We start from the raw sequence: 144,179 nt of genomic DNA on the forward strand, positions 1-144,179 counted from the left end.
AACCAATTTATTTCACTTACTTTTTCCTATTATATGCATAAGGAATAAGATGATTAAAATCTGTCTAAATGTATCTAGAGCTCTTAGTAAGATAAAATTTTAAGGGATAAGAAAGCATTGTCGGGCCTCCCTGGTGGCGCAGTGGTTGAGAGTCCGCCTGCCGATGCAGGGGATACGGGTTCGTGCCCCGGTCTGGGAGGATCCCATATGCCGTGGAGCGGCTGGGCCCGTGAGCCATGGCCTCTGGGCCTGCGCGTCCGGAGCCTGTGCTCCGCAACGGGAGAGGCCACAGCAGTGAGAGGCCCGCGTACCGCAAAAAGAAAAAAAAAAAAAAAAAAAAAAAAAAAAAAAAAAAGAAAGCATTGTCATTGGCAACCTTTTAAAATTCTTACTGGAAGGAATATCAGGAGACAATAAACTGTCTCTAATGCGACTGGTAATTGGAATTGAGGTCACCTGGGGAGGGTACAGGACGCCAGAGACAATCCCTCACAGCAAAAATATTTAAGGCATGACAATAGTGGAAGCCAAAGAAAAAGCGCTTTCAAAAATGAGGGAGCATTCGATATTGTTAAATATTCTCCAGAAGTCAAGTATAATGAGAACGTAGAAGTGTGCTTTAGACTTAATAACCAAAAAGTTGGTGGTGGCTTTGGAACAAGTGGCTTCATGAGAACAGTGATGAGGAAGTAGAGATGATAACTGTAAATAAATACAGTCATTGGGAAGGACCACTGTGGAGTTGGTTTATTTATATATTTTACAATGGGAAAGTCTTGAGTATGTCTAACTGCTGGAGGTGAGGAACTTATGAAGCAAGCTGGATATAAAGAAGAGGGAGAGGTTAAGTGCCTGAATAGAGTCCCGGAGGACTGGAAGCGTTGCCTTAGATGGGAGGAGGGACACATCTTTGATTGGGATGCGTTATCAGTATGTTTAAGAAATGTGTGGCATTGATATGGGCAGACCTGGGCTGGAATCAAGGCTCCACCACTTTCTAAATGGGTAACCTTGGCTAAGTTCCTCACTCTTACTAATGATTACAGCCATTTCTCTTTCTGTGGCGTAGGCACTAACCAATGAAGCAGTTATTTTAACAGAATGCTGAGGCTGTATAGCCTAGTGGAGAAAACATTGTATTAAATCAGACCAGGGCTCAAATCTAGTCAGGAAATTGAGAAAATCCTTATACAATAATTTGCGTTTTTTGTGTGTGTGAAGCAGGAGGTATAGTGTGCTTGAAGCTAAAGGGAAAGGTAGGAGAAGCTCACTGGATAAACCATCTAAGGAAAGGAAGTTCAGAATAACTATGTCCTCTTTTGATAATCCTTCTAGAGATGCGTTAGGGTTGACGGATTTTACTTTGCATTAAGCAGGACTCTTGCAGACTCAAGTACAGAAAACCTAGTTCAAACTTCCTTAAATAAAAGACCATTTTTTTCTCAAGTCACTGAAAAATTCTTTGAGTGGTACATCCAAAGCATCAGAGTGTGTCCTGCCCTCCTCTTCCTCTTTCTTCCTCCCATATTTCAGCTCTGCTATTCTTGGTGTTGGGGTTTCTTGTGAAGCTTCACAAGCTTCACAAGGCTGACTCCCTGCATTATTTTAGAGATGGACAGAGTAGCAGCAGGCTTTAGTCCCTGATGGGCAAAAGCTCAGTAGTGAGCACCCCTCATTGCTCTAGAAAAACACTAGGACTGACTCTGGCCAGGCTGGGGCCATGTTTCCAGCCCTGGAAACTGGAAGTAGGTGTGGAGAGGTGGTACACACACACCTATACCTATCCAACATCAGGGACTGAATTAGAAGAAAGGGAAACAGCAGATTCTTTCATCTGAAGGGATGCTGGGCAGGTAAAGAAACAACACATTATTTCCATGTTCTGCAGACTGGTAATGTGTTTTCTTATTAAACACTGGGATTTAATGGAGACATTCAATCCATGAAATGTGACATTCTCTCACAGGATAATGATTTTTTTCTCTATTTTTATTCCCTTCATTTCCAGATTATTTACGTCAGATAATGTGCATACACATTTCTACCCTCTTTTAGAGGAGATTTAGAAAAAAGAAACAAGATTCACCTTGATGTGACGTATATCTTGGAGAATCAGGTTGATCTTAAAAGCAATAAAAGTATTCTGAATCCAGCATTAGCTAGAAGAAGGCAGTTACATCCCCTCTATGTATTTTCTTTTAATTTCCTAGATCTTTTACCATTTTCTTTGGGTGAGTGACCATATCAGTCGGAATTCAGGGCATAAAAATAGAAATCATTCTAGATATTGCTGGCATGAAGGGAATTAATTCAGGAAATTACACGTCTACCAAATAGACTAAAGTAGGCTCTAGCCTGGGCCTCTGAGGATAATTTCTAGAACAATGACCCATCTGGGAATTTCTGGAAATTGAGGAGAAGACAAATACTTGTAGCTGCAATCCACGGTCGAAAACAGGAGAAAAGAGACCACCACCAGTCAATCCTTTCTGATACTTAAAGCTAGAAGACACTCAACACTGAACCTCCACAACCATGTTTGCTTGTGGAAACACCGAGTCCACCTTGCAGATCTCAAATGAAGGAATGTAATTCATAGACTCTAATTCACGTGCAAAATCCCTAGCTATAAGGGAGTCTGGAAAAGTATTTTTAGCTTTCCAGCCCTTCTAACTAGAAGAAGGGTGGAATAGAGGTTGGGCAAGCCAATCTATCACAATGGTCTTAGGCATCTTATTCATTTGTTTTCTGGCAGGGTTGTTTGTGGTGGCAACAGGCAAAGGGAAACTGAAGAATTGTTGCTGCTTGAGAAAGGAAAAGTCAAATTCAAAAACTTAACTCTTAGAGTTAGCCTGACCCTTACTTCAGTCTTTTTCTTGTTACTGATTTAGAGAAGTCACTATAACCAGACCAACATATCACTGCTTCTGTGGGTCAGCCACCAGAACTGGAAGATTGTTCCCCATTCAGTTGTAATGGGATTCACTGTAATGGGATTTTGCTTCTAGCAGGGCAGGTGTCTTGAAGGCATGACCCATAAAAGTAGCCTAAAATGAATGTTATCTATCCTGTCAAGACAGTGAAAGCTATAGACTCACATATAACAAATACTAAAATGTGCCCTGATTGCACTTTATCCACAAGTCTGAGGATGTTAGGGGGTTGGAAATTGTATAAAGTGAGTAGATTGGTGTCTATTTCCTAGAGGCCTAGGTTATAATCCTGCTTACTCCATATACCGTTTTATAGATGAGGAAATTAAACCATTAGGGGTAAGTAAACTTGCCCAAGGTCACACACATAGGAAGTGGCAGAGAAGTAACCTGAACCTTGAATGAAGATCGACTCCACAGACCCTTGCTGCCCAACGTGTCATCCGTGGACCAGCAGCATTGCAGCACCTGGAGCTCATTAGAAATGTTGACTCTCAGGCTCTTTTCCAGGCTGCCTGAAGCAGCACCTGCATCTTAAGATCCCTAGGTGATTCTCGGGCATGTTAAAGTGTGATGAGGACGGCTCTTAACCACTTTGTTGATTTAAGACTTCCTAACCAGGGTGGCTTTCTCAGTTTGGTAAGCACCCTAGAAGTTGTTCCATTAGCAATTTGATGACACCATGGAATCAAACAGACCCCCAGCTTTCCTAGGGAAAAGTGCCTTTTTTGTTTTTTGTTTTTTTTTGTTTTTTTGGACTTTATCAGGTCTTTCAGTCAATGCATTGTGACATGTGCGAGGGAGAAATGGGAGTTGTTCCAACTGTCTTTCCAATGACAGACTTGGTCTACGTAAGTGATGTAACTCAAGCACGAGATGGGCTCTGTGAGCACAGCCTCTTCTGCGTAGCAGTAAAGGTATAAGCAACAAAGCTACAACATGCCTTCCCATTACAGGGAACCAAAGAATCAACAGTGTGGGTGAAGAACTGAGGAAGGGTTCAAAAAAAATAATCCTTTCTTTTTACACTGTTCCATTTCAGGAAAAAAAAAAAAATCAAGAAGAATCAGTACATAGCAATTTCAAGATGCCTACAGACTGACTTTGTGCGCAGGCTCCCACCCCAACCCACATTTTGGTCATTGTATTAAGGGCTTGAAACAATTGAACACAGAAGTAAGGTTACTCTTGTTGTACAAAATGACCTATGTTGATAAGCAGTTTAAGAGTTAGGCTCCCAGTATTTTTTAGTTAGTTACGGGTACTTGGACTTGCAGATTGTAGCTATAACAGGTAAATCACAGAGTATGATAGACCTTGAGAGTGAGGAAACGAAAGGCCAGCAACAGTTAAACTATGATTCCCCATCTGTAAAATGAGGAAGTAGAACTAGATTTCCATGCTTCCTTCCTATTTTAACATTTTATGAATCTGTGTAACAAGTGTGATTATAAAAATAGCTAACATTTGGGCTTCCCCGGTGGCGCAGTGGTTGAGAGTCCGCCTGCCGATGCAGGGGACACAGGTTCATGCCCCGGTCCAGGAAGATCCCACATGCCGCGGAGCGGCTGGGCCCATAAGCCATGGCCGCTGAGCCTGCGCGTCCGGAGCCTGTGCTCCGCAACGGGAACACAGTGAGAGGCCCGCGTACAGCAAAAAAAAAAAAAAAAAAAAAAAAAGCTAACATTTAGTGAGCACTTTCTGATCATCTATTTCTTATAAAAATCCACGAGATAGGTACTAGTATCAATCTTACTTTACAAATGGAGACACTGGGGCACAGACATGTCAGTCACTAACCGGGGTTGTATTTCTAAGAGGGGGAGCTAATTCACACCCTGGCAGTCGTGACTGCAACCGCATTCTTGTTCAGTCACCTCCTACTTTATGGCAAATATGCCTCTAGCTTCCAAGCTCTCATTACTTGGAAGCACCACACACAGAGATGAGGCATTTCCACATAGAGGGCGGACCCCTTGCCATAAATATTCAGGCCGTCCAACGACCTCTATAGCAGCTCTCAACCTGAGCTACACTTTGAGTCACCTGGGGAGCCTTAAATAGCACTAATGCCTAGGGTCCCACCCTCAGAGATTCTGATAAAGTCAGTCTAACATGAGGTCTGGGCACTGGGACTTTTAAAAAATGTTTCTTAGGAATTCAAATAAGCAGCCCAGATTGAGAATGACTACTTCCAGTTTTCCAGGAATGGGGTTTGTTCTGAAGGCAAGTTTTACCCACACAGAACCAGGTACTGACCTTATGTGTCAACCGTTGATACCTTGTTGCAAGATTTTTAATCTGCTACTTATGTAAATTTACCTGTGTTCATCAGTACCATCTGTTATCTTAGATAAGCTTCCAATAAAAGGTCAGAGCCCATGTCTTATTTGTATGTGTATCCCCAGAGCCTAGTAACATCCTAGAAATTTTATTTCTAATTGGGAAAAAAATGATGAAACCACACTAACCATCTCCATATTACAATCACAGGATCTGTTACAGTGACAATAACAGAATCTTAAATCTATCTACTGGTTATTGTTGAACTGAATTCTTATCTGCTAGGCTTCGAGATAGTAAAAGCAGCACACTCTGTCCCTGTAGTTTGAGATTTCTTGGGGATGTTCTCAAAGAATGAAGAGTGTGTGAGAAATTTTATCTAACCTCTGCTAATACGATATGTCTCTGCTTATTTCCATGACCCCAGCACAGGCAGCCTGACACAGAGATGCTCCAGGGTCAAGGCAAAGAGACTGAGGCACTTAAGCTTTGCTGACTGCTACAAAAATCACACTTGCTTTCCTTCATTCCAGTATAGCCATGGACCATTACCCGGTTAGCTTTTCCTTTTGTGGTGCCTGGTCTACCTTGCACTGTGCTAGACAAGTTTTCTCACTCTGACTTGTGTTTTACAGTTCACTTACCCATAGAGGATTTAACCAGGAATCGCTTTATAACACTTCCCTCCTAGATGGGTCTGTTGGTAACACCTCTGCAGACCTGGCCTCAGCCACTAGCACACAGCACTCTCACAATCTAACAGCTGGGTCAGAGTCAGCAAAACCTGTGTTTTAAGGTACAAGGGAAAGAAAACTGTTACTCGCCATTTGACTATAATCAGGAACTAGTGGAGGAACAGATGCCCACTAGCTTCTTTGCAATAGCCAGTCTTCTGAAATCATTCTTCAGTTTGTTTTCTCCATCTCTTTGAAGCTCAGTGCACGTGGCTGGACCACGGAAGTCCAACCAGAGGATGGACCATCCATCCTTTGGTCTCAAGGAACTGCCTTTAATCATTTACTTCATGCTACCCAAGCTGATCAAACAATCCTTCCACATTCCTGTTTTCTCAGCTCTGGGGATGTATTTATGTGGAAGCCAGCCACCTACAGCATTTCACTCTTTCCTCTTTTAAAACAAAACAGTCCGTCAGTCCCAGCCTGTCTTCCCACATTGTCCTTCTGTGGGTTAGGGTACTAGAGATGAGCTTCTTATTGTTTTCATTTAGGGTAGAAGGCTAGAACTTATCCTTACTTCCCTGGTCTGGACAACTTAAAGCATTCCCCACTGACATCAACCCCACATTCTAGAATATTCTGAACCACAAGGGCATAACATAAGCCATGATGCACCGTGAGGTTGTGGCAATGACACGTCAGTGTTTGCAGATGGGTCCAAGGATCCCCTGTAATAATACCACTATCACTCCTAGGTGTCCCTATATTTTATGAGGGGGGAGAAGTGAATAGAATCACAGGAGTCATATAAAGCACTGCCACGACCTCCAGCCAAGAGCATTTATGCCATAGCCTAGCCAAACCACAGTTACTGACACTTTTATAACAGTTATGTTGATTACACATTATTGCAGTGATTTAAACTGGGTATACCCATAGGACTGTGGCTAATAAAGGGTCACAGCCACTGGCCTATCACTAAAAAGTGCCAATCACTCATTTCTTTGGGTGATAACATCTGTCTGATCTTCCAAGAAAGCTAAGACTTAACACGTTACACCAAGTACAATGGAAAACTATTACCTAAGAGCCTGGGCATATAATACATTTTAGATTGGAAATTTATTCAGGCCAGGGCATGCTATATTGTCTGGGTGCTATATACATACCTTATATTTATTAAATTGTGATAATCCAGCTAGAGAAGTTTCATAAAATTGCTTCAATTTAAACGAAATCCATCGGTGAGGAAAATATTTTCTGACCTGTCAATTCTGCCAAATCAGTCCTTGGCGACCAGTATAATGAGTCATGTCACAGCTGGCCTGCTCTGACATCCAAAGTGTGTGCTAAGCAGAAAGCAACTTAGCCATAAGAACTTTTCACTTCATGCCATGGTATCATTGCTAAATGACGCGCTATCCTTCACAGGCGTCATAAGCCTTTGAAGCAAATGAATCAACACATACAGACATCTCCCAATTTGTAGGTATCTTGAACAAACCACCTTTAAGATCATTTTCTTTTGAAAATATTCTCAACTGAACAGTAGAGCCAAAAGGGGGGGGAAAAACCCCATCAATCACATTTACATTGCATTTTGGGGGCACTAATATCTTTGGCTGATGTGACATTATTCTTAGTGTCCCATATAAATAAAAACATGAAAAACTTTACAGTTTAGCTTGATGAAATAAAAAGGCAATTCACATTATTTATAATTTCACATATACAATGCTGTGTTACTAAGCAATGAACACTTTCATAAAAAAATTTATTTCACACTTTTATACAAATATCCACAGGTATTTTTCTAATCATGAAATAATTTTACAATGCTAGTTAGTATAAAAATGTATCAAATGCAAACAGACCAGTGACGTGACTTGAGATGACATTTTTAATAACTATAAATTTAAACACCACTACATTCTTGCTTCTTTTGTTGTTGAACCACCCTTGTACCCCCCCCCCCCTTAGGACATTCACTTTTATAACAAAGGTCTATAAACACTTTCAAAATATCAGCTTCTGAGCAACCTATACGCCAGTGCACTAGGTTGCAAGTTACCTAAGCAAGAAACTGAGATTTTAAACACTGTTATGACCTGTTTTAGAGAAATCTTTGTAAACAAAATATCACTTATAAAACTATTTTTGTTTGGAAAATTCCAAAGTACAACTAGTATCTTAAGGGCACAACATTTCTGAAAAGAAAAAAAAATTAAAACTCCAAAGCAACAATGGCACACGTAGCTGTATTTTGTTCTTTTAAAAGATCCTGAGAGGGCTTCCCTGGTGGTGCAGTGGCTGAGAGTCCGCCTGCCGATGCAGGGGACACGGGTTCGTGCCCCGGTCCGGGAAGATCCCACATGCCGCAGAGCGGCTGGGCCTGTGAGCCATGGCCGCTGAGCCTGCGTGTCCGGAGCCTGTGCTCCGCAACGGGAGAGGCCACAACAGTGAGAGGCCCGCATACCGCAAAAAAAAAAAGAAAAAAAAAAAAAAAAAAGATTCTGAGATGCTGCTTACACTATAGCCAAACAAATTAGCACCTGTTTGCTGTTGCGCCCCATATAACTTAACATTTTGAAGTACAGTGATTTTTTAAAATTTAGTTTTCATATCTATTCAATCTCTATTGAAGGTATTATATAATAATATCTTCCTCCTCCCTCCCCTTCATCTTTAAAACTAAACAATTTAAAGTTCTTTTTTAGAGTAGTCAAAGTCTTTTGGGGGATGCAGACAGGAGAGGAAACAAAGCAAAAAACAGAACATCAACTCACTGATTAAATGCTTTCAGTAACATTTAAAAATGTCAAAGCCACGATGTTCTGACTTTTGGTTATCAGGTATTCAGTAGTCTTACGCTGGATCGGTTTGGGTCCACCCTAGGTACTCACCGTTTCTTTCAAGTCCTGAATATACAGTATTTTCAGCAGTGACTAAACTGCACTAAAGTCCAACAAACAATCCCATCATTTCCAAGAGTTCCTGAAAGTTATAGCATGAAATTCAGAAATATCACACAGGGTTCTAAACTAAAAAATATCTGCTGTCTTTAAGAATTAAACATCTTACAGTTAAATCCTATTTCTTAAATGTTTTGGGTCTGGAGGGAGGGGGTGAGGGCTGCCACGAAGGGAGATGTTTTAATAACTTAAACTTATCTGTAAAGTATAACAACTCTGATACATTTATAAAGAATTACTGTTTTCTTTAGGCAGTCAATAATTTAGGTCCAACCAACGACCTCTTGTGTTCTAATTCTGATTGCTTAATCCAACCTGAAGGGTAAACTGGAGAATCTTTGGCCTGTTAGTCAATAAAAAAATGGTTTGTAAAAAAGAAAAATAAATACCATATACAAATAAGTATAACTAGCATTCAAATCTGTTATGCCTGTGTGTTTTAGTGAAAGGGGAATTAAACCTGTGTATTTGGTGTGAGCAGGTATTCACACATCTAGGAAATGGAAAAAGATGGCAGGATGGCGGCATCACCTTCTATTGCACACTTAATTTACGGGAACACGTTAAACTGAACCCAGCTACCCTGGCGGCATAGTCCTGTAACACAGGACAGTTGACTTGTAGGTTCTCTGGTCCCGCGAGAAGAACATTTGCAGAGGTGGTGCCGAGGTCAGGATGGTCACTCTGTTGGCGCAGTGGTTGTGGTGGCTTCTTCCAGCTATACCATCAAGAGGATGTGGCAGGTCCTTCCCCAGCACAGGTAAGTCAGTCACACCAAAAACAAAGGCAACCCGGAACATTAAATTAAGGCAGTTAAAGAAAAATCCATTCCAACAGCCTTCAAATTGGCCGTGCAAAACAGGAGCCTCAGGCTACAGAACAATGTCCACAGTTAAAACTGTAGGCTTGTACTGTGTGTAGTCTGTCTGAAATCTACATTCAGGTATTGAACAGGCTTTTCAATCCATTTGAATTTCTGGGTTGCAGAAAAAAAAAAAAAGGCAGTTTGGGTACTGTGAAGCTTTTTTGGCCCCCCTAGGAGTAGCTTTCATTTTCATTCCACCTTGTGATCCACTGTTTTTTTTCAAGGTTATCATTATATTTTTCATCTTGGATCTCTCGCTCCTCTTTCCGGATCCTTACAGCATGGTATCGGGGAACACTATCGTCGTACCTAGAGCGTTTAAAGAATCCACACTGGAGGCGGGGGAGAAAGACACAGAAACAAATTAAATAATTCCAACAAGAGCAAATCCACTAGATGGCAATGTCTAAGCTTTCTGTTCAGCTATGCCTAACTTTGGACTTGGACAAAGAATAACACATGGTTTTCTTTTAAGAAGGAACCAATAGGTCAAAAAGAAATGATAACAGCCGGTGGGGATAAACGGAAGAGAACAGCTGTAAAACTGGAAGAAAAGTCCCTTTTTCCATCTTGTCTTTCCATCTTATAACAATGTTAGTTGCCTCTAACAGTTGAAGAGCTTATGAAACAGTGCTTCCATTTTTTATAATCACAATACTGTATGTAAAAGATCTAATTTTCAGATTATTAGAACATCATGTTAGTTTCAATAACACATTTTTTTCAAGGCCATACACCAAAGATTATTTGATGCCCTCTTCCACTAACAAAATGGAAATCAGGTCACAAATATTTTATAAATTACTACTTGAAGTGGGTCAATTTAAGAAATCTCTCCTCCAAGGCTCCAGTACTTATCTCTCAATAGCTAGAAGGTAATTTATACTGCCTGGATTTCCAAACAAAGCTTCCAAACTAAGCTGTTTCATTAATAAATCATGTAGTAACTGTGTCCTGCAATAAAATCATTTATGTACTGCAAGGAATTTGAGGAAACTATCACTTGACTGAATTTCAGAGCATCCCATAATTTCTTTTTTTTTTGGCGAAAAGACAACATTTACATTTAAATTATTAATGAATATATATTTTATTGATCTTTAAAAAAATATTCAATCTGATCCAAAGTAGATTTTTATTGAGAACATATCTGGAAATTTAAAAATCAGATTGAATTTTTTAAGTGAATAAAATATATATGTATTTTTTTAAAAGATGTGTTTTTAATTTAAAAATGCAGATTAAAAGGTGGATGAGGAAGATACTTAGAATGGTTGGTTAATGTGTTTACTATGTGACATCAACAGGAACAGAACATTTGTTTTGAATGATGTTAAGTTATAAAAATGGCGTGGGGCAAAATAATGTACGAAGTTATCACTGAGTCAATGGGAAAAATGGACCAAGAAGTTTTGTTCTAAGGCCTTTTCTATTTTCTGCAAAAAAGCCAAAACACCTATCTGTTACAATATGTGGCTCTTGCCCCATTTAAACAAAGAAGAAATCAAGGGTGATACATAAAACTGAAATGGAATTGGGATTCATCGTGACAGTGCCACGGAAAGGGATTATAGGGGTAATTCTACCCTCTCATGCCCACAGAAATGGAAAAAGGAATCTCTGCCATTCCCATTTCTGTGGATTTACAAATAAGAGAAGCCAAATACAAACTTAAAATCAACTGAGACCCAAGATTTTAAAAAATCTCTAGGAACAAGGAACAAGGTCAAACTCCATTACAACGTTCTGAAATAAACTGTCCAGGGCATTTTTATATTAGAATTTTGTATACTGAAGGCCATGTTTGGCAAAGAATCATCTGAAGTTGACCATGATGTCCATCACGCCAATAGTTAGAGTTTGTTGCAATGGTCTTTGACCCATGGTAGATATGCAGGGAAAGGAAGTTGCATGCTTAGCTAGCATAAAACAATTTCTGAGCAACAATAAAAGCATTCCAAGCCTTCCCCATCACTTCATAGCAAGGAGATCAAAAAGATGACAGTGAGAAAGGCTTCTCTTCAAGAGAAACACAATGTTTCCAACATGCAATAGGTTAATGAGGCAGTCAACACAAGCTTCTATCTGTGGGAAATTCCAAAATGGACAAGAAATCTGGGATGATTTCTTATGCATCTTTGAAATTCCAAGTGAGATGCTACATACTGGATTAACAACACATGGCAAACTGGGCTACTGTGGAGGTCTAAAGCCTCCTTTTGTGTGTACATAGATTGTTGTTTTCTTCATTGCTGTGGGTAATGTTTAATAACAACAACAACAACACAAAATTACTCACCTGCAATGAAAGATTCTTTGTGCATTTTTTAAAAAACTGTAAGCTTTCAAGTGAAATAAATGAAATAAATCCAAGCAAGGCAAGCCAGTGTGGACATTTGGAAACATCTGTTAATGGGACACACACAGCAAGCTGTTGCTTTTAAAGTTAGCCACCACAACCATAGCGGGTCCCACAGCTAGCAATTAAAAAACATTGATCAATTACCAATTACAGAAGGAGATCAATACTATGCATCAGAAGTAAGCCTCTCTTTATCAGACGGCTGAGCATGGATCTCAGCCTTGTGATATGTGGCATCATAATGATCTTTCTTATTTCTCTTGAAGAAACCACACTACAAGGAAGCAAGGTATTTAGTCAGTGTTAACAGTTTTGTGTATAAAAGCTAAACAAAAGAAAATCTCAGATTTTAACCTGTTTTCTACTTACAGCTTGTTTACAAAGAGACCACTATGGATCAACCAAAAGGGACCAGCCCCTGAGCTATACTACATGGTGACAGCAATTAACCCAACTCTATTACCATGGGTCTCTGGTCAAATATTTATATGGATGACACTAGCTGATTGATTTTTCTATTTGTAACAAATCCTAAGGACCAAAATCATCCTAAAAGGGAAAATATATACACATCTGATTACAGCTTTGGGTGGTTTCTTCTTGCAGGGAATACAGAGTCTAAAAATAGGCAAAAGATTGACATCTACAGTTTACTGATTCAAAGTTTAAAGAATAAATTCTCTAAGGCTTAGCACAAATCCAAATAAAATAGATTCTGTGAACATTTTTCTGCCCTTCGCAGTGAATTTTATGGAATAAATGCCATTTGCTTGGGGCCTTGGTGGGAGTAAATCACAATATAAATTCAAATACACTGTCATGAAACAACGACAGCTGTCATTTTCCCAAATTCTGAACCACCATGTAACACTTAAGTGGTAGGAACCTGTACTCCTCAGGTTAGGTCACTCTAAATGAGTATAAAGGTATAATTCCACTTTCTACTATAATTTCCTCATTCAACTGTGGAGAACTTTTTCTACTTACTTTTATCTAGTTCATAAGGCCATGGAACTGCCCTTTGATATATAACTTGATTGAACAATTTCTGCCCTCCTGGAAAATTCTGCAGCCTAGCCTGGCAACTCATGAAGTACAAATCTTGATCTGCTTTGTACGATGTGGTAGCTACTAACCACGTGAGGCTATTCAAATTTAAATTAAATTTAAAAGTCAATACCTCCATTGCACTAGCCATATTCCAAGTGCTCAACAGCCACATGTGACTAGTGATTACCATAATGGACAGTGCAGCTTCAGAACATCTCCATTATTACAGAAAGTTTTACTGTTCAGCGTTGATCCAGGCTGTTGATCTAGGCTATTTACCTGGATATTTATTTCTGACATTTAATTTATTATACAGTGAGCACACCCAGCCAACTTTCAGTAACACGTGCTAGTAAATATTGTGGGAAAAGGAATGAACCACAAACCAAGAGTCCTTGTTATGCCTCTAACTTGGCAACATTCTTAATATCCATGGGCGTGAGCATCTTTGTTTACTAAATGAAGGTGACTGGACCAGGCTGGAGGACTTTTCTCTTATATCCTCAAACAAAACGCTATGCAGAATCCCTATGTTCAAAGCAGATAAAGTCACAACAGCTCTGGTTGAAGTGGGGATACTGCCCCTAGCCCCACCTGCGTAGCTTCGTCTTAGCACCTACGTGGATGTGCAAAACTCAATTTAAAGGCCACTGAACCAGAGTCCTCTCTGGTCCTCAAAGTCTATTATTTTAGCACATAAAAGCAAACAGTTCAGCTTCAGAAAGAAAAGTATAAAGTAATAAAAATGATTTTCATGGGGGGGTTGTAGAAGTTGTCTGATTACTTTAGAGTTCACTTGTGAGTCTGGATACTTTAGAACATAAAAAAAAGAAGACACAGATCATCTAGTCCAACCCACTTACTAAGCAGCTAAGGCAAACCAGTGCCCCAGGGAGGTGAAATGATTTGTCCAAGATTATATAGCTTGGGTTTCTTAACTCTCAACCTACCCTCATTAGAGACTGCCAATAAGATCTGCTCTGAAAAAGATTGTTCTTGTGACCTCTTCTGGAGAGCAGAAGGCCATCCTCAAATATCAAAACTTGCATTCAGATTCTGATATCAAAATAATCTCCAGAGCATCTCCTATATTGGCTGGCTGTGCTCATCAGACAAACCTACTACCTGAAGTAAACATCAGAGGTAGGACTGGCTAACATCCCATGGGAGGATGGGTCTTGGCATGAGCAGATACCAAGCTTCAATCACACAACTGGAGGACACAGGAAAAATTATCTCAGAAAATTATCTTGGCAAGAGGAAGTTACTTGGAAAAATAAAGCTAAAAAGAGATGCCCAATATTTGAAAGTGAGAATATCCTGAGCCCTTGTCCATTATACTCTTGGATCCAAGGAAAAGATAAGGATAGTTTGATCCTAGATATTGTCGGTCGAGTTTCATAATCTGTTAACCTCTAGACCAGATGTGTTTGGAAACCCAGAATTTTTGGCATTTTAGAAAAGTAATACACTGCATACATAATGTCACAGTAATCAAAACATTAGTATTTCTGCAGTGAGACTAATGAGTAAAGGATAAAGACCATAAAGAGCCTCTCTTCACATCATGTCAGGTTGTGCTGCCAAATAAGTCATTACAAACTGAGTTTTTTTTTTTTTTACAAGTTGTGATTGTTGACAAAGGTTGATAAAGGTCTGTGAACCTCCATTACTCACTGAGAATAATCCAAAATCTATAGGTCATAATCTCTGGCAACAAAAGTATGCAACATCTCATACATTTTTTGTAATGTAGACTATTTACTGGTAGAAAGCAGGAGGAAGATACTACATTATATTTGCAGGACCAAATTCTAATGAAGAACATTATATTAAACACAGATCTTCCTTATGTTTGATATAGGCTATGATAACTACTCTGGGATTCATTAATTTCATGCTTCCCTATTCCTAATTTAGCTGTAACTATAACAAGTCCCAACTGCTGCCATGAACATTTCTTTATGAAAGCTGAAATTAACCGGGATACAGATTCTGATTAATGTGATACCCAACAATTTGGCTTAGATTCAGAAATTGATCTTAGATGAAGAAAAGGTCATAGTGGTAAAATTTTTTAAATTGTTATTTGCCAAACGTGCTAAATTACATGTGAAAAACACCAAAATTTACACACTTAAGAAGCTCCTTATAATGTACAAATACTATATATCTTTAAATCCAAAATGTTAGACAGATATTCAGATGTTCATTGTATAATTCTCAAGTTTGCTGTATGTTGGAAAAGTTTCATAGTAAAATGTTGGGAAAAGGAAGCAATAAAAAAAATGTATATACTATCAGTGTTAATTTACTTTTTAAAAAACCTGAAATAAAGTTTGTATCACAAAACTCAAGTGCTAGATATGACTTACCTTCCATAGTAAAAATACTAATAGAGCAAGCATCAAAATCCCAGCAAGAATAGCCACTAGGATGATCCACCAAGGTACTCCTGAATATTGAGCTACAGTCTTTGAGGGAAACACAGTCACACGAACCTATGGGGCATAAAAGAAAGCAATATCATTATAAACTGAGGTGAGAATTAAACCATGAGTTTATATTACTAATTCTGCTTCCAGACACATTTTGGTCAATGTAGCCTATGGACAGGTGAGATGTCTTTTTGATGTGAGATCCTTTCCTTTAGTAACGGAATACTGCTTTAAGAGACATTTCTTGGAGATCTTTTCCCAGAACCTGGAAAATGCTGGATTGTGGGTTTTTTAAAAAAATTTATTTATTTATTTATTTTTATTTTTGGCTGTGTTGGGTCTTCGTTGCTGCGTGTGGACTTTCTCTAGTTGCAACGAGCGGGGGCTCCTCTTCGTTTCGGTGCACGGGCTTCTCATTGTGGTGGCTTCTTCTGTTGTGGCACACAGGCTCTAGGCATGTGGGCTTCAGTAGTTGTGGCTCACGGGCTCAGTAGTTGTGGCTCGTGGCTCTAGGGCGCAGGCTCAGTAGTTGTGGTGCAGGGGCTTAGCTGCTCCGTGGCATGTGGGATCTTCCCAGACCAGGGCTCGAACCCGTGTCCCCTGAATTTGCAGATGGATTCTTAACCACTGCGCCACCAGGGAAGTCCTGGATTGTGTTTTGACAAAGTAATTATTTCTTTGCTAACTTATGTTTTTAAAATTTTTGTAATCAACAAAAGTAGAGAAAATTGTATAATGAACCATCATTTATTCATCACCAAGTTTCAACAATTATCAATAGGGACACAACCTCAATCTTGTTACATCTATATAACCTGGTATCTTTTTGAGAATGGTCACCTCTCTTAATATAGCATCCAACAATGGCAACAAAAGGGTCTGTTTATGCACAGTAAGCCTACATTCCTCCCTCAGAGTTTAAAGACATTATGAAATACAAAAATAGGGATGGAGCTATTAGATGGTATTAGAGGCATTAGATGGATACCATTCTAATTCTTCCTTAGGGTTGAAACCGAGCAGGACCCTACAGGGCGCCCCCAGCTGACAATTACTTGGAACCACAGGACTGAGATGGTCATCTCTGAACGTAGAAGATTACCTCCTCTCCAGCACGTAGCCCCTCTTTTCCCTACATAATCTCTGAGCAAAACCTGGTGAGTTGGTTCTTTGGGATACAAGTCCACCTTCTCCCCAGGATTGCCAGCTTCCTCAACAAAGCTATCTTTTCTTTTACCTAACACTTCTCTCTCACAACTGGATTCTTGAGTGACAAGAAGCCAAACCCGAGTTCAGTAACAGGATAGCAAACTAAGGATCCTCATAAAGAATAAAATTTCCTGAAATGGCTTGGTGTCATCTTCTACAACAATGTGTATAGACAAACTAGACTCTGGATTCATTCAGAGGCAGCTTAGAGCTCTAAGAGGCAGGTGATGAGAAGCTTAAGTTTTAAACATTTGATAGCTGGCAAATACCAATTAGATAGAAATAGTGTTTATTTAGAAATCTAAAAAGTTGCTTATGGCAATTTGCTACAACTTGGTTACATGGGTTTAGAATTCAAGTGGATTTTTGTAACACCAGCAGACTTTTTTTCCCCAGGAGATGATTTTTCAAAGCACATAAAAGACCTGGTGAAAGCTACAAATATGATTTTGTAAACTATACTGATTAGAGATCTACCAGTTTGAAGTTTCTGATATTTTTGAATTTAGAGAATATAAAGTGAAGGGTAGAGAAAATTTAGAGGGAACAATTTAATTTCTGAGAAATGTTTCTATTCACGTATTCTAAATTAATATTGAATTCTGGATGCTGCCTAAAAATGCTTCTATGTCTACACTGTGATTCAATATTACTATACTAGAACTCTTTCTTTAAAAATCTCTTAAAGTACTTCCCTTCCTACTTATCCTAGAAAACAGCTTCTCAACCTCCTTTGGCTTATGGAATATACTTAAAAGCAAGAACTGCTTTCCTTTAAACATTTAATAGGAAAGAATTCACTTTTAGAGTTTTTAGCATAAACACCTTTCTCAGCTACTATGTTTCCTGTTATGCTCTCAATGAGGTTTCACTCAAGCTCCCAGCCCCAGGGAGGGCCTCATGGCTCACTTCTGTTGCCTCCCTTCCCCCAACAGGTGTCCTAGCTTTAAGCTAAAACAACCCTTTCTTGAGATTACTGGTTCAAGCAGAGGGGTACCCACGAAGTAGGGAAGAAAGAATGGTGAGAGACTGGTGAAGAAGTAATATAGTTGGTGTGACTGCTAAGCCAGACTATTCTAAAATAAAAAGATTTCAATTAGCCTATGCTTTATCTCATTTAACTTTGCTTCCCTAGTATGTAGCATAGGGAAGCCACACAGTGTGTCCCTGGGGCAAGGTGATGACTTGGAAGGGCCATCCTCATGTTTAAGAATAAGCTCTGATGAAACCTTGAAGTGGAGAGTGGAAACTGGTCCATGGCAAGGGCAAGTAGCCTTATAGTCACACCGCATACCAGAGCCTTTTAAATGGCTGATCATAGGGGGAAACCATGCCCATAAAAGGCTGCAATCCAACAGCATAAGGGCTGAACAAGGTAGTTTATTTTGTGGGTTGGGGCTGGGGTGGTGTGTAGTTTTAAAAACTAAAACAACTCACTGTGCATCAAAGACTGAGGACTGATGCTAGGGGCTGGGCCACACATTTAAAGGCCAGATGTGCTCTGCAAACCCAGTGTGTGCAAGGCCAAAGTGCAGTCCAGGAAGGCAAGAGAGGCCAGTCAGCAAGATTTTATTGTTTGTTTCCTTAAATTGTCAACTCTGTGTGTGTGTGTGTGTGTGTGTGTGTGTGTGACAATCATTCTCCAGCTGGGACTGAGAATGGGGGTTGTGTGGAGCTGGCCTTAGAATCGGGTGAGGGGAGACCAACTGTGAGCTGCGACTCCCAGAGCGCGAGAAGCCTTGTCTCATCTTGTCACAGCAACTGTTACTGATGGACAATGACAGGTTCAGGCCAGTAGAAATTACTCCAACTCCAAAAACAAAAAAAATTTTTTTGGTTTCATTAAAATCTAGGCATTTCCATAGGGATGACCTGTGCATGTGAACCTCATCCATCATGTACCCGTAAGGGGAAAAAGGGCTTAACTCTGCTGATGCATTAAATTCCATCACCAGTGAGCAGTGCTGAGACCACATTAGCTTGCCCCCAGCCAAACTGTTTCCCTAAATCACTCTGTCATGTAATATCCTACGCTCTTATTGAAGATCAGTATAAGAAACCACCCGATGAAGGGATTTTCCTATCTTTCACAAAACTCTCTATTAAAGACACCATCCCCTTAGTGAGTGTTCTTCATATCCGAAATCCATCTTATAAAAGGATCCATATCTCAAGTTCTTCTCTGAATTTAGAACCAAAAAAAGAAAAGCTCCTCCCCCTGAAAAATGAGGCACCTACTTTCACCTATCACATTCTTTCTCATCTTTGCCAGTCAGGAAGCTTAGACACTCTCTTCCTACTTCCTTAGGAATGAAATGCCGGTATATAAGTACAACCCATAAGTAATCTCCTTCTTCCTTGGCTTACTTCAACAATTCTCTTCCAGTTCGCGATCTCCTAGACCGTGAAATTCTTCACAATTGACACTATCTTGTTCAACTTTGCTTCTCTAGCATTTTTGCAGGGAAGGCACGCGGTGTGTCCATGGCTAACTGGATTGTTAATTGGATCAATTTAATTGACACTAAAATTTTAATAACCATCTTAGCTGTTTCAGTTAGGTGACCGGCTCTCTCTTTGTTGTAATAATATCTTGAAAGTGTTTTATTAAGAAATGAACACAAAACTCTTGAAATTAGTTGGGTTATAAGGAAACAAAGGATTTTTTTTCATCTTTTTAAAGCCAGGATTAGAGTAAAAGCAATGGGAAGATCTTTCAATATTAACACCAAAAGGGCTTCCCTGGTGGCGCAGTGGTTGAGAGTCCGCCTGCTGATGCAGGAGACATGGGTTCGTGCCCCGTCCGGGAATATCCCACATGCCATGGAGTGGCTGGGCCCGTGAGCCATGGCCGCTGAGCCTGCGCGTCCAGAGCCTGTGCTCCGCAACGGGAGAGGCCCCAACAGTGAGAGGCCGGCGTACTGCAAAAAAAATAATAACACCAAAAGACAAGACTGAATTACTCAACCTCCTGTGCTTCTATCTCCAAAGAAAAATGATCTAGACACTGGAAAAGAGAGAGGAACCAAGATATAAATGAAACTGAAACCCTCAGTAAGTGAGGGAATAAAAAATGAAGGCATCCTGACACTTGAATTAAGCTTGAATCTTTAGGCCTCCCAAAACTGCACCTTAAAATCTAAAGAAACGTGTAGATGTGATATCTGAGCTACTATTGTATCTCAGAAATCAGTTAATAGAAGAGGTAACAGAAGACTAGAGACTAAAAAAACAGTCTCGGTTTTCAAAAGAAATGGGTTCTAGACATGAGACTAATAACCCGTTTTCAAATCTACCAATTATTAAACCAATCAAGTAGGATTACAGCAAAGATTCCAATTCCCATTGGTAGGCATGGGCTCTCAAAGCCCGAAGAACATGAAATGCCCAAGAGAACCTCATCTGCATTTGTGACCCAGCCATTAGGCTGGATACGAGGGGACTTAGTTCCATTATCTTCGAGAAAACAAGAGCACCTGATGAGAAGCTTTGAGCCCGAGGTCTGATCTTAACTCCACATGCTGGTCCTGTGACCCTGAGGGAGAGACAACCTTCCTTTCTGGACTCAAGTTTTCTCATCTAAACTTGAGATTTGGGGACTTAATGGGGAGCAAGTGTCACAGAGCCAAAGAACAGGAGCCCTGAAGTCAGACAGGTACAGATTTCAATCCAGGACCCCAAATGACATCCCCTCTCTGTGCCTGCTTCCTTTTTTGTAAAGTGGGTACAATGTCTACCTTGGCATTCTTCTGCAGTCTAAATGACAGCATATCGGTAAAGCATCTAGTAGATAGCAGACATTTAATTAACGTTTTATTGTTAGTCCCTTCCCCCTAAAGTGTTCTTTCTCTTTGCAGCTCTAAAAACTCAGTGATTCTCAGGGTTTCTGATTAAAAGTCACAGAAAGTTATAGCAACTGCCTTCAGTCAGAGAGGGAGTTAAAGGATTCTCAGGGAGGGTGTAGCTTAGTTGACAGTCCTTATGATGCCTTATTAATAAGAGGTAGAAAGGTGGGCTGGAGTAACCTGCAAAGATAATGTAAGGCCAGGGTGAGGGTACGTCCTGGTGAGCCTGGGACAGTCCTGGCTTGCACCAGATGCCCCAGCATCCTGCCCAGATAAATGTGTCCTGGTTTGGATGATAAATTTTAACAGCTAAGGGCCACTATATCTCAGAAACCAAGGTGATCAGGGAGACTCACTGGATTTTCAGCTGGTGAAAGGACTGAAGCCAGGACACTGTCATAAGTACATCAGTAGATCAGCTTCAGGACAGTAATTCACAATCTTTCCTTCTCCATTCATTCTCTTTTGCAAAACATTCCCAACTGTAACCTGTAGGCATTTACTTTGAGAGCTTGATACAAGCCCCTGTGGGTGCCAGACCCCCACAAGGAACCTCTGACTAGTGGTACACAAGCTCCTACTCTTGTTCAATAGTTTTCTTAATTACCTGGAGGAAGACACAGTAGGCATGCTTCTTGGTTTTAAAAAAGATAAAGCTTGCAGGGATAGAAAGTTAACAGAGAGCAAATGACCGAGACTCAGAATTCTGTTGTAAACCCAAACAACGGACCAAAAGTAAATCACATAAAATGCAAGGATACACTTAAAGGCATGCCTTTAGATTTTTTAAATTTGCTCAAGGGTGGCATAGGGGAAATACAGCTTGACAGCACATTCTGATGAAAACACCTGGAAGTTTCAGCAGAACACAGACGTAAAAACGGCAGTTGCGAGAAATGCAAACAATCCTCAGCAACCATTTAAAAACCAAATTTTAGGCTGAACTAACAGAAGCTTGGGTCTGAGACACTGGGAGGCAGGTTCGGGTAAGCTGAAGGAGGCAGACCACACATCCGCTCAGCCCTGCCTGGGGCCGGCCCAGGAAAGGCAGAGACCTGGAACCAGTTCAGCTGCGCCAGGGCAGGACGGAAAACTGAAGAGCTGGGTGCTTAGCTCTGAAGAGACCTGTCCAAGGAGGCATTACAGTTTCCTTCAATTATTTCAAAGGCTGCTACGTGGCTGAGAGAGAGGACTTATTTTGGACTTGTTCCAAGGGGCCATAACCAGAGACTGATTTTATAAGATTCAACTCTGGATTCCTATATAGAGATCATTTCTAGTAACTGCTGCTGGCCACACATGCCACGAGCTACCCCATAATGCAGTGAGGCTACCGTCACTGGGGGCACGCCGACAACGGTGACAAGCATCAGGGGCGGTACAAGACGTGGGGTCTTTATAGACTTGGGAGGTGCACCCATTCTCTCCTTGAGCCAAGAGCTCTCAAATCTACCCCATGCACCACAGATCGAGATGACCCAGGAATCACTTCTTTCTGCAATGATTCTGTTGAAACGCTGCTTGGGGTGGGCCGCACCTTAAGACACCATCTGCTCTCTCCTTAAAGGGGGTAACAGTGCCGTGAGGGAAATGAGATCCAGAGCAGCCCGTCCTCAGGCCACGGGCATGGGGTGGAGGAGAGAGATCTGCTCTGAGCTGAATGAAGCCCGGGGACCCCTCACCTGAGTGCCTGCATTGGGCAGCTTAATATTCTCGGTGGCAGCCGTTACATCAATGGAAGCCCGCACGAGAATGTCCAGGTAGTTCATCTTGGAGTACTCCTGTCGGAGACAAAGTTAGTGAAAGCATTAGTGAAGAGGGAAACGTGCTGGGAGGTGGCAGACAACTTGAGGGGCACAGCCCGGCAGCGGAGCCCACCTCCAGAAACGTGCTGTTCCAGAGCCTCGAGCGCAGAACCACGGAGGCCTTGCTATCCAGCCCTTGGAGCGGGCACGCGATGTTCACACAGTTCACGTTGACGCTGCAGTTCTGGGGAGAAAAGGAAGAGCAGGGGTTACGGCGCAGTGGTCTGGGGAAGGCCTTCCCACCACCTCCTGTCAAACACTCACAGCTCTTGAAAAATACTTACGAGGGTCTGGTATTTTCTTTCGGCAAATAAAGAAAATTTTCTACCATCGTCTGTCTGTCTTTCAGCAATTTCTCGTTTCTTTCTTGAGTTGTGAGCCTCCTGAAAAGAATTACATCCAAAATAGTTCCACCTACGCAGTGGATGAGAGTCCGCCTGCCGATGCAGGGGACACGGGTTCGTGCCCCGGTCCGGGAAGATCCCACATGCCGCGGAGCGGCTGGGCCCATGAGCCACGGCCGCTGAGCCTGCGCGTCCGGAGCCTGTGCTCCGCAACAGGAGAGGCCACAGCAGTGAGAGGCCCGTGTACCGCAAAAACAAACAAACAAACAAACAAAATAGTTCCACCTAATTTTTTGGCACTACTGTACAAACCTCTTGAGCTCTCCCTCCCAAATACTGCCAAATTCACATGATTGACAATTAATCTTCACCCTTCTCCCATCACCAAAGGCGCAGAAATAATTTAAGTGTAAAATCCACCAACCTACCTTTAGTTTCAGGAAGTTTATTTCATTTTGTGGCTGACAAGCTATCTTTTCCAATCCTTTGGATTCTACTTTCACCAAATAAAGCAACCATTTGCCATTGCTAACTTCTTTTGGCCACTGGATATTCAAGGTTGCTGTGCCGAGGTTTTTAAGAGGTTTGCCCAAGTTAATCACCTGTTAGAAAATAATACGTTATTATCTCAGTGTAATTCCCTCAACATAAAATTAAGTAAGCAGTTCCTATTGCCAAGAGAAAAAAGCCAAAATATCTGGCATAATACTACAATAAAAGCACAGTTTCCAAAAATGGAGTATGGATAGGGCATTCAAAAATAGAGATTCGTGCTTAAAGATTCCTGTCAATAAAAATAGAAAGAAAAAAGAGATCAAAGAGAAATAATTGTTCGTTCAATCCAGGAACAACTTTTGTTGTAACAGAATCTGCGGTGTAGATATGCCAGGCTCTCAACAGACCCAGGAAAAAGTCACATGTGTGTTTGTGTATCACTCTGTAACCACACTGCCTGGCAGATGACAAAGCCTGCGTGGTGGCAGTGCACCCACAACCTGCTTCTGGGAAGCCCCACCTGCTGCAAAAATGAAGCTGTCCCCGTCCTTACTATGCAGGGGAGGCTTGGGATAACAACTGAGAGACCCGGAGTAGGACCCTTCTGGCAGCCAGGAACCCATGCAAGCTGGGGGCGGGCAGGGAGCAACTCCCTGCAGCAGAAATCGAAAGAGTTTGTATGGAGGGCTGCTCCGGAAACCACAAACCTCTCTTCAGCCACATCTGCCTAGGTGCCATGACCACCACCCACTACCTGTCCCATCCATGTCTGCAGAGCTAACAGAGGCTTTCAGAGGAGAATTCTGCCTCTTCACCCTGTTGCAGTCACCGGGGGGCCCATTCTTGCTACTTCAGACTTTCACACCTCAACAACGGTCACTGTGTTTTCAGGAACATGACTGGAGCCACACAGACCTAAACCTGCCTATGACTTAGGAGCCACCTCTGTACCACGAGAATATGTTCATCCAACGGGACCAAGAGCCACTGGGATTGCCTACTTTGAAATGGGTCAGAGCAACCACTAGTCTTCCTTACTGGCATATGCGAAACCTACATTCACCATCACAACACTGGGCTCGGGAAAGGTCGTGAACATTAACCACAAGCAATAGGAGAGATGACCTTATAATAGAGAAAGAAATAAATCATAACACATTCTAAAGCCAGATAGAAATTACTTTGAGATTTTTGTTTTATAGACAGACTCTGGAGGGGGAAAAGTCGATTCTTCCTTTCTCTCTACACCACATGTACATTAAAACTCTCTAGGACCAAACTGAACTGGATTCTGAACAGAATCTTATGTTGAATGACAGTTGTGGTTCTCCATTCTGGAAAACGTGACTTTTACACTAAGCCAGTATGGTGTTTAAAAGCTGGCAAACTCACTTTATCATGTTTATTTATTATTATTTATTAAAATTACATATTCAAGACCCTATACAGCACATGTTAGCTTTCAGTACATAGAACAGAAGGGCCAACTGCAGCCACTTACCCTGAACTCATACTCAATTAAACTTCCCACTTCCTCTTCAGATTTCATAGCTTGCTCACCAATGACTGTACCTCCAAAATACACCTGGGAAGGTTTAGCAACTCTGTTAAATTAAAAAACACCAGTTTTAGCGAGGATTGTAAATGGTTCTTTCAAACACTGATTTGTTGTGCTAAACACAAACACTTACCCGGAGACCGATAAAAGCAGTTCAATAACCACTCTTGCTGTAGCTGTAATTGAGGCCAAATTATCTTGATTGCTTGTTCTGAAAATGAAAAGGAAACAATAGGGTTTTATTTTAACAGTCAGTTTTCTCATTAAATTACACTTCTTTTATGATTTGGATAAAGACCAATTCATTGACTTGCTGTGTTTTCATGAAACAATTCTGAATGGAAGGTTGAAAGAACTCTTACGTTTCCAACTTCAGATTAATATCCAGATCTGTGGTGTCAAAGGTGATCTCAGTTGTACTTAAAATTAAATAAAAAGTAACCTAAAAAACAGAAATAGCTGTTAAACACAGACTGAGCATATCGACCCTGTAATGTTATTTGAAACATTAAAATACAGTATGTAAAGGCATCACCTACACTGGAATTTCTTTTAAAAGGATTCCCAAGCTCGCAGTCTGCTTGTGAGCCATTCTGGTTTGCAACACAACTCAACTGTTTCTCCTGGAACAGAAGAACATACCAGATCACAGCACATGCACCTGCCACACAATGTTTTTTTCCGTCCAACACGGTCTCCAGAAATACTTACAGGGAAAGCCCTCAGTTCTCTATATGCAGAATAAGTCAAAGTGTCCGGAAAAGTGGCGATGAGTTTAGCTTCATGAGCGTCATCCCCATCTTTGGTGGGATTCTTTGGGTTGGAAGGGCTGTTTGTCACTGTTATTTCTAAAGCAATGTCCTTCTGATCTTTTAGAACTAGTTCTGGTACACCTTTTTGACTATTCGAAAAAAAAAAAAAAGGAAAATGACAAAGTTCTCAATACATTTTCAATAACCCTTCACAAAAAGTCACTGCAAAGCCAGAGTCATTTTTGCTAGTGCTAGGGAGCAATTCTTACATTGGTAAGTAAGAAAATTTGTCTTGATTTCCTTCTCGGGTACAAAATTTATATTCTAGCTTAAGGTTGCTGTTACATACGTTGTCGTCTCCACATCCCTCTTTTAAGAAGTGCACCTGTAGGAAAACAAAATCGTTGTAATTTACATCACTTAGGACTCTAAAAAGGTGACTCTTTCCATACAGTTCATTTCCCTGTGTGACAATTGCCACAGCAGAATCCAAGCTACAAACATACTTTGCATCAAACGCCCACTCTGTCCTTTAATGAAACTGTGTTTTCAGAACACTCTGGCCAGGGCACTGAGGTGCTGTAGGATAGTAAAGAGTAAACCTGGCTCTGCTGCTCACTTAGTTGTATGGCTTTGGGCGAGTCACTTAACCTTTCAGAGTCTAAGTTTCATCACAGGTGACACGGGATACCACCTCCCTACTATACAGGGTTACTGTAAGAATTACCAATAATAATGACAGTGCTACCTAACTAACACATGATTACATATTTTAACTCATGTAATCCTCACAAGGGATCTATGAGGCATATACTATGCAGAGCCCCATTGCACAGATGGGGAAACAGAGTTCAAGGTCAGGAAAGCAAAGGGCAGAGTATCTTGCACTGTGCTAAGGGGTGCTCAATAATCACACTGATAAATAATTAGGAAAACAGTCTCCTTGCTTGTCACGTTTAACGTGACCATGGAGCTGGGAATATACACAAGAAATATTAATGTGACTATGACATTGAGAGTATATTGAAAAGTATACAAGGAACTATGCTTGATGACAATAAACACTACAATGTGTAGATTTAGGCATCAGCCCCCAAGCCTAACTCACTCGTGAAAACCTTCGTCAGTGAGCCATTAGAACCAGGTGCCTCAGAGTGGACGCTCCAGTATGAACTAGAGTTTAACAACAAGTACAAAACGCCGAATCAAGATGTCACCACTCCCAGCCTAATCTGGCATCTCAGCCATCCTAAACCCTAGCAAACAGACCGCACTTCATAAGTGGTATACAGCAAGCCATCCAATATAAATTTTTCTTCCTAAGATTACAGACGCTACATTAGGCACTAAATGACTATTTCACTGTTAATACATTTTTGCCTTGCTGAATTTTGATACTCCTTGATTTTAACATTCAGACTAACAACAGTTTGTTTTCTACATTTTAATGTTCTCAGTGGTAAATAAAATACAATGCCTTTTTCTTCCTACATACAGCTACAGGAGAAACTTGATGTGAGAATAATAAGTTCTGTCAATTATAGTCTCAATAAGTTGCAGTGGCCAAAAATTATTAAGAACAATACTCTCTGGCTCCAAATTGCACCCTGTATGTTCACTGCTGATTTGGGAAACATTTTCTGCAACAAACCTTGCATATATTAAAAAGCTTATTTACTGAAAAGGAATGGCCTTTAGAGCAAATCAATCACTAGTTCTATTGCCTTCAGAGATGTCTGATTTGGCAAACAATTGGCAAAATGAAAGTCAGAAAGACTTACATCTGTATGAACAGACTTGGGTTCGTTTGAATTCAGAATTGGAAGAACTTCTGGAAGTGAATTCACTCGCCTCCGAGTGCTTGGCTGTTGGATCTCTACTGAAGCTGTTATGGGGATGGGACGCAGTTTATCTCTGATATTTTCCTGGAAAGTATGCAGAGATACAGTTAAGTATGATATACATGCTACTGGGGAACTCCGAAACAATGCTTTCCTTTGTACTGGAAAATGGGTTGCTAGCATAAATGTCAGAAATCTCCACGTCACCACGGACCCCCTTTAAAGAACCGATCTGTCTGCAGCCCTCACCTGGAGCCAGAGGGTTTCCTCCATGCACGTCTTCTGCTTCTGCCTGCTCAGAGTGAGCTCTTGCGTATACTTGGGCTCAGAACCGTGGTTTCGAAACTGAACTCTTGATGACAGCCCAGATTTTCTTCTTTCCTTTTCAGCCTCCAGTGTGCCCGCAATGGCTAGGTGACATCAACAAAATCATGGCAACTTAGAAGTGCATTCATACACAAGGCAGCTATAAAGTATGGTGAGTTCCTTTCTGATATATTTTAATACCTCCTAGAACACTTTTTCCCACTACCATTGTTTTCCTTCGTATTTCCTGGTAATGTACATTCTGACTGAATTATGATGTTTCAAATCAAGCTGTTCTTTCCCATCCATTGCTGTGAACAATGTTTTAAAGCTACATTTCCATTGGGCCACCTGGGGGAGCTCGAGAGTAAGTCAAAACCTCAGCGCAGCATCTAAGAATCAGTTTCTGACTGTGTTTCTAGAACTCAGAGTACCTCAGACAACAGGAGGGCAGCCAACACTCCCTAAGCGCCTAAACTGACTCCCCCTTCAACAGTCCTATGCTTAAATTCAAGAAAGTTCTCTAGATCAGCAGCAGGGGCTTCTCCTGAGTTGTGTCAGGAATGCAGAACCTTGGGCCCCAGCCAGACCTACTTAACCCGAATCTGCATTTTAACAAGATCATCAGGTGGTTCTTATACACATTAAAGTTTAAGAAGCTTTGATACGGGATAGTTGTCTAAAAGAGGAACAATATATATATTAGAGATGGAGATGTCTTTTGACAATAGGATGAGACTTTTCACTTAAAAAAGAAAAAGAATTAAAAGGTAAAATATACTTCCTTTCAGGGGCTAGAGGGCCCGTTTGTCAGCTAATAAAACTCCGACAACCAAAGTTTCCACTTCCAAAGCCCCAGAAGGCACATCTTGCTTGTGATTACCTACACTAACAGAGCTTGGAGACAAGCTAGGGTTTGGATGATCAAAATCTCATTTCTTGACTTCAGAATGCATTCTTTGCCAGTTCGCTATATGTAACTGCTAACTCTAACTATGTTTCTTTATGGGCCAATACTTAAATGACTTACATTTATTAAATCACTCACTAACCATCAGAAGAGGAAGTGACCCAGTGTGTACAGGGCCAGAGCAGGTAGCTTCAAGGAAAAAAATCTGCTCCAGAAAATACAGAAAATGAATAACCCATGTTCTAATATTCACATTAGAGTTTGGAAGAGACCTTTTTAAGAGACTCTATTTTAATTCCCTCTTCTTACACATGAAGAACTGGAGGCCCACAGAGCTAGGTGGCTGGCCCAGGGTCCTACAGTGAGGGATGGAGGCAACTCCTAAAGTCTCTGTCACAAACACAAAAGATGACTGCCTTACAAAGCCTCTTAGACATGCAGGTTCCCACTTCCCCTAGGCCTCTGCACAAGTCACTCTCCCCCTTCTGCAGGCTGCACCACCCCCTACTTTTTGACTCCCCGTCACTGGCTGACTCACCCTACTCCTCCTTCAGATCTCAGCGTGGACATCGCTTCCTCTAGGAAGCCTCTCCTCGCCCCTCCTGGGGGTCCGACAGTATTCCTCTCATAACCACACTTAGCCTGCTGAGCTGTGACTGCCTGACCATCTTCCCAGGCAAAGCCGTGCCAGGGATCACCTCGGTCGGTTTGCCACTGTACTGCCTGGCAACAGCACAACACCTGACATAAATATAATCGGTAGAATAGATGAACAGAAGCATACACGCCAACATACAGCCAATGCACATTTGCACACACACAATGTGACGTTATCCTTATGCTGAAACAATAGCTGTTCCAATATGGAAGGCCAAAATTTAGAAATGACAGTTTCAATAGTAATTTCTGTGTCCATCTAAAGAATTCTTAAATGTCACGGCTGCCAAATGGAATGTGCCTCCATTTTAGGCCCTCTGTGAACCTTGACATCATCCATTTATCAGTGACCTGCTAACTTCACAATGAACCAGACGAAGGCTCACATGCTGAGTGCCCCTCACAGCAAAAGCAGGGGAGGGTGTGGGTGCATTAAAACCGTTTATCTACCAAACCCACTCTAACCTTTTCTGACCCTCCAGACAGTTCACATCATCTTAAAATCCCTGCCGGCCACCTTTGCTGACCTTTTGAGGGGCAAGCCAAGTAGAATAGTCATTAAGGTTCAATTATAAATATCTGTACGTATGGAACACCAACCACATCTGAGGACTGCTGAGTTAAAACAGGCTAGTCAAACAATAAGCTCACACTCTCTGACACTGGGAACACAGATTTTAGAGGTATTAACTTCTGCAGCTTTGTGCAAGTTCTGCTTTATTTGATTCAGAATTTCCCAATACCGTGGAAGCAAAGGCAATGAAAACAGGTTTTCTCTCAATGGCTTCAGAAAAAAAAAAGTTCTGTCTATAGTAGGCCATCCATAAACACTTGGTTAATGGAGTAGTTATATAATATAAAATTAATTTACATGGCATCAAGTGCAGCATTAAAGCTAGAAGAAAGTTTGTAATTTATTTTGTATAAATGATTGATCTGGGGGAAGACACGGAGTGTTCTGGTGAGATTTCACATCTATAGGCAAACAGAGTGGTTTGAGGACATGACCAATAGAATAAAAACGTGTCTCCGTTTCCTCTCCTTGCCCAGTCAAAGAATCACTGTTTCTCCTGGTCTCTCTAGGCTACTTCCAAACATAATGGTAAAAGGCCCGTCACCCAAGCCAGCAAGGGTAAGGCACTGTATTTGGGTAAAAACAACACAAACTACACTGAGAGGATGACAGATTGTGAGAAATCATAAAATATGTCGTCACTGAAAGCCACACAAAAAACTATTTTCTGTACTCAATAAAATACGGGCTACATCAAAAGTAAAGTGAAAGGCCACAGCTCCTCTGGTGTAGAAAGTCCTAATACACGCATACCGTGCACACTCCATGCAAGGTCCACAGATCCTGTGGGGAGACCGTACAGCAGGAGGTGGCCCAGAAGAAGGGGCCTAAAAAGGTCAAAGAGATGAAGAAACCACCTGAGGACAGTTTAAAATCTGGTAAGCTGAAGGCCAAGTAAGCCTATGACAGCATGGATTGGGTGAAAGCAGACTTAGTTGTCCAATTCTGGGGTGTTATAAAGGGACATTTTTTAATAAAGAAAAGAAAGTAATATTTTAGGTAACACGAACAAACCCTAAGAGAACTCACTCCATCTCAAGGTAGAGTAAAAACTGAAAGCCATGAGAACAGACTACCCTGTCCTTCCAGAAAGCTTCTCCTGGGGAAATTGCTGCACTAGAATACCAAGCTGCTGGGACCACGGCCGACCCAGGAAGGAAATCACCCTCACTCTGTACTTCCTCTTTGGGGAAAAGATTTTCTTTAAATTCCTAGGCCCCCAACTTCACTCTGGCTTACTCCTAAAGAGGTACAGCTGCTACTAAAGCATACCAGACAAGGTCTTGGTGATCATCACTACTGTGAGAGTATTGTTAAAAATTTGTCAAACTCTGTGGCAAAACTCCTATTCGGGTTATAAAGAAAGGAACCGGACTAGACCTTATAAATGACAACCTGCTTTCCCCACCTTATCTCATTTGCTCTCCACCACAATCCTATGTAGTAATTCCTATCAGAAGAATTTTTTTTCTTTTTTTTGCGGTACGCGGGCCTCTCACTGTTGGGGCCTCTCCCGTTGCGGAGCACAGGCTCCGGACGCGCAGGCTCAGCGGCCATGGCTCACGGGCCCAGCCGCTCTGTGGCATGTGGGATCTTCCCGGACCGGGGCGCAAACCTGTGTCCCCTGCGTCGGCAGGCAGACTCTCAACCACTGCGCCACCAGGGAAGCCCAGCATTTTTTTTTTAACTGATAGGAAAATAAAAATTCAAACGTTAAGGGACTTGCTCTGTGTTGCAGGGTCAGTCAGCGTCGGTGCTGGAACCAGAAGCAGAGCCCAAGTCTCTGAGTTCTCAAGGCCAGCCTTCAGGTCCCCCCAGGGCCCACCCTCGGGGACACAGCTTGGGTGTTCTGGGTCACGGAGGCCTCTGGGAGGGGACCGGGCAGCAAAGAGACTATAAACTGGCAATTATTAGAGCAGGACGCGGGCTCCTGCGGTCACTCTTCTACAGCTACCACCCCCGCCACCTCACAAGTACAAAACCAATTTTCCACACTGCTTTTCAAAGACAGAAATGGAGGAAACGGTTGTGCAAGCAAATGAGTACTTTTCCAAGGCATTCATTCTGTCCTACACCATCTGCTCTGGAAACTTCAAATGGGGACCAAATGCAGTTTTCCCCTTGGGCTTCACCCTCCTGATTAAAGAGGAGACAACAGATAGACTTATTTCTTTAAACCAGAATTTATGGATCCATTCTGGCCAGTACAGTTTTTTATTCTTCTATTATTTATGCAACTTTCAACCTGGCAGACAGAAAAGATATAATTTTAAAAGTACCGGGTACTTACTTATTGAAGGATTGTAACCAGTGGGTTTGGCAGTATATTCAAAACAGGCCTTAACCTTCAGGCTGTATAAAATCAAACACATATTTCTTAAGAGATGCGTTATTGCCCTAGAAAAAAATCCCAACACATTCCCCAACCCTGAAATCCCCCCAGTGACGACTGATGAGTAAAATGTTATATAGTCACTTGACAGATTCCTCTTCCCTTTGCCCATTTCTCTTAATGTTCCCTGTGGCTCCTCAGGGTCACAGGGCCATCATGAAGCAGAGACGTGACACTGGGGGAAGAGTGGACACAGCGCAGACGCTCACCATATCCCGCTAGGCGCCCCGCAGGGCATTTTCTGATGGAGATCAATTCTGTTAGGTGTAACTGTGACGGTTTGCTGAATATTAATCACAGGTCGGGATCTGAAGACAAAGGAGTGAAAAAACAAGCTCAGCCTTTTGCTACTTGGAGGTAAGATGAACTCACATACTAGATAGGCACCCTCAGATGTGGCATCTTAAAAACCACAGGAAAAAAAATGTTCCCCAATGTGATTTCTGCTCCCACACTGCTAAAGAAAACAACTTTTAACAGAGATCATTTAAAACCTGTTTACACGATATTTATAAAAATGTTTAAATATGATTTATTTAAAGTTATAGACTGTTTTAACAGTTTTAATATTAGAGTTTTTTAAACTGAAAGAATAATATGGGCAACATGTAAAAGTTCCAGAGTTTTCAGGCAAATATGTCTCGTCCCCACCTAAACCCCTAAGGAGACTTGCATGTCCTTCCAGACATATCAGTCTGTTTCAGTTAAAAATATTATCTAAAATTAAATATAAGAACATGCATCTATTTTTTAAGTGGGAGCTTTTCATGCTTATCGCTCTGCATGCTACTTCTTCTCATGCACTAACATTTCAGAGGTCTTCTCATATCTATACACACAAACCAGCTGGTGGTGTTGCATGTGTCAACATAACATCATTTATTTAACCAGTCCTTAATCAGTAGACATTGATAATTTTTTTAAGGCTTTCTGCTCTGACAAACATCCTTGCATATACATCCATGCACATGTATGTGTCCTAAATACATACATTGTTAAATACATTGTTAAAAAAAAAACCAAGAACCCTGTATCTGTGAAGCACAATAAAGCAAAGTACGATAAAACGAAGTACGCCTGTAGATATGTTCTTAAAGTTTTGAGAGCATATTTAAAAGGCAAAAATTCACAAATATTTTAAAACCAGTTGCTACAGATGCTAGAGTGTTTTACGTACAATAGTATTAAGGCTTTAGTGCGGCATAAATTTCAAAAGGAAATATTTTAACACATACTTCTGCCTAAATCCTATTTTTATTTCTGTTTTTAAACACACAACATACACACACAATTTTGAGTGCACATTATATATGAATCATAAAAAATGTTTTAACACATAAGGCAAATCTTATGGCTCAGCTGTCTCATGTTTAATTAGCATTTATTTATTAAGTACCCTGAAGTACTAGTATAATTTAGTGGGGAGAAATGCCCAGGGACTGAAGTTGGGAAGATTTAGGTACCACGCCCTGTTCTCACAGGATCCAGCCTTAAAAGTTCAAGCAAGTCCTGGGCCTTCATTTTCCTTGTTTGTAAAATAAGGGAGTTATCTTATTTCTTATTATCTTATTATCAAAGGCTTTTGAAATTTACTTTCATACTATCTACGAGGAATGAAGGAACACATTTACAGGGTTCATAGTCAACCTACTTATGAGGACAGGAAAGTAAGGATATTAAAATATCAATTACGTACAGAGGCAAATATTTAATTGGCTAAAGTCAGGTTATCTGCTGGGAAAGATGTCGTAACCAAATTTTGTTACAGGAATTCAAGTCTTCTTGACACCTGCGGTCTATACCTCAAACTAGAACTAGAAGTTCAAATTGCTTTTTGATGGAAACTTGCTAAAATACTTGAATGTTATGCTATACTCTTCCACCTTTTAAAAATGTTGACTATTTTAAGGTTAATACCTAACACTTATATGTATAGAGAGAAACAGGCATATAAAGGTAGTAACACACATTCATTCAGTTAACTAAATTTTTTTTTTTTTTTACTTTTTCCTTTGGCCTAATATTCCAGATACATTTTTCTCCACTTATTTTCACATCTCCTACTTTTGTCATCTGTAACATCTCTTGTGGTTCTTAGTTTTCATATAAAATGGCTTTCATAGATCTTGCCATTTAACTAGAAAACTATTTTTCTACAGTATTCTATACTACAGTATATAAACATACAGCATATTCTAGTTTTTTAAAATAGTGTTCTCTTCAGAAGTGTCCTGGTGTCGTTTTCTTACCCCCAGGGGTCTTGCTTAGGATTCTATTTAGACACAGAGGCCACATCTACACTTGCATCCTTCTGGAAGAACAAAGGGCAATATGGCACCAAGTGTACATATGGCACAGATTTTTTTCTTTTAGGGTTTCATTGTACATCACTGCCCATTTTTTTAAAGACATTCTTTAGATAAAAATGACTATAAAGCCAAATAGTTAAGAAAAAAACAAACCCAAATGGTTCACTCTCACCAATGAGCAAAGAAATGCAAATTCAATCAAAAGATGAGATCACATATCACACTGGCAAAAATTAAATAGATTCACCCTGTTCAATGTTGGTATGGGTGTGAGAAAATGGGCCCTCTAGTAGGTTGTTATTGTGAGCATAAATTGCTACAACTTTTCTGTGGGTATATGTATTAATACAAAAAGTGCTAACCTTATCCCAGCAATTTTATTTCTAGGAATTTTTCTTTAAAAAAATCCATTACACAGAGATACATACAATATACTATATAGCACACTGTTTATAATAGCTAAAAGTCAAAGACTGTCTAAAACTTCCATCAACTGAGGATTCATTAAATGCATATTATGGAATAATATTAAGTTGTTAGAAAGAGTAAGATTGATGTATCTGCATTAACTGAAGAGATTAATTTTTAAAAACCAGAAGAGAAAACAGCAGTTATAGTATGGCCTTTTGATGATACCCTAGAACTGGAGAGAGACTCAAAACTATTAAAAGCTGTTTCGTGGAAGAAGAGAATATTGGGGAACTTGCACTTAACTGAAATTCTGTATTAACCTTTTTTTTTTTTTTTAAAGAATGTGCTACTTTTTAAATAATAAAAAAAAATTTTTTTAACAGTTTTTCCGGGCTTCCCTGGTGGCGCAGTGGTTGAGAGTCCACCTGCCGATGCAGGGGACGCGGGTTCGTGCCCCAGTCCGGGAGGATCCCATATGCCGCGGAGCAGCTGGGCTCTTGAGCCATGGCCACTGAGCTTGCGCGTCTGGAGCCTGTGCTTCGCAACGGGAGAGGCCACAACAGTGAGAGGCCCGCGTACCACAAAAAAAAAAAAAAAAAAACAAAACAATTTTTCCTGGTGATTTCCAGCAGTGATGGAATTGCTGGGATAAGGGGACTCAGACACAGCTGATGGGCACACTGTTGCAGCCTTTCTGAAGGTCATTTCACTTGTGAACCTGAATCACATGTCCTAAAACACACATGGCCCTTCAACTTAGCAACTCACTTTTAGGAATTTATCGTAAGGAAATAATCCAGGACACAAAGAAAATTAAGGACGCTTACCACAGCTTTGTGTATCATAATAGAAGCAAACAACCAAACCTGGAAAGCAACATAAATGTGTCCAATGACAGTATGGCAGTAGTTAAGTAAACTATGATCCGGCCATGGGATATCTCAGACAACCATTAACTTCATTTCAGAAAAGTATTCAATGACAGGGAGATAGCCCACTATGCATTATAAACTCACTCATGGAAAAAGGCCACTGTACGTTACAAACCAACAAAAGCAGGTTACAATATGTACATTATGATCTCAATTTTGTTAAACATATGTGTATATTCACAGAAAATTAAAAACTAGAAGGATATAAACCAAAATTTTGGAGTTTCATAATGGATGGTGAAATATAAGACATTTATTTCCTTCTTTATATTCTTTATACTATCAAATTTTGTTTCAGTTTTTATGGAAATAAAGGTTTTTGAAATATATTCAAAAGTAAACATTTTCCACCAATTCTGACCTTTTTAAAAAAATTAGTTCAAAATTACAGCAAGACTTTACAAAATAGGTTTTTATTACATCATTACACTACTCTGAAGAGAAAAAGAATATTCAAAATTCATACAAGCCTTTGCCTTTGAAGTACAGTTGTTAACAAATTTCAATTCAAAGGTAAAAAAATTCTAGTGTAAGCAGATTACCAAACATGCTTTAAGTCAGAGATTACACACCTGAAAATAGTTACTGAATCTGAGAGGGAACCAACAGCAACATCGGGGTAGGAATTTCTATCAAGGTCCATGTTTCCGGCAATTGAATATCCAAAAAAAGGTGATTTACCCTCGAGAATCTGAAAGGAACAGGGCATCAGAATGGACACTGGGCCACCAAAATGAGCCTCTTATCCATGCTTTGAAAAAGGCACATAAGTCTCTTTTGAACTGAAGATTAAAAGTTTACTTATAAATTACATTAAGTCAAAACTAAATCATAAATAAGTATACATATGATCCAACACTTCATACATTTTATTTCATAAAAGTTATCTGATTTATGTTGTACCTCAAAAGACAAAAGAGACGATTTTTGATGAGCTTGTGTACTATATTAAGTGGATCAGTGTATTTCAAACCAAATCTCTCTACCTGCTCTCCAAATGTCTTGTTTTTCTCGAAAGCAATTTTTAGTTTTTGGTATCTGAATTCTATTCAATTACAATCATCTCTTATGTTTGTCCAGTTTCATCTCTATTTAGTATGCTACTAAAAGGAATATATCACATTTCCATCTATTTATGCTGTCAGGGTAGAATAGTCTTTTCCTTTGGCTTACTTTGATTCCTAATTCACCAAAGAAATTTTACAATTTAAAACAACCAGGTCATTGCATATATATCTATTTACAAGCTATCTTCTAATAATACATTTTTTATAAAAACAAAATTCATACTATTGTAGACTTGTAAATAAAACATGATTAGTGTGAAAATTCACATAAACCTAAACATTCTATTAGAAAGCAAACTGTTGAGACCTTTATTGTAGAAATCCAGGTTATCTGGTTACCTGTGTTGGTTTGGTATTTATTCCGTTTGCAGATCCGTGATAGATAAAAACCTTCCCCTTACCATCGTAGGGTGCTCCAACTGCAATATCTGTTGACAATGCCACAGTTTAACAAACATTAAATTTTAAAAGCATTCCAATACAATGTTTTAAAATAAGATGCCATGAGCACTCACTATTTTAGACAATCAAATAATCTATAAATCATGACCAATTCACAATCCATTGTCTACCTGGGTAGCCATCTTGATTAATATCACCAATATTTTTGACCGCAATGCCAAACATAGAATCTTTGGTTCCATTAAGACGAATTGGCTTGACATTATTCCATCTGCCTCGCTGGTTAATGTAGACATACGCTGCACCTCCAACTTCTCCACTTCTGTCAAAATACTGTGGGGCTCCAATAACTATATCTTGCCACCTGAAAACATAAGGAGGGGAAGAACTGTGAACCATTGGCTAAAATACCAGCGAGCTTAGGGAGAATCCCACATGCCCAGGTATTAAGGACACTAAGAGATATGATAAAAGGACCTCAAATCTGGAATTTATATATCATCAATTAAAGTATTTTTAAAAAACCAAGGTAGCCTCTAATAAACACCCAAAGAAAAATATCAAGGGTAAGAACTTGAAGCCAGTTCCCAAGTTACATCTATAGTGCGCAGACTCCCAGTAAAGATTCCACTCCCCTCCACCTTCAACTCTCTACGAGACCCAAACTGGCACCACCAGCCACAGGGGCCTTTGTATTGACTTTGTCACCAATCCCTACTTTCAACAGGACATTCTGGATGCTCCAACAGCCCCTCAAGAAACCACAGAACAGAACCTCATAGGTGTCTTTTTTTTTTTTTTTTTTTTTGAGTTAAAGTTTAATTCTCATGGACCCATGATCCCAGCACATAGTAAAACTGAAAACTGAAAATGTAATCCTACCCACTGGGGAGGGTAATGGACGCCTACTGCCAAAATATAAGTGATGAAGAGTGATGGAATGGTAAACATCTGGCAGCAGAAATATTTTTTCCATCAACTAACCTGAAAGGATATTTCTTCTCAAGATCTACAGAAGCCAGAGCGGCAATGAATTCTTTGCAAATATAAAATAACCTAAGAGGCTCTTACCCGTCTTTGTTAAGGTCCACCACTGCCACGTCATAGCCAAATGAAGAAGCCAGCCCTTCCCCATCAAATATGTGCTCAGGGAGAAGGTGCGTAGTATTCTCCTTTATTTTAAGCAAAACCACAGCTCCACTGTGATTGGCTCTAGGAGCACCAGATACAAAAGTGATCTCATCTTTGGAAACAATACCCTTCCCTGAGTCCAAAGAAAACCCTAGAAAAACAAAACAGTACATATCAACTCTGTTTTTCAGGAGGTATATAACACTGGTTACTCCCACCACTCTCCTTCTGACCCTCCCCCCCACCAGCTATTACATCTACGATAAGAGTCACAGAGCCAAGAGATTTGACACAAGTACAAAGTAGTAGGCTACTGCATTGCTTTCTATGGGAATGTATTAAGACTTTTAAAGAAAAGCACCTATGCTATTTGGCATCTGTGTAACTTGAATCATGAAGCAGTCATGCATCTTAAGAATCAGTTCGAACCCCATTTTAATACTGAAACTGCTGTAAAAGGAGATCAAGCTAGATACTAAATTATCATGGGAAAGTTACATACTATATACTGAGATACAACCTGACATAGTGTAATTGAGTGCATGTTATAGGGTTTTGCTATAATGTAGTAGTTAGTAACTTCTGTATTCAATCTCCTTGGTCGTCAGGCAAGAATAAGAATGCCAACAACATTAATATACCACAGACAGCGTTTCACTATTTGGGGTCAACTCAGTTCTCAGACACGAACATGCAAACAAAACCATGACTGATGAGCTGGAGTGTTTGAGAACCTAGTATAAACAATAGAGGTGAGCAAGTTGTCATCTGTATCAATTACATACTTGTTCACAGGGCAGAAAAATGGTAGAACACCCCACCATAAAGCATCAGGTAGGATGTCAGATTACCAATATTGAGGTTAAATGGCAAGCAAACACAAACGCCCATATCAAAATCATTCAAATTAAGCCAATCTTCCTATGTAAAGGCGAGGCGGATGCAGAATACTATAAGCTCACCCTTTTTATTGGGTTTTATTTACAAAAAGCTTCACCACTACTGCTGCAGTTCTCAAATTGTGAAGTGAGTCAAAAAATAGGATGAGCTACAAGTTTAGAAGAGGGCGATACAATTGAATCCAGCTCTGGAAGCCATCTGTCTGCAGCGCCTCAACCACGGCATGCTTTTTATGTGTGCTTCACTTGAAATGAAATAGAAAATAAAAAGATTTATGCTCTGTATGGATCAAAAAAAAATTCTTAAATGACCATGACCAAGACAATTTATTTGTCATCTCAGAGGTCACAAACCTAGGTAGCTATTCATCATCACATCAGGGGATGTGTCGGGCTGCTCCCGGGGAGGCTGTGTTTTATAAACAAACTGATCGGGATCTGTATAGGAAATGCTGGTCAAAAACAGCAGGCCTGTACACATGCACGGGATGGAAGAGATTGAAGAAAAAGCAATTATACTCGGTAAGAGGCACGCCAGCTACTGCCGTGCTCGCTGGATGATGAGGCCACCACTGCATCTGGCAAGCCACCCTCTTTGCCAGCTTCCAAACCTCATGCAGATCATTTTATTCCTAAAACCTACTGATTTTTTTTGAAATGACAGATGCACAGACAGCATGGACAACCAAAATGTAACAGTACAAACTTGACACTTTTTCCCCCCAGGCAACCATTTTTGAGGAAATCCATTCCAAAAGTGGCAAATGCGTTCAATAAAAAATGTTTAATATTTTCAAATGTTCCAATAGAAACTAAATTTATAAAATCCATGGGCATCTATCTTACAGACCAAAGTGTTGGTTTCTTGACCAAAGCCTTTAAATTGAAATATCATAAACTAATTCCTAAATAACCCATTTGAAGAGAGGTTGTCTGTTAAAATTTATTCAAATAAAATATTGGTTTGTTGATAATATTTACCTTGGAAAGGATTTTACCCTGAAAAAGCCTATTTAATAATTGAGACTGCAAACCACTCGGCCTTGTGTTCCCTTCCTGTCCTGCAAAGCCACTAACAACATTCACACACCCAGCTGCTTCCCACCCTGCCCCAGTGATTTTCATAAGAATTTCTTCCCTTGGCTAGGGGATTATTAATTGTGTAACCTTAGACTAGGAAATTAATGTCCCTAAGGCACAAGTTTTTTTTTCCCCATCAGCAACAGAGAGACAATAATACTTATTTTATATTGTTGGGAAGATCAAATAAGACCTATAAAGTAGTAAGTATAGTGTGTGATTTATAGCACATGGTAGGTGCTTAACAAGTGATAAGTATAACTTTTCTCCCTTCTATGCCTTCACACCAAGTTTTTAATTTGGGGGTGGGGAAGTTTCTGAAGGGTTTTTTTTTTAATTAACAGTATTGTTCATACATATCTATGTAATTACAAAAATTTTTGAAGAATAGATTTACTAATACCTTGTTTAGAATTATTTTTAGATCTACACCTATTTTTTTCTTTTTTTTTTAACCTTCCATTGTTCTAGTAATATCTCTAGCATATGGGTACGTCTCTATTTTTGAAAAAGAATAGGTTACTATTTAGGTTTAGGAGATTTTTTACATTTTTTCCAAGAATTGCACAGTAATTATTCTTTATGTCAACTCATACCAAGAATTAAAGCTTTTAAAAGCCTTTGTGTAATTACCATAATGCACATGAATAATTTAGGACACCCATTAGTAATGCAAACAAGCCTTAGGAGTTAAGGAATTGGCACTTAGACACAATCCGGGTGTCCTCAACAGCTGCCTTAGCAGTCCTGCTTAGGCTCAGCTGTAAAGCCCCCGTGCCACCCGCCAGGGGGTTTGTGACAAGAGGGCCCCAATCCAGGAGCAAGGCCAACCCGTGGAGAACAGCAATCACAGAGGACGGACCTGGAGGTCTTGACCTGCCACTTAAGAGTAACTTCATAAATGCAGCTCTTAAAGAGTCTCTCTCCAAAAAGAGGCACTGAAGGGAGAGGGAAGGCATTTCAGCCTCGTGCTAACATCCATGCATGAACAGCCTGCTTCAGGTTACAGAGGCCGACACTAGCTCAGGAAACAGACCTCCACATGGGAGGACAGAAGATTTTAGGAGATAGTGGTAGGTTTCCTCCTGCTTTGAGCAAGCTCAGGTCAGACGGGAAGGATCCCAAGCATCAGTCAGGTTACCTTGGGATCACCAAGGCTTAAATTCCAGTAAATGCAGTCACAATCCCCTGGCTCCAACCTGGCCTCTTCTCAGCCTAGCAGTCCAGGGTCCTGTGACAGCGGTGTCACAAAGAGGCATCTGGAGAGGCAGGCATGCCGTCTACTCTCGTTCCTACCTAAGTAACTGTTAGCAGGAACAGGAACTAGACTTTCATCACGGTTACTCTCTCCACCAACTTCATAAGGCCCATCTTCAAAGATGCTCATGTCAAAAAAAGTGTTATTCTTTTGCTCTACGCGAACAATCCCTAAAAGAATGAAATGGTTAAAAAAAAATGAAGATGAAACAAAATAAAATAGATGGTTCCTAGTAAACATTCCTCGTGTTATCATTAAGCACAGAAAGAAACGTCTGGAGGAAGAAAAGGAGAAGAAAGATGACTTTTGAGGTTATTAAAGTTAAAAATCATGTTCGTGTAGATTTTTACATCAAACAAATTTGTTCTAGTAATAAAAAAAGATGCCCATGCATTTTCATGAATTATCTTTATAATGCCATGACACTGGATGGAAAAGTGGAATGTTTACTTAGTTAACTAAACCTACAAAAAACTTTTAACTTATATGAACCTGATATATTTTACATTTTCTATAATCCTAAATCAATTTATCTTTTTACTATACTGTGAAAGTAAGATTAGTAGTTTGATCTTTTCTTCCAATCACTTTAACCAAAGATTTAAAAGCTTTAAAAAAGTTTCACAGCTAATAATTGAAAAGAGAAGATCTCACATAGTCCACTATAATTGGTAACATTTTAAGTCAGAATTTATAAAGCAGATAAAACATGTTTCCCATAAATTAAACCATACATAATTGATGGGTGTTTTTATTGTTTTGTTTTACTATGTATGGCCTCTATTCTTGCTAAAATAAAACAATTTCTAAATTCATGTGTTATTTCGATTAGGTCAAGATAACCTGACAAATGCTGTTACGTGAAAGTTTCGGTTGGGGCCGGGGAGGCCAAAGGAAATTCCTCCCAAAGGTTGCTATCGAGCAAGGTGCTCTCAAGGATCATTTCTAATAGGAAATTTCTGAATGGAAAACGGGAAAATTTTCCTAAGTTTTTCCTGACTAGTGAAAATGTTATAACACAGGATTTATTTTAATAAATTTCTCAAAAAAAAAAGTCTTATTCCCAGATCAGATGCATTTCTCTTCACTACGGATTACAGTAAGGTTAATTGTCCTTTATAACACAGTGGTTTTTCTACACCTGCTTAATTTCTTCAGAGAAGTTGAACTTTTACTACAGGATCACTGACCATGTTCATCCAGGCAAAAAATGCAGGCCATTCTTCTCCCTCCCTCCCTCCCTCCCGGTGTCTCCTTTTACCTATATCACGAAATTATTTAAACAATACCATTAAACAATCTTTCCAGAAGTTATCCAAAATCATCTCAAAATTCCCTAATTTGACATCTACGCTTCTAACTATACTGCTTTATTAGCAAAACACACCCTTACATAATGAAAAAAATGTCTGTAATGTTATTGGTACATGACACCACTCAATTTTTTCAGTTTTCAGATCCCTGCCTTAAAATTAAAACTTTCAGCTTCATGAAACAGGCAAACACAAAACAGCAAAAACTAATGTTAATTATATTCTTACAGAAGAAAGTTAATTATATTAATGTAAACTGCTGGCAGAGAGAAAAAAATCTCTTAAAACATACATTTTGAACATTATTTGTTTTTAAAAATCAGAATTTAGATACTTTGCTATCCTACCCTACTTCTACAACATAAAAGCGCCTTATAACACATTTTGTTTTCATTTAAAATGTACTAAATCATGGTGCATATAATAGCAATTATGTAATAATTCTAATCTCTATTTCTATAAATACACACGTCATACCTTTCCAGTTGTAAGTGCCTGGGGCTCCAAACGCAATGTAACGAAAGTCTTTAGTAAAAGTAGCTGCTACACCTTGCTGGCAAGAACCAAATTTTTCATGACCTCTTAATCGGCCATCACAAAAACTCCAGTCTCCTCCATCCATATCATCTTCAATCCTGAGATTCTGACTCAGGACGTAACACCTTCCAAAAATGTCTCGGGATTCCTGATTTGTATTAACATGCTGCCTTTTTTCATATCGATGAGCACATGTCTGCAAACAGATGGAATAAAGTAGCCCATACACGTCAGCAAACCTTACGTTTTTCATTACAACTTGATGAAATTGTCAATAATCAAGAGGTTAATTCTAAGTGGGATGTTAAATGTGGCCTCCTCCTGAGATTGGATCTGAAAACCAGCAAATCTTCCTCCCCAAAGTTGCAAGAAGGAGACCATTATCTAGCACAGGGCTTCTGTCTTGCCCTCAGCCTGAGAATAAGGCTCCAAACCAAATACTGAATGCCAATCTGTAATCCACAGGCAAATTTATTTATAAATTTACTTGTCACATAAACAGTGGGAAACACCCGATTTCATCTTCTCAGTTTAATTGGTTTTTAGTGGCTATAGAAACCTTCACATCAGTATGTTTGTGAAAAATAAGTACTCATGCTCCAGAGGAGAGAAATCACGGACATATTTTCACAGGGATCAGGCTAACACTGCTAAAACAAAGACATTTTCCTTTTACCTATACTATTTCCTTATAATCAATACTAACTAACTTATCCTCTAAACTCTGAGATTAAATTTATTTTAAAAGGCAGAGACAATTACACTGCTGGGAGAGATGAAATAATCTCTAATTTTACAGGGTATTCATGGCCACCCTCCATATAACAGGCTGAAAACACTTTACAGTGTCCAAGTCAATTTCCCATAATGCATCCCCTTAGATATAAAAATTCAGTGTTTGGTAAAATTCTCACTTTTCTCAAAATTCTACATAAATTTGTTACAGCAACCAGATTTTGAAAGAGACAGAAAGATCATCATAATCCAGCCTGGCACCTCCAAGGCCACCTTCGCACAATCCATCTAACAAACCCTTTTTTCTTCGTTACCACTTCTATTTGAAGAAGCTCAGAATATATAATAAAAGAGTTTAAAATTATCTGATCCTTACTTTCCATGACCATTCCCATATTTTTTTTATAACTCATCTATAATAGCTACATAGTTCCTGAGACAAAAAGCATGCCTAGTTTTTTTTGTTTGTTTGTTTTTAACATCTTTATTGGAGTATAATTGCTTTGCAATGTTGTGTTAGTTTCTGCTGTATAACAAAGTGAAGCATCTCTAGTTTTGCTTTGCTTCTTGTTTTAAGACCATCTAGAGTTTTAGGGACATTGGTAAAGGTTTTTAAATAAGTTTTTTGAATCTGAAAGTTCTAAAGAAAAGCAGATTGTAGAGCTGTTTCAAAATAGATCAGAAATCACAGGAAAAATAATGCTTTCATTTCTTCTTGACATCAATTCCTGATTTAAAGCAGTCACTTTTCTAGAATGTATACTCTATGCAAGCAGAAGCTCTCCCTGTTTTGTTCAATTCTGTAAGCCCAGCAGTGGCACACAACAGGCACTCAGACATTGTAGAATGGACACACTTCTCCACACTTACCACAACTTTGCCCCCTGGACCTTGGCTCTGGACGGTGACCCCCATCCACTGATCTTCCTTGCTTTCCGATGAAGGGTCAGCTGTGGAGAAAGCAGCACAGGTTACACACACACAGTTAGGACTTCAAAGCCATTGCAACAGGAAATGAACCAATAAATGAACAAAAATATAAGAAACAGCTTCTAAATTGCCTTGACTCCAAGTCTAAACACTTAGTAAATTTAGTTACTCAATCCAGAAAAATTACTTCTCATCTTAAGAAAACGGGTGAGTGATTATTGGTATGAATGATTCATAAAATTCTTTATATAAAATACATACCTTTACCTGGTAGCCCTTCACTTTCTCTGACATCCAGGGTCCCGAGTACAGAAACTACCATCCAAACTAACAAAAAGTGGGTACTTCTCTACATACTCCCAAATTTGTTACATAATAGCATGAACTCTTCTTTACTGCAGATGGGAAGACAAGGCCTCAGACTCACTTTATATCTTCCTATCAATGCAGAAAAGGAAAGTGATATATTTATTTTTATCTCCTTCCTCCAAAAAGGAGAGAGGGAAACCATAAATCTCACCATGTGCTCATTTCAGTATCAATCTGAGCCTACTGTTTGATCCTACATCCAAATTTTTGCCTTCCCCAATGAGAAGGCAGGCATGATTTCCAATCTTGAATCATTACAAAACTATGAAACCTAACAACTTTAGGTAGACAGAAGGAAAAAAATGCCAAAATGTTAAGTAAAGAGCAATTATGCCTACATTATCAGTGGGTCTGGGTTTTTTCCTTACAGTTCAAAGTCATTTACAAGTTTCCCACAATTAACATGTATTATTTTCTAATCAGTAAAAAAAAAAAAAAAAAAAAAAAAAAACAAGTACTGTTGCTAAAAAGATGAAAAAGCAAGAGAAGCACATAAACATGAATCTGCAAATCTGCTTAGACCAAGAATGTCAAACTAGGTTTGGTTGCAGCTTCTCGGGACACTAATTGCTCTGCCTACCACACAGAGTCTGTGCAAAACAGGCCTCTAACTGAGATAGTAGGGCAAAATGTATCCATGTTGGCCACAGCTTTCATTTTAGAGAGATACGATGTGTAAACAGTCTTTCTCCCAAATATTTTAACAGCAAATGAGAACTTTTGGCCGCTGAGTACAAAATACACACTCAATTTTCTTCGCGGCTGTGAATACAGTTTCTCTCCCTCCCGTAGAACCTCAACACATCACTAGGTGGCGACATCGATACACCATATCAGTTTAGAAAGCAGAGTTGGCGGGGGCGGGCAGGAACTACGCTGCAGCCCAGTGACTTAAAACGTCAATGTGCTCAGGGCAAGCAAGAAACAGACGAGGCTGATGCAATTAACAGAGGCTCTCTCTCCAAGAATAAATGCTTGTCCCCCCCCTTTCCTTCCGCCTGGAAAGGGCAAGTGGGATACAAGGCAAGTTGGTCAAGGGAACCCTGAGCGAGTGCAGAAGAACTCACCGTCGTTATCAAATTCAATCCGTGGGCACGGCCCCCGGGAGGTGATGTCGCAGCTGTACAAGCCTCCTGTTCTGCTGGCCTTCTGCAGCGGAAGGGCCACTGCCCGTGGGGCCCCCACGAGCAACCTGTTGATGAAGCAGAGAATTTGCAGATTTGAGTTGAATACGCATTTAACGTTTCTATCAGTCAGAACCAGGAGATATTGGGGTTATTCTTTATCAAGGAGTCCCCTAATTCTCTGCCAGTTTAGGTGGTGAGGGAGAACAAAAGCAGAGCCCTGTGACACAGACACACACACACACACACACAAAACGATGCAAGTCAAGCACAAGAAGAAGGGTTGTTGAAACAAGGTGAAGGATACGCGCGTCTCTCATCGTATCAGCAGCTCTCCTGCGGAGCGCGATTCTGGTGTTTCAGAAGCCACGCTTTGCACAGAGCTTGCCCCCTGCACCTAAGCCAAGGACGTTATAAGGAACCTAGACACAACAAACACTCCCACACTGGAGAAGAAAAATGGTCACATAACTCAACAAGCGATGATACGTCCATTTCCAACATTGTGCCTTCCTAGGGGTGGTTTTCAAAGGTAATTTTGAATGTCCCCCAGATTTCCAGTTTTTACAGTTATTAATTAAACCGGGAGGCCATTAGACTGAGGTGGCTCTAACGCTGCAGCAGCCTACGGAAGCGAACCAAAATCTCAGCCTGTAAACGCCTCAAGGTTGCAAAACCAAACCCTAAGGGCAACCAATCACAAACTGTGTCCATCCCATCAAATCATTTCCTTGCTTTGCTTCCTTACTTTCTCTGTGTCTTTCCCTGCTCCTGTTGGTGGAGCACCGCTAACCACTTCCGCTTGACGCTGCCAGGTTCGCACTGATTTCTGCTCAAACTCGTCGAGTTTTTAATATGCCTCAGTTTACCTTTTAACAACACAGATTTGGAACCAAACCTTTGCCCAAGACACAACTCAACTGAATTACTCTTTTGCAGCCTCTTTCTGCATCAGTTCTTACTTCCTGGCATTTTGGTCATCTCGACAAGCTCCTCCTTTATCGTCCAATTAATCCCCACCAAGGATTCAGGGATACCACTTATGTACTAGGCATCCTAATATTCCCTCTCCCCTCCCACCTCAGGGTTCTTGCTATCTCCAGTAAGAGGGGCTCCTAAGCCAAACCCACAAGCCTTAAAATCTGTTTCCCAGCCAGAGGGATCTTTAGAGACCCACTACCTTTCTGCTGTGTTCTTTTTACTTAATGCCCTTTACTCACCATCACTTTTACAATCTTTGGGGTCTGGCTGACTGACACGAGGAGAAGAAACAAAGAGAAAGAACATACACCTGACTGGACAGCAAAACAGAGCTGAAAGAGAAACCAGGCTGGAGTTGGGGAAAAGGGCTGGGAACACGAATGTGAACCAACAACCAACTCCCAAAGCAGAAAAGCCACTCCTGGCCTTCAAGAAACTCACAAATCTCAGATGCCAAAAACAAAAAAACAAAAGAACAAATAAACAACCCCACACACACAACAGTCCTTACCACTTTTGTCTTTGCTGTGATCCCAATAAAGGATTTAACTTTTTTCTTTTCTTTTTTTTTAAACCAATGCAATGCAGTGGGTACAACGGAAGGAAAATGCACTCAGAAAATAGAGACGGGAGCCAGACTCTGCCCAGGGAGAGCCAGTGAGGCGGGTTTTACAGAACGATGGCTGGCTTGGGTGGGAACATGCATCCCTAGCACCAGCCCTTCCTCCCAGACCCTTGGGTGGGAGCACCATCAGCCTCCACCTCCAATCCATCCAACATTTAAGGGATGAAACAAAACACACCGGAAGTACAGAACTGCAGGACCAAGGTGGGGTCCTTTGTGCCTGGAACTTCTGGGCAGAGGCAAGGCCAAGGGCTGTCCCACACCTATTCCGTTAATGTCATTTTTGATCCCAGGAGCTCTGACAAAGAGCTGAGAGGTGAACTAGGCTACACTGTGAGTGAACAAGCTCAATTATCCAGCAAGTGTGGAGATGGAACCCTGTCTAAGTACTTCGAGGGATAAGCAAAAGTGCTGGGGTCAGAAGCACAAAATCACAGGATGTGGGCATTGGAAGCACCGGAAAATGCATCCAGCCCTCTAACCTCACAGAAGAGGAAACAGAGGCTTTGGGGAGGAGGGTAAGTACCCTGTCCCTAAGACCTCACAGCTAGTTGGGAGCCAGGGAAAAAAAACTACCTTGGAGCAATGTTTTCTCCATTCCTCTAAACTGCTTCCTAGGAAAATAAAACCCAGGATTTTAAGGTGTTTACAATTTAAATGAAAGGGCAAAACCTACACAAATGAAACATTGAAACAAGAACTGTTCCACTTACTGACTAAGACTAATTCAGAAAGGGTGAGGGAAGGCAGAGGCGAAGCATTATTGCAGCTGGGTAGGGTGAAGGTCGCAAGGAGATTTCCTGTAAAGGTAATGACTCCAACCGGGAAGGCTATAAAGAGCAGAGCGGGCCAGGAGTTCCAAGGTTATTACAGTGCACCTTCTCTGACCACTTCCCCTCCTCATCCCCGCCCAAGGAGCCTGGCAAGCTACCATAGGCAGGTACTGGGGCTTGTTATTTCCCGTTGACCTTCCTCGCTCATTTGTTCACTTATTCATTCCACAAACATTCAAGAGCCTCCTAGGGTGAGTAAGAATTGCCCCCTCCCTGCCAAACCCTGGCCCTGTGGGAGCCAGATCCATAATCGGGTCTTTAAACCACAGGGAGGTAGAAGCAATGGGAGGGCAGGGCAGAGTGCCGCGCTAAACCCGCCCTGGAGCGAGTGTCACCTAGAGATGACAGGAGCTGGAGGTGGCCCAGTGAGGGGCACAGCATGTGCACAGGCTGAGAGGGAAGGGGCCGGAGGAAATGGAGGAGGAGGAGTCGGCGATGCAACAAGACGGGATTGGGGATGGGCAGCCTGATCTGCGGAGCTCCACGTTCCGGTGCAAAAGGCCCCAGATGCGCACCTGCGCAGCGCCTCAGAGCCCCTGGCTTCCGCTGACCATTTGTCCCCAGCAGGGGACAGGTGCTTCCGGGTTTCCTGTTGTTGAAAAAGCTGCGGAGATTGTTCCATTTACATGGACAGTCCTTCAGAGCCAGCCGCTCCCTCCAGCCCCTTTCCCCCTGGCTGAGTGGGAGGGCTTCTCCCTCTCCCGTACCTGCAGATTCCACTGCTTCCCAGGCCCTCAAAAGGCGGGCCTCTACCATGCAGGAACCCTTTGACATCAGTTGGCTGGCTAGTTATAGGGCTGTAACGACAAAATTTCCCGGATGCTACGAATGCCAAGCTCTTGCAGAAGTTCCCCCGCATTCTTTGCGGCGGCTACTGCCTCTGAAAGCTGACCACAGACAAGGATGGAAGCAGCTGGAAGATTTGGGGGTGGGGGAACAACACATAGGAAAAGGGAACTTGACAAAATAAGAGAAATGTACCTCTGGAGAATAATGTTAGCTGTCACACTGCCTTGTGTTCCCAGCACTATTTTTCCTCCCAGGTCCCTGGACAGTTAGCACAATAAGTCCCGCTTCAGAATCTGTCCCAGTTCAGAGGGAGGAGGCGGGGTGCTCTGGGGCCTCAGGCCACAGGCAGCCAGAGGGGGAAGAGCAGACACCCATCAGTGGGGGGTGCCCCTGCTCTAGCTGCACCCCGTTCCCTGGGACCACACTTACAGGAAGACAATGATGGGGAGGGCAGGTAGAGCTAAGTCAGACACAATCAGTCATAGAAAAGGTAAGGAAGCACCTTGATGGAAGAACACGGTACCCCCAACCAAAGTCCACAAATGGCAGGTGTCTCAATCCTCAAGATAAAGTCACCGTCTCCTGTTCAGGAAATAAGCAAACTCTGATTTCTGCTTAGAACCAGCCTTAATCACAGGACGCCACAGCCCATTAGCTGAGGCTATGTCTGGCGAGGATAAAGAATTGAAAATAGAGCTGTATCCAGTCAATGACACCATCCCCGGTGCAACCCACCTACTTCCTCATTAAGTCCTTAGGGCCTGGGCACTGGCCTAAGCCATTCAGAACCCAGCCAGCTCCTGGGATAGCACAGCGAGTGCAGCTCTAGGAGGGACAGACTGCATCTGGGGGGAAGACTCAGGCCACACCAAAATCCAGTTTCTGCTCAAATCCCACTTTTTTCCCTTTGAGGCTGGGTTTAATGTGAGCACCAGAAACTCTGGGCACTGCAGGGATGGATGCCCACAGCAACTGCTAGGGCCCGGGGAAGCAGCTGCCAGGCTGTTCATTTCCTTTTAAGAAGCAGCAGCAGCAGCTGCTTTTTACTGACCCGCCCGGTACCACTGGAGGAATTTCAGAACTACAGTCACACCTCACATTCAGAGTGACAGGGACCAGGGAACATGAAGTTACGGCTTTTGAAGGGAAGTGGTGGAAATTAACAGAACAGGGTCTTAGAAACCTATTCCCATATATCAGGTCAAAAGAAAAACTGTAATCAAGGAAGGGCAAGAATCTGGATTTGAACTAAGATTGTTAGTTCAAAGGAGCAGGAAAAATTACTTCCCAAATTGCTTTCCACAGGGCCATTGGACAATCACCTCCACTGTTTCAAGCTGTACTGACATAAAAACTGCCTTGGGATTCCAACATATTGGAAACTTACCTTTAAAATACAAAACTCAAAATGTGTAAAACCACATCATCTTTAAAGATGAGAAATGAAATTTGAAATAGTAAAATACAATGTAAAAGGCAAATTGCAGAAGTGTGGCAGTGACTGAGGACATGATATAAATTCAGGTCTTTGGAGTCTAGATCAAAATTCTTGGCACAAAGATGCAGGACCCTTATCATGCTATTAACCACAAGGTTATTTCAAACTTCAAGCAAGCCATACTCCTACTTCCTATAGTCTAGTTCTCCCCCAAGCAGACCCAGTATACTTTTGCATAACTACATCGACCAAAAGTTCTAAACGCTGGGGTACTTTTAAAACTCTAAGGACAATAGCAGCTTTGCGTCATTGTTTTTGGCGATAATTCATTTCCTCAAGGATTAAAGATTCTGCCTCTAGCTATGCAACTCTGTCCCAGGAAATGTGAAATACTGCTTCATTAGAACAAGGACACTATTATTGCTTAATTTAAAACACAGCCTTCTTAGTTTGTCCAAATTAAACCTTAATTAGAAGATGGCATTAATAATTCAACTGTGTCACCTCTACATTTAATCCATCTTTGAGCTCAGTCTTTAACAGTAATAAATACGGATGGCAAGAAATCAAAAACAACTTACAGTGGAAAGCAACAGATTCTACACTCATCCCAAGTCCCACTCTCTGGGCAGAACTCCTTTTAAATTCTGGATTTACTTCTCTAGAATGCTAGATATTGATATTATGCTAATACATTTATTTCTTGACTTAACAGCTTTAGGCAATTAACTGTTGACACCACAATATGAAAAGGGGAGAGCTTAAACTACTTGCTACTTTCCCTCCTAGGTTTAATAACTATATTACTTTAGTTCTTCTGTTTGCTACGCTTTAAGTTTTAAGTAATATATTTTAATTTCTATTTTCCCTTCATCAATTTCTGACAAAATCTCTCCACTCCCCAGCTGGGGAGATGATGCTATCAGTACTCTGTCTCCCCAACTTTCCTCTTGGTGCCTCCAAGTCCTACCATCCATTGGCTATACTTTTACACTATTACCAGCGCTATTACCATTTACAATTTGTCTTGTAAACACATTTTGGTCACCTGTTCTTTTATACAACCAGGTAAACATTATTCAGTGCTGAACCAAACAGCATTGAAATTACCCTCTATCTGGGACCAGTATCAGAAGCCCTTGCCCTCCAAGGACACTGTTCCTAGCATCAAGGTCAGACAGACTTGCTTTCCTTCCATTCTATCAGTTGTTTGGTGGGCTTCACATTTGGACCATGACTTCTGCTTTTCTTGGCGCTTCTCATTACCAGTTTTTCTCCCTTACGTTGTTTGCTTTTATTCCAGCCTCAATTGTTTCTAAGCTCCCAATTGTACCTGAAATCAGGATCTCTTCTTTACTCAGGTGTCCTCCTCAGAGCCCTCGGGCCTCCTAGAACCACACAGACTGACTTGTTCTTCTGGGTCTGCTGTACGAGGTCATCCTAGCACTTCCCTTTACTGCCCCCTCCTGGATTGGTCTCCTCTGACCTAGGATCTCATGTTTTCCTCTTATTTGGTTTTCTTAAATGTCATCCTGAAGAACAGTACATGATAGGTAAACTGAGTCCCTGCATACACAAGAATGTCATTCTGCTCTCACTCTTGACTGATAGTTTGGGTGTAGGATCTAGGTTGGAAAACACTTTCTTCAGAACTGCTCTAATTTATTCTAGTATCCAGTGCTGCCAATGAAAATTCTGATGTTAAGTCATATTTTCGTTCCTTTAAAGGCGACTTTTTTTTTTTTTTGCGGTACGTGGGCCTCTCACTGTTGTGGCCTCTCTCGTTGCGGAGCACAGGGTCCGGATACACAGGCTCAGCGGCCATGGCTCACGGGCCCAGCCGCTCCGCGGCATGTGGGATCTTCCCGGACCGGGGCACGAATCCGTGTCCCCTGCATCAGCAGGCGGACTCTCAACCACGGCACCACCAGGGAAGCCCTAAAGGCGACTTCTAGGCTCTGCATGTTAACCCAGTCGTTCTGAACAGCACGACAGTACCTGTGCGTGAGCCTTTTCTCGCTCACTGTGCACTGCATGGCCTCTTTCAATCTAGAGACTTAGGACATCAACTTCCAGGAAACTCTTATGGTGCATCGGTCATTTTACTCATTCCATTTTCTGTTCTTTCTGGAATCTCGGTTAGCTAGTCAAGTGTGGGACCTCCTGGATTAATCATCTCACTTTTTCCTTCCCTCTCTCTGGTTCTGAGACTTGACTTAATTTTCTAGTATTTCGAATGAAATTTAAGTTTCAGCAATTATATTTGTAATCTCCAAAAGCTCTTTGTTTGGACTGTACCTTTCACATAATAATGCACCCTATTCTTATTTTGTGGATTACCATATTCTCAAATTCTCATATTCTAAGCATTTTCCCTAGAAGTTTTTTTGGTTTTGTTTGTCCTTTGTTCTCCTTCTGTCCCTGGATTTTCTGTTTCTTCCAATCTTTCTTCTGGCTTACTTCAGCCATTCCCTTTCATGCTGCTAGCTGTCATCATACGCCGGATAATCCTTGGTTCTCTTGTTTTGCTGTTGCCTAAAAAGTTCCATTTTTGGCTGGGTCTCACCCCGATCAGGAATTCTGAAAGGAAGTCCTGGGTGGGGCCTGCTGACGGAGGAATCACTTTAGGCTGAGTGAGTAGGGAGCTGCTGTCAAGACTGAAAACCAGTCTTGAAATGCTGGAGGAGGAAGGCTTAATTCTTGGGCTGCCAGTGTTCACACTAGAAGCCCCAGCTTTCCCTAGCTGTTTTTTAAATACTATAACTGCCTTGCTTACCTCTACAAGAATCCATTCTTGAGTTGTAATCATTCAAGCTTTGTAAAACATGCACCTGTCAACATCCCCATCCCTTTCCCCCCAAAAAGAAAGCACTATGTTTTTTTTGTTTGTTTTTGCCAGAGTGTTAAATTCCAGCGTCCTATACTCTGTACAGAGAGATGGGGAATGAAGGTGTCATCTGGCATCTGTGGTCCAGCATATAGACCTTTACTTCCAGATCCACGCCTGATTCCCAGAGCCTGCCTCACCTGATGATTCTCAGGGTGGGCACAAGGCAGACCACCTGCCCCCTTTTTCCCAGTCCCTGCATGATATACTCCTGAGTGTGGCTCCCTCCTTTGTTAAGGCCATAAGCCAGATCCCATCTGCTTTCTGCCTTTTAGTAATAATCTCTCAGCCATCACAGAGCCCTGAGGAGCCTGCAGGGAAACCTGTATATCTAGTCAGCCATCTGGAACCATGAGTCAAAATCCAATCATTTCTTGAAGGAATCAGATTTTCATCCCAGCCTGGATTCCTTGCAGTTTGAAGGTGAATGTCTTTTTCCCAGCTGTTACCACAACATCTCTATCATTACAATCACCCCTCACATACCAGGGATTCCTCATAAAACTCCGTGCATGGGGGAAAAAAAAATCCAAAAAAGGGTTTTTTGGCCAATTTGTATATGTAAGCCTTTATGAACGTAGATGAAAGAGTCCACTGACATTTGATTATTTATGCAAACATTTTGAATAACATCTTATTAAAAATTCATCTAATAGTTTTACGCTTCTTTCTCAAAGCAATTGTATTCAAACTCCATATGCTGCTTTGACATTACTTTCTGAAAAGCAATGTCTAACCCAGTTTTCCAGGGCATTTCTAGGACATTTTAAAGTTTATAACCACACCTAAGACTTGCAATTATCGTGTCAAATCCTGAGGAATTATTACTAAGTGTGAGCTAAATTTCTTTGCTTCCTTTTTGAAATCATTTTATTTAAAATATTTTAAAACAAATTTAACCTCTATCAGCACCCACACTTATAATTGATTGAGGTCCCTTTAGGCTAATGTGTTTATAGCGAACAAAACTTTGTTGCTCAAGTAAAGTAATCATGAGGGGGCAGCTCTCCGAGGAAAATGACTTTATAAGGGCTCAAATATAAGGTGGGATAATTTGGGGATAAAAATAGATCTTGCCTTATGTTTAAAGGTGTATGGAAAATAGCTCTAAAGCCTCTAAGTTGGAAAGCTCTCTGTGCTGTGAACAGGAATCTTAAGAAAGGCCCCTGGGTCACGCCTTCTCCTCCTCTGGAAGGTCTAGGCCCTTCCACACAAAGGCCACGTTGTACTGAGTCATTTTTGGTCAGACTGTCCACAAAGTGGTTAAAGCTTCCAACACTTCGCTGGGCTGACCATAGGTCCAGGTTTCCCCAGGACACTCCTGATTCACACCTACTGTCCCGGGCCCCCTTTCATTCTCAAAAATGTCCCAGTTTGGTAGATAAACTATATAGTCATCCCAGCCTCAGGTATAAAGCTAGCAATGTAACCTGACTGAGGCAACAACTTGAATTTAACAACGCTATCCTTGACAGTCCAACTGTGTGCTTGGATATGGCACAGTTTCCCAGGTACCGGGGAGTTACTTCGGCCCGGGAGGCCCTGCAGTCAATTTCCACATGACCAGGCTCGCCGAGGGCAGCTTGTCTGGTCATCGAAGCTCCAATGGCCCTCTGACAGCCCCTCTCCACCGCAGCCAGGCTGACTCTCCAGGTGTCCACCGGCAGAAGCACTGTCCCTCCTCTGGCTGGAGGGGGAGGTGCCTGCTTTCCAAGGACGAGCGGTCAACAGGGAATGTCCACACCCCACCTACCACCCCCAGCCACCATGAGCAAACCTGATAACCTGCCAGGTTTTTGCTAAGGATTGCTAAGGAGTTTTGTCCTTTCCTCCCCTTCCTTCTTTACGTGGTGAAAAGAAGAACAGGCATTACAGCTCGCCTGTGCTTTAACCTAAACCCCGCATCTCTGCCTCTCAGTCATACGGCTTCAGAGGAAGGGCCTGCTTCTCTCTCCTTTGGAACCAGAAAATCGGTCAATCATCAGACTAACTCCCATGTTAGACTTTCCAAAGTACATACATTATTAAAGTTATAAAACTTAAAAAGACTATTCTTATTTTGATGACTGGTTATTTGAAGATCTAAAAATATACAAGGGAACTCTGCACTCAAGAACTGATATCCAGGGGCTTCCCTGGTGGCGCAGTGGGTAAGAATCCACCTGCCAGTGCAGGGGACACGGGTTTGAGCCCTGGTCCGGGAAGATCCCACATGCCGCGGAGCAACTAAGCCCATGTGCCACAACTACTGAGCCTGCGCTCTAGAGCCCGTGCGCCACAACTACTGAAACCCGTGCACCTAGAGCCCGTGCTCCGCAACAAAAGAAGCCACCGCGATGAGAAGCCTGCGCACCGCAATGAAGAGTAGCCCCCGCTCGCTGCAACTAGAGAAAGCCTGTGCGCAGCAACGAAGACCCAATGCAGCCAAAAAATAAATACATTTATTTAAAAAACCCTGATATCCAGCAGCAGTGAGCTGTGCATTAGCAAATATTATTGTATTTAATGTGTGCTGTTAGTCCTGAGGAATCATTTCCAAACAACCCAAAAACTAAGTATAGATATGTTGGATAAAACTCTAGTTTTCCTATAAGTAGTCAAGATAGGAAACAGACTTGTCTTGTTCAGGGAAAGTCACTGCTATTCACAACCACGTAGCAGTGCCCGGGTGCCTGGCTGAGTGTCTGGACATGAACTCTCTGCCCTCGCCGGCCCTCTGCATAGGTCAGGGCTATGAGGCATCTAGAATGTAGCTCCATGAAGGCACACATCTTGCTGTTTTTAACCCACGAACCTATCCCAAGCTCCTACAGCTGGTGCCAGCACATGGCGATGCCCAAGTATTCACTGAAGAATGACCACAGCCCAAGCACCTCGAGGTAGGATGTGTAAGAGCCATTCTCTACTGCCCTGAACAGCAAAGCAAGTAGCAGAGGTCGTTACTACCAAGTGACTTGGTGGCAACAGCCATCTACGCAACGAGACCTTGAGTTGGGCAGGTGTGTTAGTTTTCTGTGGCTGCTATAACAAGTTACCACCAACTTAGTGGCTTGAAGCACAGATTTCTTATCTTACAGTTCCTGTGGTTCAGGTATCTAGAATGGGTCTCACTAGACTGAAAAACCAAGGTGTCGGCAGCTCCTTTCTGAAGGTTTAGAGGAGAGTGTTTCCTTGCCCCTGCCAGGTTCTAAAGCTGCCTGCATTCCTTGACTCACAGCTCCTTCTTCCATCTGAAACAGCAGCAAAGTATGTTCAGATCTCTCTTCTGCCTCCCTCTTCCACATTTATAAGGATCCCTGTGACCATACTGGGCCCACCCGGATAATCTAGGACAATCTCGCTAATCTTAAAGTCAGCTGATTAGCAACCTTAATCCATCTGCAACTTTAATTCCCCTTTGCCGCTTAACCTAATACATTCACAGGTTTGGGGGGGGTTAGGACATAGACTCTTTGTAAGCATTATTCTGCCTATTACAGCAGGAAATCTAAACAGTCTCTTTCTTATTGAATTGTACACAGACACCAAGAACTTGAATTTGCAATGATAACCTAAAATACTTTTGCTGAAGCTAAGTATATGTCAGGAGCACATTCGGGGTTTACCTTCTCCCTCACTTTCGACCCTTTAGACTGGGCTGCTTTCAAACCCCTCAACTACCATGCTCTCTCCCGGCTCAGTACCTCTGCACACACTCTTCTCTCCCCCTGGAATCCTCCTACTCTCCCTCTTCAGGCCTCTGCTTAAAACCCTTCATGTACCTTCCAAGCTAGGCCGGGCCCCACCTCTTATAAGTCCTCATCTACCTTCCCTTCCTAGCACGACCACGGTCAGGAATGACATGTCAGAGGAACTGCATACTGGCCACCTCCCTCACCAGAAGGTCAGCTCCATGGGGGCAGGGCCATGCCTGTTCTGTTCACTGCTGTGTCCCCCAGTGTCCAGCTCGGGGCGAGCACTTAACAGGTATTTTTAATTAACCAAATTCATCATAGTAATTTACACAGCTAAAAGGTGAAGTTCACTTTTAATGATTTCAACACAGCAGATTTAAACTAAACTGAGACACCTTCCACTATTTCTACAAGTGGCCCTGTAGAGGAAAACGGGGGACAGCACTGCCTGCTGCCAGCCCCCATCCCTTGGCCTATTTCCAACAAGTCAGACTTTCCTTTGAGGACTCCAGTTGGTCTTCAAAATATGTCAGTATTCTGTTTTGTACAGTGATTTTTAAACTGTATGTAAAAGCTAGATTATAATGCATAATGTAGCATTGTTTCAGAACAGTTATGCCAACAAATCTGAGTAAATGATGGTGAAATGCTGGCAGCCAGTCTGAGAGCACAACCTTTCAATCATCCCCCTGTTCACTCCTTCATTCCTTCAGCAAATATCTCCCAAGCTCCCTGCTGCAGGAAGCACTCTGCCCACGCTGTGACCGGGCTGCCTCCCCACCTCAGCTGGACCTGTTGGAGCAGTCAGTGGTTCCGATTTCCAGGATTCCTACCAATTAATGCCTTCCCAAGAGACACAAAGGAAACTGGTCTTAGCAACACCTTACACAGACAGCAGTTTGCCTCCGTGGCCCACACTGCATCTGGGAACCACAGGAGGGGCTGGGAGGTTTCAAAGGTAGCTTTAACATCAGTGCTCTTACCCATGACCCAGCTGCAACGACACACACACAAAATGAGCCCATAGGATGGGTTTTGGGAGAAAGCTTTAAAACATCAACTTGTCAAATGAATCTTGAACTTTGTTTCTGGTTTTAAACATGCAGAACCCATAAACCCTAATGTTTTTGAATGTCTTTACTCAACCCACTTGGATTTTCCACAGGGCTACTTACAGACGAGAAAATACAGGAGAACTGCCCTGTTCCTGTATGTGGGGTCACCATGTGGCTCTGGTCCTATGACACTGCTACCTTGTTACCACCATCACTTCCCCTCCCCGTCCCACCGAGACTCCAACCGGACCGACCACCTGAATTCATCCTTTCCGCCAGGCTCTCCGTTCATGCTTCCACACTGCGCAGACGCTGTCCATTCCCCACAGAACGTCTGCCCCATGCCCAACTCTTCCCTAGACCTCCACTCCACTCCAGCATCACCTCCATGAGTGAAGCCCAGCCCTCTCTGCCTCCTCGGGTGTTGGTTGCCATGTGGACCGTAGCTGAGCCCTGGTATCCCTCTGGGCAGACCCAATGCCCATCGACCCCCACCAGGCCCTGGTTTCCTGGAGGAGCTCATGGAGCCCAGCTTGATCTCATCTGAGGCCCTGATTTTAGGGAGACAAGAATAAAGGTTCAAAGAGGACCTGCCCAGGTCCTGTGGTCAATTACGCAGCCTGCATTTAAGACCTTAATAGTCAAAACAATTAACCCGTGATCCAGCTAGAAGATGGAGGGAAACTGGACAAGGAAACTGACTACATTCCACCTCTTTCTGAATCAAATTCTAAAGCCGTATTTCATTCACTGTTTGAGAGGAATCCCCAGAATATCAAATTCCTCCACAATCTCAGCAGTAAGATTAAGCACCAGGGGCTCCTCTTCACTGTTAGAACTTGACAGGATAATTCTAGGAGGGCACCATGCAGAGAGCTTTGAACTGTGGGCTCACGTCCCTTATTTAAGAGGAGAGGGACCCAAGAGTCTCTGCGACTTCCCAAGTCTAGTTTTGTGTTGATCTTCTAGTCCCGTCCAATTAGGAAGTAGACAGGGCAGCTGGAGGAAAAGGCAGCATACGAGCCCATCAATACTTGCCAGATTTATCCTCCCCCTCGCTGGTGGTTCCCCTTCCAATAGATCTTGGAGGCTTTCCTTGTCTCTGGCTACACTCTTGTCCTGGGGCTGGAAACACCTTCATTTAACAGGTGACTCTCAGAACATCTTTTCAGCCCAGACTTCTCCGCTAAGCTCCGCACTCCGACACCCAGCTGTCTACTAGACGTCGGCACTTAGCATCTCACATTTAATGTGTTCAACACAGAACTCAGCATTCCCCCAGTCACGCTCCCCACAAGCCTTCCCTCTCCCGGTAAATGTACACTATCCACCCACGTGTCTGCTCAGGCTAGAAACCTAGGAGCCATCCTTGATTCCTCGCTTTCCCTCACCTTCCACATTCGAGGCATCAGTACATTCTCTTGGTTCTGCCCCACATTTCACTCTGACCCACTTCTCAGTGGCTCCTTTGCTGTAAGGATGGTCCAAGCCTCCATCTGGTCACATCTGGACAACTGTAATACCCTTCTGACCGGTCCCACCTGCTTCCACTCTTGTCCCACCCCAGCCCATCTCCACAGAGCAACCACTGCTCTTTCTACGTCTTAAGTCACATCACATCACCCATCTGCTTACAGCCCTCACTGGGTCCCCACGGCCACTGGCATGAAATGCAACCTCCCGCCATGCTGCACAAGGCCCTACATGAACTGCCCTTTACCTGCCACTCTAGCCTCACTCACCTCGTGTGTGCACTCCTGCCACACTGGCCTGGCTTCTAGCATTTGAACACACCAACCTGTTTTCCATTTCAGGGTCTCTGCAGTCACTCCCTTCGGCTGAGACCATTCCTGCCTCAGATCTTTGTGGGATGCACCCTTCACATCCTTCAGGGCTCAACTCAAAAGTCACCTCCTCAGAGAGGCCCTCCTTACTCATCCTACCTAGAGCTCTCCCTAAGTCACTGTCTACAGATTCTCCTTATGTAATGATCTTCACAGCCCTCATCAGTACCTGAAATGCCGAGGTTTGGCACTTTGGGTCAACTGCCCATCTTCCCTGCGCTAGAATGCTACTGGCTCCAAGGGTGCGGGGGCTCTTCTTTTTTTTTTTTTTGCGGTACGCGGGCCTCTTACTGCTGTGGCCTCTCCCGTTGTGGAGCACAGGCTCCGGACGTGCAGGCTCAGCGGCCATGGCTCACGGGCCCAGCCGCTCCGCGGCACGTGGGATCTTCCCGGACCGGGGCACGAACCCTTGTCCCCTGCATCGGCAGGCGGACTCCCAACCACTGCGCCACCAGGGAAGCCCGCGGGGGCTCTTCTTTTGCGCCCTGAACACACACCTAGAGCAGTACCTGGCAGGTGGATACTGCTCATGCATCCCAGGCTCTGCCTTGGCAAAAGAGATTGCTCCCTACTCAGGTGTGCTAACTACTCACATTTGTACGGCACTCTCTAATTACAAAGTCCTTAACATACACTTTTATTCAGCTATGTCTCAGCAATTGGGAGGTAGGTATCTGCATCTCAGAGATGAAGAAACGGAGGCTCAGACACCACCTGGCATGGGTAGGGCTTCCCACGTGCCGTACTCTTCCCACTGCAATGGCAGCCACGCCCTGCTGTCTGTCCCCACACTAGCCATCCATCCTAGCTGCCCCTCTGCCCCTCACCTGCCAAGCACACAAAGGTCTTGGTGCCTCGGTTCACGCCATCCTGCCCCCGTTCCACCAAATCCTCCTCAACAACAACTTCCAAACTCCAGCTCTAGGCTTTATATATCAAGACCCTGTCTCAAGTTTCACCTCTCCAAAGTAAACTTCCCTGGACCAGGATTTCTCCCAAAGTCACTTAATTAGACTACAAACGCCTTGAGGGCAGGAATCTGGTCCCTTTTTTTTTTTTTTTTTAAATAACCTCAAGGGGTGTTTGGCCAAGAAAAACCAAAACCCTGTTTAACTATACTAACTGGTTGATCCAGTAGGGCAAGCCTGAGCAAAAATTCACAGTGGAACAAATCTGTTCACTTCCCAGCCTTGGGTTTTCACATTTACACAGAAAGGTAAATTTTCTCTATGAACTACAATCTCACTTTCAAAAGACTAGATTTCTAATAAGCTTCCAAGAAATCACATGAGAAATACATACCCTAACCTGCAAATCAGGGCAAATAAGCAATTATTATTAATACACTGGAGCTATCATCTCCCATGCTCTTACAATGTGTTAGGCACTCTGCTATGAGCTCTTTAAGAAGTAGACGCTGTTACTACCACCCATTTTACAAATATGGATGCAGGTTCAGAGAGGACAAGTAACTTGTCCAATGTCACACAGCTGGTAATTGATGAAATAGGGGTTCTGCCCAACACTCCCTAATCTTGCTCTATATCACTACACCCAAATTCTTCTTTCTGCTTCATCTTAAAAAGTATTTATTTTTCAAGAGTTATAATTAAGGTCTATAAAGCACTTTAAGATCCATGCCACAGGGGCCCAAAGGATACTTGTGGCCTTTATGTGGATCACAAAACCAGTCATCTTGTCCTGGCCTTCCCAACATTTCTTGAGACTTTTTTCCTGTCTCCTTGGAGAAACATGCTGGAACTAAATTCAATCTCCAGTGACTATGAAACTCCTGTGACATCTGAGCCTGAGGGTTCTAGTTCTTACTTGACTCAGTACATTTTACTACAGGTGTGTCTCTGACTAAGAACAAGGGAGCTCATACAATAAAAGAACACCCAAAGCAGAACATGTTTTTATTATCCACAACACGCAACTCCTCTTCCGGCTCAGAACCTCAACCATCAACTGGGGGAAAAAATGTGAAATCACAGCATCAATTTCAACTATTTAACTGGAATGCCAACAAGGGCGGTCAGATCAGCAACATGGAGAAGCGGGTGGGGAAGGAATTCTGGTTCCAGCCCGGCATCAATTTTTGGAATGACCTTGGTTCAACACTTGCTTCTAACCTCCCAACAATAGAGATTTAAATAATCTGAAGGAAAAAGAATATAGTTAGCACCCAACAAGATAAAATCACGATACTGGCCTATATTCAGAACGGCCAAGAATTCCACTTCAATTCAACAAAAAATGATAAAGTATAAATATATAACCAGGGACTTCCCTGGCAGTCCAGTGATTAAGACTCTGTGCTTCCAGTGCAGGGGAGGCAGCCAAAAAAAATAATTAATTAATTAATTAAATATATAACTAGCTCATTTTAAAAAATAAAATCATGAGCTGAAAAGGGCTTTTCAGCTGACCAAGCAACTGATTACCAGTAAGACATCACTCAAGGAGTTATAATAAAAATGCTTTTATCCCATAACTCAAGAAGACACATGCACCCCAATGGTCATTGCAGCACTATTTACAATAGCCAGGTCATGGAAGCAACCTAAATGCCCATCGACAGACGAATGGATAAAGAAGGTGTAGTACATATATACAATGGAATATTACTCAGCCATAAAAAAAAACGAAATTGGGTCATTTGTAGAGACACGGATGGATCTAGAGACTGTCATACAGAGTGAAGTAAGCCAGAAAGAGAAAAACAAATATCGTATATTAACGCATATATGTGGAACCTAGAAAAATGGTACTGATGAACTGGTTTGCAGGGCAGAAACAGAAACACAGATGTAGAGAACAAATGTATGGACACCAGGGGGGAAAGTGGGGCGGGGGTGGGGGTGGGGGTGTGATGAATTGGGAGACTGGGATTGACATGTATACACTAATATGTATAAAATGGATAACTAATAAGAACCTGCTGTATAAAAAATAAATAAGGGCCTCCCTGGTGGCGCAGTGGTTGGGAGTCCGCCTGCCGATGCAGGGGATACGGGTTCGTGCCCCGGTCCGGGAGGATCTCATATGCCGCGGAGCGGCTGGGCCCGTGAGCCATGGCCGCTGAGCCTGCGCGTCCGGAGCCTGTGCTCCGCAACGGGAGAGGCCACAACAGTGAGAAGCCCGCATACCGCAAAAAAAAAAATAAAAATAAAAATAAATAAATAAATAAATAAATAAATAAATAAAATTCAAAAGCCAAAATGCTTTTATCTACTGCAGTAAGAAAAGGAAGAATGAAAATCTCCAAGCAATCCTGTTCTTTCAGTTTCACAGTAGCAGCTGCTTGTCCAATGTGGCACTGGATCACTTCCTGTGCTTCTGAATTATTAGATACCTGACTTTCCAGTTGCCAAATCAAATCACATTTGTCCTTCCAGTGAGCTGTCCTTTTAAGAAACCTGTCTGAACTGGACTGTGAGCCCACCCTCCCATCCTTGACCTTCACACAGTGCTTGGTACACAGGCATTTAGCAAATTTCTGGTAAATGAAATTTTATAATTATCATTGCATTTCATAATTTTAAATTCAAGTATGTTGTTACCATATGGTTTTTCTATGCCAAGTGGACTGAGCATATCGTCAGTGCTAACTCAAAAAAAAAAAAAGACTATTTCTTAAAGGCTGTTATCAAATAGCTCATTTGCAAAGGAAAAGTGACTTTTCAATTTCCATCATGCTTCAGTCAAATACTTTTAATAAAAGCCGAGAGAAAAGGTATATTTAAAAAGCACATACCTGGTAGGTCACTATATCCATTTGACTATTCCAACAGCTTAGGAAATCCAGATTTTTCAATGTTTTGAAAAGGAAATTAATATGATCACATAGTTTATTTTCTAAATGAGATAACTGAAGCAACGGGCTTAGTTGCTGGGCCAGAGACTGCTGGCTGGCACCCAGTGCCGGTTTCCCCCTTTTTCCATAGTAAAAGAACTTTTAGCTGGGCATAGGGCCATAGAAAGCCTGCGCACAGCAACGAAGACCCAGTGCAGCCAAATTAATTAATTAATTTTAAAAAAATATTGAGCAATCAATATGACTTGGAAACCAATTACTCAGCACAGATGGTGGTGTAGTATTGGAGCTACATCCCAGAGCGCCCTGTTGTATTAGGACATTTCCCCATTAGTTGCTGGATTGTGGCAAAATATGGGGGGGGGGGGTGTCCTATGGAAAGAGCGGCCAGGGCAGTGTCGAAGGACGCTCGGGAGATGGGGGAAAGCTCTTACCAACCAGAAGTATTTTGAAAGTTTAACAACTAGCACTACTTTATTGGTATGCACTGGCTAAACATCCGTCCTACTTGGGCCTGTCATTATTGGGATAATATGGTACATGCTTATCACAGCTACCACCTCCAGCTAGCCCACGCCTTCTTACCTGCCTGGTAACAGACTGGTAAGTCAAAACCGTAATCAGAAATGTGAGGGAGTTCCACAAAGACCTGGTGGGTTCAAGTCCTGGCTGTCCCACCTATTAGCTGGGTGTCATCTGTATGATTATCTGTGAAATACTCCTATCTAAGTTTTCTCATAGGGTGTTGGAAGGATCAAATGAAACGTCAAATAACCCTGTTAACTCCAACGCAGGGATGAAGCACTACATGTGCTCTTATCAGTATCTGGTGAACACACATTCCAACAAGCCATTCTAATTTTAACAAGTACATTTTAACAAGCATAGGTCCAGGTGGGGCACAAATGCTGAAGGCATGAGGAATCCCAACAGCTTGGGCTTAAGACTGTCAACTCTAGCTGTTAAAAAGATTCCAGCAACTCTGCCAGCTGAGTAGCCTATAATAATATCAGATGGTAGCATATAGTTTGTGACAGAAACTCATGAAGAGCAGCCAGACACACCTCCGGAATCAGCCATGATCATTAAAACAATGCTGAACAAGCCACTGCACCAGGAAGTGATCCTTTACCTAAGGTGAAAGGAGGAAGGTATAAAATTCTTCACTGCAGCACTGCTTTTAACAGCAAAAGATTAGAAAATACCTGAATATCCAGACTGGTTCAGTGAGTCATGGTTCATGCTTAAAAACGAACACTATGCAGACATTAAAAATACTAAAGAAGCTCTTTATTTACATCAAACAAGCTCTAAAATATGCCGAGAAAAAAAAAAAAAAAAAGCAAGGTTCAGAAGAATACACGTGGCATTGCTATCATGTGTAAAAAAAAAAAAAAAAAGTAAATTCTTTCACAGGTGTCTGCAAATTTATAAGCAAATATAAACATACACAACCAACTAGTAAAACAACTGTTGTCTCCAGGAAGAATAGGACGACTAGAGACCAGAAGTGCAAGGGTAATCTTTTTTTAGTTTTTATATTTGTACCATGTGAGTATATTACCTATTCAAAGGTAAATTTAAAATGTAATTTAAAAAATGATATTGGATGATGGACACTGGCTTATTAAAAGCCTTGCAAAGAAAATGACAGAGATAGATGGTCATGGAGGTTAAAAATCAGTGCCCAAATCCCACTCCTTGGCATATACCCTGAGAAAACCATAATTCAAAAAGTCATGTACCACAACGTTCATTGCAGCTCTATTTACAATAGCCAGGAAATGGAAGCAACCTAAGTGTCCACTGACAGATGAATAGGTAAAGAAGATGTGGCACATATATACAATGGAATATTACTAAGCCATAAAAAGGAACGAAACTGAGTTATTTATAGTGAGGTGGATGGACCTAGAGTCTGTCATACAGAGTGAAGTAAGTCAGAAAGAGAAAACCAAATACCGTATGCTAACACATATATATGGAATCTAAAAAAAATGGTTCTGATGAATCTAGGGGCAGGACAGGAATAAAGACGGAGATGTAAAGAATGGACTTGAGGACACGGGGAGGGGGAAGGGTAAGCTGTGACAAAGTGAGAGAGTGGCATGGACATATATACACTACCAAACATAAAATAGATAGCTAGTGGGAAGCAGCTGCAGAGCACAGGGAGATCAGCTCAGTGCTTTGTGACCACCTAGAGGGGTGGGATAGGGAGGGTGGGAGGGAGACACAAGAGGGAGGAGATATGGGGATATATGTATATGTATAACTGATTCACTTTGTTATAAAGCAGAAACTAACACACCACTGTAAAGCAATTATACTCCAATAAAGATGTTAAAAAAAAAAAATCAGTGCCCAGAAATCATGAAAAGGCAAACCTCATAACTGCATAGGACAAGCTCACACGTGCTTTCTGTAGGCAGCTGCAGGCAGGCAAGAGTTAGAGACTGAGTTTCACAGCCCATTCCAGAGGTGTGACGACACACCAATAAAGAGGCACATAAACCCGTACCTACTGTGTACCAGGAACTGTGCTGGCCGGCCATCTGGGCGTTACAATCAAGTGCAAATGTATTGTAATGGACAGAGGCTGAAATATACTGAGGAAGGACACATAGTTTTTCAAGGCTGGAGCCCGCTGTGTCCCCCTTTGCCTGGCAAACTAATAAAGCTACTCCTTTTTACTCTTCCAAAAAAATTTTTTTATACACACACACACACACACATAGTGAAGAGAGGAAATCCAACCAGCTGAGAGGGTGGACAAACTTTCCACCACAGTCAAGTGAGATGCAGAATAAAATGCAATGACATCAGAAAGAGGAACTGTCACTTGGCTATAAAAGTCCACGAAACTGACAGCATTCAGGGGAACATCTCAGCTACGGAGAAACAACACAAAATGCTCACCCCTCACATCTTCCTTTAGAAGGGAATGAATGTGCTCAGTTCAGGAGCATTGCAGGGTTTAAGTGCAGTAAGTACCTTTGACAAATAGCTGCAGGGTTCAATAAATGCCTTTGTCTTAGATGCTGTGGACACAGTCCAACCCAGCCCGCAGCAGCCACCTGCCACAGGGAAGAGCGGGAGTGAGTCACTGCCTGAGGTAGTACCTCACCTTACATCTAATCTAAAGCATGAATGAGAGGTGTGGAGGGAGCCTGGGTGGCTTGTTCAGAAACAGAGGCGGGGGGGGGGGGGCTTTCCTGGTGGCGCAGTGGTTGAGAGTCCGCCTGCCGATGCAGGGGACACGGGTTCGTGCCCCGGTCCGGGAAGATCCCACGTGCCGCGGAGCGGCTGGGCCCGTGAGCCATGGCCGCTGAGCCCGCACTCCGCAACGGGAGAGGCCACAGCAGTGAGAGGCCCGCGTACCGCAAAAAAAAAAAAAAAAGAAAAGAAACAGAGGGGGTAGGGAGTCCCCATGGGGAACACACAACCGCTTCTGCGTGCTCAACCGCAATCCCAGGCCCGGTTCCTCATGGAGAAACGGTTATCTCAGAAACTCAGGATGGCAACTTTTTTTTTTTTTTTAATTTATTTATTTTTTGGCTGCATTGGGTCTTCATTGCTGCGCACGGGCTTTCTCTAGTTGCGGTGAGCGGCGACTACTCTTCGCTTAGGTGCGCAGGCTTCTCATTGCGGTGGCTTCTCTTGTAGAGGACAGGCTTCTAGGCGTGCGGGCTTCAGTAGCTGTGGTTCGCGGGCTCTAGAGCGCAGGCTCAGTAGTTGTGATGCATGGGCTTAGCTGCTCCGCGGCATGTGGGATCTCCCCGGGCCAGGGCTCGAACCCGTGTCCCCTGCATTGGCAGGCGGATTCTTAACCGCTGCTCCACCAGGGAAGCCCAGCAACTCTTTTTGATGAGTACAGATTTTCAAAGAAACTTGGTGGAACTTGAACAGATCTGCTTAAGCTTCCGGTGACATTTTATAAAAACAGACACATTGGCTAGATTGATCCCTGCAAGGGTGGGCAGTGGAGGTCGAAGACAGGGAGGGGCTCAAGTGTGGAGAGAGCTCTGGACACTAGGGGAAAGAGGGGTGGAGGGGCAGCTCTGCCAGTAGCTGGCTGCATGACTGACAACAAATCCTAGGCCTCCAGTTCTTTATCTATAACATGAGAGAGACGGACTACCTTTCTAGATCATTCCCTGTGTTCCTTCCTAACTTCTGCAGAGGGTAAGTAGTTTTGGTAGTAAAGCAAGCCACAAAAGCATTATTGGGTAATATGACTACTCTTTGTGCATGTGTGGGGGTCAGATTTCTTTTAGAGCACGTTTCTGTTTTATCTGTGAAGAATGACGCACGTCAGGCTCCACGTTAAAGCAAACACAGATAAATCAGTCCCAACCTCTTGCCTTCAGAGGGCCCACAATTCAGAACCACCAGTAAGCTTTATTTTGACAGCTCCCAAATAGCTTACTAGAAATTTCATAATGAAAACATCAATAAGAACAAAGAAAGCCTACTAAACTCAACAGATTCTGGGCAATACAGAAATTAGTCATTAGAGATCCAAAGAGACAATGAACAGGGGAAAACGATCATCGAATACCTGGGAGCAACTTTAACAGGGCTCTAAAGAAAGCAGGGGGCGGGTGGGTAGGGAGGGTGGTATGAACAAAGTATGAGCAGGACAAGCTAAAGCCGGCCTTACCAACAGGGACAGCTGTCAGTCTAATCTGATGTCCCCGAACACACACGTCCTCCTGAACATCAACCCATGAAGGTGCCACTGTCACGTAAACAGCTGCACCTGCACGCAGTGTGCCACTGAGATCGGTTTCACTTCAAAGCTACTAAGAGGTAGGTAGGAAGAGTAGCAAGATAAAAGAAAGAAACAGCCAGGTTTTTTTTTTTTAATCTGTTGCCATTTCCTCATAACTTAGCAAAAAACTGAAAACAAATTACTTTGGTTTCTCAAAGAATAGGCATGGGGAGCCCTAGGGTTCCACACATGGAGTCAAGGGCACAGCTGCTGAAATCAACCAGGAGCCGTCCTTTACCAGATTGGAAAGACATACTAAGCTAGGAGACTGGAATTTTTTTTTTCACATCTTTATTGGAGTCGAATTGCTTTACAATGGTGTGTTGGTTTCTGCTGTATAACAAAGGGGATCCATTATATGTAAACATATAACCCCATATCCCCTCCCTCTTGCATCTCCCTCCCACCCTCCCTATCCCACCCCTCTAGGGGGACACAAAGCACGGAGCTGATCGAGGAGATGGAATTTTTAACATCATAAATTTGTTAACATTTTAATTCCATTGCCACTAATCTATGTTAGAATATCATATCAGATGATATGATTTAGCACAATTCTATGTTTAGGTATTTAAGTTTGGTTTATCAATATTTTATGGTCTCATAATAGGGTCATCCTGAAGGGTAAGTTGTGACAAAGTGAGAGAGTGGCATGGACATATATACACTACCAAACGTAAAATAGATAGCTAGTGGGAAGCAGCCGCATAGCACAGGGAGATCAGCTCGGTGCTTTGTGACCACCTAGAGGGGTGGGATAGGGAGGGTGGGAGGGAGGGAGATGCAAGAGGAAGAGATATGGGAACATATGTATATGTATAACTGATTCACTTTGTTATAAAGCAGCAACTAACACCATTGTAAAACAATTATACTCCAGTAAAGATGTAAAAAAAAAAAATAGGGCCATCCTAATTTCAGGGCACTCCAGAAGAAGTTTAAGGAGTACAGGGGTGTTCACAACCATGTGGGTGTTTAACACTACTGAACTGTATACTTTAAAATGGTTAAGATGATAGATCTTATGTGTATTTCACCACAGTTTTTTAAAAAAATAAGTAGTAGTACTAATATCAGGGCGTAAAGGATCATTCTAAAGAAATGGTCATCCCACTTCCTATTTTCTACAAGACTTCAGTGTATTTGGGAAATTAACTCAAAGGGCTTAACAAGTGCCTTTTGGGTACCCATTTCTGTCTATCAGATTGGAACCAAAAATGGACAAGCCATCAGCCTTGCTCTTAAGAAGCTCACAATCCAGCAGGAATAATGTCCATCAGGGAGACATTTAGAGAGTGCCTTCCATATGCAGGGGATTTGGCCAGGCCAAGAGGGCAAACAGATGCTGTCTTACATGCAAGCACCTATACATACATCAGCAGAGGCTAACTAACGCTGACCTGGAGAATTCTGAGACTCAGCTGGAAGACGTGCTACGGTCATTTGGAGTGCCCCCAGTTGGCAAGGGGGAAAGGGCAACAGTGGCTGTGTATTTGCTATCGCTATACCGGGCCATTATGGGGGAAAGACATTTAAAAATGTAAGATACTGTTCTATTAAGAGCAAGACCACAGGGTACAGGTTCAATTACAGGAATCGCCTACCAAGCTGTAGATGTGTATGGCATAGCACCTGGTGAACTGGGCATTGGGCAGCTGGGTTCCAGGGCTCATGCCGCTACTACCTAGCTGTCGCTCGACGTTCCTGGGTGTCAGTCACCCCTCTGCAGAGAAAGGGTTGCGCCAGTCAGTGGTTCAACCATTTTCTCAGAAGCCCTGACTGACAGGGGAGATGAACAAGTATGGGGGCATAGCCCAAGATGACCGCCAAAAGCTTGAACTGTCTTTAAAGCCTTGTGTTTTATATTAAAAACTTACTCATATTTCATTCTGCACTATACTGAGATAACTTTTTTTTTTTTAATAACTCACCACCATGCCACCTCCAAAAGATGTTCCCTAATGAATCTGTGGTACACCCCAGGGTGAGGGTGGCAAGGTCCTGATGAGCCACACTTGCGTAACTGCAGAGATATTCTATATCCTTTTGGATTCAGATTTACCTCAAGCTACCTCTTTAGCCAATAACACTTTTCTTGAAAGAAGAGACTGAAAACTGCCAGTATTTTAGAAGCCACAGTGCCACTTAGTCTCGCTTTCTACCTCCCTGACAACTCAACAAGGCCATACATCATTTTTGTTCAATGCTCGCAGTGAAATGCTGCATACGTTGACCTTGATCACCAAGACAATCAATCGGGCCAGGGAACAGGAAGCCGGGCCTCGGCACCCCTGTGTGTTGCCCGCTCACTCTCACCCAGCACGGTACCCACCCACCTGCCAATGCCCCACCCCCACCATGTCCACCCAGCCTGCAGGACGCACGGATGCTGTGCTGTCTGAGACAAAACCAGATTCCGGAGCTGCAGACACTCCTACATGGGAAACGTCCACCCAACACATAAAGTGAGCCTTATAAGAATTTAACAAAATAAGAAGCTGTGCTTCTCTGTAGCTCAAATATAGCATAAGAAACTGGAAATCCTTAAAGGGTTTTGCCTTGTTTCCATCTTCTCTTCCCTCCTCCAAGTCCCGTATTTCCCCTTCCTCTCTTCAAGGCAATGTGATAGTTCCCATCTATCTGTGAACCTCCCCCCGGACTCTGGGGGCAACTTCACCTCTGATCTGACCCCCAAAGGGTAACCTCTGCTGTCTGCCAGACAGTAAAGATAAGATAGCTACAAAACTCCCCCACGTGAGGGGATTATAGTACGATTTTACTCTAAGGCAGCCACAACAGGAAAGGCTAGTGTTACTGGACGTGATGGGCATGACGCTAAGGGCTTCACACTCACTACATTCCATCTTCACAACTCTACGGGGTACTTATCATTAGTGTGTCCATTTTACTGATGAGCACAAGCAACTCGCCCAAGGTCAAGTCAACAGAATGTGAAGCAGCTGGGATTCAAACTCCACACTGCTTTGCCTCTAGAATGGAGTTCTTACCCCTACAAGGCAAACTTCTATGCAGGTACTGAGTAAATTAGGGTTAATGATCTATTACTATTCACTGAGAAATTAAAAGCAACCAGAAAAACCTCACAGCCTCCCACCAAGATCACTACCCACCGACCTGCATCCGGGCCCCTTTATTCTGTGGTGTGATGAGCTACCTGTGCTCCAGTAACCAGGCTAACTTCTCCACTGGTGTATCCCCCTCTCACCTACTCACAGACATTACACCGGCCATTCTCCCCACTGCTGCCTTCACTTTTCCCTTTCTACTGAATTATCCTCATCAGCAGACCAGCTCAGTGTCACTTCCTCCCCTCTTAAAAAAAAATAAGATTCCCTCTTGACCCCAGTTTCCTCTCCAGCTCTTGCTCCGCTCCCCTCTTCAGCAAAACTCAGAGTCCCTATTCTTTTTAAATTTATTTATTTAATTTATTTATTTTCGGCTGCGTTGGGTCTTCATTGCTGCACGCGGGCTTTCTCTAGTTGTGGTGAGCAGGGGCTGCTCTGTTGTGGTGCACGGGCTTCTCATTGCGGTGGCTTCTCTTGTTGTGGAGCATGGGCTCTAGGCGCATGGGCTTCAGTAGTTGTGGCATGTGGGCTCAGTCGTTGTGGCTGGCGGGCTCTAGAGCGCAGCCTCAGTAGTTGTGGCGCACAGGCTTAGTTGCTCCGCGGCATGTGGGATCTTCCCAGACCAGGGCTCGAACTCGTGTCCCCTGCATTGGCAGGTGGATTCGTAACCACTGTGCCACCAGGGAAGCCCAGAGTCCCTATTCTTTGCCTCCAATTCCTCTTCTAGTCTCTCACCAACCCACTCCCACCAGGCATTGCTCCCACTCCACTCCACAAGGCTTCTGATAAGGTCACCAATAGCCTCCATACTGCTAGGCCAGGGATCAATTCTCAGCGTCATCTGACACAACTGATTGATCACTCCCTCTCTGAAACACCTGCATCATGTGGCTTCCAGGATAGCACATCACCTAGCTCCCCATCTTACTGGCCATCCCTCTCCGTGCCTAGTGCTGGTCCCCCCATCTCCCTAACCTCTACGTGGAGAGTGCCTTGCAACTGTGTCCTTAGTCTCTATCTTCACTTCCTTGGTGAACGCATTCATTCAGCCCACCATTCTAAATACAACCTAGAAGCCCGGGGCTCTACTATTTGTATCTCCAATCCAAACCTTTCCACCTAAACTTCAGACTCATATTCTTCGACTGCCTTTTCGACAACTCCACTTCATGTCTAGACATCTCAAGCCTAGGATCTCCAAAATTAAACTCCTGCTCTTCACCCTAAATCCATTTCTTCTATAGTCCACCCTAAACCATTGAATGACAATGGTTTTCTCTTCCAGCTTTTCTCTCTCTTATGTCTAGTCCATAGGAAATCCTGTTGACTGTACTTTCAAAATATATCCAGAATCCAACCACTTCTCACTATCGTCACTGCTACTATCCACTATCATCTCTTACCTATTATTAAAAGGACCCTCCTCATTAAGATCACTACATCTATATACTTGAGTCTATTCTCAGTAATGTAGCAGCTAGAGAAATCCATTTAAAATCTAAGTCAGAATATGTCATACTCTTCTCAGAATCCTCCAAAGGCTCTCCATCTCATTCGAGAGTAAAAACCAGTCTTTCAAAGACCTATAAGGCTCTACACAATTTGGCTCCAAGGAGACTATAGGCTTCCTTGCTGTTCCTGAACATGCTAGGCATGCTTCTGCCTCAGGGCCTTTGCACTTGCTGTTCTCACCACCAGGGATACCTTCCCCCCCAGTATTGACATGGCTTGCACCTTCTCAGTGAAGTCTTCCCTGCCCGATGGCCAATCACTCCCTACCCCACTCCCACTCTTTGGTCCCTCTCTCCACTTCATTTTCCCCTGTATCACTATTACCATCTAACATAATACCCCTATTTATTTTGTCTCTTCCATCAGAACCTAAGTAGGAATTTTATCTATTTTGTTTGCTGCTGTATCTCTAGCCCTAGAACGGTGCCTGAGTATTTATTAGCAACTTTTATATGGGAAAAAGAAGCTGGTTATGGTTTTTCTAGCTAGTCCACAGCATACTCCCCTCCAAGTTTTTACTTGGTCCTCATGTTCAAGTAAGGATAAAAATCCCTATATATTTTAGGTTGAAATATACAACACATATGCACATACATAGAAATAAACGAGCTTACAAAAGACCAATTCCTTATCCTATGTAGTGAAAAACCTTCTCTGTTGGCTTCTGGTTGGTGGTGTGGCTAAGTTGAGGGGATCATCCTCTGAGGGTCCCCAGGACGCTTCTCCACACTCCCACACCCTTTCTCAGTTCATCTCTGTAGCAGCCTTGGGCCCTTTCTGAATACACGGCTTAGAAAGTACTTTTCTTTCTAAACTGGCTGGTCTGATATGGAATGTGAAAAGACTTTACCACGTGCTGTGCATTAAAACACTTCTCCAGCTGGCCCCCAAAGTCTTCCCTTAAGGTCTGGACCATCTAATTCAGATCTCTCCTTCGATCTTCCCCAGGACCCTATGCTTGATCCTCTAGAAGGCCCAACAGAGTCCAGGGCCATCTCCTTTTACACTTGTGGGTTCGTGCAGAGACTCTTCATCACGCAGATCTGAAAGCCAGATCTCAACTTTTTCTGAGTATTGTCCTAAGTTGGCCCGTGGGCCTACTCTCACTAGCAGCCATGAGGCCTCAGTGGCAAAGCCATTTTCCTAGAATCGTGTCTGCATATCCACTTGAGCACATCTAAACCTCTTTAAGCTTTTCCTTCTTTAAAAACTCTTAGGTTTATTTGTGTCCCAGCAAAGGTGAATTCCATATGCCCAATCAATAGTTTTTCAACAACCTCACATTCACTCCAGGTATTTTAAATATCTTTTCCTACCTATCTCCAATCTCTCCAGAGCCTTGTAGAATTCTAAACATTTCCATTTCACTACTTCAAAATACCTTTGTTCTCAAGGGACAGATGAAACTACACTGCCAGGAGGAGGGGGGTCAGCCATCACCTGACCGGAGGTATCAGTGGGAAGGGGACCCAGGAAAGATTTTTTTACTCTCCTCAGCAAAGAGAGGGAGTACAGAACTTCAAACTCGCAGTGCTACCGAATGGGCCATTCACACCAAGGAGCGACCATTCCACACCTACACTATGCTCACTCTAATGGGATCCTCTAGTTAACTTTATATCATGTTGCTTTATCGGGACCACAGAAGACTGACCACTTGATCAATGGCAGTAAACCCTGAAGACAAGGACTCTGGTTCTGCAAAGACAAAAGGTTAACTGGCTCAGGAGACCTACAGTTCAGTGACATCCTACGCTCTGGGTCTGAAACAATTTATTATCATGTGTATCCCTCCCTCCCTCCCTCTCTCTCTCTCTCTCTCTCACACACACACACACACTCACACACACACACACACACACGATTAAAATAACTTCAGTACAAATGAATGTCCTTTTCAAAATGAAGAAACTGCAGCAACACTGATAACACCGAGCAAAGCAAGCACACACCACAGGTAAATAGGCATTACCCTGTGCTTTGTTTATTCTTCGTATCACTAACCAATGTGCCCCTTGCATAGTATACCAAAGTTTATTTTTATTTCTATACTCCCATTGGCTACGTATATAGCCAATTTCTCTAAAAGGTTTTTCTTATATCTGAAATGGCTTTTCAAAAAAAGTAATCTTCGGATTGTATGACATGTAAAACATACCCAGCTGGTTGGCAAATAAACACGCGAGCAGACAACCAGGGCTCCATGTCACCTGTCTTTGCCTCCTGCACTTTCGTTTGTGGCACTTTCCCCATTCCTCCTAATTTAATTCGGAACAGTCATCTCTACCATTTAATTGGTTTTCGAGACTTGAAGTTTTCTAAAGTCTTTTTGCCGACTTGGGATTAGATGAAGGGACAGGAATATCCAACGCTGGAATCCAGTACTGTGGCCGTGTGGGGAAGGTGGGCTGCTACACCGTGGCCTATGAAGGCGTCACTCTGCAAACACACCAACCACGGATCAGGTGAACTGATTTAGAATGGTCTTGCCCTGTTTATCGAAACGGAAAAGCCAGACAGCAGTGGTTTAGATGGTGATCATTCTACCCTGTTACTAGGCTAGTAAGGACCTACACTGGTGAAGAGCCAATTGACCTGTCCCAGTTCACAACTAATTCACAATTAGCCTCAACTGAGTTCCAAGAGATCTCTGTATGCAGTTCTAAACACCAGTTTAACAGCCAAACTAAAATCCGCTAGAACGTGACCTTCACACTTTGTCCGTGCATCTTTCAACTTTAGGCAGCTTCATCATCAACAAATCAGATCCAGCTTTGCACAAGCTCCTTCCTACCACACATTAATGCCAAAGGACTAAGAAAAACAAATCGTCATCAGCCCTGCCCTGGCTGGAGTGCACATTACCCAGCCTACCAGGAATAAGGGGGGAGCTGAGACTTTCAAAGTCACAGAGGTCTGAGAAGATCTGGAAACCAGACAGTATGAATCACTCCACCCTGTAACTGCACAATCCACCCTCCGTGGGTACCCAGGCCCGAAGTCCCTGCCGTCCAGAACTTCATCATCCCCGCACCAGTCTGCCCGTTCATCTCCTCTGCTTACTGAAACCCTGCTGGTGTTTTATCTACCGCGTGGCAGCTACCAAAAGGACACAAGGCGTGGTTCTTCTGAGGTGTACTTTCCAAACATGTAGCTGTAGAATGGATGCGAAGGGAGGATGGACACTTGAACATTACCCAACTCAAACCCCAAAGGAGAAAGCACACACTGCACAGGCCGGGAAGCATGGAAGAGGTGGACTGCGAACCAACTTGCCCAACATGTCATGGCCACTTCACCTCTCACAGCCTTGGTTTCCACATTTATTTAACACACACACACAAAATGCTTATTACTCTGAGTCAGGACTAGTCTAAGGTGCAATTATCCTCACTTTACAGCTGAGGAAAGAGACCCAGAGAGATGACGTATTGTGATTTATAATAATATATTTGGTTTTCCTTCCACTGTTCCTGCCACAGAGCTCCTAAAACCCTTGGAATTTCCTAAGTGAGGAGAGCGACAAAGATGTCTTTTGTTATGTTAATGAGATGGCCAAGGGACTGCACCTGGGAGGGGGGCTGGTTGCCAGGAGAACCGGGCACTTGATTAGAGGGTTGGAACTTTCAGCCCCACCTTCCCGACCTCGACCTCTGGGGAGGGAAGAAGGGCTGGAGGTTGAGTTCAATCAGCAATGGCTAATGATTTAATCAACTGTGCCTATGTATCGAAGCCTCCATAAAACCCCAAAAGGATGGAGTCTGGAGAACTTCGGGGTTGGTGACCAGGTGGAGATTTGGGGAGAGGCGCACGCTAGGAGAGAGCACAGAAACTCTACTTTCCCCATACGTTGCCCTATGCACCTCTTCCACCTGGCTGTTCTTGAGTTATATCTTTTTACAATAATCTGGTAATCTAGTAAATAAAATGTTTCTCTGAGTTCTGAGAGCCACTCTAACAAATTAATCAAACCCAAGAAGGGGGTCATGGGAACCTCCAATTTATAGCCAGTCCGTCAGCACAGGTGACAACCTGGACTTGACATGGGCATCTGAAGTGGGGGAGAGGCAGTCTTGCAGGACTGAACCCTTAATCTGTGGGATCTGATGCCACCTCCAGGTACAGAGTGTCAGAATTGAGTTGACTAGTATCTGAGAATGGCTTGGCGGTGTATGTGGAAAACCCCTACACGCTGGAATGCGGAGCAGAATTATAGGTATCCTGCACACTGTCACAACTAGTAAATGGCAGAGCAGGATTTGATCCCATCTAGCTCTAGACTCTAGTTGGGATCTAGACTCTAGCTCTAGAGTCTGCTCTTATCCACTACGCTATTTTTGCCTTCTGTGTGAAAAAGGAAAGCTCATCTAGCTCAATCTTAGAAAACTTTATGAACAGATTCTTAGATCACATCTATGGAAACTAGTACAATAGATCTGAACTGAGTCTAGAATTATATTTTTTATAAAGAGATTCCCCAAGTTACCTTGATGACCAGCCAGATTTGAGAACCCCTAAGGTTCCTTGCAAATATAGTTATTTGATTCTAAACTTGTACCCAAAAACACAAGGGTAAGATGAGCAGTAAAGCTCCCAGGGCCCTTTACTGCAGGGCTCAACCTTGACCACCCTTCCAAAAGGCCATTAGCTCTCGGTTGAGACACGTGATCCACTCGGTTCACCATTCTACAGCTCCCACTGGAGGGGGTCAGCAGCTTCCTCACCATTGCACTTAAGAGTTACATGTATCCAAGATTCCCTTACTAACCATGAATAAGTAAAGCTTTAGCCATCAATTCACAAGTGCCCTCACATTCTTACTTCCATCTGCCCTCCACACCCTTGTCAGGTAGCTTCCAGGATCTTAAGCTATGGCCATCCTTCTCTATCTAGTCTCGTTTTAACAACCAGCAGATCCTGAGTACGCACTGCAGTGCAGGTCAGCCTGTATTTCTGGGGTTAAGTTCTAAAGCCTGCCTTTAAGGCAAAAGTCAAGTGTAATTAAAAATCACCCACGGGGCTTCCCTGGTGGCGCAGTGGTTGAGAGTCCGCCTGCCGATGCAGGGGACACGGGTTCGTGCCCCGGTCCGGGAAGATCCCACATGCCGCGGAGCGGCTGGGCCCGTGAGCCATGGCCGCTGAGCCTGCGCGTCCGGAGCCTGTGCTCCGCAACGGGAGAGGCCACAACAGTGAGAGGCCGGCGTACCGCAAAAAAAAAAAAAAAAAAAAAAAATCACCCATGAAAAAAAAAAATCACTCATAAAAATCCCTCAGCTGGGACCTGGGCCCCTGAAAACTCAAAAACCAAGAATTAAGGTCTTGTGGAATCTTTGCGTTACCACCATAGCTTCTCTTTCCCTGGGGGCAGCAGAGACCAATGCCTACGGTGAGCAGGGAAGGACAGGGGGCTAAATAAAGGGATTTCTCCGTCTCTACCCTGAGCTGGAAAAATTGATTTCACAAGTTAAATTGAGTGTATGATATGACTCCATTGTACTTGCAAGGCATATGCTACCTGCTATCAGGCAAAGAAATGAACGTTGAGACCCCTGCCCTCACATAACCTATAATCCAGCTGGGGGAGATTAGATCATCCTCTGAAAATGGCAGATAACCGTTAAACATAAAACCATCAGAACATGATACGAAGGGATACGGACCTTCAAAGGAAGAAGAAGTGCTGTAGTATGGGTTGGGCTCAAAAGGCTTTCATGGAGACATTTAAACTGGTTCTTACAACATGATTATGTTCTTCAAGGTGGGCTGACTCGGAAGCAACCAGGGTTCCAGGTAAAACTGACCCTGTCACTTAAGCAAAGGATAGTATTTTCTATTATGTCTCCACTTTCTATCTTGAAAGTGCCAGATAATTCACCTGCCACTCTGTCCATAGCAATATGTTAAGTCAAGGTTCTTAGGGGAACCAGGCACCATAGTTCCAGTACTATTTGGTTACAAAGCTTAAATTAAATCTTGATATTACTGTTATGCTAAAATAGAAAATTATACAACTAAGAACACAGTACTTGCTTCTTTACAATAGTGTAAAACTTTATTACATGAGGATTTCACCTGACTTTCCCGACGTATTATTCATACCACAAAAATACTTTTCTTTTTTGACCCTAAGTCATTACTTGGATGGGCTCACACCAGCCTGTGTTCAAATTAAACTTGTCCATTTCTGCTTTCTTGCAGAGTCCTAAGATCTCCTCCAAGTCTCCCTGACCATTTTGGCTCTTTCTTGACTCTGAGGACTCAAGGTGACCGAGACAGTCCCTGGACGATGGCCCTGGGCCACATGGCACTCTGAATGAATGCAAGGAAGCAAGTACTTAAGTACACATCCTGGACACAGTTCTGATCCTGAGCTGGCTCCAGTCACCCCTCACTGGGCTTTTTCAGAAGGGGAAGGAGTGACAGGCAAAGAAGGACCCGGAAGCTGATCCAAGGCCAGCTGGAATAAGGGTCAATAGGAAGAGAGTCCAGGCACAGATATTTAAATAGACAGCCTGACCCACATGGGGAGCAATTTAATAAATCAACCTCACATAGCACATTTCCAAAATTCAGATGCTGGCCAATTTCTCCAGGTCTGAAAGACACTTCTGACTTTTCCTTTTAGAGGTGAAATGAGCATGAGTCAGAAATACCAAGTTCAAATCCAGATTTTGTTAAGATTCTGCTTAAGCACTCATGAGACTTCAGACATTTCCTAACTTTCAGCTTCAGTTTCTTCATCTATAAAGGGAGCTAGTTGGGCTAGATGATCTCTAGTTCAGTAAACACGATTTTAAGAGCGGGAGCATCACAAGTCTGAGAAAAACCAAGAGCAAATGTTAAAGAGTCAGAACAGAAGTGAAAGTGGGCCTGGAGAGCCTTAGGAAGACAGCAGTGATCAGAAAGTTCCCCAAAATAAGAAAATGGCAATTGGATTAGACCCAGGATTGCTCCCTGAGGATATCACTTATCTCTTCCTTCCAGATTCTGCCCTGCAGTCATACACAGATCCATCTCTTCCCAGAAGAGCTAAGAGGGATGATTCACAGGATGGACATACCCACAGATACCACCCCCTACTTTCTACCTAGGCAGGGTGACTCAACCTTAACTACCTAAGAGAAATGAAAGAGTCCAAGGTCCTCAGACCTCAGTAACTCAACCAACCATCTAATAACCTTTCGGAGTCTGAAACTTCTTTAATACACAGCCGAGGAAAGTTTTACAGTCTCTATTTCAGTTTTACAGTCCCCAAAGTTTTAGGAACACCCAGCATGTTTTAAGGCTCTCAGATACAATATTATTCTGCTATAAGATGTTAAGTAGAGTTTAAGATGTTATTAAATATTTAAATGGCATCGTAGAAAGTTTAACCCACAAAAATCTATGGTTTGTTCCCATAATGCTGCATTCATCTGCTATGCCCACACATCTTTGAAATTTTACTTCTCCTGCCTCAATAAAGTCCCCTGTTCAAGAAATTAACTTTTGTTATAAGTCTAAGATGTTTGATTAAAGTTAAATTGCTTTGAAAATGGGTTTCATAAATGTGACTAAGTTTAAATTACCCAGCCTACAATAACCTTCGACTTTACTCTTTGGCAGAGTGAGAATCACAGGATGCTTAACACCTGTGGCAGGGCACACAGTAGGAATTCAGTTACTGCTTCTAAATGCATCACCGTGTAGTCAGCAAATACCCATGCCAGGCAGGAATCAGGCACTTTGCATGTTATCTCTTAATCCTCATGACAACCCTATCAAGCAGTAATATCTCCGTTTTACAGATAAAGACACTAAGGCTCAAAGTAACAGCTGCTAAACGCCGAGAAGGAATTTTGAGCTCAGGTCTCTCTCACCAGTTCCCTGAAATACTCCCACTGAGCTTTTCCATCAAGTACACAGTTTAGGAAGCTGGCCCAGAAGTTGTAAGGTCTCAGCCTCACCGGCTGTTATTTACACACACATCCTTTACTGACAAAGGTTACAACTGATGTGGATATGGCCTGTGTGTGCTGGTTCTCCTGGTCCGGCCAGTGCTGCTGGAATACTTTACCAAAAGAAGCGATTGGGGGGGGGGGGCGCAGGGGGAGGGGCGTGGGGGGGCGGGGAGCAGCATTTGACATAAACCACAGCCCCCTAGAGTGTGGTTACTGCCACACTCTGAGCTCTAAGGAAAGGTACAGCCCCCTTAGAGTGGGCCGCTCCTCTCCTTCAGTCCCTAAGAAGAGCATTTCTAGAAGGCATCAGACCCCAAACACAGGCTGCTTCTTACTTGCAGCAGCTCTAATACAGAAGCCCACCAGAGAGAACAAGTTTTAGCAAGCATGCGGCTAACCACAGTGACAACAGAGATCCTGGCTGAAGTCACGTTTTGCAAATCTCCACCCCCAAGACACTTTTTTGCCCCAGTACTTCCCCTTCACAATCTTTGCTTGAACAAGTATTTCAAGGAAACCACCAGCTTCAGTAGGCATCTGGCGCAGAGAATGCTAAGGAGAATGTATTCCCTCTGCGGGCCCTGGATCATTTCTGCACTAACAAGTTCATTCTCCATATGGGTAGATGCACATCTACATGCTCAAGTATTCAGAGACACTAAATGTCATCCCTTCACTGAGTTACCAGAAACCACCTTCCATTTCAAATGTACAGCATAACAATTATTTCTACTGAGAGAAAGCAGAGTATAAGCAGCAGGCCAGGCCTGCAGACCACCCCAACTAATTTCTTTGCTTCACTAGCAGGTGTTACCAGAAGAATCTGACTTTAAGATTCAGGGACCCGCAACATTCACCAATTCCAAAGTTCTCAATTGCTGAAATCAAGAGGTTTCCTCCAAGCCCTAAAATCCCATTCCCCTCTCATAAACACAAAGTGCTCTTTCCTGTAGCTGCACTTTGCTTTCTTCGCTCTGTTGGTCCTGGAAGGACCTCAGTTCAACTAAAGGCCTGGGGGGAGGGGGGACCTTTTGTGAGTTTATTTTTCGGTAGCACAGATCAAGAATGTAGCCCACAGCGATTATGGCGACTAAGCTCCCAAATACCCTCTCCAGCCTAAAGAGTTTGATCATGTGGGAACCAGACACTGTCTCCAAAGAAAAGGAGAGGCTAAGAGTGCCGGTCTCCACTTTCTCCAGGGAAGAGCACCGCTCTGCCATGGTGCGGGGTTGTCACTTCCAAACCTTGTTTGCAAAGCACCAGCCCAGATCGGACATTTTGCTTTCACCCCTCGGCAGGGCCTGCCCAGTGCAGGGGCCCAGAGGGTCTCGGGTGGCGCCGGACGCTTTGGGGCTTGGGCGACGGGTCGGCCACACCACTAAGAGGGTCTTGTTTTCTCAGCTGATCTAGCCTGCGAACAGGTGCGTGGTTAGTTCCATCTTTTTGAAAAGGGGAAAGGCATGTAAAAGTCTCTCCTACTAGAGCACCCGCCCTTCGCGGAAAGCCTCGCAGGACGTGATAAAAGGTGGCTTTCCAACTTCTGCGGGGCGCGCGAGTCTGCGGGGGGCCACAGTGCTCTCTGTGAGTTTGGGAAAGGCCTGGATCTCCCTGAACGTCCCTCCCAGTCACCTCACCGCAGCGTACAGCGACCCTCCGCCCCACGTCACCCCCGCCTAGCACACACGTGAAGCTCAGCAAAGCATGCCACCTGCCGGGTTCCCAGCAAACACGCCCAGAGGGAAGGACCGCCGGAAAGCACTTTGTTTGGAAAAAAAAAAAAAAAAGTAAACTCTCCCGGGGCCGAGGACAGCCCCGCCTGGCACCGGGGCCGCGGTCCGCAGGGGTCGGCCCCCGGGTTCTCCTCCTTCCGGGGCTGAATGGGGGGAGGCGCGGCGCCGGGCGGGGCCGGAGGCGAGCGCGCGGGGCGTCGGGCCCCGCTTCCCCCGGGGGCCGGCGGAGTCCCGGGCGGGGCAGGGCCGGCCGGCGGGAACGCGGCGCGCCCTCGCCCCGGTTCGCTCGCGGGCCGGCGCCCCGATGGGGTGGACAGAATAGGGGAACTCACAGCCGCTTGTCCTCGGGCTGCAGCTGCCAGTGCATGGCCAGCGAGAAGCCGAAGAGGCTCCCGGAGTCCCCGGTTTTCTCGATCACATTGTCCTCGCGCGTGTCCAAGTTGAAAGCGGCGCCGAGCCGCGGCAAGAGCCCCGCCGACAGGTAGAGCAGCCACAGCCGCCCCGCGGCCGCCATGGGCCGGCGCACCGGGAGGGGAGCGGGAAGCTGCGCGGCCGCCCTTCGCTCCGGGCTGGGTTCGAGGCTGCCGCGCCGCTGCCGCCGCGGCCACCTCGGTCTCCTCTCGCCGCCTCGCCCGGCCCCACCCCCGGGACGAGTCGCGCTCTCCGCCTGGCCGCTCCCCCTCGCGGGCAGCTCCTGACCACTGAATGAGCCCGTTGTTCTCTGGAGACTCGCAGGCGTTTTATCAAGTGACGAGGACGCCGGCCCCGCCCCGGCCCTCCCCACCCCCTGGCCCCTCCTCGCACGCCCGCCGCCGGTACCTTCCCGGCCGGCCCGGCTGCGGTGCGGGGCGGCGCGGGGCGGCGCTGCCCCTCCCTGCCGCCCCGCACCTGGCCCGGAAGCCGCGGCGGGGAGACCCGGAGTAGAGCTGAGGGCCGGGCAGCCCCAGCTCGGGTGTCCTCCTAGAGAGAAACACTTGAATTGTGGTTGCCATTCGGCGCAGAGCCGGAAAGGCGTTTACTACCTGTTAGTAAAGACAAGTGCTGGTGATGCGCCGGCGCTAATGGCCCGGAGCCCTGGGCGCTCGCCGACCGAGGCCCACGTGCAAATGCAGGCTTCCTTCATTCATTCCACAAGTGTTTATGGAGCGATTAACGCGGGCCAGGTACTTGGGGGAATGGAGCTGCATAGGTTGTCCTCGGCCCTCAAAGACCTAACAGTCGAAAAGGATAACAGCACAAATAGGGCTGTGCAATTGACAACGCGCAGCTATTATCTCATTTCATACTCCTAACAATCCTTTGAGGTGGGTGTTTTCTTTTTGCAGATGAGAAAACTGAAGCTCAGCCTTGCCCCAGAGCATCCACGGATCTGCGTCCAGGTGGAAAAGAGAGTTTGTGGGAGAAGTCACACTGGTGTAGGCAACTTCACACTTGGTTTCCAGGTGTTCTCAGACTGAGAAGGTCCTCAACAGTGAAGGCTGAGTTATTTAAAGTGGCACCCACGAGCTCAGGAGCCCTCCTTTCCTGCCCCCAAATTCCCAGAACTAGTTGGGAGGAGTACTTCCCTGCCAAGAGACCGCTCTGAGTTCGGTGTGGGTGGCCTAAAGGCTCCAGCCTCCAGCACAAGGGGTGGGGCCTCCAGTGAGGTGTTGACCCCTGGGGTAACTTTATCCTGCAGGAGTTGTTAACCCGGGGAGAGAGAATTCAGGTTACTGTGAATTTGAATGGCAAAAAAAAAAAAAAAAAAAAAAATTACATTTTTATTTTCACTAATCCTTTAACGGACATTTAGCATTTCCTTCCATTATGAAGGTAGGCAGTACACCACGGTGGCAGTAAGAATCCATGACTTAGTCTCCAGTAGAACCCATAGGTTTTTTACATCACATCACAGTTGCTGCAAATATCTTAAATTACAGTAGTTATCAGACCCTCAGCTAGATCTTGTTATGTAATATGTCAATTAAAATGTATATAATAGTGCTATAACACAATTTTTAAAAAATATTGTGTTAACTGTATTTCAATATAATTGGTTTCCTTTGTAATCCCATGTATTTTATTTTATTTTATGCATTTAAAAACCTTGTTCTGGGCCTTCCCTGGCGGTCCAGTGGTTAAGACTCCGTGCTTCCAATGCAGGGGACTCAGGTTCCATCCCTGGTCGGGGGAACTAAGATCCCACATGGTGCACGGCACGGCCAAAAGGTTAAAAAAATAATAAGAAGAACCTTGTTCTGAAAAGGGGTCCATGGTCTCCAGCAGTCTGCCAAAAATGCTAGCTCAAAGGCTCCTGGAATGCCTTGGGGAGCCTGCCTTGAAATCTGACATAGAAAGAGAAGCAGAGTGCAGTCCCAGGGACGAGCTGGAGCTCTGTGTGTGCATGTGGTGATGGGGGGTAGGGGTCATGTGCCATCTCGCCTCAAGGGGTATTTACACCAAGGGAGCAGCCTGTACCACACCGAAAAGCCACCTGAACATCATCGAGAGTCCACAGGTGGTAACAGCTGCCAGGAGTGGGGTATGTCCCGCTTCTCTCCCAATCGATAACTCCAGTCAAATATAGTCCAAAGTGGGGTACAGTGAGTTCAAGTTCAGTAGACAATCTTGAAGATCGTACTGTTTTAACCAGTACGTGATAACCTTGATAAGGTTGAGAAACCGTTGGAGACTATAATCTAGTAAGCTAAGAAACATCTGCAATATGATTTTTCATGCAAGTTAGCCTTTCTTCTTCATGTTAAACACATACTATTCCAGAGGGACAGGTCCCAGCTATCATAGTTAGAGCACGACGAACCTCACTGCAGGCTGGTACTCAGCAGGAGCCACTGATGGGGCTGTAATGGCTGTTGAAATACTTTTGAACTAGTAGCCAAAAGCTATGCCCTGAGCTCCCCAAGTTCAACTGGCCCCACCCTGGCCACTTTCCTAGGACCCGCCAACTTCCCCACAACAGCTGAAAGGTTTGAGCCCTTAAGCCCTGCCTGGCACTACAAGGGCTTCTTCTTTTTTGGGTTTTTTTTGCGGTACGCGGGCTTCTCACTGTTGTGGCCTATCCCGTTGCGGAGCACAGGCTCTGGACACGCAGGCTCAGCGGCCCTGGTTCACGGGCCTAGCCGCTCCGCGTCATGTGGGCGCAGGCTCAGCAGCCACGGCTCACGGGCCTAGCCGCTCTGTGTCATGTGGGATCTTCCCGGACCGGGGCACGAACCCGTGTCCCCTGCATCGGCAGGCGGACTCTCAACCACTGCGCCACCAGGGAAGCCCTACAAGGGCTTCTTCTGATTGGGTGTGCTCATGTCATACCAACTGTTAACTATACTGAATATCACCCCTTGCTTCCACGAGTAATTCTTGCTTCCTCCCAAAGATATGTTTAGTCGATGACATTTGAATAGCCAGAGTTAGCTCCTTGATCCCAAATACTGATTATGCTCAAATTGAAATTTTACATAATGTTAAATTTAAATATAGTGCTACCGAATTGAGTACTACTTGTGCAGGAGAAGGAGGGGATAAAAACAAGGATGAGAGACTTGTTCTGGAGTGTGCCAAGTGCCCATCACAGATGACCCACACTCTTGCCTTCCACCTATCTCTGGCTACGATGCCAAACATACTTGAAGTTGAGTCAAACCCAGGCTCTTAATAATAAGCTCTTTGAAGATTGGCAGTGCTTCCTGATTAACTGTAACAATCAAGGTTTGTGAATTAGTTGTCATTTCCATGGTAAATAGTTAAGACGGACATAAGAAGTGTCTTAGAGAAAGGAGGTTTAGAGGTCCTTCAGGATCTGCTGAGGACAATGTCAGTCTATAGGGTCAAAGGAATGAAAGAATCAAGACCTCTAAAAATTATGAAGTAAAGACCTGAGGAGGGAGGTACATAGTTATAATGAAAAAAATTCTGGAACAAAAAGACACTTGTCTGGAACCAAAGTGAGAGAGATAGCTTGATGATAAAGGTGTGCTGACCATTAGATGGCATGGGGGGGGGGGTTGTGTATGAAAAAACCAAAGGGCTCTACAAATCCAGTTATGACAAGATTGTGTCATGTTCCCAAAAAGCCTCATTAGAAAACAAACAAAATGGAATACCTAAGAAAATGATACAATAATCACAGAAGAAATTTTACAAACTGAAATTTTTAAGTAAAAAGGCAGTGAAAGCAATGAATAGAAGCATTTGCTCAGTTGACAACTTTTGAATTCTTGTATTTTACCAATACACTTTTCAAAAGAAATTTTTTTGTTCTATATTCCACTTTTGGTAGAGCAGCTTGTAAATAATTTTAAACTATGGGTCACCCATGCAAAGGTCTGAGGAACTCATGTCATGTCTGATATATTTTCCATTTCCTGGGACCTACTTTAATCATTTTTGCTCTCAGGTTCCCTGTTCTATTGACTTTGTCGTCAATAGATATCATATTTGCTGCTTTTAGGCAACGTAGAAACTATTAAAACATCTCTTTATTCTTCTGTGGTTGCGTTACATCGCCATATCAACAGTTTCACATGTTCCCTGCAGCCCTTTAATGAAGGCCATTTGTCAGAGTGGTTAGCACATGGTCCGTGGAACCCAAGTCACTTCAAATCCCATCTCTGCTCCACACTGGCCAGGTGACCTTAAACAAGTCATTGAATCTCTCTCCACCTCAGCTTCCCCAGCTATGAAGTAGGGATAATAGTATCCACCCTCAAAGAGTCGCCTTGCCTTGAGGATGAATAAAGTTAGCATGAGTTGAAGCACTTAGAATGTTGTGTCAGAACTTCCACCCATGTGTACAGGCTTTCACAATTTGGCTTTTACAAGTTATGCACTGACCCATGGTATACCTACAGTTTTATAAACTAGGTGTATATAGCAAACTGTTCCAAACTGGGATTCAGACTGTTCAGTGGCAGATTTTTTTGTGTTTCAGAAAAAGAAATAGAGTTTTCCCCAATTGCTTTTTTTGTCTCTATATACACGTTCAGGGGTTTTCCTTCCCCACTGAACCTTAATGCTTTTTGTGTGGATATTTTATTTGCTGTAAGTCACAGCACATTTTCTAGGGGCAAATCTGCCCTTGGTTTGGATCAGGATAATCCAAATTGCCAGCTCTACCTTATTTTAACACTCAGATCTATTTTATTTATTTATTTTTCCAGTTTTATTAAGATATAATTGATATAGAACATTGTATAAGTTTAAGCTATACAATATAATGATTTGATATATGTATATATTATGAAATGATCACCACAATACGCTTAGTTAACATCCATCACCTCACAGAGTTACAGTTTTTTTCCTTGTGATGAGAACTTTTAAGATTTATTATCTTAGCAACTTTCAAATATACGATACAGTGTTGTTAACTATAGTCACCATGCTGTGCATTACAACCTCACAACATATTTATCTTATTAACTGGAAGTTTGTTTCTTTTGACCACCTTCACCCATTTCCCCCACCACCCGCCTCTGGTAATCGCCCGTCTGTTCTTTGTTTCTATGAGTTTGTTTGTTTGTTTTTCAGATTCCACATATAAGTGAGATCATACAATATTTGTCTTTCTCTGACTAATTTCACTTAGCATAATGCCCTCAAGGTCCATCCATGTTGTCACAAACAGCAGGATTTCTTTCTTTTTTATGACTGAATAATATTCCATTGTGTAATATATATGTGAAAATGTGATATATATTTTTTTTCTTTACCCATTTTCTTTATCCATTCATCCATCAATAGACCCTTAGGTTGTTCACCAGATCTTTTTTTTTTTTAAAGATGGTTTTTGTTTGTTTGTTTGTTTGTCTTTTTTGTTTTGGTATGCGGGCCTCTCACTGCTGTGGCCTCTCCCGCTGCGGAGCACAGGCTCCGGACGCGCAGGCTCAGCGGCCATGGCTCACGGGCCCAGCCGCTCCGCGGCATGTGGGATCCTCCCAGACCGGGGCACGAACCCGTGTCCCCTGCATTGGCAGGCGGACTCTGAACCACTGCGCCACCAGGGAAGCCCTAAAGGTGGTTTTTAAAATTTTATTTTATTTTTGGCTGCGTTGGGTCTTCGTGGCTGCATGCAGGCTTTTCTCTGGTTGCGGTGAGCGGGGGCTACTCTCCATTGCGGTGCTCAGACTTCTCATTGCGGTGGCTTCTCTTGTTGCGGAGCAGGGGCTCTAGGCGCGCAGGCTTCAGTAGTTGTGGCATGGGGGCTCAGTCGTTGTGGCTCGTGGGCTCTAGAGCGCAGGCTCAGTAGCTCAGTAGTTGTGGCACACGGGCTTAGTTGCTCTGCAGCATGTGGAACCTTCCCGGAACAGAGCTTGAACCCATGTCCTCTGCCTTGGCAGGCAGATTCTTAACCACTGCACCACCAGGGAAGCCCCACCAGATCTATTTTAAAGTAAATTTAAGTTGAATGTTTCTAATTTGCGTGTTATGAATGCATTAAATGTTGTACAGTATTTCATGTTGCCATTTTAGGTGGGATTCTTTTTTTCAAATTTGTTTTGAGGGAAATTTTCTAAGCCAAGAAGGCACATTTTGCCAGCCAGCCAGAAATAAATTCAAACTTTAAATGAATCAAGTTAAATCTAAAACTGAGCTCCCAAGGCTGAGGTGAAACCCCTACTGGAAAATTTGGTTTTCCATCCCCACCATCATCAGAAACAAACATGAATCTCTGTGTATCTCATGCCGTACAAATGCAGTCTTGACAGGCCAAACTTGAAGGAGACGTTTTTAAAATTTTTTCTTGCTTTCTATAAAAATATCTTAACTGGAAAAAAAAAAAAAGACAAGCTGATTCTGAGTTAGGACTTAACCCAGTGATCTCTGGAGTGTATCAATTCAGGTCAAAGCAAGCACTCAAGGAAGGCAGCTTAGCCTCACCCACTTCCCAGCTGAGGGCCTGGAGCAGGTTCCTCTACTTCTCCAGGACTCAATTTTCTAGTCTGTAAAATGGCCAGAAATCTTACTTCACCAGGTTGTTGTAAGGATTAAATGAGATTATATATGTGAGATACAGAGCACAGTGTCTGCTATTAAATATGTGCTGAATAAAATAGTAGCTGTGAAAATGAAGGAGAAGAAAATATACTAGAATATAAAACAAAGGAGGGCTTCAGATCAGGGACACATAGGGAGAGGAAGCATGTGAATGAGGTCACCTGCGCCCCACATTCACCTAATGTAAGTGGTCAGGGTAAACCATTCCTTCCCATCATAGCTTGGCAAATAATCTCTGTCATATCATAACTTCTCAGTGCTTGAGGTTTGGATGGAAGCAAGTTTGTGCTTCACCCTGGCTCTGGACCACTTCTATCTCCTGCCAGTCTTTGCAGAAGCAACAATGGGTTCCAAATTCCGTATCATAAGTTTGGAAGAGAAAAAGTTCAGAGGACTCGCCAGCCAGGAGGCCTGGTAGGAGAAAGAGATGAAAAGTGGACATACGTGCCCAAACACATCCTTACCTTCCTCTTTCCACGATCTGATCAGCCAGGGGAAAAGTAACTGCTAAATATTATCAAAAATCATGGCCAACTTAAAAATCATTGTTATTTTGTTTGAAGCTTTATCTTAATTGAATACATCTTGCTGCTAATATTAAAGCAGCTTCTACTACTTAAAATGAATCCTCAGGGTAATTAGGAGAAAATGACACTTCACAGGGAAATCAGATCCTGAACTTCAAAATTTCCTCAAAATTTTTGAATCTGGAAAGCAAGCCACTTGCACACAAATAATTAAGTACTCAGTATATTTAACAAGTTGATTCTCCTGTTGCATTAACAACACATTTGAAGGCAATGTAATACATTCTGCCCTGTGAACACACCACTATAAAGAACAAAAAGCAAAGAAAGGAGAAAAAGAATGCAGAAATTTGGACCACCTAACAGTCAAGAATGTTCCTGTAACAATGGCTTTGCTGTCCCAGATCACGTGATCCAAAGTGAGGGGCTGAATGGTTCTGCATTGTACAAGGTGTTTCTGGATGCTCCCTGGTGAAAAGGATACTTACACCACATTTCATTTTCAAAAACCTTTCAGTGCATCTCCACAAGGCAAAAGGTATTGTCCTATTTTATGTCTGGAGACATTGAAGCAGGGACTTTTCGTAAGAGACAGTGTCAGGGTCTCCGACCAAATTAAGACTCAGGATATCCTGACTTCTGATTTCATAACCAACACCACACGTTCATAACCAACCTTTTTCAGCCTTGGCTGACAAATAGTCCACCAAGACCAAATTTCCTGACTCCCAAACAAGGAATTGTAGCAGCTCACAAAATGTCATCTTGATCAAAGCTGTTCTCTGGCAGGAAAAAAAGCCAGCAGTCACGTTTTATCAGTTAGGCTGGGGTGGGGGTGGAGGGGTCCATACATGAACTCGTGTTGCTTGTTCTTGCTGCTCACAGGAGGACGGAAAGCGTAGAAAGGCTAACCAGGGTGGTTTGTGCCCTACCACGTCCAATGAACCAGGGTGAATTTTTTCAGCCTTGGACCCTACTAGGAAATAGAGGCTCCACCCCATTGCTCCAGAAGTTTACTTTCCCCAAGTAGCCAACTCATCCCCGGTTGCTGTTGGTTACAGACATGGTTGGGTAAATGCTGTACTGGTTGAAAAGGAGGTAAGAGAGTATGGGAGACAGTCAGCTCTTTGATTTTGAAGGGCTATTAGAATTTCCTAATTTACTCTCTGTAAATAACCAAAATACGTACATCTATTTCTCTGAGACTTTATGTGTTGACTGCAGTCATCTAGCGATGTCTTTAGGGGTCATAAACAGTTTTTAATCTGTAGTTTTTAAATAATTCAAATGCAGGAAAAATGGTTTGAGAGTTATGTGTATTTTTAAAACATATTCCAAAGTTGAAATATTTTCAAATGTTAATTATATATTAAATGTTATATATATATGTGTGTATATATACATATATATACACACATATATATGTGTGTATAAATATGTATATATACACATATATATATATATTCCAGTCATCAGCCACTTAGAATAAATATTCAAAGAAGAGAGAGTAGCATTAATTAGACACCATATCCATCTGCCCAGGCACTCCCTTTTCAGACTCCATCAACACTTTGCATACACCTCTCTCCTACTTCATATTGAATAATACTGTTATTTATATGCTTATATAACTGTCTGCTAAACTGTTAGTTCCTTCAAAGTAGGGGCCATGCTTTACTCATCTTTGTATCCCCAGTACCAATAATTAGGCCTGGAACATGGGAGCTACTAAAAAAATGACTGACTAGGGTACCTAAGGGTTTTCATCAATCATCACTTTTATGCCAGAAGACTTCTTTGAAGTTGGAGAGGTTTTTTAGAAAGTGTGTCACCCTTGCATTACGTACTTAAAACCGAGCATACCCAATAGTGCACATTATTCAAAGGGCACATCCTCCCCACCCAGATTCCTCTAAAGATAAGTAATTCTCATGGAAATGGAAAACCCCTGCAACAAGTCAGCCAAGTAACAAGGCGCCATTTTGGACTCAAGGTCTCTGATACTATAATCCTGCCAACAATTCAAAGACAGCTAGAAAAAGTGAAAGTGGACTGCCTAACCTGGAGTGGAAATTCTTAACAAAGGATTTTGGGGAGATTGGAGGGAGAGTGGAAAGGAGGAGGGTGGATTGCAGAGGGGGGCACGATGGCTGCAAATCCAGAACTCCTTTGAACAAAGGAAGCAGGCACATCCTAAGAAGGCTAGGTTCCTGAAATTGGAAAACACATTTGATTCATTCACTCTTTGGTCTACTGTCCCAAAGTGCTAACAATGTTATCACCTTCAGTCTATCTTGTCCTTTAGTCACCAAAGAAAGAAAAGACATGGTGACATGAAGTAGGAAAGGTTCAGGTGGTGGATTTCCCTAACCTCCCACTCCACCACCCAATCTACCCAATAGTATATAATAGTATGTAACTGGGTCAGCTCTGCACCCTGCCCTCTTCCCATTCCAACTGCACATGCCTACATGGGAGGATGCTTAATGTCAGCTAGACATTCTCAGGAAAAGACTTCTGAGAGAAAGCATGCATTGAGTATCCAGCAGACACAGCTGAGGCTTATGAGCGTGAAGCAATACCACAGATGTGATTTTTTTTTTTTATTGCAAGGAAAAAACACTGCAGGGAATAGGCTTCTGTTTGCATCTGTAAAGATGATATAATGTGGTTCCAAGGCACAATTATAATTTACATAGAATCCTGGAGCCATGGGCAGTGTGTGAAGGAGTATTGTTGTAGCAATAAAAGACTACAAGGTGAACAATAGGAAAAGGCATCCAATGTGTGAGTCCCAGAGTTTAATACAGACAGACTATATTGTTTTATATAAACATCAATGTTCTCCGTGATTTATTCAAGGTTGATAGTAAAATTGTCAGCCAAGTGTTATCTACTTGAAACCTGTGCAATTACTCTCAATCATATATTTCATTGAACTGATCCCCCAATTGTTACTAAATATTGATATTATCAAGCACTCAATGTATATCAGGGTTTACTAAATATTATTAAGCATTCAGTGCATACTCAGTGTGTGCATAATGGTTTCTTAAGAGTTTTCCTCTACTTTTTCCCCATTTTTGGATAAGGGATTTGAGAAATGACTTATAATAATGAATTCTTTCTATATGGTCACAAGAAAGTGTTTGAGGCAAACTTGAGATGGCCACAGATTTTTTTGACATTCCTCTCATTGAGAGGTGGGGTCTACTTCTCTTACCCTTGAATCTTAACTGGCCTCAGTTACTTTCCTGACCAATAAAAATTGGTCAAGAAAGCAGATATGACATTCTGGGACTCCCCAGGCTAAAGCCTAAGAAGCCTTATAGCTCATTCCTGGGACTCTTGAAACACTCATTCTTGGACCCTGAGCCACTGTGTAAGAAGTCCACCTTCCATGGTGAAGCAGCCATGAGACCACATGGAGAGGGAAGGGGCTGACTGAGCCCAGCTTTTTGGCTGTCCACGCCAAAGTGCCATGTATGGGACTGAAGCTATCTTGGAGCCTACAAACCTATCCAGCCACCATCTGGATACCACCAAGTAATCCCTGCTGACACTTTATGAAGCAGAAGAATCACCCATCCAAGCCCTACCTGAATTCCAGACCCACAGATCTTAATAAAGCGACGTTGTTTCGGGCCACTACGTTTCAGGGTCGTTTGTGATGAAGCGATAGATAACCAAAACAGATGCAGTATAAAGTTCCTGTGTGGGACTCCTCCAAAGGTAAGCATTGGCTTCTACTCAGTTGACCCATCTGCTGCCATCTTTCTCAGCGGGAGCAAGTCCACAGTGCCAGGATGTGGTTGACTAAGCTACTGAGTCATGCTCTTGGAGAAATGAGATCAGTTATACTTGCTTAAAAGTTGATTAGAAAGAGTTTTGGGGGAGATGATTTCATGGTTCCATGACTAATTCCCAATCACTCAATAACAGGTCCAAAGCATGAGCAAATACGGTAGGCTTTATACATTTTCTCCCAGCCTCTAGCATGGGGAAAGGAGAAGAACAAAAAGCAGCTCTGTCATTGTGTGGTTGGTGATGCCTTCCACGGACCCATATGGTGCTCCCTGACCCATTTCATCTTTAAAATAGTCCCTAGTTCCCATTAGCATTACACATACCCATCATCACAACGAATCTGAAGATGGCACTAAAGACTTTCTGTTAATCAGGAGGACAAATCCCAGAGTATCATGCCATCACTGCACAGGAGAACCTCAGCACAATGGAGGCTTCCTAGAAACTTAAAAGATCCCCCACCAAAGTCTCTCAGCCTCCCTCTTCATTAAAGGCTTTGTTTTTTCTCTCTCCAACTCTAGTTTCATTTCGTGAAAAGGTTCACCGCCTTATGTGCCATGAGCAGACAAGCTTATCGAATGAACTGTAAATCTAATCACTTTGGCATAGGGGTTTCATGGGAGCCATGTAAACAATAGCTGGAGTTGTGTTAAGCTTCAGTGACTCCAACTGATTCCCAGTGTGGTTCATTTGTGCAGAACAGTTGGAGATACAAAGCCAAGCCCATTAATTTCAAGAGAGTGGTCCTAACAGAGGAACAAGCTGTCAGTCCTCGGGAGGGTTTCAATCCAAGCTCTAACTACAGGATTTTATTTATGGCATAAGATATGTCTTTGAGTTACTCAGTTTCTTTCCATTTCCTCAATATTCTGTATTTCTAAGAAGATCCTGGCAATTCTTGTTGAAATGGGAATCCTGTGGAAAAATGAGCAAAGAACGTCTCCGAGTTCCTCTGACCCCTCATAATAGTGAACGAAGTGGGGTCCTGAATCCCCACCCAAGAGTTTTCTTAAGAGTTTTCTTACCTCTGAAAAATGGACTTAATTAGTTTCAGCGACCCATTCAGCTCTATATCTCATCTGTATACTTTTACAGCAACACATTTATTTTTTTAATGTGCATGACACCCTCAAGATTGTAAAGTTTATGTAGTTACAGTACCGAAGTCACACCAGTTTTCAATCTGCTAAATCGCATGTGCTTCAGTTTCCAGATGGAAAAATGAATATTCACCACAGCTCCATCAGGAATGCCAATGTCCCATCACTCCCTAGCACTGGGCAATGCAGTTTAAGTACTGTGTTAAATTAAGACCCTTTCTGGTCCTCCAAGACTTGTATTTACATACTAGCTGAAACTGCGAGTGGAAATGAATGGGGGATGATGGTATTTGCCTTATCTCAGTTTTTCTGTGAGAAGGAGAAAAGCACTTATGCTTGAAATAAGCAGATGTGAAGACACTTCTCACTAATCAAACTGTTTACCGCTCGTTTAGGAGAGGCTGCCTGTTTAGAGGCAGTGAACGTGATACATATACTGAGCAAGATGAGTGTCTTTGCTGTGACAGAACCTTGAAGCAGAACTTTGTCAGCTTAGCTCAAGATGAACACGAGCAATACCACAGTTCTGTGTTTATTAGGCTTTTCACAGTTCATGAACTTGGATTCGAGGGTGACTCGTGTCCATTTCAGCATAGACTCTCTCACACCAGTATATTCTCAGCTTCAAGTCGCTATAACCACAAGTAGTATGGGGGAAAAATGCAAAGAACAATGTCGCTACAAGATTCCAAGGATTAGCTTTGTAAAATATTTTATACTAAATTAAGGGAACTTTAATTGGTATCAATTAAATATCTACTATTCTGGAAGACAACAAAAATCATGCAATTGCTCTCAATTTGATCCCAGGCATTTGATAATATTCATAACAGAAGATTCATGCAATAATATATATGAAGATGACAGAAACGTACCAGCATGATTCTGTAAAGAGCTTTGCATAACAAACCACTCTGATCTCTTTCTATAATAAAATTATGGCCACAGAAACTGGTAGAAAGTGACAAGAAGTCCACTTGCATTTTCTTGATTAAGACCATTGTGGTTGTAAAATTCATAGGCTCCCACCTGAAACTAGCTTAAGCTATACAATTAAAATTCAACAAAGTTTATGGAACTAATTATAACAGTAATAACTAACATTTATGGGATATTTGCTCTGTAGTAGGTACGGTTCCCAGCACCCATTTTCATTGATTCATTCATTTAATCTTTGCAATAACCCATATCATTAATATTCTTAGTGATCCCAAGGGAAGTCAGGAGCAGCAGGGTCACATAAGTCCCCCAAGTTACATAAATCTGAAGTGGAGCCAGATTTTGATGCCAGGTGGGCTGGCTCCAAAGCCTGTATGCATGACCCACACACCCAACCAATTAATTACGTGACTCTATCAATCAGGAAAAAGTGTTATCTTCTGGTTTTATTTTGGTCCGAGTTAGAGTGGGGCTTACGGATTAAAGTCAGAAGGTAGTAGTGTTCAATGGAACAGTGTCCACCTGTGATGTTCTGAGGAGAGTCTCATGGGGTTCATTCTTAGACTCTATCTCATTCAATATCAGTATTTATTAGGTAGAAAAATGAGTTAGAATATATGCTCTCAATTTTTACATGATAATGACTTTAGTGAAATTGTTAATATCACGGAAGGCAATAGAAATTCAAACTAACAGCAAATGGGGAAAATAGTTCTATAAAACCTACTCAATTTAGAGTTATTTGTAGTGAGGTGGATGGACCTAGAGTCTGTCATACAGAGTGAAGTAAGTCAGAAAGAGAAAAACAAATACCGTATGCTAACATATATATGGAATCTAAAAAAAAAAAAAAGGTTCTGAAGAACCTAGGGGCAGGAAGGGAATGAAGATGCAGACGTAGAGAATGGACTTGAGGACATGGGGAGGGGGAAGGGTAAGCTGGGACGAAGTGAGAGAATGGCATAGACCTATATACACTACGGAATGTAAAATAGCTAGCTAGTGGGAAGCAGCCGCAAAGCACAGGGAGATCAGCTCGGTGCTTTGTGACCACCTACAGGGGTGGGATAGGGAGGGTGGGAGGGAGATGCAAGAGGGAGGGGATATGGGGATATATGTGTACGTCTAGCTGATTCACTTTGTTATACAGCAGAAACTAACACAACAATGTAAAGCAATTATACTCCAATAAAGATGTTAAAAAAAAATCCTAAACAAAACAAAAAAACCCACTCAATTTAGATGTGCCAGACGTACCAAGATGTTTTTTAATCACAGGGCCAAATCAGCCACTCCCCGCTGCGTGCTCTTAGTTTTTCTGCTGGTTTTCTTTCTTTTTTTTTTTTTTTGGTTTGCTTTTTAATTTTTTAATTTATATTTTTGGCTGCGTTGGGTCTTTGTTGCTGTGCACAGGCTTCCTCTAGCTGCGGTGAGCAGGGGCTACTCTTTGTTGCGGGGCGTGGGCTTCTCACTGCGGTGGCTTCTCTTGTTGCGGAGCATTGGCTCTAGGCACACAGGCTTCAGTAGCTGTGGCACGCTGGCCCAGTAGTTGCAGCACACAGGCTCTAGGGTGCACAGGCTTCAGTAGTTGTGGCTCAAGGTCTCTAGGTCGTGGGCTCAGTAGTTGTGGTGCACGGGCTTAGTTGCTCCATGGCATGTGGGATCTTCCCAGACCAGGGATTGAACCCGTGTCTCCTGCACTGGCAGGCGAATTCTTAACCACTGCACCACCAGGGAAGTGCCCTCTGCGTGTTCTTTGAATGACCACCTCCCATGCCCAGCACAGATGATTGCACATGGGTGAACACCTGACCCAGGGGTGTCCGATCACCCTTGGGTCACAGTCAGTCCACAGGCTGGAATGAAAAGATGAGCTGGGCCTATCAGATCCCCGCTCTTGGGAATTTGCTTTGGAAAACAGTGACCCAGTTGGCAACAGTAACTTAAGGTGAAAAGTTGTGATGTAGGAAAGGAAAGAAGAGGCCATTGTGGCCACGTCATGGGCAAGCCAAAGCTAAAAGGGAGCTGAAGCTTTGAGTGAGCAGACAGAGCAAGGTAGTCAGTTTAGAGGGGAGAATGAGGCAGAAATAAAGTCACAGAAAGGTTTCAAGTGTAGGAAAGCTCTGTTTTATACTACATGGTGTCTTATTTATCACTCATTAAGAATCTACTTGACACAATCTCTCCGGTGTTCTATGTTCTTCGGTGATTTCTCTTGGTTATAAGAGTAACTATGGCTAGGGTGATGTTCCCCTGATATTGGGGGAGGGGTTTATAACTTGGTCTGATTTGAAAGAACATCCTCTCCAGTCTCATTATGACTAAGGCAAGTCCGCGCCCAAATACCTGAGGGTTGTGCCCATACACGCTGCAATTGAGATAACGTAACCTCAGGTGCTATTTATCTGAAGGGCTCCCAAGCTGCGGAGCTCCTGGCAGCTGTTCAAGAAGAAGGAACACCCATACCTGGGAAGGAATAGTAGCTCCCATGGTAAGCACAAGACCTATAAGTAGAAGCCGTAACACCTGGCAAGCTGAGTGCCAGCTCTCATGGTCTCAGATAAGCAATTAGCTTTCACTCAGTCCCTTGTAGCTGAATCGGACACAGGGGGTGAGGCACAGGGAGTGTGTATTTAGCACAAGTGCTCGATGAGGCTCTGTGCATTGTGGTGCAAGATACCAACGAGTCCTGCCTAGGCAGAAGGAGACAGGTACAGCCTAACTGATTGTCAAAGCGCTCCAAAGGCTGAGCAATTTGTGTGATTACCCTTCACTTTTCCTCTCAATTGGGCACAACTCTGACCTCTAAATTTCACCACAATGTTCTCTGTGCCCCTGGAGTGCTGTTGTTCGCTGCCTTGATTTCTTCATCTACAGAATAGGGTTCTCAGTGCCTGTCTCCAAAGGAGAAACAGTTGGTTCAAGCCCGAGATAGGTGTTGAGAATATCGATCAACAGTCACAAAATCTCATTACGACAATCACAAAAGGTTTCCCAATGCCTTCTGTTATCCTGGAATATTTTTTTAAAAAATCAATTACAGCTTGAAATAAGCTCAGGTAATGTTTCTCAAACTGAGACTCACAAGTTCTGAAAGAATTTTTTGATTTGGGGTTTTCCTTAAGACTATGATCTAAGAAAAGTAATATAAGAGTCTTCTGAACCATTGGGATGACCAAACGCTGTCCAGAATTCAGCATCTGCATTTGTGTCTCCGAGAGACCCTGTGCTAAACCCTCAGTGTCATATATTATACAACACTGTACACACACTGTATACAAGGCAAAGTACTAAATTGATTGGCTAACCAATATAATGGATCAACGGATAGAAACCCAACCATAAAAGCTAAAAATAACAGCAGTGACCACAATGAAGCGTCAAATAATGATCCATCATGTTCAAGATGGAAAGAATCAAGTCAACTAGTAAAATGTAAAACAACTGAACACATATGTTATTAAACCCAACATCAGCAATTTTGTTTCCATAACATACCATCTGTTGCTCATTTAAATTTTACTTATTTTATAAATATGGATGTTTAATTGAAATGTCTTTTGGTGCTCTGTTTGTTTAAGGGTCATAAACCTGAGAAGTATATACCTAGTTTTGTGTGTGTCTATATTTAAGTAATGTTACTTAAAAGTAATAGTAATTTGAGTCATCACTTGGGCTACTAAGAACTTTTTCCATGAAAAGCCATCCGTACGTTAATTTGAAAAACACTGAATTAAGGAGTTAGCTGGGTTTTGTATATGAAATAGAAAATCTCATTCTAATGTTAGCTATTGTAAAGGAGTTTTGTCAGTAACTTTCAAGCAGAGACTTAAAGCTGGTGGATCTTCCTAATGTTATTCAAATGCACATTAATTCATTTCAATGCACATTAATTCATACAGTCACTCACTGATTCATCGAACATTGAATATCTACTGTTAACAGGCACTGTGCGGGAATGAGAATGAGTAATATGGTAGTATTTTTACCTTCAGGCTTCACAGCATAGTTGATAAACCTAAGAAATGCCCAGTAGAAATCTGTTTGCCTGGAAATCAGTAGACACCTCTTTGGGGAGAAAAACTCTAACGGTACGTGTTCACCTCTGAGTGTGTCTACCCTATTAGTGGCATGACCAAATATGTTATTTACTCCTGTCCTATTCACCTATTCCTATGATAGCACCATACTGTTCTAATCAAAAAAAGTTTATGATATATTTTTAAACGTGGGCAAGTCCTACATCCTTATTCTACTTTTTCAGGATTTTCCTAGATGCTCCTACATTTTTTTTTTTTTCAGGTGAACATTAGAACATTTTTGTCAAGTTCTCCCTAAAATCCCATTGGCATTTTTCATTAGGAATATGTTAATAATCAGAGCTTAATTGAGGAGATTGACTTATTAATATTGTGTCTTCAGTGGTAGAAATATAGAAAATGTTTCTCCATGTATTCAAATCCTCCTTTCCATGTCTCAAAAAGAAACTGTTTTTTTCTAAATATAAGTCTAGCACATTTCTATTTCCATGTATTTTATGTTTTGTATGTATGTCTTGTGAATGGGATCTCAATTTTTATTACATTTTCCATTAATTGCTTGCATATAGAACAGTACTGATCTGCATAATTATTTTGTAACTGATCCCCTAAATGCTTATTAGTTCTGATAATTGAGTAATCCCAAGTCTTTTCACCTGAACGCCCCAAATGGCAGATGCCATTTTAACTGATGTAATTAACTCAATTTCATTAAATCTCTTATTTTGCCATTACTTGCATTTGATTCCTTAATATGGTATTTGTTGTAATATAAACAAATTTGGAGAAACAATTTTATTAATAAAATCGATTCTCTAGGATGACTTGTCAGGCTATCTCCCAGTATGTTCACTCCAATTTGACAAACATCGTTTTTCACTTGCTCCCCTTGGTTTAGACAGTCTTGTTTTATTTTTGGGGGGGGCCGTGCAGGGCAGCTTGTGGGATCTTAGTTCCCCAACCAGGGATTGAACCTGGGCCACAGCAGTGAAAGTGCCGAGTCCTGACCACCGGACCACCAGGGAACTCCTAAAACAGTTTTCTAATTTTTAAATTAGGATTATTTCATCTCCTATTAAATATGTAAATCTCGCAAAATATTTTATTATAAAACAGCAATCTAACAGGTTCTAAAATATTTATGCTACACTTTACTTAGTCAGATGCCTTACATTAACTTTTAATTTAGTGATAACATTGAATAATAACACACTGTTTCAGATTTCCAAACAGTGACAGGTCAAAAGCAAAAATCTGGTTGCTAATCGGCTGCCCTTGTGCCATGTCAAACTCTGGTTTCGAGCAGCAGAATTTGGCATTTTCGTTCTGCTTGCTCACTGTCTTGGCCCAAGGAAATGAGTTGGACGAGCGCCCTTCTTTTTTATTCAGAGATGCCATAGATTAATTGTAAAGACTTCCTTTCATCTACATAACAGAATGGGTTCAGATAGCCTTTTAAGCTATTATCTGCAGTTTGGAACTTTGTGCGGGAAAGTCATAGCATTTATACAAAAGAGGTCTGTTAGAAACAGTGAACAATGAGAGTTTGACATTTTTCTCCTTCTGCCTCCAGAAAAAAACCAAAGCAACTATTTGATTACATTAATGTATTTCATAAAAGAATGTGAGGTTATATTCAAATGCCAGCAAACCTCATGGAAATGACAAAACTGTGCAGCTTGTTTAAGTGGACATTCTCATTAATACCTCACTCCCGTTGAGCTGATGGAAGGAGAGTGGCAGCGAATTATTCCACGTGCTCTATTAATCACTCAAACTGCGTACTTGTTTAAATGTAAGAAAAAGAAGAAGCCATGCCCAATCTAGGATGAAACTCAGCCTCATTTTGTAAGGGGGGGGCAGCAAGGAAGGGGGAGAATAGTAAATACTGTGCAGCACATTTAGGATTTTTTTTTTTTTTTTTTTTTTTTTTTGCGGTATGCGGACCTCTCACTGTTGTGGCCTCTCCCGTTGCGGAGCACAGGCTCCGGACGCGCAGGCCCAGTGGCCACGGCTCACGGGCCCAGCCGCTCCGCGGCATATGGGATCCTCCCAGACCGGGGCACGAACCCGTATCCCCTGCATCGGCAGGCGGACTCTCAACCACTGCGCCACCAGGGAGGCCATAGGATTTTGGCTGAAATAAGGCAAAGGTGTGCAAATACTTTAAACAGAAATTAAATCCAAAAAAATTTCTTTTGCCCTTCCTTGTAAGTACTTCTTGGTTACATCAGTTTTTTTTCTGTTTCCTCTCTCGACTTCACTGATTTTGTGTGAGCCTGCACGTGTGCACATTCTTTGACTATAAATTGCTTTAATTAAAAACCACCTGAGCCAGAGCATTCAGTTCTCAGTTTAACAGGGTGAAGGTTTAGCAGAAGGGCCTTCACATCCCAGCTGTCCTTCCAAAGGAGCTGTGATTTTCCAGGACAATCTTTTCTTTGAACCCAACATGAAAACACATTAGAGCTCTTTTTGGAACAAAGAAATATACATAGGAAATAAAGACATTGTTTTATCAAATCCTCATCTTCGACTCTGACGTAAGCTGGCTAGGAAAGAAAGTGTCTCCTTCCCAAGAGGAAAGTGGATCGAGCCTGTTTTCTCCATACCTAATCCTGCCCCACCTGACTGGTATTATAAAAACGTAGAAGCGAGTTTTACCATTTTCTCTTCCCTGGAGTTTCATCCTTGTCTCCCCTCATTTATCCAGCACAGCCATTGAGCCAGTGTGAATCATGGCCTGAGTAACCAGGGTTGGGTCTGAGCTCCTTTATCTGGACTCTTCTGACGTATTTTTTTTTTTTTTTTTTTTTTTTTTTGCGGTACGCGCGCCTCTCACTGCTGTGGCCTCTCCCGCTGCGGAGCACAGGCTCCGGACGCGCAGGCTCAGCGGCCATGGCTCACGGGCCCAGCCGCTCCGCGGCATGTGGGATCTTCCTGGACCGGGCACGAACCCGTGTCCCCTGCATCGGCAGGCGGACTCTGAACCACTGCGCCACCAGGGAAGCCCTCTTCTGACATATTATTAATCATATTTATTTAAGCTGATTTGGCCTCATTCTAGGATGAGGAAGAGCTTTTGCTGTCCGAGTCTGGGCTGCTCAGAACACAGAGGAGAGCAAAAACCCCATTTCTCCTCCACCACATCACGCCCCACAGGCCCCCTGGCTAAGACCAATTCAGGGTACACTCATCCAGGGTGTTCTGTCTACATTGTGTCTTCTGACACACATGGTGTGTTTGTGGTGGCCCTCAAGCTCGCCACTGCATAAACCAAGAATCCAACATCTTCCGCCTCTTTCAGAGCTCACCCATTGCCCCAAATAATGCCTCTCCACCCACAGACCCAACTGTAGGTTTGCAGCAACGAGGTCCTTGCTGCATCCCATTGCCTCTGAAATCTTTCCAGTACCTCCTTTCAGGGGTCTCTCTAGCTTCTTTGCCCTCTGGATTCTCTACATGAAATCCAGTTCTTGCTCTCCCTCTACCTGTGTGGACTTGATGCCAACCCTACCTTCAGTTTTGGACACAAACTCTAGCCCATTCACTTCCAGAGGCTTGGGCCCCGTCTGCCAGATGCCTAATAAAGACACGCTTCAGGATGTAAGTAAGACGATGGGATGCACAGAATACCCAGATTGTGATCACTGTCTCAGAGTTTGTTCTCATCCTAATATCAAGAGTAACAAAAGTCTAGTCATGCTACTTAACAGTCTGGTATCTGAGGACATCTAAGGAATATCCAAACCAAGTGTTGACAAAAATCACATGGTTCAGTTTTTATGAAACTAGCCAGGTACTTTAGTAGATTTAAAAAAAAAAGGTATATAATACACTGCCACTTTGAAACTTTTAAATTAGAGTTTAAAATACTTTTCTACACTTATTTAGCACCTACTCTATATGCCAGGTGGTGGACTAGGCACCAGATAACAAAAGTGAATGAAGACACAGTTGGTTAGCCCAGGAACTTTACAATGTCATAGGGGAAATGAGACATAAACAAATAGCAGTGGTGCTCTAATAGATGTGAGCCCTGAGGACAGTGGGGACCCATGGCAGAGCTTAAGAGATCCTGAGTGGAGGGGTTAGGTCATTCTCCAAAGATTTATCAAAGGCCTAGTTTGTTCCCAACACTAGGAATAGAGTTAAAAGACAGTCCTGGGGGGCCTCCCTGGTGGCGCAGTGGTTGAGGGTCCGCCTACTGATGCAGGGGACACGGGTTCGTGCCTCGGTCCGGGAGGATCCCGCATGCCGCAGAGCAGCTGGGCCCACGGGCCATGGCCGCTGAGCCTGCGCGTCCGGAGCCTGTGCTCCACAATGGGAGAGGCCACAACAGTGAGAGGCCCGCGTACCACACACACACACACACACACACAAAAAGACAGTCCTGGTTTTCAAGTTGCTCACCATCTACTAGGAGAGCAAGATAAATAGATGAATATAGAGCAATGTGATACAGGGTATAATAGGGATATATAAGGGATAGAGTAGAACTCAGAGAAGGAGGTCCAACCATAGTGATTCAAGATATGCAACTGACCAATCAGAACTGACTCCAGCCGTGAACGATTGGCTCCATAAATGGCTATACCAGCTGATTAGGAAAGAACCTTGTCCCTAGCCCAGTCTGGATGGCCAGGGGGCTTCCTGAAAATCAGGAAGTGATGCTTGGTTAGACACCTGAAGGACAAGTAGAAATTGGCCAGGCAAGGTCATTTCAGCAGAAATGCTTGGTGGAGTGAGAGCACAGGGCATAACCAGGAGAATCAGCGTGCCTTCACCAAACACCCGCAGTGAGCACCCCGTGGGCTTATCAGAATCAGGCCCTGTGAAATGAGACAGCCTGCTTGTTGAAACCATCTAGAAGCCATCAGAAGTGACATTTGAAGATAGTCAGGACTGGAAACAACACGCACACGCACACGCGCGCACGCACACACACACACACACACGACACTGCTGTTTATAACCAGAAGCCCAAGATAGGTCCTGGGTGATGAAGACTAACGCTGAGCCAAGCACCAAAAGGGAGAGACTGGTAAATAAAGGAAAGCAGACGGAGGATGAAGAGTGGGAAACAAGAAAACAGGCTACCTCAGGAAAGGCCTGAAAACATTTCCCAAAGGAAAAAAAAGAGAAAAAAGGTAAAGATCGAACCATAAAACTGCTCCAATGATAATCTATTTCAGGGACTTCCCTGGTGGCGCCGTGGTTAAGAATCTGCCTGCCAATGCAGGAGACACGGGTTCGAGCCCTGGTCTGGGAAGACCCCACATGCCACGGAGCAACTAAGCCCGTGAGCCATGGCCACTGAGCCTGCGTGCCACAATGAGCCCCTGTGCCACAACCACTGAAGCCTGCGTGCCTGGAGCCCATGCTCTGCAACAAGAGAAGCCACCACAATGAGAAACCCTTGCACCGCAACAAAGAGTAGCCCCTGCTCGCCACAACTAGAGAAAGCCTGAGCACAGCAATGAAGACCCAATGCAGCCAAAAATAAATGAATAAACAAACAAACAAATAAAATAAAATAATCTATTTCACAACTTAACTAAAGATAAATAATAAGACTGAATGCAAAAATGGAAAAATAAATGGAAAATGAGTAAATCCAGTGTAACAAGTATAGCAGGCATCTGTTGCTTCTGCCTGCCCTGACGCACCCCCATTCTTCTGTGACGGAGCCTCCCAGGCCATGTGGTTCAGGTGGACCTGACCGGCTGGTCCTCCCTTTGCCACGGGTATGGGAATGTGACCCAGGCCTGTGAAGGTAGCCCATTCTCTCAGGCCCCAGGGATGGGTTCACAGGTGAGCAAGTGATCTAGGCTCAGCCAGGCAGTCTCTGCCAGCACTTTCCTGATGGAGTTCAAAGGAAGGAACTCTTCCTCATTGAGAGTTGGGAGCAGGTTGCATGTGAACTTTGAGGTGCTGAAAACCACCTTCACCAGTGAGAGATGGGGTCTAGATTACGTCATTTCAGCCTCTCCATCCCTGGGCCTCTGTGTTATTTGAGCTAATTCCCATTTTTGCTCGAGCCAATTTAAGTTGGAGTCTGTTGCTTGCAACCGAAAAGTTCCTGATTAATTCAAGTAAATTTTCAGGCACTAAAATAATGGTTTTAAGTGACAGGCATTCTGGCCAGTTCCTAAGAACGTCCCTAAAGGGCTAGATCTTACATTGAACTCTCACAAATGGAAATATTGGAAGTGAAAGCCAGAGAGCATTCACAGAAAGCACTTGGTTCTGATTTATTACAGAATTCCTGGTACCAAAAATTTATGCCAACAAAAAGCACTGCACTAAAGTATCTCCCAAAAATATTTTGTGAGTCAGAAAATCTGCCTAATGGACTCCTTCACTTCAGAAACATTGAGCAGGTCCGGGGCCAGGCACTGGGCTTGATGTTGGGAGGAAACAGAAGGCATCCTCGCGTAGAAAGATGCACAGTCTGGGGAGACAGACATGTGAAAGTGAGCAGGGCAAGAGGTGTCATCCGGGAGAAACAAAGTGCTGTGGGAGCCCAAAGGAGGAAGCAAACAGCTTCCTCCCCTCTGAAGTAAAAACAACCCTTCCGTTTCAGTGGAGAATAGATCGCAGACAGGCTCACCTACCACATTCATTTGAAACGTGTTAGTTATGGCGGAGAAGATCCCCTCTAGCTTTGACATGCTTTCACACTCAATTAAAAGAAAGGGAAGCTGTACTTGTTGAGTTCCCACCCTGTGCAGGGCATGGTTATGTATCTGTTAACTCAGAAGACAAGGTGCTCTGTGACATGACAGAAGTGCCAGGACCTCGATATGCTCTGAGACCTTCAAGGAACAGTTAGTTCAACAGCTAACTCCTCGGACAGTCTTGGTGATTAAAATACTGCTGACTCAGTCAAAATGTAAGGGGGATGGGGGGCAAAGAAGTCAGTAATCAAGGCAATTGTAATTTTAATGCAAAAAAATCCAGGGTAAACAAAATATCCAGATTTTAAATAAAGACTGGATCAGACCCTGCACTTGCGTGACTCAGCCTCACTCACCTCCCTTTAACTCCAGCCTTGCTCCGGAGATGGGGGTTCTGTGCATCGCGTAAGCTTTGTCATCTCCTGTCTGTCTTCCTGTCCCAAACAGTAAAACAGTCCTCCAAATGGGCATGACTCATGTGCCCATATTTGGGGACAACAGGATAACGTGAAGCCAGAAACTGTACCTACAAACTTTGCTTCCTATAGAGAGAGGGAGAAAGGAAGGGAGGTGCACCCTCCACCTATGGACGCTTGCAGAGAGGAGGGAAAGCTGGTGTGGAGCGTGGAACCCAGTCTTGCTACTGAGATAGGGAGAGGGCTTGGGTAGAGGGTGAGGAGGCTGTGTGTCCTATAAGAAGGCCTCGCTCACCAGGGTTATTAAAAACAGCATCAGACCCTCTTGAACAGTGATGACCTGATGGAATTAACCAAATCCTCCCAGGAATTTTGAAGACACCAGTAAGTAATGAAATTCCCCAGTTTCCCCCATTTTCCCTCTCTCCTCCATCCTTTACTCCAGCCCCATTTTCTAGGAGCCTTTGGGGCCAAGTAGGCCAGGTATAGGATTCTCCTCACCAGGCTCCATGCAAAGCAAAGGGAATGAGGTAGGAGTAAAACGGAAAACACTAATGGGTTACCAACTCAGAGGTCGCTGAAGACAGGCTGGGGCCTGAGATCTAACCAAATTCTGCTCCTAACCCATCCAGTTTTTCATCTGCAAATTGAAGATGTATTTCTGGCTTTGCTATATCGAGGCATTCCCAAAGAAAAAAAGACTCCAAAACAAAAAGGGCTTCGGATACAAGAAATTATTCTGTATATTTAGCTATAGGATTTTCCAAAAATTATTTTTAATTTGCTTTTAATATAACATAAGGGTGGGGAAGTTCTTGGCATTAGCTGTGATTTGTACTGAATGGGGAAGCATGCCACTTCACTACCCACATTAAAATAACCAAGATAGCTGACATTTATGTGCCACACATCATACCAGGTTTATATATATTAACTCATTTAAAGGTAGAGGTTTTTGTTAATAATGGAGTTCAAAGAAAATTAAAGGGAATTTACATATCTTCTGTTTATTAAGAGACATTTTTTCATTCATTTGACAAAGACTTATGAATGGATAAATGAAGATATAGGATTTTTACTTCTATATATTTAAGGCCTCATAGAATTTCATGTTATCTTAGGAGATTTTGGAGTCATTCATAAGACAGAAAACCGATTTAGCCAATAATCGGATTGTACTGACATCAAAAGTTATCTCAGGCTCTGAACTCACAGTCAAATATATTTCCCCTACTGATACCTTAAAACCATGCAGTTTTTTATATTTTGACTTTTGATGGTCTCCTCTCATCCTGGAAATCACCAAAATGCCCTCATGTAGTTCATGCAAAGCAGCCATTCAAAAAACATTTAGTTAACACCTACTGTGTTCTAAGAACCATGTGTTGTTAGTTGCTGGATCTACAGGAATAAATACGGTCCAGCTCTCACCCATGAAGAGATCATTGTTAAATGAAGACGTACACAAATAATTACAATACATCCTGATATGTGGCAACAGAGAGGAACACAGTAAGTGGGCATGAAGAATCCAAACTGCATATTCTCGATCTTTCACGTTCTAGGAACAAAAAAGTACAACACCCACTTCATAACATTGAATGATGTTTTCAGATGATCAAGAGAAAATCTACAACCAAGTGAGAAAAAAACTGGGAAGCTGGTGTTTAGAAACCTTATCAGGAAGTGTGGATTATCACACTCTTGAGAGATGTCCCTTTTACCCCAGCGAGCAAGTCTTTGGAGTCAGATGGTGAAATCAATCATTGAGGCATCGGATTTCGGAGCCAGCTGGGAAGAACTGGCTGGACTCCAGCTGTATGGAATGGCCTGGGAGGGGCACCCTCTGGATAGGCATCCTGCACTGTTTGCTTAAAGCCCTTCTAGCATGTGCTGTAAGCAGCAGCTGACTGGTCTAGGACATCCCCCGCCCACGTGCCTTTCCCAGGTGTTCTGGTAAAAAGCATCCCTGAAAGTCATTGAGACCGAGGGAAGGAGAAGGGAGGAACAGAGCACAGCAGAAATTCTCAAATGAGTTAAAAACATGAATTCTCTATCTCACTAAGCCAAAGAGGAGCCATATAATACACTAAGGCTACAAGGGAGCTACAATTCCTCCCCAATTAGCCCTTTATTTGGGCCATGGCTCCACAAAATAAAGAACTGACACCCAAACGATTCAAGTCACTTGGGAATAGCCCCTTCCTATTCTTGCCAATAATTGTAATTATTTTCCCACACGTTATTTGAAGACTATTGACCATCCATGCCTTACCCAATGAATAATTTGTCCAGTTGTAAAAATGTTGTTGCTAGAACAACTAGACATCCAGACGTGAGAACTCTGAGGCCCAGACCAACTAGCTGAATTGTCAGGAGGCTGGTGATAGAAAATAGCCTAGAAGACCCCAACGGAGCTCTGGAGTCCTCACTGAGGGTTTTGGTCAAAAAGTGTCTTGTATATGTTATGTCTCTCACTCAGACAATGATACTGAAGGAGAAAGAATGATAAAATTTACATTTGTGAAAGGTTTTCTATATATTAACAAGCTTCCGTGTGCTTTTTTTTTTTTTTTTTTTTTTTTTTTTTGGCAAGGCTGGTGTCTCTTCCTAGCTATTAGCTCACTCCCTTACTGTGCTTCAGGTTCTTTGATTCCAGGAGAACAGCCTTAAGGCTCAGCCTGAGAACACTGCACGCACTCCCCCATCTCCTCACCTCCACAGTGGAAGGTCCACTTGGAAGCCGCCCAGGCCAAGTCCTCCCCAAGGAACGGAGAGGATGCCACCCAAAGAGCCCCCGGAGCTCCCGCCACCTCCAGTGCGCATGTGCTCCCCGCCCCAGCAGAGACCACCGCTGGTATTTAGCAAGAAGCCTGCAGAATAATTACTATCGCTGACAGCTGTTAAGGGCCCATTAGGGAGTGTCAGCTTTCCACAGGCAGCTGCATTTCTGAGAAAAGGGCCTGACCTTGGGGCAAAAAAACAACAACAACAAAAATCCCCCACAAAACTAGCAGCTCTTTCCATTTCAAGAGAACAAGTTGTTGAACCTGAAGTGGCAAGAGAGTTCGCAAACCCCTTGATCCCTCACTTCTGGCACGGTCCATCCACTCTGGGCTAAGATGTGGGTCTGGACTATAACATAAGCACTTCCCCTCCCTACCTCCAAAACACATGCTGAGAACATGGTGAACAGCCTTAGGAATTCTTCACAGTCAAGGAGGAAGTTGGGGAGACTTGGGTTTGAAGCATGAGGCCAACCATGGCACATGCTTGGATATCCATTTATCACCTCGTGTTTGGGAATGTTAGTAAGTGCATGTGCAGTGGTTGGTGCTTTGGAAGAAATGAAGGAGGCATCAGATGCCACCCCTGCCCTGGAGGAGCATACAATCTGAAACGAGAGCTAACACTTGGCAACAATTAAAAACCAAAACAAGACTAAGTACTACACATAATTCAGAGATGGTATCCCATGGCACTCACAGAGCTTAGGGAGCAGAGAGGTCACCAAAGGCCAGAGTGTGGTCCTCAACCTCCCTTTCTTCGGGCCCTCTGTAGATGCTGTCCTCCCAGGAGTCTGTCCCAGCTTTCTTGCTCAGTAGTTCCTAAGAACCCATATTAGGATTCTCTCAGGTGCTGCTGACACGTACCCAACTTGAATGAGCATTAAGAGAGTGGGTCTCATAGAGAACAGACTTGCGGTTGCCAAGGGCGAGGGCGGGATGGAGTGGGAGTTTGGGGTTAACAGATCCATACCATTATATATAGAATGGATAACAACAAAGTCCTACTGTATAGCCCAGGGAACTATATTCAATATCCTATGATAAACCATACTGGAAGAGAATATATTTTAAAAAGGATGTATAGGCTCTCTGCTCCTCCCCGTTCGACAGACAGCCGTGTCTTGTGTGCAGTGCCAGCTGCGTCCCGGAGACAAGATGGTGAAGGTCGGAGTGAACGGATTTGGCCGTATTGGGCGCCTGGTCACCAGGGCTGCTTTTAACTCTGGCAAAGTGGACATTGTCGCCATCAATGACCCCTTCATTGACCTTCACTACATGGTCTACATGTTCCAGTATGACTCCACCCACGGCAAGTTCCATGGCACAGTCAAGGCTGAGCACGGCAAGCTTGTCATCAATGGAAAGGCCATCACCATCTTCCAGGAGCGAGACCCCGCCAACATCAAATGGGGTGATGCTGGTGCTGAGTATGTGGTGGAGTCCACTGGCGTCTTCACCACCATGGAGAAGGCCGGGGCCCACTTGAAGGGTGGAGCCAAGAGGGTCATCATCTCTGCCCCTTCTGCCGACGCCCCCATGTTTGTCATGGGCGTGAACCACGAGAAGTATGACAACCACCTCAAGATCGTCAGCAATGCCTCCTGCACCACCAACTGCTTGGCCCCCCTGGCCAAGGTCATCCATGACCACTTCAGCATCGTGGAGGGACTCATGACGACGATCCATGCCATCACTGCCACCCAGAAGACCGTGGATGGCCCCTCCGGGAAGCTGTGGCGTGATGGCCGAGGGGCTGCCCAGAACATCATCCCTGCTTCTACTGGCGCTGCCAAGGCTGTGGGCAAGGTCATCCCTGAGCTGAACGGAAAGCTCACTGGCATGGCTTTCCGCGTCCCCACCCCCAACGTGTCTGTCGTGGATCTGACCTGCCGCCTGGAGAAACCTGCCAAATACGAGGACATCAAGAAGGTGATGAAGCAAGCGTCGGACGGCCCCCTCAAGGGCACTGAGGACCAGGTTGTCTCCTGTGACTTCAACAGTGACACCCACTCTTCTACCTTCGATGCTGGGGCTGGCATCGCCCTCAACGACCACTTTGTCAAGCTCATTTCCTGGTACGACAACGAATTTGGCTACAGCAATAGGGTGGTGGACCTCATGGTCCACATGGCCTCCAAGGAGTAAGAGTCCCTGGACCACCAGCCCCAGCAGGAGCACGAGAGGAAGAGAGAGGTCCTCCGCTGCTGGGGAGTCCTTGCCCCACCTCCGTCCTCCAACACACTTGAGAATCTCCTGACCTCCACGCAGTTTCCATCTCAGACCCCCTGAGGAAGAGGAGGAGGAGGGGCTTAGGGAGCCCTACCGTGTCATGTACCATCAGTAAAGTACACTGTCCCCAGGCTAAAAAAAAAAAAAAAAAAAAAAAGGATGTATATATACGTAGAGCTGAATCACTTTGCTGTACAGCAGAAATTAATACAACATTGTACATCAACTATACTTCAATTAAAAAAAAAAGACAGTGGGTCTCCATCCTGGCAGCACATTAGAATCACTCAGGGACCTTTAGAAATTACCTATGCCCAAATTCTGTCCCAGACCGACTGAATCATAATCCCCAGATGAGGGTCCCCAGCATCAGATTCCAGTGGGTACAAGGTGGAAAACCACCGGTTTAAGCAATAGAGGGTAATTTGCAGGCTCACCAAGGAAACCACAGGAAGGGCCAGGGGGAGCCACCTTAGGGACAACCGGAACCAGGACATTGAACACAGATCTCCTCTGTTCCCCTGCTCACTTTCACACCCCTCTGCTGCATCTTCTCAGACCCCTTCCTCTGTGAGGTGAGATTCATTGCCAGTAGCAGCTCCGGCTCACACTTTAGCAACTAGAAAGGGGAGGGCTTCCTTTCCTTGGGTCTATATTGAACCCTCAACCTTCAGTTTTTAAAACAAGGCAAAACTCTGACTGGCCCATGCGCCACCCCTTGACTTGTGCTGAGATAGTATTGGTCTAGCTTGGTTCATGTTCATGTTGCTACCTCTGAGGAGTGCTGGGAGACTAAAATAAAGCCTTGCTGTTCAAAGTGTGGTTCATGGACCAGCTGTGTAGACATCACCCAGGAGCTTGTTACACATGGAAATTCTCAGGCCCCATCTCAGGCCTGCTGATTCAGAACCTCCCTTCTAGCAAGATCCCCAGGTGATTTGTATGCACGTAAAAGCTTGAGAAGGACTGCTCTGTGCTCTGGTATTACCTTCTCAGTTGGTGAGAGTATAGGTATTCCTTTCTCTTGGTTTTATGTCAAAGCCGCAGAAAACAGATGCCACCATTCCCCCTCTGCCACACCCACCAGCAGCAGTACCAACACCTGGTCTCGCCTGGTTGGCAAGAAACCCAATCAAGCTCCTTGTGCTATTTCTCTTTGCCCTTCTTAAAAGCTAGCTCTGAGGACTTCCCTGGTGGTGCAGTGGTTAAGAATCCACCTGCCAATGCAGGGGACACAAGTTCGATCCCTGGTCCAGGAAGATCCCACATGCCGTGGAGCAACTAAGCCCGCGAGCCACAACCGCTGAGCCCTCGCGCCACAACTACTGAAGCCCACCTGCCCTACAGCCCGCATGCCGCAACTGTTGAGCCCACACACCGCAACTACTGAAGCCTGCGCGCTCTAGGGGCCCACGTGCCACAACTACTGACCCCGCATGCTGCAACTACCGAAGCCTCACGACTAGAGACCATGCTCCACAACAAGAGAAGCCTGCACACCGCAAACGAAGAGTAGTCCCTGCTGACCACAACTAGAGAAAGCCCACACACAGCAACGAAGACCCAATGCAGCCAAAAATAAATAAAACTTAAAAAAAATAAAAATAAAAGCTGGCTCTGATCAGTAGACTGGGGTCTGCGGTTTTGCTGCGGTAGCTGATATGGAAGGGGATGTGGTACTCTGGGCCAAGTAAGGTCCAGCAGCTAGTGCTTATCAGCCCCACCCTGAGATACACACAGATGTGTCCACGCTGACCTTCCTGGCTGAGGACATGTGGGAACTCAGAGCTTCCCATGGGAATGGATGATGGAGCAAGGAAGCGAGAAGGTTGATGTAGGTGTTATGGCATCCTGCCAATTGCCTCTGAATGCAGAGCCCTGGCGTCTCTGCCAGCCAGAGAGGGGGATTTGCCTCTGAAACCCGGAAGCATGTGGGAAGCACAAACATACAGTTTAGGCATCTGGACACTCTGTTTGCTCAGTGATGCTCTAGGTCCCCCCTGAGGATACCATTCTTATATTCAGTGCACTCCCGAGGCCCCAAGCCCACCTTCTGCGACCAGATGTCAGCCAGTTTTTTTATCCTCACCTTTCCCTCCCCCTGTCCATTTCCTTTCCCACTCCATGAGGGAAGGGTAAAAATTAGTGGGCATTCAGTAAATATTAGTTGAAGAAATAAATAGATGAATAAATAAACAAATGAAATTTTTCATATTTTTGAAGGAAAGAGAGTTGACCTTGGCTTTCATCTGCTTTGATGGATAAATAGTTTCACTTCTGGGGAACTACATGGAATGAACATTTTAAAAAATCATCACTTCATTTTTGTTTATATCTTTCCTACATCTCCACCCTCTACAAACAAGAAATCCGCTATATATTTGTACTCCAGAGCCTCAGATTTTTATTCTCCCAAATATGAGCTACAGGAAAAGCCTTTGGTCTCAGTGGCTTCTTACCAGCAGCTCCCCTAAAGGATGAAGATCATCTCCCCCCAGTTATTTGAGTACTTTCATTCCAAGGAAAAATATATTTCTATCCCCTTATTCCAGAGCAGAATTAGAAATGAGAGCTGGCCTAACTACTTCATCTTATAGAGAAGGGAACTGAACTCCAAGGAAGGGACTAGATTTGTCCAAGGCCACACAAATAGTAGGAGGCAAATTGTGAGTCTCCTTAGTTCTGATCTAGTTTTTTCTTTCATACCACAGTGTAGCCCATTGACTGCCCTGCTATTTGCCCTTAACTCAGGGGCAATGGCGTGGCCACTTTCCTGTGATAAGAAGCAGCCTAGGAAAGGGCCCCACCAAGTGTTCAGTCCAGCAACCCCACCTCTAATGGGGGACAGGGGGAGGATGGACCACGCAGAATTCCTGCGGCCAATTCCACTCCAGCCCCAAAGTTACTGACCTGATTTTCCAAAAGCCCACTTTTTTCTGTCTCCCTTACCCAGCCCAAGCAGCAATGGAGAGAATTTTACTCAAACTTTCCAAGATAACTTCCCTTTAGGCTGAGACCAAGCATGTGTAGCCTCAGGCCAAAGGAATATTGGGAAGTTTATGAGCCACTAAAAATAGACAGTTATAACAGAAACTCCCTCCTACTTCTGCCATTTTCCCTGTTGACTACACAAATACGGAGGCAGACTCCAACCATGAAAGGGAAAAGAAAGCATCACTGTAGCTCCAAGCTATGGTGTAATCTGATGGGAAATACGTTTTAGAAAGAACTGCGATTTCAGGAATGACAAATATCACGCATGGAAAGTAGAGGACCCACTGGAGCCTTGTCTGGTGCTGAATCCTTCCTCCCAGAGCTAAGGGAGGACCGGGCAAGAAGGAATGGCAGGGCGAACCCACAGCCAGAGAGGCAAACCCACCATAGACCGCTGCTCATTTGCAGCCTCCGGACGCGCAGGCTCAGCGGCCATGGCTCACGGGCCCAGCCGCTCCGCGGCATGTGGGATCCTCCCGGACCGGGGCACGAACCCGTGTCCCCTGCATCGGCAGGCGGACTCTCAACCACTGCGCCACCAGGGAAGCCCCCAGGCTCTCATTTCTTTTGGGAATGAAAGCCAAGTTTAATCATGGTGTGGGTTCAAGAACATTTCAGAAGAACTCCAATAGGACAATTGGTTTCTTCGAAAAATGTTTGCGCCAGTGATGCAGACTGTTCCTTGCTTTCTGCCTGGACTAGGTCTGTACCTGGTTGCTTTAAAGATTCGGTTTCATTTTATTCACTTTATAGAGCCTGGAAAATAGCCAAGTTAAGTACCGTCTTTAGGTCCCAATGTAGCTCGTTTCCTGCCAGCCACATATCAGGAATCCCTGAAATATACTCCACTGAGGTGAGGGCTGTAACTTAGTGGCTTGGGTTAATCCAGTGTCCACTAGGCCTGTACAGCACTCCACGTGGCATTGGGATGAAAACAGAGAATCCCACGAAGAATGAGGGTCAACCCAAGTGCTTAAGAGAAACCAGGTGCCTGCTTGGTTGGTCCTGAAGCAAATGACTTTCATGGCCCTCAGGCTGTATAGGTGTGAAACATCTGCAGTTATACAAAGTAAGGAACAAAGAATAAGAGAAACAAGTCTGCAGAAGAGAAAGCATGTATTTTCCATCCACTTCGTCCAGAAGGTAAGTGGGGCCCTGACGTAGTTCTCCAGATTCTGGTTCTCCCCCAAAGGAATAATTTAAAGTTGTGCATGTTCCAAGCATTACCTGGGCACTTCTTGTACTTGAACTCTGTTTGGATCCTCTGCATTGATGACTGACCCACTGTAAGATGGCTCTGTTCTTTCTATTTTTAAAGACTCCCAGAGGAGGAGAACCAGAACCTTCTTTCACTGGCCATTTTAGTCTTTTAACAGCTCTTTAGAGAAAATATTCATTCCTAACCTAAATCCCTCATGCTGCAACTTAAATCCATTTCTTCTTGTCTGGCTCTTGGTAAATATAGGAAACACCTGGAGCCCCTCTTGTGTTCACTGCCCAATTATCTCAGCTTTCCCATTTTATTCTTTTTTTTACCTTTGTATCCATCTCTTCCGAGTCCTCTCCAAATTCTTCATCCCCCTGTCTCATTATGGAGTCCAGAAGCAGTCACAATAATAAGTAGTGCCCATAATATGAAACATACAAAATGTAAATAACATTATATAATACAATTATATGCATTAGCTCATTTGAACCTTAAAACCACCATTCCGTGTGATGAGTGAGCCGCTATTATTATTTCTATTTCGCAGGTTAGAAAACTCAGGGAGTTGAAGTGAATTGCTCAGGATCACAAATCTAGGAAGTAGCTGGACGAGGAGCCAGACCCAAGTCTTCTAATTCCCAGCGCAGGACTCCTTCATGACACCCTCTTGTCCGCCTTCCGTGGGAAATCCTGCATGGAGTAGAACTGTGTAGACCGGCCTCCTGTCTAGGCCCAACCCCTCCCTCCGTTGATCCTCTGCACTCTGTTACCACTTGAGTCAGAGCAGGTCACACACTGCCGTTCCACTTGCTTTTTACTCCTGGAGGGCAAAGACCTGGTCCTACTCGTTTTGGGTCCTTGCACCTTGCTGAGTAGCTTGGCAACTGTAGGTGCTCAACAGGTGTTAAGTAGAATGAATGAATAATGAATGATTTAAGTAGAGTGAATGGATGAATGACAAAAGCATCATAGGGAGGCATAGAGGAGGGTGGCAATCAGTTCTACTCTTTGCGAGGCAAATAGGCTGAATACAATAAAAGGTACAATGACACCACTACTGTAGAGCATTAAATGAAGCTTCTGCCTTGAAAACTTTCAGGCTTTACTGGTCAGAGCATATTATCCAATATTATACCATTCAAATTACAAACAGGTATTGCCATGGTTATAAAACAGTAAAAATACATAAAATGCCAATGTTAAATATTAAATCAATTGTTTTGAGTGATTTCAAATCCTGGAAATTCTTTTCACATGTTAATGGATAGTCATATTCTCCATGCTAAAATGACTTCTACTTTTATTTCCAGAATATTTCCAAATAGTAAATGTCTAACCTATCACTAAGTACACGGCAAATTTTTTTTTTTTTTTTTTTTTGCAGTATGCGGGCCTCTCACTGTTGTGGCCTCTCCCGTTGCGGAGCACAGGCTCCGGATGCGCAGGCTCAGCGGCCATGGCTCACAGGCCCAGCTGCTCCGTGGCATGTGGGATCTTCCCGGACCGGGGCACGAACCCATGTCCCCTGCATCGGCAGGTGGACTCTCAACCACTGCGCCACCAGGGAAGCCTGATGGCAAATATTTATTGTTCACATTGATGGGTCATATTTTTATTCCTGACTTCCCCAGAAAGCTACATAGGATAAGCCAGCTTAACAGTTATGGAGCTTTGCCAACACTTTTCTTCCCATAAAAGATAACAGTATATTGGAAAGCCCAGCCTCTGTTTAGAGAGTGACCTGGCTTTTAACTTCTTTATGGCTTGGGAGAAGTTAAAGTTTAGATAGTTAAAACTAACCATTGGAGCTATGGTTCACATCTAAAGGCATAATTTTAATCTAAGCACTTCATATACTGGGAAATTTATGTCCCCTGTGGCATACTGTAAAAATGGTCTTATTCTCTGCTTAGGGAAAACTTGCATTCAGTTGTGTAGTCATGCATGGTTAGCAAATTAGGAGCCAGCAATGGATCAATAACAGTATCCTCTCACAACTAACAAAAGTCTTAAAAACCAAGTACTTATTTAAATTCTATTCCTATTTTATTTATTTATTTTTTTTTTCTTTTTGCGGTATGCGGGCCTCTCACTCTTGTGGCCTCTCCCGTTGCGGAGCACAGGCTCCGGATGCGTAGGCCCAGCGGCCATGGCTCACGGGCCCAGCCGCTCCGCAGCATATGGGATCCTCCCAGACCGGGGCACGAACCCGTATCCCCTGCATCGGCAGGCGGACTCTCAACCACTGCGCCACCAGGGAGGCCCTCTATTCCTATTTTTATTCACTCTGAAAACTGAAGAGGAAGAGTGGTGTTTGATGTTATTGCTAAAGTACCATTATAGGATTAAAAGAAAAAAAGGTAAAGGCTGAGTAATTGTTTATCTAATTATTTATGGCTTCTTATCTAAGATCAAATTTTTTTTTAGGTTCTCCAAAGGGAGAAGGGAAGTGGTTGCTTCCTGTACACAAAACTTGCTTTGTCACAATCAACAATTTGGAGACCATAATAAGCAGTGTAGGACGTGATGGTTTCTTCACTAGAAAGTGTTCCTTAAAGACTTTGAACCCAGCTCTTTGATTTTGACAAACCCAAAGTTCCCTTGCTGGCACCCACCCGGTGCTCAACTCTGCACAAGGAGAAGAAATTGCTGGCATTTTCAATTCTCACAACCTGGAGATCCCCTTTGACTAAGAGAAGTTCAATGTGAAGAAAAGAGAATAGAACATTTCCCACAAATGAAAGACTTGATTTTAATCTAAAATGTCATAGGCTGGACTACCATTTGGTACTAAAGACATCTTAGCAAACTGGAGGGAGAGCACCATATTTGTCGAGGGTTGGCTAGACTTCAGGAAACCAAAGGCTGGCTTCCTAAAGGGGCTGCCCCTTCTTGCTGTAGGGTGTTGAGCATTCAGAAGATCACTGTATTATTCCATTGCAACATTCTTATCCAAAGACTCAACTAAGAAACCAAATGAGAGTCAGAAAACTAGGTCATGGCCAGTGGAAATTCAGCACTTGGTTTAGACAAATCAAGTGCCAGCTCAGGAATCTGGAAAGTTGATGGGTCTATGCAGACTTCAAAAAAAGCAAATGTACCGGTGAGCTAACTGGATTCAGCGTCTGGTCTTTCAGACTGAGTCACGTGGGAAGCAGGTTCTGAGAATGTGATTGGGTCGAAGTTCTGCAGTGCTGAGAGTACAGGGAGGAACAGATGGTGCCCTCACTAGGCTTGAAGTTCAAGAGTTTGGGAGGCACTGCCTGGGTCCAGAGCATTGGTTGAAGGATGTGAAACTACCAAGGTGGAATAGGCAGGCAGGCAGCTCTTCAGTCTCATCTTAAACCAAACGCTCCAGCCATATTAAACACCTTGCACCTTTTCTGAAGAAGTTAAACTCTCTTTGCCTTCCTTCTGGGACTTCACATGTGTTGCTACCTCTGCCTAGAAGATACATAATCGCCCTACCCCACCCTACACACACTCAGAAATCACTTTTTATGGAATGCTTTCCCTAATCCATGCCTCACCCCAAGACTGGATTAGGTGCCCTTCCCCATACACCCGCCATGGCCTCCATAGAAATACCACCAGAGTATTGGGATCGTATGTCTCAAAGGGTTTCAGCCTTATTTTTAATTTCTTCAAAAGAAATCTTAACTCAGAACTACCACCAGAGTATTGGGATTGTATGTCTCAAAGGGTTTCAGCCTTATTTCTAATTTCTTCAAAAGAAATCTTAACTCAGAACCTAATGCAAAACCTCAGAGCAGGTGAAGCGCAGGCAGGAGAAGGAAGGAGACCCAGGGCCTGCCTGCCTGGCCCTGTTGCTTACCCCAGGAGGTCATTCTGAGAAATTTCCAAGGAAAGGTTAATGGGGCTCAGAAAATGCTTTTAAAATCTCAGACCTAATATATGTGATTGATTATACATAAGATACAGGCGTTCTTCATTCAAAACTATCCCATGAAGTACTTATTTACATTAACACTATTAATCATTGAAATGGTTCCAATCTGTATGACATGGACACCAACTAATCAGAAATATACCAGCTATTAACCAACAGTGTAGGTGTCCCAGCGCACACCAGATGAATGTAAGCGTTGAACACCTACAAAATATATCCACTAGACATCCTCCATTCGTGTGTATTTTCTTCAGGCCCTGAGTCACTAGCACTCAGCTACACTCCCCTGAGTTAAACCAACACTTTTTAACCTGATGTGGCCTCTCTTCAGGCCCACCATTTTACGTGACAGTGAATATCCACCACGGGCGGTAAAGTGTGAAATGATGGCGTTGGGCCTCCCAAGAGGCAATGGAAATGACTCACACAGGATTTGGAATGCAAGTTTTAGGGTGCCTCATGTCACCTCCAAAGAAGTGGCTGAGGAAACAGTGAAGTATCCAGATCAGCAGAATTGGCACACATCACAGATATTACAGTAGCCTGGGAGGATTAACCCACAGTTGTAGGAATGAGAGTTGAAAAGAATGAAAGTGTGTTTGCCGGTGTACCAGGAGTAGGACGCAGCCCCACGGGACCCTGCTGGAGTGACTCTGTATACTTACCACTTCAGCCAGAGTCCCCAGGTCCAGAAGGCATCCACCGTATGCCCACCCGACCCAGACACCTGGGTGGCACATATCCCTGGAAGGATTTCAACAACTTGGTTGAAGTTAGCGGGGCAGAAAACTGGGGCTCTGCACAGCAGGAGTGGGCATGAAATATTTCATTGTCATTCTTTCATATGATGTGACTTTTATATGTCCACATATAAAACCACTGGCCTTTTATTTGTCTGCCTGGCCCATTAACTATAAGTCCCTTGAGGGCAGAAACCATGTCCTATTCATCTCAGTATCCCCTACACCAAATACAGCACCTGGTATGTAGTAGGAAGGTAATAAATGGATAGATGGATGGATAGATGGGTAGGTGTCTGGGTAGATGGGCAGATGGATAAACTCATAGGTATCAGCAGACCAGCAGTTTTAGCATCAAAGAGGTATGAGAGCAGGGACCAGGGGCAAAGGGAAGGAAGATCTCCATAGAACGAAACAAGTGAGGCTTAAAACGTAACTGCAGAGGGCAGGGCAGCAGGTGCAGAAGGGTGTGATGGCAAGGCTGACCCCTGCTAGAGGAGGTCTCCTTGCCTAGTGTTAGAGCCGGGCACCATCCAGGGCGCAGGCTCCTCCCAGAGGCTGGGAGTAAATGCAACTCCACCGTGCCCAGTAAGACTTCCAGGAAAGTCAACAGAGGGACATTCAAAGGCTGATGCTCACGGCTTGGAAGATACTTATCTGTCTCTGACTTGAGTGGCTTTCCCAGCCCCTAGAAAGAAAATGAGCATTATGAAAGGACCTTAACTGGCCTGGACAGTGCCAATAGTAACATGAGTTACCACGGTAGCAAATGCACACACTTCCTTCTCAATAAATAATACCTCCTTATCTGCTTTCTAAACAAAGAATGACTAAAAGAAGAAAAAAAGAAAGCAAAGCTACACCTCCTGCAAGAGATGCCTACTTCCTTCTGTTTTTACTTTTTCAGATTCTAGCTGTTGCCTGAGAAGCTGCCCCATGATTATTTGGATCTCAAAGAGCAAACAACTGTTACTTCATAACAGATGCGGTAAAGTCGTGCAAGGGCACATTTTGCTCAATTTGACGGTCGTAAGGTGGAGGGCCTGTTGAGGCATCAGAGAGAATCTGGAGAATTATTCAGAGTCCGCTCATGATGACATTTGCAGTAATTATGGAAGAAGAAACGAAAAAAAAGAACGGCTGTTTGAAACGAATTCTCTCTTCAAAGTGGAAAGGATGATCTTACAGTATTTTAGGATGACATGATGCGTGGACGCTTTTAAAAATTCTTTGGTGGAGACAGTCTGGAATCAAAACTCAACTGAAGATTAAAGGGCTTGGGGGTGGGAGGGGGTATGAACTTACTTCTTTGTTTCATTGGTTCAGCTCCAGTCTTTCTCCTTCATAGAAACCAGACACAGGAAAATAACTTCTGAGGTCATCTTATGGATGCCCTGCAGGGTCAGCGCCAGTCTATTCTCCTTAGGTCTGAGTGAAGTGTCTTATTCAGGCAATTTGAAAAGATTTAAGTAATGCAGTTCCCACCAACTTCCTTTGGCAAATTTTAGTATTCACAGCCTTGAGCGAAGGTTTTGGGGGGTGGGGGGCGTTTTTGTTTGGTTTTTTGCTTTTTGCTTTTACAAAACGGCAGGCAGATAGATAATGGCCTGGCTGTTGCTTTCAGGCCAGCAACCTGCAGGCTCTGCTCTTGGTAGAAATGCCATATGTGTTCTAGGGACCCTACTAAGAGCAGGCTCCCAAGATGCCTCAGCATCAGGGGTATTTTCAGGTTGTTGTGGAATCATAGAAAATTTCCTTTTCTTCCTTTTCACATTTTATCCGACATTCCGGAGGGAACTATCAAGTGCTGCAAGCCACAGTCTTCCACTGGGGAACCCCACGCCCCCCGACCCCCATCCCCTGCCAGGCTAGGGGACAGGACTAGGCAGGCAGGCCACAGACGGGTGGGTGACCCAGCATGAAAGCCTCTGCCCGGAGGATTGTTGGTGATACACCCGGGCCAGTCAGATTCTGTCTCTTGGAGCATCTTGACGATGAGATACAAGAGCACTGATGGGCAGGTAAGCAGTGAGAGTCCACAAGCGAACCAGAGTCAGGGGTTAACAGAGGTCATGACTACCCCTGAGCTGGGGCCAGCAGAAGTCCCTGAGGCAGAAAAAAAGATGTACAGGAACACCATGCAGGTGGCAGGTAGATGCTGGGAAAATCCGAGGAAAGACAAGAAGAGCTCCGCAACCATGACTCTTTGTGGATTCCCAATGTCGCCCTGAGGGAGCAGCAGAACAGGCCCCAGAGACACCTCAGATCCTTCCAGTTCCTGAACTCTATGCCCTCTTCCATGAGGACCTCTGTCCTCTAGTCTGGGCCCTTGTGGGATCCCCATCTCTGTATCGATGTCTGTCCTTACAACATTGCCATTACCTGAGGCAGCCAGAGAGGATCTCCAAAGCAGGAAGAGACTCTCTCCCACGTGGGGCACCTTGTGGCCCTCAGAGATGGACCCTGGCACAATCTGCCACACGACTCTGAATGGAAGGGTGCTGGGACAGGCAGGTGGAGTAGGGATGGAGTCATAGGTCTGCCCAGCCCTTGTCACCTCTTCCCCTCGGGCAGCAAGGCTGAGAAGCCACAGGAGCCAGCGTTACACAGCTCCAGGGTGAATGGGGCCCCTGGAGTCGCACAAGTCAGCCCTGCCTGGCAGCCCTTTAGGAGGCCCAGCGACGGGAAGGCATGTTCCCACAGCATCTGCAGACCTGAGCCTGCCCCTCCCAGCCCCCGTACCTCCAAATTATGCCATCTCACTGGGCTTCCAAGAGAGAGCGCCACCTTGGTCACTTCCAAATGCCAAAGTCACTTGGCTCAGCCCTCCTCTACCTGCCCCCATGACAACCCCTCGTACTGTGACTTGAGGGACCCAGAGCATGAGCTGAGCATGACTTTTAGCCGCTAACAAATGGCAACTCTCTTCCCTCTGAGTAAGGAGCATGTGATGGGCGACCTCCGCGGGCGCGGGTGCGGGCAGCTTCTCAGGTGCACCTCTCCTATGTGGGTACCTAGTTTGCTCTTTGATCAAAAGAAGCCAGGGTGCTAAGGAGGGAAGATCAGTACATCTACCGTTAAATTTCTTTGCAGCAACTCATTACCAAAATAAATTGTAAAGAGAAAGAAACAGGGTAACTTGAAAAGGAAAACTGCACCTTATTAGCGTGTTTGATTTTGTGCAGTCACAAAGGAGGGAAAGGTGATTGGTTTGTTGGTTTTGGTTTTATGTTCCAGGTCTAGTGCTTGTAAGTGCACTCATTTATGAGAAAGTAGCCAGCAAAGGGAAATGTTTTAGACTTTTTTTTTCTGGTTGACTTTTTAAATAAGCAATTGCAGAAGTTTTCTGGAATTTGTCACCCAAAAAGGTAGGTGGGGACAAAGCAGCACTCCCTGTCCCATAGCATCATTGGTCTTTTACCTGAATGCTGAACTCTTAAATCTCTATGCACAGTTTTTGTTCCCAAAATGTAATTATAAGTTCAGGATGGTCCATTGTCCAGACCCTACATGTCCCGACCTCTCTGTTGGCTGTGGACTACCGTGGAGTCCTGGATCTAGCAGGCAACACCTCACAGGCCACCGTGCAAGCTGGCGGAGGGTGACTGTCTGGAAGGCCACTCACAGGCAGGATACATCCATGGAAAGAACTGGAATAGATGCAGGCACATGCAGGCCTGCTTCCTCAAGAAATGCATCCCCTGGGAGATTGTATTTAATGGACACACCCTGCTTCCCACTCTCAAAGCCTGGGTGGGTCCATCAAAAATGAGGGAAATGTCTACAAGATGCAGGAAGATCCTCTGGCTCCAAAAGATAGGGCTGGAGAAAGGCATTGAGTCCCGAGAGAATAAGTAACGGGAACCACAGATGGGGAGAAAAGGAATTCTTGCTTCCATTCAAAATTTTTAAGTGCTTTCACCTGCTAGAATGGAGTTGGAATGGAGTTGGAATGATGGCTGTGTGCTATTTTTTCAGTTAAGAGCTCTCCCCAGAGCAGAGCTTATTGTAGTAGGGCTTTGCAACGCATGACTTTCTGTCCTGATGGCTCCATTCCATGCTTCTGGCTTTCTGAAATTCTTTTGCAGAGCAGTGTCTCAAATCTCTCGCTCACGAGTTTATCAAGATTCTATGTGAGATTATCATGCTAAGTGAAGTAAGTCAGACAGAGAAAGACTAATATGTGATATCACTTCTATGTGGAATCTAAACAAAAATGATACAAATGAACTTATTTACAAAACAGAAACAGACTCACAGACATAGAAAACAAACTTACGGTTACCAAAGGGGAAAGTGGGGTGGGGAGGGATAAATTAGGAAGTTGGGGGTAACATATACACACTACTAATAGATAAACAACAGGGACCTACTGTAGAGTGCAGGGGACTATAGTCAATATTTTGTAATAAACTACATGGGAAAATAATCTGAAAAAGTATATATATATATATATATATATATATATATATATGAATCACTTTGCTGTACACCTGAAACTAACACAACACTGTTAATCAACTATACTCCAATATAAATAAATAAATAAATACATTTAAAAAATGCAATGGTAAAGAAAAAAAAAAAGATTCTCTGTGAGGATTTAGAACAAGGCTCAGCATTCACTGGAATAGCCCAGCCTTTTTTCTTTCCTGTGATTGCTATGGGGTTTTTTTGGGTTTTTTTGCATCTTTATTGGAGTATAATTGCTTTACAATGCTGTGTTAGTCTCTGCTTTATAACAAAGTGAATCAGTTATACATATACATATGTTCCCATATCTCTTCCCTCTTGCGTTAATGAACCTGTTCAACGGTCGATCTACGGGATTCTAGGAGAGGGAGCGCCCAGCCTCTGAACTCAGTCTGTCGCACTTGGAAAGGAACAGAGGCCGTGGCCAGGCAGAGGGGGCCGGGGAGTTTAGGAAGCCTTCCAAGACTCAGACCATTGTGTGGAGATGTAAAAGATCACAGCTCTCCTGGTTATTACCAGTGATGAATGGCTGGGCGGGCAGTTCTGCACCACAAGAATTGCTGAAATTGAGGAAGCCTCCTGGAATGAACGGCAATTGAGGAGGAAGCGAGAGACCTATGGCAGAGTGACCTTAGTGGCAGAAAAGCCATGTGTCACATTGCTGTAATAATTTACGACAAACATTCCTCTGTCTGGGATTTGCCTTTAAATAGAAATCGCAGATGACGCACGCTAGGGGCATCACCTCCAGGCACAAAATCCACCAGCAGGGAAAACTGCATGCAAGGCTTTCAGGGCTTTGGGGGACTGTGGCATGAAAGAGCCCAGCTATTTGAGTTTCATCTGTTAGTTTTTAAAGGCCAGTGGATACGGGAAAGTTGTAGCTGGGAATGAGCAGCCTTTACCTCGTAGGCTGTTAACAAACTTAGGGGTCTCTGCTCATTGCCGCATCTGAATTCTCCTGAATGGCTCAGTCCCTGGGAGCTGTCTCTTAGGAGCCCAGCCATTTGGACTTCAGGACTATCTCAGGCCTCAGGGGAGGGGTAGTGGTGTCTGTTAGTCTAGACAAAGAAGCTCATAGCTATGGAGACCCTCTGGCACCATGTCAGCCGCACACATTTCCTAGCTTCGTCTCCATTACTTCAGAAACAAGGCTGTAAAGAGTGAAAAATGATGGGGTTCGGGTTACCTCTTCAAGGCAGGTAAGGAAATGCTCAAGGCTGTAGGCAACTGGGCAGCCATTCCAGAAGCAGGACTTCTAGGGATTCAAAGATGGTGCCATCGCAGGGCACTGGTCATAGGAAGTACTTGACCTAGGAGTGGACACTGGCCTCCCCAGCTGGTGAAAGGAGCGGTCACATCCGTTGGCTCCCACCCAAGGACCCCTGGTCTCGGGCCCAACTCCTTCAAACCGCAATTCTGTCTGTCCCTCCCGAGCACTTGCGGTTCATGAACTTGCCTCCTCTTCCTCTGGATCTCACTGAAAATTTCTACCCCTGCATTTTCTCACAGAGAACTGTCTCTCAGTTTGAGCTGAGGGAAGGACTTGACTCCACCATCACAGCTTAAGTACCATATTCCTCTTGTGTCTGTCCCCCATCCTCCTAGTCAAATAGGGCGACTCTGATGTTTATCAGGCAGCCTGTGAGAGCAAGGCATTCCACTCTCTAGGGCTCAAAGTGAGTCAACAAGGAAACAGAATTTACTCTATTGTAAAGTAAACGTTATCTTTACGGGTATCGGACCCAAACAAGTTCTGTGACACGGAACAAACTGATGGAATTTAAAATGTAGAATATGTAAAACTTAATGCCAAGGATCAGTGGCTCAAAATAAACACGGAGGTGAAAGATCACAGAACTTAGGTCACAATTCAAAAGCATAATACAGTGTTCTGCAAGCAGAGATCCAGAGAAATATCTGTTAAAAGCAAAACATGGTCAGAAACACGCTGATATCAGGACTTACACATATATACACACAAGTGTAGGTTTGTGTATGCATGTGTATTTGCATACACATATGTGTGTATGCATGTACATGCATACATATGTATACACACACACACATATATATGTATAAAGAGAGAGAGAGGTGGAGATGGGGAAAGATCTCGCCACCATTCTCTCTCCTACTTCCTAATTCTAAGAAGCAAACAAATGGTCCTCAAGACTAAAATTTTAGGTTAGAGGAAACCTCTGGGACGTTAGAGACAGGGCATAAGAACAGCTAATGGGAATTCTTTTTACTATCACATGATACCATGTGATTTGCCTTACACAGGGCCCTGGTTACCAGCCCCCTTCCACTCCTGTGCCTTCACTCACTCCCTTCCTCTCGCCTTCATGTTCCTGATTCCAAACATAGTATGGACTATCTTAGGGAATTATCTGCAAGGAATCCTGTCTGCCTGGTTTATTGTACTGGACAGCAGGTAGATGAATTATTTTCTGGTCAACAGGCAGGAGAGAACAGTGGTGAGCCTGGATGCGAAGCTATGTTTGTCCAGGCAGCTGTTCCCACCTGTCTTCCCAGGCAAAGAGCAAAGGGGAGTGACTGATGTAGGCTGTCACCAGCACTGAAAATCTCATGTTGAACTGGAACCAGGATCTTGGAGCAGTGGTTCTAGATAGGACTTAAGGCAGCAGGATGTCATGCTTGTGGGCACTCACCAGAATTCTGCTTCACTGACCATGGGGATCCCCATCATTTGGAGCTAAGCACTTTCTTCTTCGGGGAACAGATAATCTTTGTCTTCAATGCTGCCTTTTAGTTATCAGATGTAGGAAAATCTTTAGCATGTCAGAGTTAGAATGCTTGACCTTTGCTGTTCTAAGATATTTACTGCTTCAGGGCCTCCAACATACTTCCAGAAAGTTCACAGAATATGGAAACCAAAAAAAAAAAAAGGAAAATCCTGGGGCTCAGGGAAGACTGAGATGAGGGAATTCATCTTTCCATCCACTCTCTTTATGAGTGCTGTTATTAAGAATATGCTAAAGTTGTTATGTATTTTTCAGGCATTTGGCCAAAGCGCCAAGCCATTTTAAGTTTGAGTGGAAGGAGAGTTATTCCTTCAAAATCACTACCTTGATAAATGTTTTTTATTTTATCCCCTGGATGGATTTAATCCAAAGTCATTTGCTTATTGCCTTGAGAGATTCAAGCTCAAAGATATTTAATTATGCCTAACCTTTATCCCATCAAGTAGATTAAAAGTCTAAAGCACTGGCTGGCCTCCTGTATAGCTGGTCTGTTAGATATGTATGTTCAATTGCAGCTTGCAAAAGAGCAAGAAATTACATCAGCCTTAAGATAGTACTTATTCAGGACTTAGTTCTATTTTGAGCTTACGCTTGGCTTAATTGTACAAAGCAAGGAAATAATAGGACAGTGAAACTACTGAATTCATAAATACATTTCTGTTAGCAAGAAAGGCCAAAAATGTCATCCAATGTAAATTTATCCTTGGCTACTGAGTGATTACACTTTCAAGGACTTGGGAAATTGGCAAGACTTCTGGTTCTGTGCCAGCAGTGGTCTTAAATGTGGTCTTATAATAGAAAAAATGCCATATTTAAGAGAGTAGATGCAGGTATCTTGTTTTGGTGAGGCCCCTCTCACTGTGGAATCCCTAAAGGGGAGTTCAGGGAGAAATCTAAGCACTGTGATGTCCAGTAATTTTTCTCTACTTGCCCCAATAAGCAGGCAGATAAGTAACGTGGTAAGAAACTTCAGTTGTGAACGACGCATATACCACAATATCTTCATGAATAACAAGGTTTTCCTTGATATGTGGTACTGAGACATATAGTAAAGGAGATGATATCTGTGCTAAAAAGAATATGGAAAGCCCACACTGGGGTAGTGTGTGTGTGTGTGTGTGCGCGCCTTTGTGTGTGTGTGCATTGGTATGCTGGTAAATGTTTCACAACCAACCCACTGAAACAAAAAGAAAAAGCCCTGGTGTGTAGCATTTGCCAATTTCCATGATGTAAATACTCCCACCACAGCTGATTTCAAGCTCCCAAGGAGACTTCACTGAACAGAGGTGGGAAGAGATGCACAGTAGCACACTATTATATAGTATTCCCAGCACATGGATATCATAGACACAAAAAAGCAGGAAATGACAGAGTTTGAGTGTTTATTATCTTTGCTTTTAAAATAATTTATTTAATTATTAAGTTTATATAAATTTTAATAATGTCTGTGTTTAGTTGTTGGCTTGCAAAGTTCCTAAAATGTAACAATTGGCTCTCAGGAACTGGCTCCAGCACACCGTGTGTGTGTATGTGTGTGTATGTGTGTGTGTACACATGCACACATGTGCACATGGAATGTAACTGAGGCCTGGCCAAAGTGTAAACCTATCTATGGGCCAAGGAGTGTGCCAATACTAGAGCCCTTCTCTTTGAGTTTAAAAAGATTTCTAGAGTGAAGCAGAATGCTTAGTGGACAAAACAAAAATTGGCCAGTATCAGGAATCCAGAGTGACCCCAGAAACCAGAGTATGAGTTCAAGACTCCCCAAGAGTTTGAATGACATTAATGCCAGGCTGCAAATGAAAAAATGCGTCCACCTTGGCTGATCCCACCTCACAGCACAGGATTTTAGTACAATCTTTCCAGCAATTACTCAGAGAACACTGTTTTTGTTTGTTTGGGTGGGTGGTTTTGTGTTTTATGGTATCTGAATTTTTTTTTTTTTTTTTTTTTGCGGTACGCGGGCCTCTCACTGTTGTGGCCGCTCCCGCTGCGGAGCACAGGCTCCAGACGCGCAGGCTCAGCAGCCATGGCTCACGGGCCCAGCCGCTCTGCGGCACGTGGGATCCTCCCGGACCGGGGCACGAACCCGTGTCCCCTGCATCGGCAGGCGGACTCTCAACCACTGCGCCACCAGGGAAGCCCCATGAACCCTTTCTTAACACAAGTTTTGCATGTAAGGAACTGGGAGCGGCAGAAGTGGTTTGTTCATAGGGACGCAATGTGGAGACTGGACAAGAGCATGCCATCCAAGTATCTCTTAATTCTGCCCTCCTCTGCTTTCCATCATCTGCCATGGCCCTGAGTTGACCTCTCTTTCTTTCTTGTCTGGACTGTGGCCATAGTCTTCTCTTTGTTCTTCTGGGTTCTAATATCTTCTTTACTCATCCAGTTTTTATATTACTATATGAATTCTCTTCCTAAATGGAAATCTGATCATGCAAAATAAAGTCTAAATGCCTTGATATGGCCCATGGCATCCATGCCTCATTGCCCACCATGCCCACCCTGCACTCCAGCCAAATTTTCTGTTATTTCCCAAACACACTAGGCTTTTTCTCATTGTTGTTCTCCTGTTCATGATGTTCCTTCCCTCCAGGATCACTTTTCCTCTTTGCTCTTCTTGAAAAAAATACTCAGTTTAAATGTCACCATGAAACCTTCCTGACAATTTCCATGGAAATAGCTCTCTTTCTGCACATTACTATCACTTGAGTTAATATGTTTATTATTGCAATTATTACAACAAAGAAGAATAATTTATATATTTGTTTCCCTGCTAAGCTGTGAGCTCCTTCAGGAAAGTGACAGTTTCCTGTATAACCATTACCTTGCACGTTATTTGGTATATTTTGGATGCTTGGCATATTACTTGAATGAATGGTTGCATGAATGATTACATGAATGATCAAATTAATGGTAGCAGATTTTCTCTAAGCACTAACCCCATGAAGTAGACACTACTGCTGCCACTTCCCCCTGAGGAAATGAAGGCTTAGAGGGTTGAGTCACCCAAAGGTCACCCAGAAAAGGATGGTGGAGCCAGAATTCAACCCAGGAAGTCTGACTACTGCTCCTACTTCTATACTAAACTGCCCCCCTAGACTGAAAAATCTCGCTTTTTGGTCCGGATATTCGGCCGCTCCTTTTTTTGTCATCTAGAATCGGAGATCTACACAGTCAGCTCATATTCTGGAAGCCAGTGGACATCCCATGAAAATTCAATCCACAATCCCTGTTACACTCTTACTTGAGCTTGGAAGGTTGATCTGCCTAAGCCAATCTCTGAGACATCTGGGTGTAGGGCAGAAAAGTGCTTTCCCAAAGGGCTCTGCCCTGAGGGGTGAGTAATCTTTTCTGCCCTTTCAGGGTGGGGCTTTAAGATTTAAAGAGCTAGTCTTAATTAGAGCATTTCCTGGCTGAGTAAATATTAAACTTAAATTCAGCTACGCCTTAGGTTAGCAAGTCAGGGCTTGAGACTTCACCCTCCATGATTCCTCCCAAGTTCTTCATGGGGGAGGGGAGTGGTGGGAAGGCAAGGAGAGAACGTAGTCTAAGGAACAGGGAGACCTCAGGAGCGCTGACAAGGCAGAGACCTAGTCAACCTGCACGGCAGATCTGTTACTAAACCCTGTACACACAGTTACCTACTGTTCCAACTGGTTAAATATTCATCTGTGGCCCTGTTCCTGTCGTTGGGCATTAATTAGACTTTGCTTAAATAAGTAATTCTGAGAGTCACCTGCCAGGGAGGCTACCTTAGGCAAAGCAAGGGTTTCTCTAATTCTAAGAAGCCAGATACTTGGCAGTCACAAATGAAGAACTCAAAAGTTTTAAGGGGCAATGGGAATGTCACTGGACTTAGTCCCAGTTTTCTTATTTTAACTGGAACACTGGCCAGAGGACCAAAATGAAGAGTGCTGCACCTGGAAACCACACTAGCCCATCACCCTGACCTCACAGGACCGTGTCAGACCCTCCAATGACCTGTACATGCTAAGAACTGGGGACTGAGGTCAGGACGGGGTGACCAGGCGCTTTATTAGAACTGCTATTATTGCAGGAGCTATTGTGTGAACTGATTTGGATCTTTTAGCAAGTGTGGGCTCTAACATAGAAAGGATAGAGGCTGTGAAAAGTAGAGAGCAGTGGACTGAACCCAAGGGCACACCCCCAGGCATTGCTGGTCAAGGAGGTTGGTGTCTAGAGTGCGAAGCAGACAGTAAGACTCCTAACCTGCGTCCATCCACTCTTCTGGAAATAGTACCCTATTTTACCCTAGTGAACTACCTTCTCTCCTTGATCGGGACCATCAATCCCAGCACCTTGCTCACCTCCAGCCAATGACTCAAGCCAGACAACTTAGAGGCTTTCTCTCAGGAATCTGACTTTTGAACAAAGTGACAAAATGACTGGTGGGGTTGATTTCTCCTACTAAGGTAGCACCCATCAAATCTGCTGCTTAGAACACACTTCCACTTCTGCTCAAACTTCACAATTCCTGCTTGTTCGAAGTCTACTTATTTAACTTTCCTTTCGATTCTGCGAGTTACTCCACAGTCGTCACATAAATGTCCTTTCTGTTTGTTAGTATTCGTTCCTCTTGTTTGACACCTAAGAATCCTGACATACCATGCAAATATATATACCTTTAGACTATATTTTCTCATATGCTGTGTTTATAGCTGTGTGTTTAAACATCCTCCTCCTTCAGCACACTGAATATTGTTTTCACTTCTGTTTCAGACCACCCACTGGACATAGTTTAGAGATGATTTTTTAAATGCAGACATGGAGGATAGATGAGTATAGGAATGATCAAACACAGACTGGTGCCAATCAGTTCAATCCGATTGTTTTCCAGCTGCCAAGAGGGAATGAGAGTTTTGTTGGGCAAAAAAGAATGAGGTAATTGAGATGCTTGGAGCCCAAGGAGAAACTGAGTAAGCCTGGGAAGGATCCTTATAAAGCAACTTGAGAGCCTTGCTGCCTAGGAGGGGGGCTCCAGGAAGTGAAAGATGTGAATAAAGTAAGGTCTGCAGCAAATGCCTTCTTTCTCCTCCTTCTCGCCTTGATCCCTGGGTCCCAGATGCCAGGTTAGTGTCATCAGGATAAGAGGGTGGTGTCTCATCAGCTGCACAGGTGTTTGTGGGAAGGCCTGGGACTGTAATGTCTCTTTAATGATGTTTTTATGGCAACATGTTTTTTTCTAGTATCAAGGAACTAACACATTTTCTGGACCCATCATTTTTACTGTTCCACGCTCCTGTACCTCCTCTCATTGCTTCTGGCATCACTAGTCTACTTGGGATACTTGCATTATTACTGCCATTTGTTGTCTTCTCAAACATTAATATGAACTATTTACATATCAATATTCCTAGTATGCATGGATTACCCATGTCCTAACCAAACTTAATTTTGGATCAAGTTGAATAAATCCCAAATCATTCTAGTTAATGGATGTTTTAATATACAAAAATACACTCTAACTACTACACAATGATCTCCAGTAGGTAAAAGAAGCTATAATATCAGTTGTCATAGATGAGCAAACAATACATTTAAATTTGGCCACAAAGAGATTTCTGGGCCCTTTTACATTCAAATTAACATAGACTCATGTTTATATATCATCGGAGCCTGTAGCTGTGGCTTTATTTTAGTCCTAGAATATTGATAATAGTCATAGGTCAATTTATGAGTTTTTTAAAGGAATTGTTTCCCAGACCAGGCAACACAGATTCCTCTGTCACAGCCCTTATTCATTGGTCATCCAAATGAAGATGAAGACAATGGAGTCAGGACCAGGCCTGTCCAGTTAATTAAGTTTCCGGAATTGCCTTACAGGGTGAGTTTCCCAGCAGAGCTCTAGGCCATGTAACCTGGGGATAGAACAGAAATTCCATTCCCCGCTGAGTCACTCACTGCAACACCCTGGGTAACTTACTCAACCACCTAGGGCTTTACTTGCCTGAGTGATAGAATGAGGATATGGAAATAAGAACACCAAGCACATACATAATTTGGAGGAATGAAGGAGAAATTAGTGACAATATCTGCAAAGGATGAGAAGAAGCCACAAATAACCTCTTCTGGCAGGATTATTCACAATCAGAAATGTAAATATGCTTCATATGTGTATTCTTCCTTTCTACAAACTTTTCTCTCCACAGAGACAATTGAGACGTTCATTACTCAAAAGACAGAAGATTGAGATTTTAACAACCACATATCATCAGTTCAAAGACACCTGTTCATCCACATTTTACCATTTCTGAAATCTAGATGTGTCTTACAATTCTTATTTTCGCATCACTGAACTAAGTATGGTCTTACAATTCATGGCATCTTAAATTTAATGACACACGGCATTTCTTTTTTCACTTATACAAATGGATCTACACAGACTTACCTCGTTTGGTCAAGTGGCTTGCTGAAGGGATTGTGGTGGCGCTACTGGCTTTGGAACCCTGAACTTTTTTTTTTTTTTGTACCTTGCTAGTCACTAGTAGATGGTCAACAAATAGTGACTAATTTTTTTTTTTAGATTTTATTTTATTTCCTTTTATATATATATATATATATATATATATATATTTATTTATTTATTTATTTATTTATTTATTTTGCGGTATGTGGGCCTCTCACTGTTGTGGCCTCTCCCGTTGCGGAGCACAGGCTCCGGACGCACAGGCTCAGCAGCCATGGCTCACGGGCCCAGCTGCTCCGCGGTATGTGGGATCTTCCCGGACCGGGGCACGAACCCGCGTCCCCTGCATCGGCAGGCAGACTCTCAACCACTGTGCCACCAGGGAAGCCCCATTTTATTTTTTTGATTCCCAAAGCAAGGACATTGATAAAGCAAATACAATCTGCAATAATAAATACATCTGCAATAGATGCTAAATATCATTAAATTATTATATAATTTAGACAGTAAATATGGTCTATTCTTGCTTCTTTCCAATAGAATACATTTCATGACATTTTTTTTATACAGCAGGTTCTTATTAGTCATCAGTTTTATACACATCAGTGTATACATGTCAATCTCAATTGCCCAATTCATCACACCACCACCACCACCCACCCTGCGGCTTTCCCCCCTTGGTGTCCATACGTTTGTTCTCTACATCTGTGTCTCAATTTCTGCCCTGCAAACCAGTTCATCTGTACCATTTTTCTAGGTTCCACATATATATGTGTTAATATATGATATTTGTTTTTCTCTTTCTGACTTACTTCACCCTGTATGACAGTCTCTAGATCCATCCATGTCTCTACAAATGACCCATTTTGTTCCTTTTTATGGCTGAGTAATATTCCATTGTGTATATGTACCACATCTTCTTTATACATTCGTCTGTCAATGTGCATTTAGGTTGCTTCCATGACCTGGAACCCTGAACTTTTGCAAGAGGTTGACATTCAGAGATAACCAGAAGCACCTCTAACCCACTAAGACAGATTCATTTAGAACACAGCTTGATTGGTGAATGCTTTGACAGGGGGACACACAGAATTCTATGAGACCAGCCAGCCAGATGGGTTGGAGGGAGGTTGTCAGGAAGACTTCCTGGAAGAAGTGACGTCTTAGCTGAGAATTAAAGAAAGGGCCAGAAAAAAAAAAAAAAAAAGAAAGAAACAAAGAAAGGGTCGGAGTTACCTAGAATAAAGTTACTCAAAGTGTCCACTAAGTCTATTTGTTAACAGTCTTCCCTGGGTAAGTACAGAAATTGAGAGTAAACATTTAGAAGCTTCTATAACATTTGGGCAAAGTAATTTTATGTCTGTTGAATCTAATTATAGAAAATTGGGGAATGTACTTTACGAATCTGTTCTTAAATTTTTAGTTTCCGTGGTAATTAATTTTATTGTAAATTTTTATAAAAAAATGAGTCAGGACAGATTGGAAAATGAAAAAAACAAAGCCAAAAACCAACTGGCTCTTCCTCACAGATCTTTGGAGAAACACTGAGTTAGAGGAAGTGATAAGGAAGGACTTAAGAGAGATAAGCAGCATTTGTGAGGTCCTGGGAAAGAGAGGGAGAGGGAGAGAGATGGAGATTAAGAGAGGGAGGTGGGCACAAGTGATGACCATTTGTATAAAATTTCACATGGGAATTAAGAGACTGGAAAAATACTGACCAAAATGTTACAAGTTGATTATCTCTGGATGGTAGCATTTTGAAGAATTTTCATGTCCTTAATTTTAAGCTTCTTCACCACTATAGTGAATCCTGTAGTGGACATGTTTTGGTTTTGCCTACACAGCATCCATTCTCCTTCCAGGGGAAGATGTCTGCCTGACTTCCTTCTGGGAAATCTCTGCTCCCCAAATGTGTGTGGTCTTGGAGGGACCATCCACTGAGTCAACGAATGGGTACGGGACTCAGGCTAAACCAGTGGGCCTCTCTCCCTGGGATTTGCAAGAAGAGAAGCATATATAAAGGATCCTTCACCCCACTGTGGACCAAATCATCTATTTGGTCCAAGAGCTCCGAGCTACTCTGGCTTCAGTGAGGCGCAAGCCTGAGTGTTATGTGTTTTCTTACACTCTCTGAGCTACCTCATTCCCTTCTAACAAATTCCCTTTGGTTCAAGTTAGTAGAATCAGTTTCTTTACTTGCAGTCAAAGAATGTTGTCTGTTAACATGTATGTAGTACCTTTGCAATAGGAAAAAATTGTGAAACGAGCCTCCAGGGACTGACTGATAGCTTGTGGAATGGTGAAGATCATGGGTTCCAGAGTCAGAAAGTAAGCCTCAAATCCTCCTCCAGCCATTTATCAACTGTGTGGTTTTAGGCAAATTCCTAATCCTAATCTGTGTCTCAGTTTCTTCCTTGTAACGAGAGAACGACAAAAGCATTGACCTCAGGATCGTTGTGAGGATTTAAAGACGTAATACATGTAAAGTGCTCAGAAAAGCGCCTGGCACACAAGTGCTGTAGGAGTGTTTGCTATTCTTGTTTTGCGAATACCCTGTACCGGAACACAGTGCAGCTCTGGACACCAGATTCTCTTTGTCGGTTCAATCTTGTAAGTTCTTTGGTTCCTATTCCAGGACTCCCGCAGTTCTGAGATTCATCCACTCACTCCGTCTCCACTTCTGAGATTTGTTCACTTACCCAGAGCCTTACTCTCTGGCTATGCTTTATATTCAAATTCAAAAAGGCTTTGATTGGTCTGGCTTGTCTCCATCACTGGATCTCTAGGGTAAACGCTGTTGTGTATAGAGTAGCCCTAAGGGCGGGGCCTCTCCTAGTCCAATCAGCTCCCACCTGCCACAGAGCTGATGGGTGATGGACAGGGAACGCCTTGGGCTGCCTCCATCGTCAACGCAGTGTGGCTGCTGGGCAACTAGCACAGGACACAGAAGGTCTAGTGTTCCCATTGCAGCAACATCAGCACCCAAGAAGCCCACCCGCTTTGTTCTGGTTCCGCAGGAGCTGCAGAATTGTCAGAGGGAGCCAACTGGTAATGCTGTCTGAAAGCTGGGTTCTGAGAGTCTCTTCCAAACACTTAGCGAATGCACCGAGAGCGAGGATTTTCCCTACCTTCTCTTCCTGACATAGATGCCAGGCATATTATGTCAGGGGGAAACTTTTAAGCAAATTCACAGGAAGAGTGAGCTTTCATGTAGAAAATAATGTGCTTATAAGGAGTTTTATTTTTCCCCGTTTACTTAATTTGGCTGGCTTAGTGTACTGAAGGTTGGGCAGTTTTATAAGATTTTGAGAAGATGAGTTCAGGAATCCCGAGTGAAGATCGTATCCGGACTTCTTGCTGATGGTTGCAGAGGTTAAGACATCTGCGATTTACCAGACCCTAAGTGAAGCAGATACATCACAGCACCTGCCTGATAGAATTCTCTTCAGCATGGAGGCATCTGGGGCTGGATTCTGCTGATACCACATAAATTTCATCTCCCTATAAAGCTCTGCCCCCTGAAGAACACTTAAAAGGAATAAAAATCAAGAAGCCTCATAAAATAGGGACTCCGGCTTCTGTTAGCCAGGCCTGGGAGAGGGAGCAAGCAGAGGGAGTCCAAAACAGAAAGCCCATTATAATGGACTTACCAGGAGACAGGACTATTACCTGGGTAATAGACTAAAGTGTTAGTCCATCCAGCTATTTGGAACATGATTCCCATACAATGAGTTCCACGTAATAGACTGCAATACAATATGTTTCTACTGTTCAAGAATTAAGGTGTTGAAAATGACAAGCTCCATTTCCTGGTTTAGGGACAATCTTTCAGCTTCATTTAGTTTCTGCATCACAGTCAGGAGCTACAGAGGTGGAGAGAAAGATCTATGTGCTTCCCAGATAGCATCTGGAGATGGGGAAATGGGAAGTTTGAACTGGGAATATAGAGGTTTGGAAAAGGTGTATTGTGGTTCCCTGCAGCTACAGGGCGTGAGGATGATGTCAGAGTCATGGGGGTGCCCGCGTGGGAGCACATATCCACCTCCCCAGTTCCTAGGGGGAAAATCAGAATGGAGAAAGTGCACACCGTTAAATCTTGTAAATTGTAAAACTGAGGCCTCTGTTCTAATTTTTTCTGTAACAATGTAAGAATCATAAAGATCTATCAGGATAGAAAATAAAATCAAGTAATTGTTCATTGAAGGATTGCTAAATGATTAAATGAGTTTCCTATATTTTTTGTTACTTTCATCCAGAAAAGAAATACGTTTTAAAAGCACTGCCTGGGGTGGTTATGGAAATAAGTAAAGTACCTTACAGGCCCTAGATGATAACCTCCTTAAAATGTGCTGATGATATGAAGATATATCCTTCCTCCCAAGGAAAGGAGCTTTAGGAGGACATTCATTCATTTATCTAGTCATTGTACAAATGCTTATTTAGTGTATACTGTATGTCAGGCAACAATTAGGTGATGAGGATATGGCAGTGAACAAAAAAGCCAAAACTCCCTGCCCTCAGGGAGCCTATATTCTATGGGAGAAAGAAAGATAATAAACAAATAAGTAAAAGATAACGCAGAGCAAATGGAGGTACCACGCAAATAACAAATGTTGGTGAGGATATGGAGAAAAGGAAACCCTCGTACACTTTTGGTGGGAATGTAAATTGGTGCAGCCACTGTGGAAAACAGTACGGAGGTTTCTCAAAAAACTAAAAACAGAACAACCATATGACCCAGTAATTCCACTCTTGGGTATACACCCGAAGAAATACACAAACAAACCTAATTCAAAACGATGCATGTACCCCAATGTTCACAGTAGCATTATTTACAATAGCCAAGGTATGAAAGCAACCTAAGTGTCCATCAACAAATGAGTGGATAAAGAAGATGTGGTATATATATACAATGGAATAATATTCAGCCATAAAAAAGAATGAAATTTTGCCATTTGTGGCAACATGGATGGACTTGCAAGACATGCTAAGTGAAACAAGTCAGACAGAGAAAGACAAATACTATATGACATCATTTATACGTGGAATCTAAAAAATACAATAAACTAGTGAATATAACATAAAAGAAACAGACTCACAGATATAGAGAACAAACTAGAGGTTACCAGTGGGGAGAGGGAGGGGGAAGGGGCAATATAGGGGTAAGGGGAAAAAAGGGTTATGGGATTAAATGAAACCATGTGTGTGAAACTGCTGAAAACTGTAAAGCACTATAGAATTTAAAGAATCTTTCATTAAAAAAAAAAGTCCACCATCTAGGTGATGCTGTTAAAATCTTCTCTGCATCTAGAGAACATTATGCTTAGTGACAGAAGTCAGAGAAAGACAAATTCTGTATAGTATCATTTATATGCGGAATCTAAAAAAATAATACAAATGAATGTATACGCAAAACAGAAACAGAGAAACAGACTCTAGATATAGAAAACAAGCTCGTGGTTATCAAAAGGGAAAGGGAATGGGGGAGAAGGAAAATTAGGGTTATGGAATTAAGAGATACAAACTACTATGTGTAAAATACACAAGCAACAAGGATATACTGTACAGCACAAGGAATTATAGCCATTATCTTATAATAACTTTTAATGGAGTACAGTCTGTAAAAATACTAGAACACAATGCTGTACACCTGAAACTAATATAATATTGTAAATCAACTATACTTCAATTTTTTAAAAAAAATGGAGGTGCCAAGGAGTTGGGAGGGATGGAACTCTCTGTGGTGATGACATCTGAACAAAGACCTAAGGACATGATGGAGCAAATATATAGCATCTGGGAGAGAGCTCTACAAAGAATGATTCTGACTTACTTCACTCTGTATGACAGACTCTAGGTCTATCCACCTCATTACAAATAGCTCAAGAGAAAGACAAATACTGTATGCTAACACATATATATGGAATTTAAGAAAAAAACAAAAAGTATCATGAAGAACCTAGGGGTAAGACAGGAATAAAGACACAGACCTACTAGAGAATGGACTTGAGGATATGGGGAGGGGGAAGGGTAAGCTGTGACAAAGCGAGAGAGAGGCATGGACATATATACACTACCAAACGTAAAATAGATAGCTAGTGGGAAGCAGCCGCATAGCACAGGGAGATCAGCTCGGTGCTTTGTGACCACCTAGAGGGGTGGGATAGGGAGGGTGGGAGGGAGATGCAAGAGGGAAGAGATATGGGAACATATGTATATGTATAACTGATTCACTTTGTTATAAAGCAGAAACTAACACACGATTGTAAAGCAATTATACTCCAATAAAGATGTAAAAAAAAAAAAAGAATGAGTCTGGAAAATCAACATCAATATTTAGCCAATATCACGTCCAAGATGGCCCTTTAGGTGTGATTCCCAGGAGCTTCACGACAGGCATTCATGTCTCTTCTCCATCGCTCAGAGGCAGATGGTTCTGGAAGGGAGAGACGGGAATGTGTGGGGTGGACCCCACCCTGACTCTCTCTAGGTCCGTAGCAGCCACACACATGTGTCTTCACTTAAGTTCCAAGCGCACGTGCCTCTCTCTGCTCCACCCTTCCTCCCACCTCATTCCTCTTTTTCTTTAAGTGGCAAGGACAGATTTCATTGGTAATACACTATCGCAACAAGGAAAAGAGTCCTATGTGAACTGAACTGAACTTTGATTTGTACAGAGGTGATTAGCTGTTTTGTTTTGTTTTTTTCTACTCAGATATAATTCCTCTTTCTTTTTAAAGAAAAGCCATAGCCATACTTTAATTGTTGTTTCTTTTGGTGACAATGTGATATTGTGGATCAGGAGAGAAGAAGTTTCAAACAGAATGCACAAAATTGAGAGCTTCTGAACATACTGTCTTAAAGCAACCTCTTGAGACCTATTAGCTGAGTAGAAAGGAAGGAAATTAGGGTTGGGAAGGTGGGGTTGGATGCAGCTTCCCATGTCTTTTTATATATTCTAGATGGAATAGTTTGGCTAGTAAAAGTCAAATGTTGTAAGGTTGTTGCCTCTCGAGCCAATCCTATAAAAACGTCAGAACTGGAGCGTTCCAGATGTGGTAGACATCAGAGCAGATGAGGAATCTGGGGAAGGGCAGGCTCCATTTTCTGGGTTCTGACCTGTCTGTAATCTGTTGTTATGGGTTCTTCAGATTTGAACGAGTCTCTGGGCTCAGCACACTGAATCATAGGTTTCTAGGTTCCCCAAAAGGAAACAGCCTTATTTCTTGTGATGTATTTGCCTAGTAATTTATAATTTTATTTTTTCTAGTAAGCAGCTGACATTCAGCACATTTTTATTCATTTTGTACAACAGGCACTAAACAATTCTGAATGCCAGGCACCTAATCAGATTAAGAAAACCTTCATGTTGGCCAAAGGTTTCTGCTTTTGTGCTACAGTGAACTTCCCCATGATCAAATCTAAATAAGAAAGTCAGTTCTTTCTTCTCTAACCCATCTCAAGGAAGGAGGTGAAACAGCCCAAGGCTTTCAGCGAAGATCCTTCCTCATGCAAAGCCTTATCAGATATCCCCACCAACTTGGTCGTTTACAATATATTAGAGCTGAGGGTGGGGAGAAAAGGCGCAATTACACAGGATTAAAATGAAAATTCAATTTAGAGATCAGCTGACTCATTTCACAGTCAAAGGTTTTCTTTGGCAGCAAAATTATATCTTGATAAGCCAAAATTGGGCTTAGTTTTCAAGCAGGCTGGATGCAGGTTGTGGCAGAATCACCATCTATACTGACTCTACTGAGATGCTAAACCTTTAGTCACCTTCCAGAGGAAAGTCAGATTCTAACTCAAAGCAGCTGAACCCAGGTAACCAGATCACCTGGGACTGGCTTCAGCAGCCTCAGCTCTTGCCCTGATCATACCTTGAGGTTGCACTTGACAATCTGTCACGTCGGAAAAAAAATAATAGATCTAAGGCCACAAACACTAGTGACATCAATGTCAATGAAGATTTCACAGGAAGACAGAAAAGATTTCCATCTTACACCACACACTGAAACCTTCACAAAAGTCTTTTATAATTTCTCTCAAAAATTTTCTCTGTAAGTCACCATTTCACTTTCTCTTCATTCTCTTTCTCCACACAGCTTCTAAAACTCCAGAGGAAGTCAGTTCTGGTGCTCAGTTTGCATATTCCACTTAGAAAAATAAAATCATGGCGGTATATTCATACAACGAAATACTACTCAGCCATTAAAAAAGAATGAAATACTGATACAGGCTACAACATGGATGGATCTTGAAAACATTATGCTAAGTGAAAAAAAAAGACATGGGAGGCCACAAATGGTATGATCCCACTTATATGAAATATCCAAAATAGGTAGGTCCATGGAGACAGAAAGAGGATTGGTGGCTGCCAGAGGCTG

General features: G+C 43.2%; 2 protein-coding genes across 3 annotated transcripts; one reads left to right on the top strand and one right to left on the bottom strand.

Moving 5' to 3' along the window:
• Positions 1–7,401: 7,401 nt before the first annotated feature.
• ITGA6 (integrin subunit alpha 6) lies at positions 7,402–84,470 on the bottom strand. Of its 2 annotated transcripts, XM_081242408.1 has the most exons (26): positions 84,083–84,470; positions 46,709–46,833; positions 45,213–45,292; positions 43,548–43,803; positions 41,796–41,927; positions 38,461–38,671; positions 37,560–37,753; positions 37,327–37,415; positions 36,493–36,611; positions 32,478–32,576; positions 32,167–32,228; positions 27,679–27,839; positions 27,370–27,513; positions 25,858–25,973; positions 25,548–25,737; positions 25,376–25,459; positions 25,199–25,278; positions 24,970–25,047; positions 24,780–24,882; positions 23,212–23,385; positions 22,724–22,822; positions 22,513–22,623; positions 22,317–22,415; positions 15,518–15,643; positions 12,237–12,366; positions 9,974–10,062 (listed from the first exon to the last, which is right to left on the bottom strand). In XM_081242408.1, exons 1-25 carry the CDS (start codon positions 84,262–84,264, stop codon positions 12,259–12,261), a joined length of 3,222 nt encoding a protein of 1,073 aa, XP_081098534.1. In that variant the 5' UTR covers positions 84,265–84,470; the 3' UTR covers positions 9,974–10,062; positions 12,237–12,258. The 2 variants fall into 2 exon arrangements, with proteins under 2 accessions (XP_081098535.1, XP_081098534.1); XM_081242409.1 differs by lacking the exon at positions 12,237–12,366 and having other exon boundaries at positions 7,402–10,062.
• Positions 84,471–112,155: 27,685 nt separating this feature from the next.
• LOC308622028 (glyceraldehyde-3-phosphate dehydrogenase-like) lies at positions 112,156–113,401 on the top strand. Its single transcript, XM_081243067.1, has one exon. It carries the CDS (start codon positions 112,197–112,199, stop codon positions 113,184–113,186), a length of 990 nt encoding a protein of 329 aa, XP_081099193.1. The 5' UTR covers positions 112,156–112,196; the 3' UTR covers positions 113,187–113,401.
• Positions 113,402–144,179: the final 30,778 nt, after the last annotated feature.

The sequence above is a fragment of the Mesoplodon bidens genome, assembly GCF_964165515.1.
Source record: "Mesoplodon bidens genome assembly, chromosome: 8".
Classification (NCBI taxonomy): Eukaryota; Metazoa; Chordata; class Mammalia; order Artiodactyla; family Ziphiidae; genus Mesoplodon; species Mesoplodon bidens.

Bases quoted from the DNA above. Each gene is read 5' to 3' on its own strand.
- ITGA6 (XM_081242409.1), bottom strand. From the start codon at position 84,264: ATGGCGGCCGCGGGGCGGCTGTGGCTGCTCTACCTGTCGGCGGGGCTC. The intron at 32,577-36,492 runs GTGTGTAATCTC...CTTTGTCTTCAG, and splicing joins GATTCAGTAACTATTTTCAG to ATCCCGACCTGTGATTAATA. The intron at 15,644-22,316 runs GTGAGGGGTCCC...TATGCCCCATAG, and splicing joins TGCCCAATGCAGGCACTCAG to GTTCGTGTGACTGTGTTTCC.
- LOC308622028 (XM_081243067.1), top strand. From the start codon at position 112,197: ATGGTGAAGGTCGGAGTGAACGGATTTGGCCGTATTGGGCGCCTGGTC.